At 70.7% G+C, this 108,018-nt stretch overlaps 2 protein-coding genes across 2 annotated transcripts; one reads left to right on the forward strand and one right to left on the reverse strand.

Annotated features, from left to right (window-relative positions):
• The first annotated feature begins 12,628 nt into the window (after positions 1–12,628).
• On the forward strand, positions 12,629–78,619 carry ADGRB1 (adhesion G protein-coupled receptor B1). Its single transcript, XM_036031473.1, is given in 32 exon segments — positions 12,629–13,004; positions 23,162–24,148; positions 32,945–33,106; positions 33,998–34,108; positions 34,485–34,649; positions 34,847–35,011; positions 35,321–35,485; positions 35,911–36,075; positions 36,288–36,389; positions 36,985–37,091; positions 37,241–37,435; positions 37,632–37,700; positions 38,389–38,497; positions 40,245–40,388; positions 40,812–40,887; positions 41,019–41,121; positions 42,104–42,161; positions 53,771–53,832; positions 53,834–53,914; positions 59,318–59,421; positions 61,767–61,869; positions 62,583–62,733; positions 63,141–63,210; positions 63,666–63,732; positions 65,520–65,605; positions 70,156–70,327; positions 72,052–72,147; positions 73,806–73,845; positions 75,822–76,507; positions 77,055–77,090; positions 77,316–77,420; positions 77,848–78,619. Coding segments are annotated over 31 exon segments (4,716 nt in total). The 5' UTR covers positions 12,629–13,004; positions 23,162–23,385; the 3' UTR covers positions 78,046–78,619.
• Positions 78,620–81,288: 2,669 nt separating this feature from the next.
• On the reverse strand, positions 81,289–97,437 carry LOC114514523 (the record flags this gene model as incomplete). Its single annotated transcript, XM_036031684.1, has 15 exons — positions 96,970–97,437; positions 96,343–96,497; positions 95,269–95,413; positions 94,771–94,955; positions 94,326–94,463; positions 94,034–94,145; positions 93,661–93,804; positions 93,045–93,221; positions 91,777–91,932; positions 91,041–91,163; positions 86,985–87,087; positions 86,544–86,820; positions 84,083–84,236; positions 82,452–82,611; positions 81,289–82,334 (listed from the first exon to the last, which is right to left on the reverse strand). Coding segments are annotated over exons 1-15 (3,543 nt in total), but the record flags the coding sequence as incomplete, so codon positions are not given.
• Between the last annotated feature and the right edge of the window lie 10,581 nt (positions 97,438–108,018).

A 108,018-nucleotide genomic window follows, 5' to 3' on the forward strand; every position in this document is an offset into this window, starting at 1 on the left:
CTTGACGATGGTCAGCTGGGGTCCGTCTGTGCCGGCGGCGGCGGGGACCCTGCAGGAGAAAGGAGCCTGACACGTGCCACTGTGCAGGCGAGGGGACAGAGCCGGCCTCCACGGCGGCAGGGGCCTCCGTGGACACGCCCTCCCTGGAAGACAGGACGAGGCGGCGGCCAGGGCCCGCTCGAGGGGCTGTGTGAGCGCAGGCGGGGGGCGGGGGGCGTTGGGGGGCTCCCGTCGGGACTGCGGCGTGGTCAAACAAGAACAGAGCACGTTCCAGCTCACCCACGGTGGCTGGGACGCCTCGAGTAAATCAGTGTCGTTGTCTGGGGTGGGGCCCCAGCCCCGGTGGCCGGGCTTTGGGACCCTTCCTGTGGGGGCCCCTGGGTGCAGGTGGCGGTGCCTCGGGGCAAGGGTGTTCTTGTCACCTGACGTGGCAGACGGTGACCAGCTCGGCTGCTCCCCCGGGGTCTGCTCCTGTGGCTCCCACCTCCCATCGTCCCGCCGCCTCCCTCCGGCCGCTCCCCCCCCCCCACCCCCACCCTCTGGCTCTCCCCGGGCAGGGAACCGCCCCCAGACCGTCCACTCTCCCAAGCGAACGAGCCCGGCACTGGCGTGTCTCGGCGCCTCCTGTGCGCTGGCCTCTGCTTGGCGCTGCGCACGCCAGCCCCCGGGGTGGGGACCTTTGCCCCACCTCACAGGGGAGGCCCGGGAGGCCAGGTGGGGACAGTGATGGGGTGTGAACCCAGGACCACCCGGGCCACCCTCCGGAGGCGGCCCCCCCACCCCATCCTTCCTCGGCTTCTGCCCTGCCCTCAGGCCAGGTCCGTACCAGCCCTGTGCTCTGCCAGAGGGCATCTCGGGGGTGGACCCAGGGCGGGCATGTCCTTGTCCCGGCCCTCAGGCCGCCGGTGTGTGTAGGGGTGACTTCCCCCAGCCTCACTTGCAGCCAACCCTCTGGGCTGCCCTACACGCGCCCCCCCCCCCCCCCCCCCCCCGCTGCAGGAGAGGACTTGGGGACGGGGCACATGGCACTCGGGTGCCCTTCGCCGCCAGCACGTGTAGAGGCCCCTGTGCTGAGGGTCTGGGGCAAGGCGGGGGGGGGGGCAGCGTGGGCGGCGGGTCTGGCCCTCCCTGCTGGCCTGGTGGCCACTTCCAGCTCAGGCTGTCCCCTCGCCCCATGAGGTGCCAGACAGACAGGAGGCAGGACCATGCGGGCCACAGGTGAGGGCCCGGGAGGCTGACCCGCCATGTGAGGACGGCCCGGGCCAAGCAAGGCAGCGTCCAAGAACCCTCGAGGGAGCCCTGGTCACTGTTGCGGGAAACCCCCTGGGCCAGGCTCCTCCCACGGGCAGAGCGAGGCTTTGCCCGTCTGCACTCGGCCCCATTTAAAATTCACAGGCAGCGCCTCGCGCCCTCCCCGGGGCTGCGGGCAGAACAGGCAGCACGCCCTGCGCACGCTCGGTGGGGCTCACTCCTGGCGCCCCCCCGAGGGACCGGCCTCTCCCCTCCTCCCGCCCAGGCCACGACAGCCACGCGTGCGTGAGCATGTGCACTGGTACCGTGAGGCCTGCACACAGCTTGTGTTTACATTCACGTGTGGCTGTGCAATGCACGCACACAAATAATCTGTGGCCGTGTGTGCACGTGTGTGGACACACGTGCGTGTGTGTGGTGTGGGTGTATAGACCTGTGTGTGCACACATGCACATAGGAAGCATTGTTCTTGGTGTGTGCACATGAGATGTGTGTACACACTGATACACACTAGCACATGCGTGCACACATGGGTTGAACACACAGGTACATGCCAAAATACCCGCTGTCCTAGAATTAGCAGTGACGGAAGCCCTGGGGGGCACGGGGTGAGCCAGGGCCCAGACAGACCGCAGGGGTGCCCTGCCCGCCCCTCAGGCCCCCCGTGGCAGAGCCGGAGGGTCTCTGACCAGGGCAGAGGTCAGAGGTCCAGCTCCGTGCTCCCACGTGCCGGCTGGTGCCGGAGCTCAGGCCAGCCCCTCACCAGGCCATGTGACCACTTGGTCTGAAAAATGGGCACCCACCTCCCTCCCAGGCTCTTAGGATGCGGGAGGGGGCCTGGGGCAGGTGGACACGGAAGCCGCCCCGCCCTCCCTGCCAGTGCCGGAAGCTTCTGGAACGAGGCTTCTGGAGGCGCACAGATGTTCCAGGACCCAGCAGCGCTGAAGCCCAGAGCCCCCCTGGCCGGGCCCCGGCTCCGGGAGAGATGAGGAGGCACCTCCCCAGGACCCAGCGCACCTCAGCACCAGCGGGGGCTGCAGGGGGCAGAGGCCTCCCCAGACTCCGCCCTTGGCCAGGGTGGGTGCAGACCACGCTGGCCCCCCCAGGAGGTGGGGACACGGGGCCGCAGGGACCACGTGTGGCTGGGGGTGGGGGAGAGCTCAGCACCTCCGGTCAGCTCTGGCCTCCAAGGGCCTCGTCGGTCATGTGACCCCCACCCTGAGCTGGGGGTCGGGGCCAGGGGAGAAGTCCTGTGTCTGTTCTCCTTGGGGCTGTGGGGAAGTGGCCCGCCCCACCCCCTCAGGGCTGGGGGAGCTGCTGGCTGTTCCTCTCGCCGTCCCCACCCGGGGCTGCAGGTGCCGCTGGCCGTGGGCACTAAGGAGGTCAGCCGGGGGTACCAGCCCCGCCCCGCAGCCCCCTCTGTGACCCACATTGCCTGCCTGTCCCACTCCGGGCTCCGTGGGAGGGCGTGCTGGGTGTGATTCTGGGAGTGTGGGCGGCGTGGGTGTGTGCTAACTGACCTCTTTACACACACACACACACACACACACACACACACTGGCCTGCCGTCCTCACCGCCGCCCTGGGGCGCGCCCCAGGCCTCTGGGCCGAGGATCTGGGTTGAGCGGGAGGCTCGGGGCAGCCCTTCCCAGTCTGGCCCGTGGTGCCCTGCCCAGCAGGGGTCTGTTCCCCAGCTTGTCTCTGTCACCCGCCGCTGTCCACCAGCTCCCCGGGGAGGCCTGTCTGCCACGGTCCCTCCCACCCCCAGGCCCTGGGGGCTGGTCCAGCGGTGTAACCGGGACCCGGAGGAACACAGGCCGCAGAAGTAGGGAGCCTGGCCAGAGGCCCCAGTTCATGACCTGCAGGGGTCGGACCTGGGGTCAGAGCCTGCCCCACCTGGCAGCAGTCACGCCAGGACCCCCGTCACCCACCCAATGTCAGCATCACCCCGGCCCCCAAACACCAAACACCGTCAGCCCCGCAGCTGCCGTCTCCACGCCGCCCCGCCGTCCTCCTCGGGCCCAGCCCTAGCACCATGTCTCCATTCCCATCACGCCCGGCGTCACGGCGTGGGGAGGAGGTCACCACGGCAGCCAGCTCCCCCGTCCCCAGCACCGCCAGCAGCACCGCCGGGCCGGGCCACCAGTAACCGCCCTGATGGCGGGTCTCAGGCACACGGTCCCTCTGGGCACCTGCACCCGGAGCCCCGTGGGCCTCCCCCTGCTCGGCCAGCACCCCCCCACACCAGCCCCCACCCCCAGCCCCAGCCTGCGTGCCTGCAGCCCCAGGCCGCCCCGAGCCCCCTCCCCTTCCGCGACTGAGCGCTAATGGAACCTGGCGGCGGGCTGGGCTGGGGTTTTGTTGCCTGTTTATTTTTCCCTCTTTGCGTGTAACTCCTTCTTTTTTTCCCTAATTGGGCGCTGCGCGGGAATTCGCCGCTCCCCTCCCGGCGCCCGTTCCGCACGCGCTCCTCTGGGTGGCCCCAATTACCTAATTTGCGATATTTCATCTCCCCTCCCTTTCATCTCTCCCCGAGCACCCCGGCCGGTTAGAGTAAATATGTATTTTTAATTTTGAGGAGGCTGATTTAATCTGGCAGCGACGTTCCGCCGTCCGCCGGCACGCAGCTCCGTCGGAGGCGCATTCCCGGCCACCTGCCCGCCCGCCCGCCCACCGGCCCTGCCGGCCGACCGAGTGGGAGCGTGGGCCCTGCACGCCGTGAGGCAGGCCGGGCCGGTGGACAGGGCGCAGGCCCAACAGTGTCCCTTCCAGGAGAGGCTACGGGACACCGCCACAGGGGCTTGCAGGGCCCAGCTGTCCACTTGAGCCTCCGGGTCCCAGTGCCCGGTGCAGGGCCAAGGGAGGGCCTGTGGATGGGTGGAGGCCCGGCAGGTAGCTGTTACCCCTTCCCAGTTGGCACAGGGTGTACCTCCACCCCTCACCTCCTTTGCCTGGCCAGCAGGGTGGACGCGTGTCCTGCTGCCCCTCTCAGAGGCCATTGTGTCCTCCTTAAAGGCCACAGCCCCAGCCACCTCACCATCCGTACACGGACCCGGGCCTGTCGGTCTGCCCTCTCCCTGCCCCAAGCTCCCAGCCCTGGCTGCGGGTGCCACACCTGGGCCCACAGGTCCACAGGTAATGGGGCTCCAACACCAGCATGGGCCGGAGGCTGTGGGGGTCTCTCCTGCTGGTGCTCATGGCGGGGCCCTGGGCCAGGCCATGCCCAGATGACAGCCTGGCCTCCACGGCACTCCAGGCCCTTTGCACCAAACTGTTCCGGCCCACCGGTCCCTTGTCCCGTTCCCTGCCGGCCCCCAAGGCCAGCGGGAAGGGTGGAGGAATGGGAATGACCCGCGGGCACAGGGCCTCGCCCGTGCGGCGGGCATGGCTCTGAGGCCTGCGCAGTGACAGCTCACTTAATGTCTGCGCCTCCCTGGCACCAGGGCAGGGGTGGACGATGGGAAATGGCACCGTGGCCAGCCCTCGACGGAGGGTCTGGGTGTCTACATCCCTCCTAAGGGTTTAGGGAACCAACCCCAACCTGCCCTGGGAGGAGGGCCCACCCGCCTCCCTGTGGCGCTGCCGCCTGCCGGGTGGCCAGCGAGGGCTCCAGTCGGGTGACCCTCAGAAAGTTCCTCATGCAGCCACCACTCCCTGCATGGGAGCTGGACCGGGTGGCAGCCATCAGGGGCCCTACAGGGGCTTGGGGGTGGCGTTCAAACTGCCCCGGGACGCAGCAGGGTAAGCAGGACGCCGGGTCCAGGAGGACAGGCCCCAGGGCCGGCTCCCCTCCGCCTGGCCGTGTGGTCCAGGCCCTGGTGCCAGGTTGTGCGCACACCTGTGTGTGTGTGCTTGTGTGCACATGGGTGTCTGAGTTTGTGTGTGCGCACATGTGTGCTCACCCAGAAGCTGAGGTCTGAGGCAGTCACAGCCCTGAGGTGGACCCGGCACTAACCAGGGGCGGAGCGGTCAGCCTGGCCCGGGACACGGGAGGGTGGGGGACAGAGAGCTGCAAAGTGATGGGGGGCTCCTGGGACCCAAGGAGCTGAACGCTGTACCTTCCTGTGTCTCCATATCCGGACTCATTCGGACACCCCCTCGACACACAGGGCTGAGTCAGGCGGTCCCTGGGCCCAGCGGGAGCTCAGGGCTGAAACAGATGGTGACATAAGGGGCCCAGCCACGCCCGGAAGAACTGGGCACAGTCGGCACGGCCAGAAGGGGCAGCCTGGAGGGGAGGCTGTGGGACAGCACGGAGGGAGGACCGTCTCCCCACCCGCCCAGAGCGCCAGACTGGGAGGGGACAGCGGAGTGACCACTGCCGAAGGGGACAGCAGCAGGTCCACCTGCCGCTGGCTCGGGAAACATCAAGAAAAAGTCACACAGGTTCTCGTTCCTGGAGCTCTGATCCATCCAAACCAGGCAGATCTATTCTCTTAACATCCTCGAAATCACCTTTGTCACCATCACCACCACCACCACCATCACCACCACCATCACCACCACCACCACCACCACCACCATCACCACCACCATCACCACCATCACCACCACCACCACCACCACCACCACCACCACCACCACCATCACCACCACCATCACCACCATCACCACCATCACCACCACCACCAACCACCACCACCACCACCACCACCACCATCACCACCACCATCACCACCATCACCATCACCATCCTCCTCCTCGGCACCACCACCACCACCACCACCACCACCACCATCACCACCACCACCAACCACCACTACTACCACCACCACCACCATCACCACCACCAACCACCATCACCACCATCACCACCATCACCACCATCACCAACCACCACCACCACCACCACCATCACCACCACCATCACCACCATCACCACCATCACCACCACCACCAACCACCACCACCACCACCACCACCACCATCACCACCACCATCACCACCATCACCATCACCATCCTCCTCCTCGGCACCACCACCACCACCACCACCACCACCACCATCACCACCACCACCAACCACCACTACTACCACCACCACCACCATCACCACCACCAACCACCATCACCACCATCACCACCATCACCACCACCACCACCACCACCACCATCACCACCACCACCAACCACCACCACCACCACCACCACCACCATCACCACCACCATCACCACCATCATCATCACCATCCTCCTCCTCGGCACCACCACCACCACCACCACCACCACCACCATCCCGCCCCACTGGGTTCTGGGCGGGAAACTGTCCGAGTGGGTCGGAGCCGGCGGCTGAAGAGCCGAGTGCCAGGGCAGCCAGCGGAGAAGGGCAGGAGGGCACCGCAGGGCCCGGGCCCGTGCTGGGCGGCTGGGCTGGCTTGTCACGTCGCCCCGCGGGCTGACCCGCTGTCCCTCAGCCTCTCCTCCCCACCTTTGAGACGAGAAGCACGCTCCCTGACCTCTCTACTTTTTGATGTTATTTTGAGACACAACAATCTGAGTATGTGAAGGTGTCGTGTCAACTGCAAGGCGCTGCGCGAAGGTCACACATCGCCGTCTTGCCCTGGCCCTGTCCCAGCGACCACACACCAGCCAGGTCTGGGGAGGCTCCAGCTCCACAGAGCAGCCCCAGGGGCTGGAAGATTGGTTCCACCTGTGACTGGAATGCAAACGATATGCAAATGACATGCAGATTTTGTCTGCCCCCGCGGGAGCCCCCAGCCTGGTGCTGGGCTGCCCCGGCCTCTTCTGGTTCCGAAGAGCAGGCCGGAGGCGAAGGGACAGGGCTGTGGCAGTCAGCGGGGGCGGGGGCACGTGCGGAGCGCTGGCCCGTGACTCAACGCCGTCACCCGTCTCTGTTGCGCGAAATGTCAGCATGTCTCTGCAGAGGCGCGAGCGTCCCCTCATTGTCTCGGATGTCAGCATCTGTCCCCGCGCGCCCCTCACGCCTCCCTCCCGCTCCTCCCTTCCTCCCAGTCTCCCTGTGAGGCCCCCTTGGGGACGGAGACGAAGGAGAGGTGGCGCCCACAGTCCCCAGCCCAGCCTCGCCTGCAGGACAGGGACCGGGTCCCGGAGGCCCAAAGGGAGGCCGTGTCCCAGGCAGAGAGCTCGGCGGACGGCGCCTTCTGGGGCCAGAAGGAGCCTGACTCGGGCAGGGGTGAGGCGGAGCGGGCCCGGGTGGGCCTCGTGCTGCGATGGGCGTGGGGTTTCTTTGGGAGGAAACAGGCGAGGGGTTGGGGGGGCCCTGAAGGCATGGAAGCCAGGACAGACTGGGTCTCACCTGCCACTCAAAAGGGTCCGAGTTCACCTTAACCGCCCTGAGGACTTGACCCGACATTCACTGAACGTGGAGGGAAACTGAGGCCCAGGCAGGGGCGGGACTCCCCGCCCCTCCTGCAGGCGGGCAGGCGGCCGGCTGATGGATGTGAGGGCCCTTCCGCGCTGCCCACGGGTCAGTCCCTGCTCTCCCTCCTGCTGGGCTGGGGGTTGGTGTGGACGCCCCCGACCCAGGCCTCAGGGCCCAGGCTGGCCCTTCCTTGCTCTGGCTGGTCTGGGAGCAAAGCGGTTGCCGCTGGCCCCGCATCGCCGCCCAGGCCCCAGCCTGCCCTCAGCGTCCTCTGGCCGGGGCAGAACGTGCTGTGGGTGTGGGGGCTCCCACGGCCTGAGCTCCACCGCTGGCCCCACCCTGTGGGACCACAGCTCGGTGGGGCGCAGGCACACGAGGGCTCCCTGTGGGCAGGCTGACAGGGACAGATGACCCCCAGGACGGCAGGGGCGGCTGGGGCCCAGAGTGGGGTCAGCCCCCCACCCCCCGGCCTCTGTCCCCCTCCTGGCGGACCTCAGACCTCAAGGCCCGCCCCAGACCGCCGGCCCCCGGGCCCGAGGCCGCCCGTGAGGAGCCCTGGTGTGGAGGAGGCGTGGCTGGCTGGCTGGCTGTCTGGCCACCCGCCCCCAGACTGCTCTGGGCCCAGATCAGTCCGCCCACCCAGGGAGAGCCGGGGACAGCGAGGCCTCCAGTTGGGGCCCTGGGCTGGGCGGGGGACACACCAGGGCCTGGGGTGTGGCTGTGTGCGGCCACTGGAGCCGCCGAGGTGTGGCGAGGGGGCCCCCAGGCCCCCTCGGGCCTCTGCTCAGGTTGGCGCCCTGGTCTCTCTGATCGCCCGTATTGATTTTCCCCGCGCTGTTTATTAAACGCTCACTCTCCCGCCACTGAAAGCTCCCAGAGCGTGCCTGGCATCCTGCTCAGCCCAGAGGACAGGCCTCGGGGGCCGCCGTCCGCACGGCCTCTACCTCGGGAACCCGGGTGGGGGTGGGGGAGTCAGCCTGCAATGGGCAGGGTGCCGGGCCCACAGAGGGGCCAGTGCACACGGACCCAGCGATGCCCATCCCCGGGGTGTGACCACGGCGCAGCACGGGCAGGGCTCCGGGCCAGCGTGCGAGAGGGCCGGGCCTCCCTGAGGGGGCTGCGAGGGCTGGAACAGTGCTTTGGGAGTTCCCGGCCCACGCCAGGGACCCTGCACCCAGCGGTCCCCCGTCCCCTCTGCCCTGCTACCCTTGAAGGCCCATCTGAAGGACCGGCCTGTGACTCCGGCCCCGCCCTGGCCAGAGCGGAGGCTCTGCTGTCAGTCCTGGTCCCTGGCTGCGCGACCTCGGCCCAGGCGCATCCCCGCTCAGAGCCTGCGTCTGCGGCCTGGGGCCCGTGCTGCACCTCGGGACGCTGGTAGTGGTCACGGGGGGCGATGGAGGCCAGGGCATGAAGGGAGCTAGGCCAGGACAGCTGCTCCCTCCAGCTCTGCCTCTACAGGGCTCTGTAAGGGCCCAGGGGTTCCCCGGCTGGCCGGCCCCCAGCCCTGGGGGTGGGGGGGCATCCGGCAGCACAGGCCTCTCCCGCCCTGCACTCCTCCCCCCGCCCCCAGCGGGTGTCAGGAAAACCCGCCACCGCTGCTTCTCACCCCGGGAGCTGTGAGAGCCCGTGGATGGAAATAGCCCGAAACTGCCCCAGCCTCCTGCTCCCCGGGGGTGCGTGGGGCCACTCAGGTTACATAAGCCCCGGGGCCGCACTCCTGGGGAGTGGGGGTAAGGACTCAGCGGCCCCCCCACCCCCCAGCCAGGAGAAATGTGGGTGGGGCACTGGGTCTGCCGGGCAGGCACCTGGTCGCTGGGGGCTGGGCAGGGCCCCAGGACGGGGCAGGACGGAGAATTTCCCGGAACACCACCTGGTCCTGAGTGCCCCTCCTCCCACAGCCTGCCTGGGGTCCCACCCACGGGGCCGCTCCTCGGCCTCAGCCAGGGCCTGCGCCTCTCCGAGCCCCTCCCCTAAAGCGCAAACGCACGCCCAGAGGGGACGGGGCAGCCGCGCCACAGACATGGGCTCCAAGGGCCCAAGCAGGACTGGGTCAGCGTGTGGCCAGGGCCAGTGATTAACGGCTTCAAAGTCACTTAGAGGTCATGGCCGAGTCGAGGCCTGTGGTCAGGGACTGACTGGCTTACGTCCATGAGTAGGTGACAAGGTCACGCTCTTTCTGGGACTGAGTGGCAAGGGCCCAGGATCTGATGTCCAGCCAGGTCCAGCTGGCCCAGCAAGGGACCACCGATGTCCCCTGCCCACACAAGTCCACCCCGGGTTTCCTCGAGCCGTGGCCAGACCCCGGGCTTGGGTGGCGGATGGCGCAGCGGTGAGGGTCCAGGTTTGAACCAGGGCCGGTGGGCGAGGGGCTGGGTGTAAACGGGTAGAAGTCTCGGGCACAGGGGCCGCGGGCTCAGGGTTCTAGAGTCCTGGGCGTCTGGGCTGTAGGAGACCTTCCAGTCACAGAGCTCAGGCACCCGTGCGGAACTGAGGCTGCGTCCTCCGGTGGGCCCACCGGGCGCTCACCGGTTCCCCGGCATTCAGCCGGGAGCCGAGGATGGGGTCAAGGGGCAGAATCGGGCCCCCACCCCGTCTGATCAGGGGCCCAGCTGACTCTCCTCCCTCCTTAGGGAGGAGCTTGGGGGCAGGGCTCCCCTGCCTCTCCAAGAAAAGGTTCTGGACCGGGAACTGGGGCAAGGGGACAATGTTGCACAAGAGGCAGGTCGGGAGGGAACCGAGGAGTCTCCGGAGCAGGGAGGAGGAAGGCGCGGCCCCGCTGAGAGGCCCCAGCGGCGGGAGACGCGGCCTTGCCGCGCGGGCGGGCTGACTGGAGGGGCCGCAGCCCGGCCGCGCGACCCGGAGCCCAGGAGCGGGGGGTGGCGGCTCCCCTCCCCCACAGCAGCATCTGAATCCTGACTCAGAGCCCGCACCCTGTGCGCAGCCTCGTGGCCTGACATCCGAGGCCCCCTGGCGGCCACCGGCTGCCAGTGCGGCCAGGAGGCCAGACGGGGAGGGCGGCTGCAGTGGGGCCCTGGGCCCTGGGGCCTGGAAGAGGGGGGAAGCATCCCCTCGTGCCCCCCTCCAGACTCGGAGAAGACAGCCCTCACCCTGGGGGGAGCCAGCAGGAGGAAGAAGGCTGCCCTGGGGGGGGGGGGCTGGGAAGGGCGCCCTCCCCAGCCTCCGTGGCCCTTCCGACCAGCCCCTCAGGACGCCCACCCCTCCAGGCCCGGGGCTGTGAGCTGCCTGGCCAGGGAGGCCGGCTCAGACGGAGCTCCACCCCGCACGCGGCCAGGTGCCTGAGCGCTGGGTTGACCTGGTCTCCGCCACTTCGCCCACCGTGGGGGGCTGGTGCGGGTGGGGTGCTGGCCCAGGCGGGGTGGGGTGCTGGCCCAGGTGGGGGTGCGGGGGTGAGGGCATGGCCCTGGTGGGGGCTTCCCTCCACAGGCAAGGGGAGACGGAATGCAGGTGAAGGCTTACGTCCAGGCGGAGGGTGGTGACCGTGACCGGGAGCTGACGGCTCACGGTGACAGTGCAGACGCCCGACGGCGCCCCCTGCTGAGTCAGCTGAGACAGCCCACGGCTGGGGCAGACGTGGGCCCCGGGCACAGGGAGGTGAGCCTGTGCCGTGTTGGCTCTCCAGGCCGCGGCGAAGCGGGCCCCGTGTTCACAGCGGACCACGCGTGGTGGGAAAGGAGCCAGGGGCCGGCGGCAGAAGCACCCGGGCGGAGGAGGAGCCCGAAGTAGCCTCCCTGGGGCCCTGCCTCCCGGGGTCCGGGTCTCCTCAGGGAGAGGGACCCTAGGAAGGAGAGGGCCTGTGGTGCCCTCAGGAGGGGACGCCGCGGCTGCAGGGCCCTCCACGCCGGCGTGTGGAAAACCACTGGCGGGGCCGGGTGTGCCCACTGTCACCGAGTCACAGAGGATGGTGGTGGTCACAGGCGGGCGGGGGTGGGGAGGATGGCCGGGGACCGTCACTCAGGGCGAGTGGCGAGCTGGGCCTCCAGGCTCCTCTCCCAGGCCCTTCCCTCGGGGGCTTCTCTCCGGAGCCCCCGGCGGTGGGACCAACCAGACCCCACCTGGGCAGCTCCCGTGGGCCCTCCCCGCCCACCAGCCCGACCCCCCGGACGGGCTCTGACTCACTGGCCTGAGCCTGCCCCACCTCCCACCTGCTCCTCCAGCCGGGCCGGCCCCTTCCATCCACCCGCCCAGCTGCCCTCGCCCCCCAGGCCTTCGCCACTTACCCCCGCCTGTCCTGTCCGTCCCCACTGCCACTTTCCTCCGACCGCCCTCCCACACTGACCCAACACCCCGGTCCTCTCTCCAGGCCCCTGTCCGATCTGTCCGTCCGTCCGTCCATCCGTCCATGCCCCCGCACACCTCCTCCCTCCACACCCACTCACCTCAGCCATCCTTCCACCCGTCCCTCCCTTCTGTGCTCCTGCACTGCTCATGCACCCCCCTGTCCTTCCCTCCACCTGTCCGCGTCTGCCCGCCCGGCCCGCGCGCCCCCATCCCTCCGCCAGGCCGTCCATCCGTCACGCAGCCAGCGGGCAGCCTGTCCCCGGCTCCTGGAAGAGGCAGCGAGCAGAGCCCCAACTCCTGGCGCTCCCGCTGCCTGGGGCAGGAGCCGGGCTTTCCTCTGCGTGCGCGCGTGTGTGCATTTATCCGCCCCCCCCCCCCCGTTATCTCGCTCCCCTCCCCCACACCCCGCCCCCCGCTCGCGCCCCCCTCTAACGTGCGATCTGGAAGCTCTATAAAGCCTGATGTAATCCGTAATGCGGTCTCTGGCTCCCGATTCGGGATCCAGTTTCAGAGAGCGAGAGATTGGGGAGCGCCGGCAGCCCGGTGGGGGAAGCAGCTTGCCTCTCTCCTCCTCCTGCTCCCGGTCCTCGGCTTCCTCCTCCTCCAGCCCGCGCCGCCCCGCCCCCGGCTCGGCTCGGCTCGCCCCCCCCCCCCCCTCAGGAAGGGGAAAAAAGGCGAGAAGAGCGGGGCAGGCGAGAGGAGCGGCGCGGCGGCCGGAGAGGGAGCGGCGGGCGCAGGCGGCGGCGGCGGGCGCGGCGTTGGCGGCGGCCCCGGCGGAGCGAGCGCAGCACCGGCGAGCCGGGAGCACAGGCGGCCGCGCGGCGTCCTGGCCGGGCCCGCGCGCCCCGCATCGCCCGCAGCCCGGGCATCCGACCTCCCCGGCGTCCGAGGGGCTCCGGCAGGCTGGGGGAGGGGAGGGGGACTGCGTGCGCTGGCGGGGGCGCTCCGGGGTCGTCCGGCTAGGCCCGGAGCCGGCCGGGGGCGGCGGCGACAGCAGGAGCCCCCCCTCCGGTCGGGCGCCCGACTCGGCCGCCGGCGACAAGGGGCGCTCCCGGGTATTCGCAACTCGCCGGATCCAGTGCCGGTCGGCGCGGCCGCTGCTGCCGGGGAAGGTAAGGAAGGCTCCGGCCCGGGGCTGGGGGCGCGGCGGGAGGGGGCGCAGCGGGGGGGGGGGCGGGGGAGGGGCCGCCGCCCGGACTTCGCAACTTCGCCGTTTGGGGCTTCGGAGCTCTGAGGGTTGCGTTCGGAGCTCAGGAGTTCGGACCCCCCGCCCCCAGCCCCCAGCCCCCTGCCTCCTCCGGCGGCAGCGACGGGAGCTGGCAGGTCTCCGGGCGCCCGCAACGGGCCGGCTGAGGAGGGGGCGACTCCGGACGTGGGAGAGGCCCTCCCCCCGCCCCCCGAGTCCGCACGCCCCGAGCCGCTGGGCCTGGGGGCGCCCCCTCCCGCCGCGGGCGCAGACCCGGGGCAAGCAGGGGAGGGCGTTCCCGCTGTGTCCCCGACGCAGGCGGACGCTGGCAGGATGGGGGCTTCGAGAGCCCCAGATGCGACCCCCCCACAGCCACACAGAGACCCAAGTAGGCTGGGAGGAGAGAGACACCCCAGTGTGTCCCCCTTTCCCCGGCGACACCCAGAGCCCCCTACGGACGCTTCGGGCCCGATGTCCTTCCCCCACACACGGAGCCCGGGGGCGTGCACAAGGAGCCCGCTCCCGGGGACCCGGCCTTGACAGCGGAGACTCCCCGGAGGTTCTCCGGTCCCCAAATAGCGCCCCCATCCCCAAAAACGCACAAACGCCCTGGCTGCTCCCCCGTCGCCTTCTTCTCCACTGGGTCGGACAGGCCGCGCGGATAAGCCGCTTCGAACTTTGGGTCGGCCCTGTGCCCTCCCGGCGCGGAGCAGCGAGGCCAGGCGCGGGTTGGTCCCGGTCCTCTGCGAGCAGAGGCCGCCGTTCCTCCGCGCCCGCGGCGCTCGCTTGGAGCCGCTCGGTGCCGCCTGGAGGAGCAGGCGCGGCCCCCGCCGCCTCCGGGAGAAGCGGGGGGGCTCTGGCGTATCCATGCGCCCTTTCCCCGGTCCCTGCGGCCCCCTGGCCGTCTGGGGCCTGCCTCGGGAGGGGGCGGCGTAGCTGAAAATCGCTTGTCGGAGGCTGCGTCTCCGAGCACGGGTCCCTCCGCCGGGCCTCGGTGGCTCCTGCTGGGTCGCTTCCCAGGCCGCCCAGAGAGAGCGCCCATCCTGGCACCCAGACCCTGGGCGCCGGGGACCCATCTCTTGTCACTTTTATTTTGGGCTTCCAAGTTTCCTGGAGCGCAGGGACCCGGGCTGGGAGCGGACGAGCCCTGGTCCCCCTCTGCTCCAGCGCCCTTCGCCGCCGCGCGCTCTCCATCGCGTCCCGTTCCCCCGGGTGTGGGGCGAGGATTCCTTAGCGGCAACTCCGGACGAGTTGAAAGGCGTGAACGGGTGTAGGTGGGCAGGGGGCGCGAATCCCCTCCCGCAGGAGCCGCTGGGCTAACACGTTGGGGAGGGTGCCGAGGGGCCCGCGTTCCCACCCCACCCTGGGGACCCGAGGAGACCCTGGGCGCCCTCCCCACAGGCACAGACACTCGCCCCCTCGGTGCAAGAGCCGCTGAGGGGGACAGGCGGCGGCCGCGCGAGCGGGAGGCGTGGGGGGCGGATGCGAGGCTGGGTCCCTTTGAACGTCTCCGAGGTGTGTGGGGTCTGGGGAGGTGGGCACGGCTCTGTGTTCCAGAACCCTGAAGGCTCCGCGTTCTTCCGAGATCCTCGCAGCCCAGGAGGCAGCGAGGGAGGCGGAGGGAGGAAGCCGCTCCCCCTCGACCGCAGGCGGCAGCGAAACTCAGCGCCCGGACGCCCGGGTGCCGCCGGGTCCGGCTTTGAGTACCCCAGCAAGGTCAAGCCGGCGGGAGAGGGGGCGGGGGCTCCTGGGCGCGGCTCTGCCCGCGTGGAGTCGGAGCTTTAGGAGCGGCCGCGAGCGCTCCGCGGAGCCAGCCCCCAGCGCCTGCCGCCCGCGCCCGCGCCGGGTCCCCGGAGGCGGACGTTGCGCGCGTTCGGGGATTCCGGGGCGCTGTGCGCAGGTTCCGGCGTCCTCCGGCCCGGTGCGCCTGCTGCTCCTCTACGCCGCTTTCGGACTTGTTGCGCCTGGATTTGGGGGGCGGGCGCCGGCCCGGGAGCCCTGGAGCCCGGGCGGCTGGGGCCGAGCCCCGAGGCCGGCGGGAATGCGCCAAGGCGGCGCGAGGCTACGCGGGCGGGCGCGGCGCTGGAGGCTCGAGCGGGGAGTGTGCAGCCTGCGATGTGGAGAAAGGTGCCTGTCCCCTTCGCGCTCCGGCGCGGGGGCGGGAGAGGCGATTCGCCGCCCTGGGAGTACTGCCGCCCCTCCCCGGGCCCCGGGCAGAGGAGGAGACGCAACCAAGTTGCCGAGCCCTCCCAGTCCCTTCCCTCGTCCGCAGCCTCCGGCGCTTCGCGGGCCTCGGCGGCCGTGTCTGTGAAATGGGGGCGCGGGTTATGCTCCGGGAACCCTCCCGGCCCAGGCCCCGTCCCCGGATCCGCCGTGCTGGGCCCGCAGTGTGCTGGGTCTGCAGCGTCCGGCGGGCCGGGTCCCGAGGCAGACCAGCGCCTGCGGACACGGCCGCGGGGACCCGCAGGAGGCGGCTCCGGCAGGGTCCGGCGAGTGGCCGGGGCGCAGCACCCTCTCCTGGCGCTGTCGCCCCCTAGCCGGCCAGCCCGCCCGGCCCCGCCTCCCGGAGCGGGTCCCGGGGCCCCCAGCCCTCCCCTGGGGACGCCTCCGGCTCGGGCCCGGGCTGGGGCTCCGGGCTCCGGGCTGCGGCGGAGGGCAGCGCGCTGCTGAGAACGGCCGGGAGAGGGCGCGCGCGCCCACCCGCCGCCCTGCCCGCCCCTTCCGCCTTCTCCGCGGCCCCTGGCGCCAGCCGGGTCCTGGGCAGCCCCTGGGCGCCTCGCGGGCCTCTGCGCTCCCCTGCCAGGGCCGTTCGCTGGCGACTCAGCCCGCGCCCCAGGCACAAGTCTCTCCCGAAACTCGCCCGGCCCCCTGCCCTGTGCACAGGCGTGAGCGAGCGCGTTTGTGTACAAGGGCGCATGTGTGCACGGGTGCCACTCACGCACGTGCTCGTCCCGCCCGCGTGTGTGCAGGCACAGAACTGCCACCGGCGTGCGTGGCGCGGTGTGGGTCCTCTGTCGCCCCCCCGCACTTCCCCCGTGGACAGGTGCTGTGTCAGGGAGCCCTGGGAGCACGGCTCTAACCCCCTGCCTGGAGGCTAGACCCCTGCCGTGCCCCTGGACGCCCACGGGGCTCTGCCCCCTGCCCCCTGCCCCCATCTCCCCGCTGCGGCTGCACGGTAGGGCAGAACCGTGTCTTCTGGGTAGACTCGGAGGGCCGCGGCCCCGTGTGCCCAGACCACATACACACTGGACGTGTGGGTGCCTGTGTGTACTATGCACATTGGGGGTGCACAGCAAGGAGAACTGAGGGCACGCTCCCCGCACCAAGGCCGAGGGCTTTCCGGAGGACAGAGGCCCTGGTGAGCTGCGGGCGTGGGCTCGGGGGGTGGGGGACAACCGCCCGCAGGAGCCCAGAGATGGGGCGCCCCTGACGTCTGCAGAGGCTGGGCGAGGGGTGGTGGAGGGCCAGAGGTTCCCCGTGGAGACAGCAGCCATGCAAAGGGCCTGTGGCAGGCGAGCGTGGAGACATGAGGACCAGACGGGCTGTCTGAGAGGAGGGTGACCAGCGGGACAGACGGAGCAGGCCCAGACCTCGGTGTCCCGCAGGCCTCCAGCCACGTCCTGGAGGACTGGGGCCACGGGGCGTCTTCAACAGGGGTGCTGGCGTGGCCTGGTGGACACGACAAAGCGACGGGCTCCGGGCAGCGGGGCATGGGAGGCGGGGTGCACCAGGCGCCGCCCCGCCCACCACCGCAGGTCTCGGCCACCGTCCTGGCCCCCATGCCGTCCGTGTGGCGTACGAGCAGACAGACACACGGTGCAGCCCACGTGCCCCACAGCAAAGGCAGCCCCTGTGCCTGGGGTGTGGGCCCCTGCCAGCTGGCTGGGCACAGCGTGGGGGGAGCCCCTCCTCCCCTGCCCTCAACGGTTCTGGGGAAGTGAGGCCCCGTGGGGCGTGAGCCTCGTGGGAAGCTGATGCCGGGTCTCCACACAGGGCAGGTGACAGGGGCAGGTGACAGGGGACAGGGCCCCTCTCCCCCCTCAGACCCTAGCACGTGGCAGCTCCCCTGCCCCTCAGCCTCCGAGACCACGTGCTGGGCACGCAGTGTCCTGTCTTTGGGTACGGCAGGACCAGAGTGGGGGTGACGCAGAGCTGCCAGGAGGGACGACTTCTGTCCTGCTCGGGGTCCCTGCCTCCTCCTCCGGGTCAGCCCCTTACCAGTGACAGGGGACCAGTGTGGGAACGGCACCCGAGGGCCAGAGCGCAAAGCAGGCCACTCCCATCCCAGGCCACAGGTCCTCGCGCCCCGGGGAGCCAGCGAGCCAGCCGCTGTCCTTCCAGAGTGTTCTGTGCCACCCCCCTCCCCCACACCCTGTGCGTCTGTCCTGCGAGTGGTTTCCACAGGTGGCCGTGTTCCGGGCGCCCAGGGGCACCTAGCTCACCCGCCCTCCTCCCCACCCCCAAAGCCCCCCAGACCTGGGGCCCCAGGGAGCCAGGCAGGAGCCACCCTGCTCCTGACAAGGTGGCTTTGACCGGCAGTCCCTGCGCCGCGTGCCCCTGAACCGTGAAGAGCTGGGGGCAGGGGTTGGGGCTGTGGGGGCAGGCCTTGCTGAGGGCCCAGTCGGGGCGGGGCGGGACATCCTGTCCCCAGAGGAGTGCACGGAGCCTGAATGCAAAGGAGCGGTGAGGGAGACCCTGCCTGGCCACCGCTGCCCCCCGCCCTGGGTGTCCCGGCCGCACCCGGAGGCCCTGCCTCCCTCTGTCCGCAGCACACGCTCGGGTGTGCCCTGTGCGTGCACACCCACCATCCCCCGTGCCAGCCTGTCCCAGCCCGGGGCCCTGCCATCCGGCCCTGGGGCACGGGTCCCTCATCCCACCTGCCCCGGCCGAGCGCTGAGGGGCGCAGCGGGTTGTGACCCTGAGCCCCAGCCCCACACTCCCTTCTGTTGACCCCCCTCGCCTCCGCTGTCCCAGACAGAGGGCACCGAGCAGCCCGTGGGCGTCAGGGGAGACCCTGGGCGGGGCCTGCTCGGCTGGGTGCTTCCTCCAGCGGGGAGCGCGGCCCCACTGAGCACTAGCCGGCCCTGCCTCCCCCTGGGGACCCGTCAGCCCTGCTGCGGCCACTCGGGGGCCGGAGGGGGGACGTCGGGAGGCAGGACACACAGCCAGGCTGTGCCAGCACCTGTCCAGTCCGGTCCCTGCACACCAGGACGCCGGACGGCCCCAGGGCCTGGCTGTGCACCTGACGCTGTGACCTTGGGCAGGTGACCTTGGAGGAGCCCCTCCTGCTGGGGACCGCAGATCCTGGTACGGCGCCGAGTGTGGACGACGGGGCCCTGCTCCTGGGCGAGCAGCGGGGGTGGCGAGCGCAGAGGACGGCGGCCTGCGTCTCACCCAGAAATCTGTGGGGTCCCCCGCCCCAGGGGGAGGCCTGGGCCTGGGGCAGACGCAATCACTGTCCTCACTGGGGGGGGGGGTCTCTCCGGAAGAGCCCACCTGTGAGCCTGCGTGCACACTCGTGCGTGTGTGTGTCTGGGGGTGCTCGGCGGGCTCGGCTGCAGCAGCTGCCTGGCCCCTGGCCCGGAGGAGGGGTGCCGGGCCAGGCCGGGCTGGGGCAGCCCGGGGGCGGGACGCGCCGGAAGCAAAGGCTCAGGGCCCCGAGTGCCTGCAGGCGGGTGGGGCCGAGAGGGTCCCGGGCCAGAGGAGGTGTGACGAGGTGGGGGCCTCCATGGCCCATCAGAGAGCTGACCGTTGACCCCGGGGGGACGGAGGGTGGTTGTCCCTCGCTCCAGCGTTACCTGGGGACTGTCCGGCTCCTTGTGGCGTGCAGGGGACATCCCCCGGCCCTCTGTGGGGGGGGGGGGTGCATGGGGCGGCCCCCCACACAGCCAGCGCAGAGCGATGCGCCTCCCCAGCCCCCAGCGTGGGCCTCCAGGCGTCTCCTCCCGGGCGGTTCCACTGGGTCCCCCAGTGGCTCCGGAGCTGGGAGGGGTGCCCAGTGGCAGGCAGAGGAGGAGGAGGCCCCCCACGGGCCAGACCCGGCAGGTGCAGCAGGCCAGGAGTGCTTCTCGGGGGCGGGGCCCTGTGGCCACCCAGCCCCACCAGGCACCCCTCCCAGCTCTGGGCCAGCCCAGGACACCCCACGGGTCAGCTGGCTGGTCCTGTAGCGTGGGTGGCCCGGGCTGGGGAGCGGGGCGGTCTCTCCCGGAGCCCACCTGGCGCTGGGCCCCTGCAGGGAGGCCTGCTGGGCTCTGTTGACCCCTCGTGGTGGGCCCAAGCCCCTGCAACTGCTCAGGTGGGTGGTCCGGGCCTGCCCTTCCCCACTCCGGTGACCATGCTGCCCGGCCTGACCTGCCCTGGCCCGGGGGGGCATCCGAGCCGGGGCTCAGGGGGTCAGGCTGCCGTGGGCTGGGGTGGTGGTCGGCACCCCAGGCAGCCCCTCCCGCTGCGCTCTCGGCCCCCGGCCGCCCGCCAGGCCCCGAGCTGTCCTCAGTGACTCGGCGCCCGCCCCGCCCTTCCCCCAGCTCGGCCCCTTCCCAGGACACACAGGCGGGCACTGTTCGGAGGGCCGGCCAGGACAACAGAGCGCCTTTTGTGGCCGGTGTCTGGGGACGCCATTGGCGGCCTGGGGTGGGCGGGGAGGGGATGTGGAGGCCGGGCCGGGAGGAGGGCCGGGCGGTGTGGGTGAGGGGAGGCTGGTGCCCAGCTCCTGCCCTCGTCGGCAGGGAAACTGAGGCACCCGGGCTCCGACCGGCATCCCCGGTCTGTGTCTGGTGGCCGCCCCCCGTGCCCCTGCGTGGGGGCTCCCTGCCCTCCACGAGGCCCCCTTATAGGGCCCGGGCGGCCCGAGGCAGAGGCTGGGCAAAGCCGGCCGAAGAGGTGGGACTGGGCCCCAGGAGGAACTCCTGGGCCGGAGGGCAGTGTGGCCTGAGAAGCTGACGGGAGAGGCGGGGTCCCCAGGGAGCTGAGGGGTAATGGATCCCTGGGCTCGGCAGCCCAGGAGCACAGCGACTAAGGAAGGCTCCGAGGACCAAGGCCGGGCTGTGGGAAGCCAGGTGCCTCATCGGCACCTCGAGGGGGCGTCCAGACCCGAGTGAGCAGCGACCTCACGGACCCAGCACTGGGGTCAGCCCCCACCACCCCCCACCCTTGCCAGCAGGCTCAGGGCGTTCTGACCCCTGTGGGTGCTGGGCGCTGGGGGCGGCCGAGGGGAGGCTGTGAGCCAGCCTGCGACTCAGCCGGACCCGCTCCGTGGGCCCTGCTTTGGGCCCCCTGCTCCCCGGCTGGCCCCCGGGGCTCCCCTTCCAGCCCTGGCCCCACCACCCCCCACAGCCCAGCCCTGACCGCCCCCCACAGAGCTTGGCGCTCCTCCTGCCGAGTGCCCTGAACATGTGTGCACATGCGTGTTGCATGTGCACACAAACAGGAGAGGCCGGGCCGGGATGCACAGCTGGGCCAGCCCCGGCAGCAGCAGGGTCAGCGTGAGACCCTGCACGTCAGCGGTGTCCTGCGGGAGCCGGCACCCAGCCTACGAGCTGCAGCTCCCCTCCCCACCCCGGTTTCCTGGCGGCCTGTGGGGTCCCCCCATGGGACCCCAGGGCCCCGGTTCCCTGCATGAGAACCCCACGAGGGGCAGGGGCTCCTTCAGGCTGCCGTCTGGCCCCAGGGGTCTGTCGGAGGTTCACTCCGGAGCCCCGGCCCTGGAGCGCAGCCGCTGGGAAGGGCTCCGGCCTCTGCCCTGCCCCCGCCCCCCTCCCACCAGCCCCTCCCTCCGCTTCAGTGTCCAGCCCCAGGGACATTCCCCCCCCCCCCCCGGTGTCTGCCCACAGCCCAGCAGGCCACCTGGGCCTCTCCTCTGTCTCCTGAGCAGCGCCCCCCCCGCCTCCTTTCCTGCCACCACCAGCCCCGCCCAGCCTCCCTCACCTGACCCCCAGCTGCCGCAGTGGCCTTCCAAGGGGCACTTCTGACTGGGGCGCTGTCCCGTGTCTGGCCCTCGCTGCCCCCTCGTGCCCGCAGCGCAGAACGCCGGGAGGGCCCCGGGCCCCGCAGGCCCCGAGGAGTGGAGCGCGCCTGCACCTGGGAGGGCGCCCCGCTGGGACCAGCGGCTCTGCGGGCCCTGCCCCCGTCCGCCGGGGCTGCCCGCAGTCGCTGGGCCTCAGGGCGTCAGGGCGTCAGGGAGCGTCTGTCCTGGAGCTGAGGCTCCAGCTGGGGGCGCGTTAGGTCCCAGCCCGGACCGCGGAGGGCACTGCTGCTGGGCCGGCTCGGGCCGGGTTCCGGAACTCGCTGCCGCCCCTGCGGAGGGGCCCCCTGGGTCTGGGACAGGCTGTGGGGCCCGGGCCCGGGCCGGGCGGCCCGAGTGCTGGGGTGGGCAGTCAGGCAGGGTCGCTCTGCGACAGCAACGCCGAAAGCTGCCCCCTGCAGGCGGGAGGGACGAGGGGTGTCCCAGGGGTGGGAGCCGGGCGAGACACAAGGGGGAGGGTCTGCGAGCTCCGTTCCCAGGGCACCGGGGCCTGGCCGCTGAAGAGCAGCCGGGGGGCCGGGGGACCAGCGCCCCAGCTGCCCCCACCCCACCCCCCATTGCGGCGAGCCCCAGGTTCAGTGCTTGCCCTGCCTCGAGCCAGGCTTCCCCCCATCTGACAGGTGGGGAAACTGAGGCGGGGCCTGCCCGAGGCCACACAGCTCTGAGGGGCATCTGGAGCCCAGCCTGTGCCAGCCCCCCTCCCTGTCTCCACGGCCCACGCGGGAAGGACACCAGGAGGGGACCGCAGAGCAGTGGCTGACCGCGTGTCGCCGGCCAGCTGGGCCGGGGCGGCAGGAAGCGGCGGCTCCGACTCCCGTGGGCAGGCCGCCGGCGTGTGCGCGCTCAGCGGAGCGGACCCACAGCCCAGCCAGGGGTCCTGGGGACAGTGGGGACAGTGAGGCTTGAAGGCAGAGGGGACGTGCCAGGGGCACATGCTTCTGGACTCGGGTCGGAGTGGGCTGGGCTGGCGTCCGTGCCGGGGACGGCTCCTCCGCGTCCGGATGCACGTGTGCCTGGGGCGGCCTTCCTGTCCCCGGGGCGGCGGGCAGCAGCGGGGATGATGCCAGCAGCACACGGTCTGGGCTCCCGTGTGGGCTCTCCTGCCCCTGCACTGTGCCCTTGGTGGGTCACTCATCCCTCCGAGCCTCAGTGTCCCCTTGTGAAATGGGGGGACGGCAGCAGTGCCAGCCTGAAAAAGGAGGGGCGAGGCAAGGGGCCCGTGCAGGGCGCTGGACGCAGGTGGCACCCGGTGACTCCATGCCCTCCGCACCTGGAACTGCAGGGCCCCAGGGGCCCCGGGGCCCCAGCTCCGAGGACGGAGGAGGGGAGGGGGGCCCGAGAGGCAGCAGTGGCAGGTGGGCCAGGGAATACGGGAGGATGTGGGTGGAGGTCGGGTGCAGCTCCAGGGTGGGGTCTGACCGCCTCCCCCCACCTCTCGAAGAACTGGCCCCTCCTGCTGTGGGGAGGGGGTGGCAGGGGTGCCACTGCACCCTCGCCCTGGGGGAGAGTCGGGGGACGCCCGGGAAGGCCTTCCTTCTCTGCTCCTGACACCCCTTCCTGCCAGCTGTGCGGGGCGAGGGGGAGGAGGTCGGAGAGGCAGGAGACAGAGGTGGGGGGGCTGCCAGGAGAGGGAGACAGGTCCCCACGGGGGTTCCCAGACAGCCACCGAGGCCCGGGCTGACGGGTGGCCGCCGTGGCTGGGACAGGGAGAGTGGGCAGGCAGCGGTCCCAGGGCCCTCAGGAACCACACCGGGCCGCTGGCCAGACGGGCACAGCCAGGGCCCCTGTGCACTCGGCCCTGGCCAGACGCTGCCCACCACGCCCTGCTCGGGCCTGGGTGGAGGGGGCAGTCTCGGCTGGACCCAGGCCCGGGCCCCTGCCCCTGCCCCTGCAGGTGGACGCACTGGTGGGCGGCAGATGGACAGGTGAACAGAGCAGGTGCCTGGGAGCAGCGCCAGGCCTGCGTCAGCTGTCCAAAGCCCAGGTGGGCACTGGCCCGGCCGTGCCCTCGGCCCCAGCCTCCCCTGGGCTCACACCGCCCCCCTCTGCCCTTTCTCTTCCAGCTGCTGCTGCCGGTGGGCCGGCACCGGGGCCCTGCGCCTTAGGAGCCGCTGCAGCCCTCTCTGTCGTCCTCTGAAGGCCCCGCCTCCTGCTGTCCCTGGGAGCCGCTGCCCCGGCCCCTGGCCCCCGGCCTGGTCCGCTTGCTGCCAGACCCTGGCATGTCCAGGCCTGGCCCGCGCCTGCCGCCTGTCCAGCCCGCGGAACCCTGGCGGCCCCGCGAGCTAGGATGAGGGGCCAGGCCGCCATCCCGGGTCCCCGCTGGATCCTGGGCCCGCTGCTCCTGCTGCTGCTGCTGGGGCGCCGCACCCCGGCAGCCACGGGCGCCGACGCCGGGCCAGGGGCCGAGCCCTGCGCCACGCTGGTGCAGGGCAAGTTCTTCGGGTACTTCTCCGCGGCCGCCGTGTTCCCGGCGAACGCCTCGCGCTGCTCCTGGACCCTGCGCAACCCGGACCCGCGGCGCTACACGCTGTACATGAAGGTGACCAAGGCGCCCGCGCCCTGCGGCGGCCCCGCCCGCGTCCGCACCTACCAGTTCGACTCCTTCCTGGAGTCCACGCGCACCTACCTGGGCGTGGAGAGCTTCGACGAGGTGCTGCGGCTCTGCGACCCCTCCGCGCCCCTGGCCTTCCTGCAGGCCAGCAAGCAGTTCCTGCAGATGCAGCGCCAGCAGCCGCCGCGGGAGGGCGCCCCCGGGCCCCCCGGCGACGACTTCTCCGTGGAGTACCTGGTGGTGGGCAACCGCAGCCCCAGCCGGGCCGCCTGCCAGATGCTGTGCCGCTGGCTGGACGCCTGTCTGGCCGGCAGCCGCAGCTCGCACCCGTGCGGCATCATGCAGACGCCCTGTGCCTGCCCGGACGGGGACCCCGGCCACCCCGCCTCCAGCCCCTTGGTCCCCCGCGGCGACGTCTGCCTGCGGGACGGAGTGGCAGGCGGCCCCGAGAACTGCCTCACCAGCCTGACCCAGGACCGCGGCAGGGATGGCGCCCCAGGTGAGTGATGGGCCAGGGGAGGCCCGGGGGTGGCGCTCTGGGCAGAGGGCGGCCGAAGGGTCTTTTCTGCAGGGCTGTCCTGGTGGCCGGCCCCTGAGCGCACGGCCGGGGGGCCAGTGCTGGAGACTGGCAGGTGGCCGGGGGCGTGGCAAGCTGCGGGGCGGTGCCTGGTGCGTGCGGCGGGGGCGGGCGGGGGGTGCTCTCGAGTCCGGTGAGTGAGCGAAGGAGGGAATGAGGGCCCGGTTGCTGCCGGGGAGGGGGTTTAAGTGTCCAGCAGGGAGGGCTCTTCCTTCTTCGGAAGCGGGCCGGTCTAACGGGCCAGCAGGCTACGGCGGCTGGCGGCTGGGGGCCGCGGCCTGAGGGGCCGCTGGGGCGTGGGCGGCGTGGAGAAAGCCTGAGCAGAGAGTGTGGTCTGCAGGTGAGGTTGGGGGTGAGCGTGGCGTGGCCGTGGAAGTCCTTTACGCTGCCACAGCGTCTTGGGTACGGCAGCGGGGATCGGTCTCTGGTGCTGGAGGTCAGGGGTCGCTTGGACCAGGGGCCGAGTTCGAGGGTCCGGGAGAGGTGTGGGAGAGCTGGGAACGGCGCTGCAGGCCAAGAGCAGGGCGAGGGCTGGGTGTGTGCTCGTCGGCCTGGCAGAGGGGGGTCTCGGGGGGCCTGTGTGGGTAGGAGGAAGTGAAGGTGGGTGGGACGTGGGGCAGGGCCGGACAGGCAGTGGGCGGGAGGTGGACCCCCTTGCCTGGGAGCTTCGGGGAGGCTGGGGTGGTGGCTGGGGTGGGGAGGGTGGCAGGGGCCACCTGGTCCCAGACTGTGGAGTCCGAGGTGCCGGGCAGGCAGCTGCGAGCCGGACAGTCTGTGGCCAGGCCGGGCTGGTCATTCCACACTGGGCAGGCGACATTGCCCACAGCCCTCGGCCCCTCCCGCGCCAGTGGGGCCAGTGGGCTGCTGTTCCGAGTATCGTCTCTAAAGGCGTGAGATCGGCGTGTGGGGCCCAGAGGAGCCCGGTCGTCCCGGCCCCCGGCCCCTGGCTCTGCTCGTGGCCCCAGGCCCCAGGTCCCAGGTCGGCCGCCCCCGTGAGCCATGAGTGCAGCTGGAGAGACCGGGCGAGGCGGGCAGAGCCCCTGGAGAGGGGCGGAGGGCAGGGTGTGCAGAAAACCGGCAGAGAAGGCCCTGCCCAGATCTGAGACCCCTCGCTTCAGGGCCCTCCCTGGGGGCAGGATGGGAGGCTGGGAGGGCTGAGCTTGGCGCCTGGCTGGGGCGGCTGCTGCGGAGCAGAGGCACGGAGCCGGCTGGTTTGGGGAGAGGCCGCGGGGGTCGTCCCGCTCGGCCACTCCCCAGCAGCCACCTGCCCCCGAGCCTCGGTGTCTTCGTGGCAAGGTGCGGGCTTCCTGCAGGCTCTGTCCTCACCTCGGAGGGGATGGCCCCCGGGCCCGCCCACAGGCGCCCGGCCCACTGGAAGGAGCTGGTGGTCTCTGAGCCTCTCGGGGGCCGCTGCCCAGAGCCTCGCGGGGATGTCTGGAGGAGCGGGGCAAGAGCTCGGGGCCAGGTGTGAGGACGGGGGCCAGAGGGTGTGTGCCAGAGGGAGCCCCACTTCCCACCAAGCACCCACTGCCGGGAGCAGCTGGGCCGACTCCTCGTCCTGAGAGCAGCGCGGGGAGCGGAGGGTGCTGGGCAGGGGAGTGACCGGCACGGACACTGCACGCTTCCCCAGCGGTGCATGCACAAAGGTGTCCAGGCCCGGCGGGGTGCGGTGGGGGGGGCAGGCACAGGGAAGGGCCCATCGCAGGCACCCTGGAGCGACCCGGCACTGGGCCGCGTGGGCCAGCCGCATTGGGATTGGGGAAGGGGAGGGGGCCTGGCCGTGGGGCACAGTGTGTGGAGCTGATGGCGAAGGACGTGGGCGCGGAGGAAGGAGGTGGCTGCCCCGCTCCCTGGCATCAGCCGGACATCAGCAGGGGGACCCAGTGGTCGGAGTGTGACCTGCGTGTGAGATGCCCGAGGGTCACCCGGGCGGGGCTGGAGCACCCGGGCTGACCAGGTCAGGTCCAAGTCCCGCCGCCCTGCCACCCCTCTCCAATCCCATCAGCCCCCTCACCCCCTCAGGCTCCTCCCTGTAAAAACGAAAAGAGTCGGAACACCTTCTTCAGGTGAGGAGTGAGAACGGGGTGCAGGTGTTTCTGAGCAGAAGTGACGCTAGTGACGGGCCATCGATGCCCATGTTTATTAGCAGGCAGAGGGCCTGGGGGGCTGGCCGAGACAGAGCCAGAGGCTCACGGGGCGGGGCGGGGCGGGCGGCGGCGCTCAGAGGAGGGCGGGGCTCAGAGGAGGGTGGCGCTCAGAGGAGGGTGGCGCTCAGAGGAGGGCGGGGCTCAGAGGAGGGCGGGCAGGTGCGTGCGTGTCCCTGCACCCGGGTGCCGAGCGTGTGCCTGTGTGGGCCCCTGTGTGGGTGTGCCTGTGGGTCGTTGTACATGTGTGCACACCCATGTGCTGCACGTAGTGTTTGTGTGTGAGCGTGCATGTGTGTGTGTGCGTGGTGTGTTGACACAGCTGCTGAGACGCGCGCGGGCGCTGAGGCTGGGCTCTGTGCCGGGGCCTGGGCCGGGGCACTCCCACCAGCACAGGGCAGAGACCGAGAAGGGGAGCTGGCCTGTCCTGGGGGGGGGGGGGGGGGCGGGGTGTGTCACCCACGCCGGTCCCTGCGCGCCCAGAATGCTGTCCCAGAGTGGGGCTGAAGTCACCTGAGTGGCCGTGACAGCAGCCAGGTTTGAGCGTTTGCTTGGGGCCCGAAGCGCCCACATACTCACTGGCTTCCTCCTCCCGGCAGCCCAGGGACTGCTCTCCAGCGAGCACCCCCTGCCTCAGGCCTGTGCCTGGGCTCTTCCCACCCCATGAAGGCTCTCCCCTCCCCGCCCTGCGCCCAGAGGACTCCCTCCGCCAGGTCCTTGCTCAGCCCCAGCCCCAGCTTCCACCCCGCACGCTGTCTCTGGTCCACCCACGGATTCCCCTGCCTCCCTCTCAGTCCCCGCTAGCGTGTGAGCACCGCGGGGCTGGGTGTCTGCTCGCTGCCGACGCAGCCCCACGTGCAGGACGCGGCCCCGCACCCCGCCCGCCCTCGGAAGCGCATGCGCAGTGCAGGGAGGCCGGGAGGCCTGGAGGCGTCGGCAGGCCACCGGGCTGGGAAGGGTCCGCTGACCGCAGAGCCAGCGCCGCGCCGCTTGGCGGTCCCGGACACTTCTCTGGGGGATGATGGGGTGGCACGTGGACCAGAGAGGTCCAGCGGTCGTTGGGGAGACACACAGCTGAGCCCTGTGCCCAGGAAGCTCCGCGCCACGCGCGGCCGGAGGAGGCGGGACAGGCGCGTCCTTCATCTGCTCTCCCAGAAGGCTTTGCGCAGCGAGCCGGGGAGCGAGCAGGAGGCCCCGGCCAGCCCGTGGCCCATTTTCTGCCCTGCCCCCTGCCCGCCTGTCCAAACGCCACATGGCCACGTCACGCGTCTGGCGCAGCCCTGGGTCCTCAGGCCACAGCAACTGTTCCCTCCCACCTGCCCCCGTCAGGCGCCCTCCCACCAGGTCCTCGCCTTGCGCGAGGTCCCTCTGTCTGCCCCCCCCCACCCCGGTCTCTGCCTTCTTCTGCCTCTGGCGAGATGGGGCCATTTCTCTCAAGGGTCGTTTTAAATATTCATGTTTTAATTAAAGAATTTTATTGCAGAAGCGACATGTGAGATAATGGGAAAGCAGCGTCCCGGGGCTGGGGACCCGTCTCTGTGTCCCCGCCTGCCCCTCGGTCCCCCCAAGTCCACGTGCGCCCCCTCCCTGCGCGGCACCTGCGGTGGAGGGGCTGAGCCCCCACCCCTGCCTCCAGGCCTGTCCCCGTCCCCACTGAGGGGGTGGCCGTGCTGCGACACCCCCCCCACTCTGAGAGCCCCCACCACTCCCCTCTGGAAGGTGGTCGGAGCCCTCCTCTCTGTCTGCAGGGGTGGAGGGGGGCTGGGCCTAGAGCGGGGCGGGGGGGGGGGGCTCCGGTGGCAGGGCGGTGTCCCCGAGCCCGCGGTGGGGGGGCACAGGGAGAACGGGAGGGCACACGGGCAGGCCCGGCCGAGGGCCTCCCTGCCGGGACGCCGCTCTTCCACAAGGGCTGACCGGGTGGGGGGGGGACTCGGAAACAAGGTCTCGGCTCTGCTGGAGACAGAGCCCCCCTCCATGGCGGGCGGGGGAGGGGCAGAGCCCACCGCACACACGTGTGTCCCCCCCAGAGGCCCCGAATGAGGTCAGAGACCCTGTGCCCCTCGCTGCCCACGGCCCCTCCGGTTCCACGTCCCAGAAAGAGGGGAGAAGGGGTGTCGGCCGTACAGCCTGGGCCCAGGACGGGGAGGGACTTGCCCAGGCGACCAGGGCCCGAGGGCAGAGCTGATGGGGGATCCCTCCTTAGGATGGGGGTGGCCGCCCCACAAGGAAGAGAAGCCACAGAGAGTGGGTGGCCCTGCAGACAGGGCCACGCTGGTCGGCCCGGCCAGCCACCGTCTCTCTTCTGTGGGGTGGGGGAGGACTCGGGGGCCATGTGAGGCCGATGGGCACGGCTCCCCGGTGCTGGTGCTCGCAGGGGGTGGTTGTGGCTCTCTTGGCCCCATCCTGAGGTGCCCTGGCGCCTGCTGCGGCTGGGCGAGCTGCTGGCCACTGCGGGCCCCATGGAGAACGGGCCAGGTGGATGTTCGTGGGGGGTGGGGGGGACTGGGCCCTAGGGCTCCGGGGGAGCTGTCCTGTCCCCTAGTGTCCCCATTGGCACATCCATGCAGGGGGCTCAGAAGAGGAGCCTGGGTGCCCCAGACAGGGCCTAACTGGCTGGAGAATGGGGCAGGGTCCTCAAGGGGCTAGACTAGGCAAGGCAGTGGGTGCTTGGGGAACCTGGCGGGCGGAGGCAAATGGGCAGGTGCTGAGACCTGCTGGACTAGGGAGACCTCTGCTGGAGGAGAGGGGAAATGCACAGCTCCCCTCCTCCGAAGGGGGACCCCCCACTCGCACACTGAGAAGGAAGGCCTGGCCCGGGGAGGGCCTCCCTCAGCACCCCATCCCAGCCAACTTGGGGCGCAGGGACGCAGCGGTCACAGCCTCCAGGCTGGGGCGCCGGGGTGGGAAGGGGCCGGGAGCCCCCTCTGCCTGCGCCCGCTCGCCCGGGTGGCCAGGCGGCCCGGAGGCCGTTAATCGGCTCCATTCATCCTGGGCCGGGATGGAAATGAGGCTCCCAGACAGAGGGGCATTGAGCCGCGGAAGAAAGGCCGCCTCTTCCCGGGCCTGCGGGGGCAGCCCACCCCCAGCCTCGCCCACCCTCCGCGGCCCCCGGGAGCTCACCCAGCAGAGGCCGCCCGGGCGCCTCTGCCCCGCACCGCGGGTGAGCCCCCGAGTCTCGGACGCACTTTATCAGGTGTCAGCTGTGCGTGGCGACACACGGGAGCGGTAGAAACACCAGTGGGAGGAGCAGCTCCCACTCCCTGGACGTCCGTTAGCGGCAGCAGTGTGGCCGAGGTCGGGGGCGGGGGCCAGGCCCCCTGCGCCCGGGGTCAGCAGACAGACCTGGACGAGGACCAAGGCTCAGGGTGCGGCCGGGGTCGGGGTCGGGACGCAGCCTGCGGCCAGGGTCAGGGCTAGGCCCAGGGACGGTGCCGTCCTCCCAGCCGCGGCCGCCCCCTGCCCCCGCCCCCTCCCCCCCCCCACAGCCTTGCCACCTGGGTCACCAAGGTAACCAGCCCTGGAAGAGTGGGTGTTCTGGCAGCCGAGGCCTAACCTGAGTCTGTCCTGAAAGACTGAGCTCTGCGGCAGTTGCCATGGGAACCGAGTGGCATCCTCTGATTAGCCCGGCTTGGACACCCTCTCTCTCCCACCCACTGCCGGCTTCCACGTCACTCAGGCTTCCGCGCGGGGGCTGGGCTGGGGCAGCGAGGGGCCACCACCGGCAGGATGAGCCCCGCCTGGCCCCACCGCCGGGCCCGCCTCCCCAGCCTCCGGTCCTCTCTGTCCCTTTGTCCTGGTGTCACAGGACGGGGCGGCCCCCTGGCTGGGCCGGGGCCCGTGGGTAGATGCTGCTGCAGGTGGCCTTAGTGAGTCTGGGGGCCCTGGGCAGCCCCTGGGTCTGACCGTGGGGTCCCGTCCCCTGTATCCGGGGCTCCCGTCTGCGTGCGTCTCTGGGTCTGGCCGTGCATCTGGCCCAAGTCACCCTAGTGAGGGCGTGTGACACCGTCACGCCACGCTGCCTGTGCCCCAGCCTGCTCTGCTCACCTCCCCGGGGCGCCTCCCCGACCACCGGGGTGTCCGACCAAGCGGCGCTGGTGCGGCGCGCCCCGGACTGTGGTTCTGGCTGCCCTGGCCCCTGGGGGTCTGGGCCACCCCCCTTGACTCTCTGTTTCCTCTGCTGTAAAAAGAGTGGAAATGCTGCCCCTGGCCTGGGTGCCCGGGAACCTTCCTCCCCCAGGGGAGCTGGCCACAGGGGCCCCGGCCGACGGCCTGGTGCAGGCCGCTCGGTCCCGCCCTGGCTGGGGGGCACGGGCGCCCCTCCCCGGGCTGCCTCGGCCTGCTCATCCGAACCCGGTGCAGAGAGGGCCCCGCAGCAACACAGCGCCTGGCGGGTGAGACACCCAGACCCAGGCCGGGGCTTGGAAACAGGCCCCGCCGCCCCCGGAGCAGTGAGGGCTGGTGCAGGGCTCAGCCCTGCCCCCACTCCATGGCCCCGGCAAGCCCCCCGACCGCCCCCCACCTGCCCAGCACACACCTGGGAGCTGCGTGTACTCCCTGTGAGCAGGGACAGAGCAGGGCCCAGGCCCTCCCCCACTGCGGGGCAGCCACTAAGGTCTGAGCCCCTCCTGCTGGCCACTGGGTGAGTCAGCCCGCCCACCTGTCCCATCCTCCTGCTGCATCTATCCCCCCTCCTCCGGCCCTGGGGCCCTGAGGACAGGAGGCATGGCTGCTGTGGGCCCTGACAGGGAGCTCCGGTTTTCCGGGCCCAGGGGACAGTGGGGCCCGAGGTGGGGGGGATCTGAGGGCAGGGAAAGAGGAAGGTTCTGCAACAGGCTGGGGGTGCAAGGCCCCCCTTCCCCACTGTGTACCCAGCATGGAGACGGGCCCACCACCCACACTGTGGAGGTTTCTCCCATCCTCGCTTCCCAGTCCTTTGACTCTGGCGCCCCCTGCTGGTCGGCTGCTGGGACAGCACAGGAGCAGTGAGGGAGGGGCTCTGGCAAGGACAGTTGGCCCCCACAGAGCAAATCTGAGCCGCGTCACCGTCACTGGGACTGTGACCTTGCTGAAAATCAGAGTGGGCTCTCCAGGGTCAAGTCCAACCCCAGAGACAACGCCCACACGCCTCCCTCCCCAGCCCCCGCTGCCATGTGTCTGCATGTGTCAGTCCTGGGCAGCTGGGCCCCGTCATCCTCGGAGGGGGGCCATGAGGCCAGGGCAGATGGCCCGTGGGTGGGGGGGGGGGTCTCTCAGCCTCTGTTCCAGGGCCCACCCTCCGGGATCTCCTGCCATCCCCGTTCCACCATGCCACAGACAGGCCGAAGCCCCAGGGGGCACCTGGGACCCTTCTGCCAGGCCCCTTGTGACCTGCCCGTGGCCAGAGGCTCCCCTGCTCCGGCCCGGTCAGCAGGCCTGGAGGAGCGTGGCCCAGCTGTCTCCTGGCCGCCCCACCCGTGGGTGCAGTGGCAGGGTGCCCGCCAGGCCTGTGCCTGGCCCATTGTGGGCGCTGTGGGGGCTGTCCCACTGAGGGAGGCCGCCTCGGGCCGCTTTGCTGGCCATGCAGGGGCCCTGGCCTCCCCGGGGACAAGCAGGACAGCCTGAAGCATGGCCTTTGAACAGGAGGCCCTGCAGGCAGCCCCCCAGCTCTGGCCCGAGGTGCGGAGGCCTGCCCGCTCCTCTCCCCTCAGTGGTCCCCTGGCACTCGGAGGCCATCCTGCTCAGCCTCCTGAAACCAGGGAAGGCCACCAAGGGGGAACAGGGCCAGGATGGAGGAAGACCCAGGGGTGGCTGTGGTCAGAGCAGAGGAAGCAAGGGCCTGGAGGCCCTTGCCCCAGGACCCACAGCAGCAGCTGGCGTTTTGCCAGGTCTTGGGGGGGTGGTTCAGCCCGGCTGTCCCCCTGGGTGGGAGGCCCTTCCAGGCCACCAGGTGTGGGACTTTGGTCACCTTTGGTGTTCCTGCGTGGCCAGGGGGCGGGGGAGCACACAGGTCACGGCTGTGAGAGGGGAATAATGGGGAAACTGAGGCTCAGAAGAAACTGGACTGAGGACCACGGGAGGGGATCCCAGCAGGGCAGGGGGATCTGTCCCAAAAATGAGGCCTCGCCTGCCATCACCCCATCCCCAGGGTCTTATAATGGGGCTGCCAGGATGGGCTGCGGCATCCTTCATTCATTCATTCATTCATTCATTTCTCAGACCACTCTGGGACTCCAGCCTTGTCCGGCCCCCACGCTGGGGACAGATTCCGAGCCTGTAGAGACCCTGGCCCCGGTGCCCATAGCCAGAGCCAAGGGCACTGTGACCCCCAGGGGTCACTCAGGAGGAGGCGGGTACACCCCATCCCCACCGCGCTTCTGGGCTGCCCTTCCCAGACGACTCTGCCCCTCCCACCCCGGTGACTTAGCTGGCCAGGCCCACACCAGCCTCCTAGGTGACCCTCCGCGGAGCTGCGCTGCTGGCTCCCACCCTGGAGCCTCCCACGTGCGGGTCTCTCTGTTGCGCCCCGCCCCCGCCAGGGAGACCCCCGGAAGCCACTCTCTGAAAGACGTGACCCCTGCGCTCTGGTTCCCACCAGGCGGCTGGAAGCTGTGGTCGCTGTGGGGCGAGTGCACGCGGGACTGCGGCGGAGGCCTGCAGACGCGGACGCGCACCTGCCTGCCCTCGCCCGGCCTCGAGGGCGGCGGCTGCGAGGGGGTGCTGGAAGAGGGCCGCCTGTGCAACCGCAAAGCCTGCGGCGGTGAGTGCGCGGCGCGGGGCGGCAGCGGAGGGAGGGGTTTGGGGTGGGCCCCGGTGCTGGCGAGCCCCAGGATGGGGCCAGGCCAGGCGAGAGAGGGATGCAGGTGGAGGTGGGGGGCAGAGCGGTTGCTTGGGGTTGGGCTGGATGGAGGCCGGAGTCCTAGACGGGCCAAGTCAGGTGAGGAAGGGCGACCCCTGGACGTGGAGGCGGAGAGGAAGGAGATCCCTGGACCAAGTCTCCGCAGGAAAGGGGCGGGGCCTGGGCTGTGAGGGGCAGGGCCTGATGCGGGGGCGGGGCCTCGGGGGTGGAGCTTGGCCCAGGGCACGCGGTGGGGCCGCAGCAGCGGTCAGGGCTCCGGAGGAGTGGGAAGTAGACGGGGCCGGGTGGGGCTTTCTTCTCGCGTGCGGATTGAGAATTTGGGGGTGCGTCCTCCCTCTGTCCCCCGGCCCTGGCCGGGCCTGCCCACCCCAGCCCCATTCCGCCTCCAGAACATCTCTCATAAGGCTCTCTAATGAACTCATGCATATTTTAGCGGCTTCCATAAAGTTAAATCAAGTCATAAGGAGACTGCCATTCCTTGGGCTGGTTTCCTCGGTGAACGCCCCTGGGAAGAGGCGCTCCGCTCAGAAGCCTGGGGAGGGCCCTGGAGGAAGAGAGGGAGCGGCACAGGGCGGGGGAGGTGGGGCCCGCGGGAAGGGGCCAGGCAGGGCTGGCGCCAGGCCCAGGTGCCCGGTCCCAGGTGTCCCAGCTGTCCCTGGGGACGGCGCTGGGGGCCTAGCAGCCCTGGGGCTGTCGGGCTGGGCCCTGCTCTGGCTGGGGACTGCGGGACCCGGGCACCGAGCAAGGCTCCCGAGTGCCCCCGCCGGCCGCTGACCCGGGCCTGTCCTGCAGCGGCCGGGCGCACCAACTCCCGGAGCCAGTCGCTGAGGTCCACCGACGCCCGGCGGCGCGACGAGCTGGGCGACGAGCTGCAGCAATTCGGGTTCCCGTCCGCGCACACAGGTGAGCCCGGGGCGGGCAGGGCTGAGGCGGCGCTGCGAAGTGGGGCGCGCTGGCTTCACGGGGCTAGGTCTTGTACGAGTATTTTAAGTTATTAACGGCTGCTAATTGTAAGAAATAAAGTTAATTACTCACCATAATTAGACTGCTCTTGGGCGCCCGGCTGCCCTTTCCGGGCCGCCTGGCGTTGGGGGCGCTAGTGCAAAGCGGAGGGCGGTCGGGGCCGGACCCCAGGGGCGCGGAGCCAGCGCTCGCCCGGCCGGACTGGCAGCGCAAGGGCGCCTCCTGCCACCAGCCCCGCTTCCGACGCCTGGGGTCCGGCCGCAGTCCGCGCGCAGAGGCAGCGGCGGGCCTCTGACGCTGCAGGTCTGGCCCGCAGGTGACCCCGCGGCCGAGGAGTGGTCCCCGTGGAGCGTGTGCTCCAGCACGTGCGGCGAGGGCTGGCAGACCCGCACGCGCTTCTGCGTGTCCTCCTCCTACAGCACGCAGTGCAGCGGGCCCCTGCGCGAGCAGCGGCTGTGCAACAACTCGGCCGTGTGTCCAGGTGGGCGGGCGGGGCGTCAGGGCCGGGGGCGGGGCATACGAGGCAGGGGCGGGGCAGAGCCTCCTGACCCGAGGGTCGGGTCGGGGAGCCGGGGGGCGGGGCGTCTGAGGCCGGAGGGAGCAGGGGGTGGGGCGGGGGTAAGGGCAGCAGCGACCAGTGGCCGCGGAGCTCAGCGGCGCCCCCACGCGCCTCTGCAGTGCACGGCGCCTGGGACGAGTGGTCGCCCTGGAGCCTGTGCTCCAGCACCTGCGGCCGTGGCTTCCGGGACCGCACGCGCACCTGCAGGCCTCCCCAGTTCGGGGGCAACCCCTGCGAGGGTCCCGAGAAGCAAACCAAGTTTTGCAACATCGCCCTGTGCCCTGGTAGGTGAGAGGGAGGGCGCTGGGTGGGGGGAGACAAGGAGGGGGAGGGGCCCAGCGGGTCGCAGGCAGCGCCGGGAGCCCCAGACCCACCTGCTCAGGGGTCGGAACCTCAGGCTGTGATGGGGGCGGGCTGGAGACCCTGGGGCGTCCTCATCCGTGCACCTTCGGTGTTGGGGCGTCCGCGCCCACACCCCAGGCCGCGGCGGGCGGGGTGCGGGCCCTCAGGCGCTGACACCTGGTGCCCAGGCTCAGTGCTGGGGTCCTGGGTGTTCACGCGGCTCCCGCCCCTTCCTCCCCCGGGCCGGGCAGTGGACGGAAACTGGAACGAATGGTCGAGCTGGAGCTCGTGCTCCGCCAGCTGCTCCCAGGGCCGGCAGCAGCGCACCCGGGAGTGCAACGGGCCCTCGTACGGGGGCGCCGAGTGCCAGGGCCCCTGGGTGGAGACCAGAGACTGCTTCCTGCAGCAGTGCCCAGGTCAGGCTGCGCCCGGGTCCCGGGGGGGGGGGGGGGGGGCGGGGCAGGGCGTGGCGGGCGTGAGGGGGCGAGGCCCGCGGGGGCTCTCCGTGGGCTCTGGGGGGATGCGGGGGGGACGGTGGGAAGTGAGGGTGGCCGGGAGGGGCAGCGCGCAGGGGCCGCCACCTGCTTCTCTGTATCAAGACGAGCCCTGGTCTCTCCTCCCCGGCCTCGATGTCTTTCCTCCTCGTGGCCGCCTCCTCCCCCGACCCCCCCACCCGGGTCTCCACGGCTCTGCGTGTCTGGTCCTCCGTGTGCCCCACCCCCGTGTTTTCGGCCTTCCCCGTTCTCCCTGTCCCCGTGGCCCCGTCTCCGACCGCCGGGACTCCCGGACCTGCACCCCCGCGCCCCCGGGCCCGGGCCTCCGCACCGGGCGCGCTCCGCAGTGGATGGGAAGTGGCAGGCCTGGGCGCAGTGGGGGGGCTGCAGCGTCACCTGCGGGGGCGGCACGCAGCGGCGGGAGCGCGCCTGCTCCGGGCCCTTCTTCGGGGGAGCGGCCTGCCAGGGCCCCCAGGAGGAGTACCGGCAGTGCGGTGCCCAGCGGTGCCCCGGTGAGCGTCCCCAAGCCGCCCCCCCAGCTGGGCTCCGGGGGGGAGGGGGGAGGCACCCTGAGGGACCGGGAGGCTTGGGCCTGTGCTGGCCGGGGAAGGGCTCCCGCTGGTGACGGGGGTGTCCCGGCAGGGTCTGGCCCCCTGCCCTGCTGCCTGCACTTGGCCCCGCTTCCTGCCCCCAGCCCCCACTCACCGTCTCTGGCCCCCGGCAGAGCCCCACGAGATCTGTGACAAGGACAGCTTCGGCGCTGTGGTCTGGAAGGAGACTCCGGCTGGAGAGGTGGCCTCAGTTCGGTGCCCCCGGAACGCGACAGGTGAGGGCCAGCAGGTGGCCGCGAGGGGCTCCGTCCCGCCCTCGCAGGGCCAGGGCGAGCCCCTGAGCTGGGCCCCCGGCCTGGCCGAGGGGGGCCGTTGGGCAGCGGTGCACCTGCCCCTCCCTGCCCCCCGTGGCTCCTGGCGGGTGGCAGGACCCTGGCTGTGCTTGGGGGTCCTGGCCGCTGTGTGCGGGCGGGCAGCTGTGTCCAGTTCCCCGACCGTGCACCCAAGTTCAAGGCTGCTGCTCCCTGACCCCAGGTTCCCCGACTCCTCCCCGTGTGTGGGCCTGGGCAGCGGGCCGGGCTCTGGGCTCGGATAGATTTGGAGCCGCCCACTCGGGGGTGGGGGGCCCCGCCTCGTGCAGATGGGGTCCCTGAGGGTGTGGCGCCGGCCCCGAGGGTGCAGCAGCCGCTCAGGGACACTGAGAGTGAGAGAGAGAGGCGGCCTGGCCCCTGTGCCGGCTCAGAGTCCCTGCTTCGGGGGCCGAGGGTCCCCCCCAGAGGGGCCGGGGCCTGGGAGCCGTGGGCGGGAGGCTGCGTGCGGCCGGCGTGCAGCCGAGCAGGGCGAGGCCGCGCTGACCCGCCGCCCCCCCAGGCGTCATCATGCGGCGCTGCGAGCTGGACGAGGAGGGCATCGCCTACTGGGAGCCCCCGACCTACATCCGCTGCGTCTCCATCGACTACCGGAACATCCAGATGATGGTGAGGGCCGGCCGCGCCCCCCGCCCCGCCCACCCGCCTTCAGATGCAACCCCGGGCCCCCGCGGGCTGCAGAGGGTCCTCGGCGCGTGGGGGGTCCTGGGACCGGCCTCCTGTGTGCTGCAGCATCAGGACCCTCTCCCTCCGCCCAGACCCGGGAGCACCTGGCGAAGGCTCAGCGGGGGCTGCCCGGAGAGGGGGTGTCGGAGGTCATCCAGACGCTGGTGGAGGTCTCCCAGGACGGCACCAGCTACAGCGGGGACCTGCTCTCCACCATCGACGTCCTGCGGAACATGACCGAGATCTTCCGGCGGGCGTACTACAGCCCCACCCCCGGGGACGTGCAGGCGAGCTCCGGGGCGGGGGGGGGCCACGGGGCGGGGGGCACGCCTGGGAAAGCGGGTGGGGGCGCCCTGGGCCCCAGCTGCGCACCGGGCCTGACCCCGGCCCCAGACAGGGCCTCGCCCCCGGTCTCACGCGGAGCCCGGACCCTGAGCCGTGTCGTCTGCTGCTCACTGGCCTGCCCCCCGCCCCCCCTTCCAGAACTTTGTCCAGATCATCAGCAACCTGCTCGCGGAGGACAACCGGGACAAGTGGGAGGAGGCCCAGCTGGTGAGGGCGCCGGTCAGCCCGTTGTCTCTGGGAGTCCGTCACGTCCCCGGGTCCAAGGCCAGCCTGCCCTGGGGCCGTGGGTTCAGACCCCAGCCTGGCCTCCACCCGGGGCCGCGTGACCAGTTGTGTGACGGGAGGAAGTCGCTGAGCCCTCTGACCCTCAGTTTCCCCGTGGCCGGGGGACAGCCACTCACCTCGGGGGGCTCAGTGCGGGGGTGGGGGACTCGGGGGCAGCGGGGTGCTGATTGGGGTGACCAGGACGTGGCGGCTCTTCTCCGTCTGGAAAGGGTGGTCAGCCCCTCCCCGTCCTCCCAGACTGACCGGTCCCCAGGGCAGTGCCTGGTGTGGGCCCTTGGGAGCCCAGGGACCCCACAGCTGGCCCAGGCCTTGGGGCCGCAGCACCGTGACCCCTCTGGGCCGGGTCTTCCCGTCTGCCAGGGCGACGGCTGCTCAGAGGTCAGGACCCTGCTGCCCAAAGCAGGCACGGGGCCTGCGGTGCTGGGGAGGGACCACCGGGACCCAGACCCAGGCGGGTGGAAGGGGCTGGGAGGTGGTGGAGGGACGGGGAGGGGTGTCCCCGGCGGGGGTGTGGACCTGCAACACCGCCACCCCTGGTCAGCCCTGCCGGTGGGCGTGCTGGTGGGGGCCGCCGGCCACCCTCGCTGAGGCGGCCCGCCCCACCCCCCAGATGGGCCCCAACGCCAGGGAGCTGTTCCGGCTGGTGGAAGACTTCGTGGGCGTCATCGGCTTCCGCATGAAGGACCTGCGGGACGCGTACCAGGTGACAGACAACCTGGGTAAGCCTGCTGCCAGCTCACGGACCCCGGCCCCATCCCCCCCGCTGTGCAGCCCCGGGTCCCACCCTCCTGCCTCAGTTTCCACATCTGTGCACTCAGGCCGGCATCTAAGGTGTCGGGTGTGCGGACTGTGACCCTGTGAGGGAGGGGTCAGCACGGGGCCTCTCAGACCCAGGGGCCTCAGGTTTGGGGGCCCACCGGGAGCCCCGCCCTCAGCCCCCGGGCCGGGCCCTCTCTGTGCTGGGATGGCCCCAGGGTCTGAAGGCAGGACTCCCCCTCTCCGGCCTGCACCCCAGAGCGTCTCGTTGGAGGCCCTGGTCTCTGGCACCGCCTGAATCTGCACCACGGGACGGCAGCAGGGCTCACCGGCGGCGGGTGACAGAGGGCTCAATGGACTCAATTGGGGTCTGGGAGGCCTGCACCCCGATAGTCACACTGCCAGGGTGCCCTGCAGGGACTCTCAAGGGCCACATTTGTCAAGTCCCCACCTTGGGGCACCTCCTGGCTTTCTCTGCACCCCCCCTGCACCCCACAAACCCCTGCAGCCCCGCAGCCTGCCTCCTCCGGGTCTTCACACGCAGTCACTTCCCCGGGGGCTCCAGACCGCCCCGTTTGGAAGCGTGCCCCCCCCAACCTGCCGTACCCTCTGCCTGTGACCGTCACCTCCTGTCTGTCCCCCGACAACTTCAAGGTCAGCAGGGCCTCGCTGGCTCCTGCCACAGCCTCGGCGTGAGGGCTCAGTGTCCCCACGAATGCCTGGCCACTTGCGGTCTCTCCTTGGTAGCCGATGCAGCAGGGGCCGCCCTGTCCCCAGGGCCCCCCGTAGGGGGGATGCCGTGTCCCCAGATCGGGCCACGGGCTCAGGGAGGGCCCGGCTCAGGGGGCCGGGGCACTGTGTGAGCAAAGGCGTGGGGTGGCCTCGGCTGGGTGGTGGCTTCGGCAGGGGAGGGGACCCAGAGGTGGGCGAAGGCCGGGGGCAGCCCCCGGGGGACTGGAGGCCGGAGCACAGCCACTGCCTAGGCGGGAGGGCCGGGAGAGGGGGGCCTCGAGCCCTGTCCCCCCAGGTCGGCGTCTGCCGCCTGCTCAGGGGACGCCTCAGTCCGGAGGCCACAGAGCCTGGAGGGGCTGGGGTCTGCAGCGTGGCTGGGACCGGATGGGTGAGGGTCCTCGGAGGTCGGCCACGCCCCAGGGCCACCCTGTCGCCACTCTGGCTGCTCCCACACTGCTGTGTCCCCGTCAGCCAGTCTCCCTGCACCTGGACAGAGGACCCTTCCCCACCCGGTGCCTTCCATGCCCCCCCACCCATCTGCTGTCTCCGTACCTGTCCTCGGGGGGAAGGGGGGGTCTGCCCCGTCCGTTTTTCAGAGCTGCAGTGGAGGGGGAACCGGGCTGCCACATCAGGGGGTGCCAGAGTGGACCCCGCTGGCCTTTGGGACACGGCCACCCCCGGGAGCCCATGCCTGTGAAAGGGCGGAGCCAATGGGGCAGTGCCGCTGGGGGCCAGGGCCCAGGCCAGGGGCCAGGAAGGCACCCAGGGCCTGTGGGGAGGGGGCCCGAGCAGGAGCCGGGCTGGCGGCCCCCTGCTCCCCCCCTATCCCCCCTCCCCGAGCTGTAAGCGCCGGGGCGGTAGTCCTGACCCCAGGCCCACCCCCCGGCTCTTCCCGGCCAAGGCTCCTCGTCACCGATGTGCTCTCTCTGTCCCCCATCTCTGCCTGTCCCCCATCTCTGCCCGTCCCCCTCGCCGCAGTCCTCAGCATCCACAAGCTCCCAGCCAGCGGAGCCACGGACATCAGCTTCCCCATGAAGGGCTGGCGGGCCACGGGCGACTGGGCCAAGGTGCCGGAGGACAGGGTCACTGTGTCTAAGAGCGTCTTCTCCACGGGGCTGGCAGGTGAGGGCCCCGTGGCGTCCTCAGAGACCTGGGGCTGGGGGCCGGCACGCCCAGCCCCGGGGAGGCCCCCCGGAGCCAGGCCCGTGGTCCCCAGGTCCAAGGTGGCGTCCGCCATTCCGCTCAGGAAGCTCTCCCCGCCCTCCCGGGCCGGGCAGCTGCCCGCAGTCTCTGCGGGGTGGACGGAGGGTCCTCCTCGTCCCGGGCACGGGCGGCGCTTCCCCTGACGTCACGCAGTGGGTGGGCCCTGCCTGTCCTCAGCTCTCGGGGGTCACCTGGGGGGCCCCAGGCGGTCACTCCGGCCCTTGCGCTGCAGTGCTGCATCCGTCTGTCCGTCCATGGTCCAGGGGCACACGAGGGAGCCCGGTCGGGGCTGGGGACAGTGGGAGGCGGGGAGGGGAGGGTGACCAGCTCGCTGTCTTCCAGAGGCTGACGACTCCTCCGTGTTCGTGGTGGGCACCGTGCTCTACCGGAACCTGGGCAGCTTCCTGGCCCTCCAGAGGTGGGAGCAGGGGGCGCCTGGGCGGTGGGGGCGGGGGCGGCCAGCCTGGAGGGGGCAGTGGGTGGGGCAGTGCGGGCCAGGCCTGCAGGGGGGCTCCAGGACCCTGACACGCCCTGCCGCCTCTCCCCCAGGAACACGACTGTGCTGAACTCCAAGGTCATCTCGGTGACGGTGAAGCCGCCGCCCCGCTCCCTGCTCACGCCCTTGGAGATCGAGTTCGCTCACGTGTACAATGTGAGTGCCCTCCGCGAGCGTGCGTCTGCCCAAGAGTGTGCGTGCGGCTCCTGGCTGGCCCTCGGGCGGGAGGTCTCCCTGCCACCTCGTGAGGGAGCTGCTCTCGCCCTGAACGGCCGTGGGGGGACAGGGGCTGGGGGCGACTCCCCGGCTCTGCCACCGCCGCCCAGGCCCTAGCCGCTGCAGCCCTGGTCCTGCCGGCCTGGGGGCCCCCCTGGGGCACAGAGAGCCGTCCATCTGTGGAACGAATCTGCCCCGGCTCCTCTGGGCCCTGTCCCTTGAGATCCTCTGTGGGGCCAGGCCAAGGTGTCCCGTGGACCAGCTGAGAGCCGGGAGCCCCGGGGCCACCAGCCAGGACAGGGCAGCGCCAGGCCTCGGGCCCCAGGCCGGGGTCCGGAAGACCGGGCCCCGCCCTCTCCCGCCGTGCGGACTGGGGCGCGTCGCTCAGCCCCCGGGTGCCACGGCCCCCACCCTGCCTGAGGGTGGACCGCAGGGCCAGGCAAGGAGAAGTCGCTCCCACCCGCGTTCAGAGTGGCTGCCCCCGCACACGCCGGGGGGCCCCGCCCCTAGCACCCCAGTTCTCTCAGGGTTGGTGCTCAGTGACCCGCAGGGTGACATGCTCAAGGCCCCCCGTGCCCGCCTGACCCTTGCTTGCTCGCCCCTCAGTCTCCCGGGGCTTCTCCGTGTTGCATTAAGCTGACTGGCCACGTGGGCACCTGGAGATGGGTTTGGCCATTGCTGCCCAGGCCCGCTCAGAGCGGGGACGGGCGCTGCCCAGGGCCCCACCGTGGGGTTGGAGTGGGGGGTCCGTGCCAGTCTCTCCCCTGCTCTGGGCCTCAGGTTCCTCCTCAAACACCGTTTTCGTGGAGGAACGGCGTAGGCTGCAGAGCCCCGGCTCACTGGGGGCAGGCCAGGGCAGTGGCCCTCGGGCGGCTCGAGGGGGCAGGCAGGCGGCCCTGACTCCTCTCCGCTCACTCTGCAGGGCACCACCAACCAGACCTGCATCCTGTGGGACGAGACCGACGGGTGAGTGCCCCTGGGTTCGCGGCCTCAGGCCCCCGAGGGTGCTTTTGGGGAAGTGGGCCGGGCGGGGGAGGAGCTTCTCGCTCTGGCACGGCCCCTCCCTGCCCAGGTCTGGCTGTGGGGCAGCACGGTGCCCACCCGGCCCGCCTCCCACCTGCCTGGGGCCCAGGAGACAGGCACGCCCACACGCTCGCGGCAGGCCAACCCCAGCGCAAGCTGGGCAGGGGCGCGGCCCCAGGGTGTGAGGTGGAGGCTCTGGGGGCAGGCTCCGGGGGCCCAGGCCCCGGTCCTCGTCCGGCTCCTGCCAGTGCCACCGCGCCCTGCAGGGTGGCACTCGGTCCCGGGGCCCTGCGTGGGCGCCCCAGATCCGGTGTCCCCCGAGACGTGGCCAGGCACAGGGGGAAGTGGGAAGCCTCATGCAGCCACAGGCCAGAGTTTGTGCAAAGGCCCCTAAGCGGGAGCAGCCCCCAGAGGGGAGCAGGGTCCGAATTTTGGGAGACAGGACAGGAGAGGGCTCGGCGGCTGGAACCTGATGGGCCAGGTGGGCCTGGGGGGCCTGCGCCTTCCCCCAAGAGGTTAGGTGAGCATTGGGGTTTGGGGTGCATTAGTGTCCATGGGAGGCTGGGTGTCATTGTCACTGCGACCTATTAGCCCCCAGGCCGGCCAGAAGGGGAGTGGGCTCAGCGGGGCCCCCGGGCCTGGGGTGCCCACACCAAGTCCCCGCTCATGGTCTGGGTGGCGCAGGGACCAGCGTGTGTCCTGGGCGGTCGGGGGAGGTTTCCGCAGCGGCTGGCGTGGAGGGGGACGGGTGTGCCGGGCACAGAGGGGACGAAGGGACCCGGGCAGGGCCTGAGCAGAAGCCGGAGAGCGGGCCAGGCGGGTGCAGAGGGGAGGCTGTGAGGGGTGTGGGGCCTGAGCCCGGAGCTCCAAAAGTTGTTGGGGGGCCATGATCTGCCCCGCCCGCCCCCCTTTAGTGGTCGCTGCCACAGGAGGCCTGGCCCTCGGCCCCGCTGCCCCCGGTAGGCGGGGCGTGCAGCAGGAGCCCCGGGACAGGTCTGTGTGAAGTGTCAGGTCCGGCCACGCACCGCAGGCGGCGCCAGGCCTGGCGGCAGGAGGGCTGTGCCGAGCGGGTCCACGGGAGCCTCCCCGGAAGCCCGTGTTCGAGCCAAGGTCGCACCGCGCCGCGCACGGGAGCCCCTGGGGACACGAGTTTTGGCAGAAGGAACAGGCAGGGTGAAGATATGTGCAAGGCCGGCTGCCCACCCGCCCGCACGGGCCTTTCCCGCTCTGGGTCTGAGGCCGGGGCAGAGCCCCCGCGTGGACCCCCGGCCCTGGGAAGCGGCGTTCTGGCGGGGTTGCCGTCGACCGCCGTTGCCTGGGTCTTGTAAGCGGCACAAGCTCTGGGTAGGAACAGGGCGTCGTAAAGGCGGGACAGGAGCAGAGGTGAGGGGGAGAGCCCAGGCCCCTCGGGGGCGCGGGTCCGTCCCCTCCCACTCAGGCCCCTCCCTGGGGGCTGGTCACAGGCTGCCTGCAGCTGCCTGGGGCGGCCGGCCCACCCGAGGGCCCTCCTGCCCAGGGAGCTTCCCTCCGTGTGCCCCTCCCGCCCCCAGCCTCCTCGGCACCCTCCCTTCCAGTTCTCTCCGTGGCACCCGTCCCCAGACGGTTTCGGGCTCCTGGTAGGAAAGTGCTTTCCAGAGAGAGGGGGCCCTCGCCCTCCGCCAGGAGAGGCCCTGCCCGTGCAGCCCGAGTCCAGGACAGGGCTGCGGGGGCCCAGGTTGGCCTGGGCGGGGCCTGGAGCGGATCCCGCCCCCCGGGCCCCAGCTCCCTGGCCCTGCGGGAAGTCCGCCTGCAAGTGGGTCGAAGCCCAGCAGGTGGCGGCCAGGCCCCGGGGCGGCTCACGGCTGCTGCTCCCCTCTGGGTGGGTGGGATCGTCCAGGTCCTGCTGCCTGGGGCCTGGGGCCCCCAAGGACAGCGGGGTGGTGCCAACAGCTGGGCTGTGTTTGTGGCGGGCCCCACCGGGCCCCCACTGGGCCTGCCGCCTCTTGGAGGCCTGCGGTGTGGCTGGGAGCTCTGGGGTCGGGGATGGGGCGTCCCACCCAGAGCCGGGCGGCCCCGGGCCCGCAGGGAGGGGGCTGCTGCGCAGAGGCGACAGGAAGGGCCCCCCCTGCCCTCACCCCGGCTCAGTGCTGCCGGACCTCCTTCCGTGGCCGCTCCTCCTCCGTGACGGGCCTCAGAGGGGCCAGCCTCCTGGGTGACCTGAGCGGTCTGGGGGGCAGAGCCCCAGGCCTGCTCCCACCAGCACGCCCAGAGTCACGTCTGTGCTGGAGGGGCCCTGCACTGGGGTCTGGGGTGTCTACGAGGTCACGGGGGGGGGAGGGGCCGAGAGCCCTCTGTGGCCGTCAGTGAAACAGTGACCTCGCCATGCGTGACTGAGCCCGGAGCCCCAGCGGAGCCTGAGCCTCAGTCTCAGTGGCCCGGCCCCGGCCACAGGCTGAGCCCTGACCCCAGTCTCACGCTGAACCCCGACCCTGGTCACGGGCTGAGCCCTGACCCCAGTCTCACTCTGAACTCTGACCCCGGTCGTATCCTGAGCCCTGACCCTGTGTCTCGTCTGGAGCAACTTCTGCATGTGTGTCCACACGTGGTCATGCATGTACAGTAAGCATGCAGGGCTGTCTTCCCCTGCAACCACATGTGACAGTCGAGCGTGCAACACACTCCTCTGGGGAAGGGTGAGTCCGAGGATCTGCCCACAGCGCAGCCCCCACCTCCCCGGGGCACACGCACACGCACACGCATGTCGGCTGGGCACGCACGAGGGGGGCGGCGGCCCAGGCTCTGTGGACACCGCCTGACAGCCCCCGAGAGAGCCCTGCGCCAGGAGCCCACGTCCTGTAACCCCCCCCCACCGTGTCTCCCCGAGCTGACGGCGCGGCTCAGGGCCTCTGCACAGTGCCCACCGCCACGGCGCCCTTGGGGTGGGGGGACGGGGAGCAGGGGGTGGGCCGTGAGGAAAGAGCCCTCGCAGCGTGGGTGGGTGGGTGGGGCCCACAGGGACCGTGAGTGGCAGGGAGGGAGCTCCGGGGTGGGGCCCGTGGTTCTGACCGGACAGCTCCCTGGGTCTCGGGTGGACAGAGATGGCGACCGTCTGACCTCCCTCTCCTCCTAATCAATAAGCGCTCCAGGCTCCGTAGAGGGCACAGGTCGGCGCGGGCACGACCTTCAGAGGTTGCCTGCTCCTTCTCAGTTGAAAACGGGGGCTGCTGAGGCCGGGGATGGGGCCAGCAGTGCAGGCCAGACCCACCCCGGACCCCCCTGCTCCCCCATGTCCTGCTCTGCCCGCGCGGGGGGGGGGGGGGGCGGGGGGGGCTGTCCCCCAGAGGTGGGTGTCCTCCACCCCCAGCACACACCACACTGCGCTCCTGGGCGCGCATCCACCTCAGCCGCAAAGGCTCTGAGAGGTCCTGCAGCCGCCCCCACACCCCGTTCCATCCAGCCCGGGGTTCCCTAACCAGGGGGCTCCTGGCATCCTTGGGCCCCACCTCCGGGACAGGCTGGCGGAGGGTGCGGGTGGGAAGGGTCCTGCCCCTGCGTGCTCTGTGGACCCAGTCTGACCCCCGCCGGGCGCCTCAGCCCCCCCTGCTGTGCTCACAGGAGCCTTCTCACTGCCCACCCCCCCCCCCACGGGCCGAGGAGCTGAGGACCCAGCCAGCCCGCGGTCACCCCCGGGTCACTCTGGCCTGTGCTCTCCCCCCGCCCTGAGGGCCGGAAGCAGCCCCACGGGCCAGGGGCAGCCCTGCAGGGGGACCCGGGACCCAGCCCCCTCCCCCGCCCTGGGCCCCCGCCGAGTGCCTGTCCGGGTCCCTTTAAGAGTCCTTCCTGCCCCCCATCTGTGGTTTCCTTGGAGAGGGCAGTGAGGGGCCGGCCACGCCGGGCGAGCGGAAGGGAGAGTTGGCAGGGTCCCCACGCCGCCGTCAGCGGCCGGCTCCCAGCCCGCCTTCTCCCACGCCAGCTGGTTCCTGGCGGAGGCAGGGGCCCGGAGGGGGCCGGCCGGCCCCGGGGCCTCTTCAGGGAGTGGGGGAGGGTCTGCTCTGGGCAGGCTCCCCCGCCCACCCCAGCCTCTGCCCTCCTCCTGCTGCCCCGGCTCTGTCCTTGGGGGCCTACCCTCCCCCCGGGGGCTTCCGGGCTGGGGCCGTTGCCCTGAGGGGCTTGGGAACTGGAGGGGGCGGATGGGTGGGGATGCAAGGCTCAGGTCCCGCTGTGCTGTCTCCGGCGGGGCGAGGAGCTCCCCCGGCCCTGCCCTCCCCCCCAGGCCCCTCCCCCTGGCCAGCAGGACCCCTGGGCCCTGTCCTCTTCCCCGTCCCCACGGGCCACCCGCACGGGGGCCTGCCGGCCCTTTCCCGGCATCCTCACCCCTGTCCAGGGCTCTGCCGGACCCCAGCTTGCAGGAAGTCACGTGTCCGTGTGTGTCTGTGTCCTGCCTGCCCCCCACCCCCAGCAGGACGGGAGTCCCCAGGGCAGGGCCTGCCTCTTGTGCCCCACCTAAGGGGGCTCCCAGCTGTGCCCACTTGGGCTGTGGAAGCCCTGGCCCCCGTGTCCTCAACGGTGACAGGGCAAGACCAGAGCCCGCTGCCTCCCGGGGCAGGAAGGTGCCCCGCCCCAGCCCCCACCCAGCCACTCCCAGGCCCCGCAGAGGACAGGACTGGGAGCCTCGTCTGCGGAGGGGCGGAGTCCCGGTGCCCCCCCCCCACATCTGGGTGCTCCTGTGGGTGGCGGGGGGGCCGGTGCGGGGTTCATGGGGCCGTGCCCAGGGGACGGGGGGGCTCGGCCAGGGCCCCTTCGGGGCGGGAAGGGCGGATGTGGGGACAGAGCAGGGGACACTGGGGAAGGGCCTGAGCCTGGGTATCACAGAGACGCTTTAGTGCACTGCTCGAGGGGGTTTCGTCCATCTGTCCATCCGTCCGCCCGTTTGCAAGGTGCCCAAGTTCTGTGTGTTTGTAGCAAGGTTCCACGATGTTGAGCCCTGGGCCACGCCCGGCCCTGCGGCCGGTCCGTCCTCCCAGGAGGCGGGTCCGGGGTGGGGGCTGCCTCCTGGCCTCCTGCCCAGGGGTGCCTGTCCCCTCAGGCCCGGGTCCGGCGGCCCACCCCCGCCCCCGGGCTCGCTCACGGAGACGGCACCCGTGACCGTGATGAGGTGGGGGGGGCGCTAAAGGGCACCCGGTGGCCCTCCTCACTGCCTTCCTGCTGCCAGGCGTGCGGTGACTGGTGCAGCATGGTGGAGGGTCTTCGAGACCCCAGTGCCTTGCGTCTCAGTGGCTCGTTGCTGGCGGTGCTGGGCGGGCCGTGACCAACTGTCCTCAACTCTGCGGGGGGCGGACTCGGGATTCGGGGGCCAGCCGGGGGGCGGACACAGGAAGGACTTCCAGGCGGGCAGTGACCACAGAGGACCATCATGTCCCATCTCCTCTCTGGGCCTTAGTGTGGGGGCACCAGAAGCAGGGGCGGGGGAGTGGCCTGGAGGTCACCCAGGGCAACGTGGCCTTTGGGAGTCAAGTGGCCTAGGAAATGCCTGGGGACAGGCCGGTGGCCCGGGGTGCGAGGGACAAGGATGGCGCAGCTGCCCGTGGAGTCTCAGCCGCCGTGGCGGACGGGGTGGCGGCGAGACCGCGTGGTGGGCTTGGCCTCCACAGTGTCCTGGGCACCGCAGGCGCCGAGTCCGCGCTCGCCGGATGTGGGCGACAGGGGCCGCCAGCCAGCGTGGGGCCCGGCGACCACCGTAGGGCTGGTTCTGTGGAGGCGGTGGCCGTCACGGCAGTGCCGCTGACCTGGGGGCGACCCTGGTGGTCGCAAGGACAGGGCGAGGACGGTGCCGGCGGTGGCGGCGGCTGTGCTGTTGACGCTGTGGGCGGGTGAGTTTGTGGGACGGCCCGGCTCCTGCCGACAAGGCGGTTGTCGCCGACGGTGGTGGCGGTGGCACTGATGGCCGGTGATGCGATGACGGTGGTGGTGTGGCTGTCATTCTTGCTGAAGGTGGTGGTGCTCTGGTGCTCTCGGTAACGTGACGGCGGTGCTGCTGCTGACGGTGCTGTCGGCAGTCGGGAGGTGACAGTGACATTTACAGTGGCGGTGGCAGTGGCACCGGTTGTACCGTTGGCGTCGCTGGCGGTGTTGTCCTGATGGCGGTGGTGGCTTCGGTGGTAGCGGTGGGGGGAGGTCATGGGGACAAGTTAGCGGGTATGGCGATGGGACCGGCTCTTAGGGGGATTTCGGGTCCCCCCGTGGGGACCAGGATGCACCCGCGGCACCGCCCCCGAGCCAGCCTGCAGCAGACGTGGCCAGAGCAGATGGGAGGCTGCGGGGAGAGCCTGCAGCCACCCTGGGGAGGCCGCGGCGGGGCAGGGTGCAGCGGGCGCTGAGCTGGGGGACCTGCTCCGGCCAGCACAGGGCCCGGGGCGCCCGGTGCCCAGCCCCCAGCCCTGGGGCCAGCACGGGCAGGCCGGGCAGTCACATGCCGAATGAGCCGGTGAGCATCCCAGCCTGACCCCCGCTGTCCCGGCGGCTGGAGAGGGAAGGATGTGGAACTTGGGGCTGGGTTTGGCAGGGTGACAGGCAGGGCAGGCGGAGCCGGGCAGGGGTGCACCGCGTGAATTCCGAGCGAGGGCAAAGGGCGAGGGTGGGAATCCTGGGTCTGGGCCTCTGAGCTGGGGGCCGGACCTCAGCCCGTGCAGGCCAGTTGCTTCCTGGTGGGCTCCAGGGTCGCCACCTGCAGCGGCCGTGGCCTGCCGGGTCTCGGGGGCTGGGACAGGCGTGGAGCCGGGCCCCCAGCCCAGCGCGGGCCTGCGGCCGGAAGCCCTGACTCAGCAGCGGCGGCGCCGGGGGCAGGGAGCCGGGAGATTGGCATCTTGGGTCGTGCGGACGTGAGAGGCCCTGGAGGTCTGGGTCACAGCCCCAGGCCCCAGGCATGCTGACCGAGGCTCAGACACCGTCAACTTCAGGGGGGCCGTGGGCCCAGGAGGTGGGGCCTCACCTGGCAGCTCACTCAGCAGGACCCCAGCCAGGCAGGCGCCCGCCCCTCGGTGTCCCCCGGTCACGGGCGTTGCTCCCAGGCCCTGCAGCAAGAGGAGATGGTGCCGCCCGGGCCAGGTTCCGGGGAGGCAGAGGCGGCCTGCTCTGCGGGTCCTCCACGCTGGCGGCCGGGAGCGGCTGGGCGGGGAGGGGAGGCCCCGGAGGCTTCCTGGAGGGGGCAACGACGAGACGGTCCTGCGGACGAGGCTGAGCCAGCCAGTGGACGGGACAGCGTGGGGTCAGAGAGAGCAGCTGAGACCGAGGCCTGGAGGCCGGAGGGCACCTGTGTTCCGGGACCCGAGGGTCCATTCGCGTCTGCCTGTGTGGACGAGGCCACCGGGACCGAGGGCGCTGGGCGTCATGATGAACCCCAGCTGGCAGGCAGCGTAGGGCCTCGGGTGGGGACCCCAGTGCAGGGCAGGACCTGCTGGAGGGACCGCATGCGGCGCCCAGGGCCGCACAGGCGGTCCAGGCAGGCTCCCTGGAGGAGGAGGCCCGGCACAAGCCTGGGTCTGAGGCTCGACAGCAGCAGCAGGGGCGGGAGGCAGGCACTCCCAAGGTGCGCGGCGTGATTTCTCGGGCGTGCGCTTGGGCCGGCCGCTTCAGGGAGCCCCAGTGGAGGCTGCGCCCCGAAGACCAAAGGTTCAAAGGCCAGTTCTGAGGGGCTCCTGGCAGCCCCTTGCCCTTGGAGACTCCTGCCCACTTCCTGCTCTCCCGCTGGGGGGTGCGGTGCCCACTGCGGCTCCTTTCTGCCCCGTGGGCGGGCCCCGTGAGTCATGCACACCGCAGTGTGGATCAGCCCGTCCAAGCAGCACCCGCCCGTGGGCTGGCAGGACGCGTGAGCGCCGTGAGGGTCCCAGCGTGCTCCAGGAGTGTGCGGGGGCTGCAGGGAGCTGGGCTCACTGCCTGGGGGTGTCCACAGTGGGGCTCTCTAGGGGTTGCTGGGGGGTCCGGGCTCGTCCCGGAGACCCCGCGGCCTCTGGTCGGAGTGAGGCGGGCTTGGAGGGCTATGAGCAGTCGGCCTGGCGCTGGCAGCGGCCTCGGTGGCCAGGGGACGCCCGGCGGTGGGGCGAGGGCCCGGGTGGTGGCCCGGCGCAGGGGGCCGCACTAGGACTCCCGGTGCGCTGCGGAAGCAAGGCCAGTCGGGTCTGCCGCTGGGCCAGCTGCAGGTGCCAGAGGAGGTGGAGGAGGCAGAGGGGGTGCTGCCCAGGCCCGGCTGAGCACCCGCCCGCCTCACGGCCTGTGGGCAGCGAGGTGAGCAGGCCCGGCCCAGCCAGTCCCACCCTCTGAGCACCTGGAGGGGTGGGGCAGAGTGTAACTTTGGGGGGCGGACTGGTCAGCAGGCGGGAGGGCTGTGCGGAGGTGGAGGCCGAAGGTCAGCAACAGGCCTCGCTGCAGGAGCCCGGGCGCTGGCCCTGGCCTGTGGCCATGAGGTGGAGCCCGCCGGGCTGCGCCTGCCCCGGGAGCTCCGGTCCAGTGGGGGCAGGGCTCTGCCCTCAGAGCCCTGATCTGAGGGGCCCAGGCCCCTCTCCGCCTCCGCACAGGCAGAGGGAGGCCCCTGCCCTGCCCCCCAGGCCCCCTGCCCCCCTGCTCCTGGAAGGGTCCGTGGCCCTGGTGCCCTCTGCCCCCCATGGACCAGTAAGGGAGGGACAGCGTCTCAGACCCAGACTCCCCGGGCCTGGGGACAGGGGACTGGCTCCGGGACCCAGACGCTCCAGGTCTGGGAAGCTCGGGCAGGAGGTGGCAGATGGTCTTCCCCGTGCCCCGTGGTCGCCGTGGGTGAGAGGAGGGAGCGGCCCGCCGGCCACAGAGGTGGGAACGGGTGTCCCCTGCAGCAGGGAGCATTCTGGTCAGTCAGTCAGTCCTGCAGGGCCCCCACCCGGGCAGCTTCCAGTGGCCAGCAGCTGCCCACCTGCTGGGCTGCCGGCCCGGCCAGCTTGTTGTGGGGTCTGGGGGCCGCGCACCCTCATGCTCCCCGTGGCCGGAGGCAGCGGGCAGGCCCTGGCGTGACCTCGCAGCCCGGTGGGCAGCTGCCCCTGCCCCCCTCCTCCGGGAGGGCCGATAAGCTAATTAGTGCCCACAGCGGGACTCCTGCAGGCTCAGCCGCGGCCGGGCTGGCGCCCTCCCAGGAGGTGGCCGGCAGCCGTCTGCCTGGCGCCCTACAGACCCGCCAGTGCCGGCTGGGAACCTGCCAGGCTGCCGGTCCCAGCCAGCCTGCTCCCCTCACCCCAGGCCTCGGGGTGCCCGCACCCCCTCCCGGCTCTCCCAGCAGCCCCCAAGCAGGAGAGAGACCTGGGTTGCCCCCCCCGCCCCCGCCCAAGGAGGAGGACCCGGGCTGTGGCAGCAGCTGGATCGGGCATGAGCAGGGCTGGGATTTGAACCCATGACTGGCCACACGGCCAGTGCCATCCACTGGCTGGGCGGCTCGAGAGAGAGAGGTGCCGGTGGCCGCACAGAATGGCCAGCAGGACGCTTTCTTGGGGCGCACTGTGTTTGGCCGTCTCCTGGTGCCGGGTCAGTGGCCGGTCCCTGCAGGGCTGCCGGGGATGGGTTCCGGGGCCGAGGACAGGGCCTGCCCAGTGGGGGGCGGAGGCGGGGGTGGGGTGGGGTGCAGGCCGGGGTCGGCAAGGGCCCAGTGCATCGTGCCCGAGGGGTGCTGGGGTGGAGACGGCGGCTGGGCGTGGGGGCACCAGGCTGGACCTGGGGTGCTGCTGAGGGGGTGTGCCCAGGCTCCCAGGGCCCCCTCCCCTTTCCTGTTCCTTCCATTGCCTGGGCCTCATTCTGGTTCTGTGGTTGGTGGAGTTTCTCCTTCTCCTGAGGAAGGGAGAGAGGGAGGGGAGGGGGAGAAGGAGGGGTCTCTGTTGGGCCCTTCATAGGCTCCAACCGTTGCCCTACTCGGTGCTGGGTGCCTGTCGCCTGCAGGGTGGCGGAGTGGGAGCCGGGCCGCACAGGCAGCTGAGCCCTGGGACCGCCTGCCCACGCCCCTGTGGGGCTCTGCTCAGCTGTGCGGCCCCACACACCTCGGCTGCTCCTGGGCCAGCAGGGGGCCAGGGGGCCGAGGCAGGGGGGCTCAGACAGAGGCGTCTCTGGGAGCCACAGGCAGAAGCTCTAGGGCCCCTCTGTGGCCCCGGTCTGCTCCTGCCTCCTTGTTGATGGAAGCCCCCAACACGACTGTGCTGTGAGCCCCCCCCAAACTCTGGCCCCCCGGACTCAGGGGACCGTGCCCCCGAGCAGAGGGACGCCCCTCCTCTCAGCGCACTGCAGACACGAGCAAACAGGCTGGGGGCCGGACGGGAGGCATCGGGGCCCCAGAGCCCTGGCCGGGTCCTGGGCCTCGAAGCAGCTGTGCCTCGCTGCCCCCTCGGGCCTCGGTTTTCCGCCTGAAATGCAAGGCTCCAGGGTGGGGCGGGGGGTGGGGGGCAGGTCCTTCCCGGCGGTGGTGGGGAGAACCCAGCGAGAAAGGCGGAGAAGCGGAGGTGCGGGTGTCTGGCCGACCCGGCGCCGGCCTTCTCCCCGGGGCCCCGAGAAGAGCAGGTTGTGTAACACCTCGGATCCAGCAGAGCCCACGCCGGGCGCCCACCTGCTGGGAGACACCAGCGGGCACCCAGGCGCTGTGCTGGGAGCTTCCGGGGGCCTGCCCTCCCCACCCTAGAGAAGTTGCCCACTCGGCCCAGATGGGGGGGCGGGGGTGATGAGCAGAGGCGTCACGGTGTGTCACCGTGCCTGCGTGGGCAGGTCGGGGCTCCTCTGGGTCGCGCCCCAGCCCACTCCCGAGTGTGGGTCCTGAGGAGCAGAGTTTCAGTCCGGTCTCCCCGGGCAGCCCGGAGCCCCCCACAGCCCACAGGCTCCGGGCCCTGGCGGGGACCCTCCCTTGCCACCTTCCGCAGGCCCGGCCCCTGCAGGCTCAGCCCAGGCTGGACGCTCCCAAGTTCCTGACTGTGCGCACTGGCCGTGAACGTGGGCCGGCCCGCCAAGGGGGGGTTTGCGGCAGTGCGGGGCAGGTGCGCCCAGGCCCCAGGGGCCCGCGGGTTTTGGCGGAAACGGAGATGCCGGGCCTGCAGACAGCCGGCGGGCCCTGGGTCAGCCCCCGGGGGCTTTGTTTATGCTCTGGGAAGGGAAGCTTCTCTGGTCCCTGAAGAGGAGCCTCAGGCCCCCGGGGCTCCAGGGCCTGGGGGCGGTGGGTGTGGGGGATGGGGCGGTCCCAAGGTCACCAGAGTGCCGGCCAGGGGCTGCGGGGGCTGAGGGGCAGGGGCCGCCCACCCCGCCCACGTGCGCCCCACGCAGTCCCCGCTGCCTGGCTGGCCGCCCCCTCGGCTCGGCTCAGGCTCCGGGCGGCGCTGGGGCGGCGCGGCGGGCGGGGCGCTCCCCGGCTCGGCCCGCGCTCCCGTGAGTCGCTCTCCCGTGGCTCCGCGGCGGCGGCCATGGGGCGCGAGGCTCCGGGGGCCGGCGGCGGGGCGGACGCGCGGCCGCGGGCGCAGGTGCCGGTGCGCGCCGGGGCCGGGGCCCGGGGCGGGGCGGGGCGGGGCGGGGGCCGCCGCTCACGCTGCCCTGTCTCCCCCAGACCCGCCTCCCCCGCCCCCCCCGCAGCTCGGGCCCTGGTCGTGGCGCGGCTGCCGCACGGTTGCCCCTCGACGCCCTCCGGACGCGCTGCCTCTGTGACCGGCTCTCCACCTTCGCCATCTTAGCCCAGCTCAGCGCCGACGCGGTGAGACCCCGGCGGGACGCGAGGGCGGCGGGCGGGGGCGCGGAGGGGGCTTCCGGCCGGACTGTCGCCGCCGGGCGGCGCGCGCAGAGGGCGGGGCTGGCGGCTGGCGGGAGGGGTCGGTGCGCCCGGCAGCCCCCGGTCCCGGGCCGCAGGGTGGGGGCGGGCGAGTGGGTGGCAATGTGGAGTTGGGGACTGCCGGGCAGAGCAGGGCTGGGGTCCCGGGAGTGTCTGATGGGTGAGTCTCGCCCACTCTCCTCGGAGGCCTGGGGCCCTGGAGGGAGCCGGTGCTCGGAGGAGCCAGGCTGGGCACCGCCAGGATGCTGGCTGGGAGAAGGCAGGGCCTGGAGGCGCCGGGCAGACCCCTTCCCTCGGTGGGGGCGTTACTGGGTGGCAGGTTCCCACCCCGCCTGGGAGACGGGGGAAGCACTGACACCTTTGTCAGAGCCTCCCCCCACCCACCCCGAGTGGCCCCTGGCCTTGGGGGGAGGCTGCGTCCCAGGTGGGGGTCCCAGGGTGGATGGGTGCTGAGCCCAGCCGGGGTCCACAGCCTCCCCAGAAAGGCCCCATCATCTCAGGGGCCTCCTTTTTGTTTGGAGATTTTTGTGGGGGCTGCCAGTTTCTATGGCAACGGCATCTGGGGCCAGCTGGCTGGCTGGAGCCCTGGGTGCCGAGTCCGGCCCGCTGGGGCTGCTGGGCCCTCTCGCCAGGTCCAGTTGCCCTCACTGGTCCTAGGGAGACCTGGCCCCGATCACTGGGCACCCCGAGGGTGGCAGGGCCCGAGCGTCCGCTCCCCGAGCCCCTCGGCCCAGGCCCGGTGCGGGCAGCAGACACGGAGGACGGACCGGGGAGGGGATGAGGCTTTCCCGGGTGTGGGGGTGGCCTCGTGGGCTGGGTGGAAGAGCCCCCCTTCACGCAGCCCCGGGCTCACCATGGAAGAGCTCCAGCTGTCTCCGAGATCGTGCCGCCCACTCCCTTCTCCTCGGGGACACGGGTGGGGAGGGCGGTGGTGTCAGCCACGGTCCCCCCCAGGGTCAGAGCCAGACGGGACCTTAGAGGTCATTGCTACTAAACGCCTCGATTGATGGGCGGGGGAGCCAAGGTTTGGGGAGGGGGTCTCACCCCAGGTCTTAAGGTGAGTCTGGGTGGACAGGGGTCTGCGGTCCTGCCCTGGACCCAGGGGTGCCCTCCTACATTGGGCTGTCCCTGTGACAGGCTGGCCCTGCTGGCTCTCGGGTCAGGGCCCTGGGGGCAGCAGCAGGGGCCATCCCCGGGGGCTCCCTGGAGGAGGCAGCTTTCTGCGTAGCGAACCCAGGCAAAAGCAGCAGTCGACGCCACACAGGGGACGGCCGTGGGGCAGGGGTTTCCTCGGTCCCCCCAGAGGCCGCAGCAGGCAGGGCAGCACCCAGGCACGGGTCCCCAATGTGAGGAGGTGCGGGGCAGGAGGGGTCTGGTGGGGGGGTGCCCACGTCCCCCCGAGCCCCCAGCCCAGGGCCTGCCTGGCCCAGAGGAGGACATGTTTGGTCTGGTCTCGGATGCACACTTCTGCTTGGCACACAGTGAGCCTGTAGCGGCTTCCGTCCCTCTGAGCTTCGGCTCCCGCCCCTGGGGGGGATGCTGACCCTGTGCTGCTCGGGGCGGGAGGGGGGCAGTGAGGTGCAGACCAGCTGGTGGGGGCTCCTGGAGCAGGGCCCAGCGGCCTCCAGGCACCCCCCCCCCGAGGGCGGGGGCTGAGCGCGCAGGCCTGGCACCGGGAGCGTGCGCGGGGAGGGTGGCGCATGGGCGAGTGGGCGGCTGTGCTGGTGAAACCCGGCGGTGAAGGGGCTGGGTGCCAAGGGGGCCTTTCTAGGAAAAGCCAACCTGTGCCAGGTGCCTCCGAGCCGGAGCGGCGGGCCCCACCGCCCGGGAGAGGGGCCGGCGGGAGGCGGGCCGACCCACCGAGGGCCGCCTGGCAGCGTGCCAGCACCCAGCTCGGGCTCCTGGGGGCAGCCTCTCACGAGGTGTTGGCGTGCGTGGAGGCAGGACAGGGGCGGTGTGGCAGGCACCCCGTCACCACTCCCCAGAAGAGGCATGAGGCCAGGGGTGCGGGGCTCCCCGCAGCTGCGGAGCTGAGGGCGGGCCGCCTGGCCGCTCTGAGCCTCGGTTTCCCCATCTGTAGCACGGGGTGGCCGAGAGCCCTGCCTGGTCTGTGACCCCTGAAGGGCATGGGCAGGAGCAGGGAGCGAGCGTGCCGGAGGCACCGGCCGGGCTCCAGCCTGCCCGAGCCCCCTGGCCTGCCAGCAGCCGGGCCCAGCCTTCCTCTGCCTGCGGTCCAGCGCCAGCTCAGGGAGAGGTCGCCCCAGAGGTGCCAGGCCGGGAGGGACTGAGAGCAGAGGGAGGGCCACAGTCAGGCACCCCGGGCGCTGCCCTGACCCCTGAGTGTCTGGGGCTGGAGCAGACCCCAGCCCTGGCCTCCCCGGGGGCAGGGCAGTGTGGACAGGCCTGGGCAGCCTCTCGGGGCGCGGGGCCTGCTGCGCTCCCAGAGCGCCCTCTCTCCTGGGGGTCGTTTGGGGGCCGGGTGTGAGCCGGAGGTTTGCGGCGGGGTCCTGAGGGGTGAGCAGGAGTTCACCAGCGAGCTTGGGGCGGGGTTGGGGGTGGGGGGCGGTTGTCCAGGGAGGGTGAGAAAGGCGAGAAGTGGGAAGCAGGGTGGGGTTCCGAGGGCATGGCTGGGGCGCAGGGCTGCGGCCCCAAAGAGCGTGGCCCAGTGGGGGGCTGGGGGGAGGGGGGTGGGGGCTGGCGGAGCCCCTGCAGGACCAGGCGGGGCCACCCAGCAGCCTGTGGGTTGGGGGCAGAGCGGGCTGGGCTGCGTGCAGGGCGATGGATGAGAGGCCGCCTGCCTCCTCCACCAGGGCTGGCTGGACGCGCTGGGCACGGGGTTCCGGTCTGAGTGGGCAGAGCTGCAGCGCAGGGCAGGAGGCGGCCTCGAGGGACGAGTCCAGGACGAGGTCCCAGAGACGCCCGTGGAGGGGGGCGCTGTGGGCGGGCCCCAGGAGCCGGCTCAGGATGAGAATGCCGGGCGGGGGCGAAGGGAGACAGGACGGAGGAGCCGGAGCGTCGGACCCCGCTGTGCGGCTGCGGGCCTGCTCTGAGTCACGTCTGTGAGGGGGCCGGGCCACCTGCCTCGGGCTGCGTGGGGGCGGGACGGGGTGCAGTGCTTGCCAGGCCCGCCACAGCCGGGCGGGCGGTACGGGGACCAGGGGGTGGGGGCAGCGCCCCTGTGCTGTGCCGGACCCTGGGTGAGGAGTCCCACCTGGGCCCGGGCCCCGGGTGCCCAGGGTCAGGGCCCGCCTGCGCTGCTGCCGTGAGGGCTGCTTCCTCGGGCCTCGGGGAGGAACCACGGGCAGGGCCGGAGGGGGGCTGGGGTGGTGCCGCGGGAAGGAGAGCGGTGCGTGCGGGGGGGGCAGCGCGGAGGTGGGCCTCCACGTGGTGGGAGTGGCCCAGCCGTGCGGACCACGTGGGGAGGCGCGGGCGGGCGGCTGGGGCGCCCTGGGGAGGCTCAGTGCGAGGTGGGGGCGGGGAGGACCAGGGCCGCGTTTCCGGCTGGGCGCTGAGGTGTCACCTGGGCGTTGAGAGACCACGGTGGGACGGGCAGGGGCAGAGTGCCGGGCAGCGGGCCCGAGCTCGGCTGGGGCGCTGGCCTCGGGCAGGTGGCCACCCTCTGCGTCCCCTGGTGTCCGCCTCTCACCCCGAGGTCCCCAGCCCGGCCCTGCAGCGAGGCCTGGGGTCTCCTGACACCCTCGCCCGCCCACTCTGTCCCCTGCCCCTCTGCTTGGTCCAGGGCCTGCCGGGCGGAGAGGGGAGGGAGCGGGCGGGCGGGTGTGCGGCCGCCGGGCCCGATGGGGATGGGCAGGCAGATGGCCGCAGAGCAGGCGGGAGCTGCTGGCTCCGCCGCCCGTGACCCGCGTGGCTGGCTGCGGGCCAGCCCCGTGTCCTAGAAACACTTGCCGGGGTCGCCCTGCCCCCACTGTCACTTTCCTGCTGGCCTGCTCCCAGCCATGGGCCGGCGATGATGGGGCGACGGAGTGACGGGATGATGGGGTCTCGGGGCTCCCAAGGGCCCCCACTCTGGAGCCTCGTCTCTGGGAGACGGTGGCACCGTCCTCGTCCCCGGCAAAGCGTGCAGGGCGGGGGCTGAGGTGGGAGCGGTGCCCCGTCCCCCTGGGGTCACCGGGGGCCTGCCTGGAGGAGGCTTCCTGGCCGAGCCCGGCGGGCCGGCGGTGCCGCCCACAGAAGCCGCGGTGCGCCCAGGCGATCGGGGCAGCAGACGTGCCGGCGAGCACGAGGCCCGGGGCCAGGAGGCCTGCTGTGAGGTGCGCCGGGCCTGTGGGTCTGCAGCAGCCGCGCCGGAGCCCCAGGTGGGCGGCCGCACACCTCACCTTGACCTTGGAGAGGAGAGGGAGAGGCGGGAGCTCACAGCAGGGTCTCTAGCCCCCCATCCACACCGGCGGGAGCTCAGCGGGCACACCCGTGCCCAGGGTGGCCGGGGCCCGAGGCCCCCAGCAGGCTGGCAGCAGCTGAGAGGCCGGTAGGCGGCCAGGCCTCGTCGGGGGCCAGGACCCAGGGGTGTCAGGGGCCAGCCAGGGTGTGCCGGAAAGCAGGACGGGCTGACCCTGAGCACCCTGGGGCTCTGCCTGCCCTCCGCTTCCTGCTGCTCCCTGCCTGGCCAGGTGGGGCAGCTAGGACAAATGGCCACTGGGGCCCCAGAAGGCGGGGCGCCGAGGTCACCTGAAAGTTCAGGGCCAGCTAAGCCCAGGGTCCAGAGCCCCCTTCCCCGGGGCCAGCCAGCTCCCTGGGGGCTAACAGGCGGTTCTGCCCCCGCCTCTGGCCATGTCCCCAGGGGTGGGAAGGTGTCGGCTGCAGGGTGGGGGGTCCTAAGAAGCCCCTCCACGTCAGGCCACGCTGTCCCCACTCTCCTTCCCAGACCTGAGAGGCGGCAGGTTGGGAGGGGCCGCAGAGCCGTCTGCAGTCCCCGGGCCGCCTGGGGGCTGGACGTGCCAGGCCTCCGGCTCCCTCCGTGGTGCGCCTTCGGGCCCCGGGGGCTGCGGGCCGGCGGGGCCCACGGCGAGCACCGTGGGTCGTGCAGTCCACGGGGCGGGCCCGTGGTGTGCAGGCCAGGCCTCGAGGTGGGACCGAGGGGGCAGGCCGGACCCCAGGCCTGTGCAGAGCCAGGAGTGGGTTCCGAGTCACCTGGGGCCAGGGGACGGGGGACGGGGACAGGGACAGGGAGGGGCCATGAAACGCTGTGGCTGCTGCTTGGGGGGGAGCCCCAGGGGCTGGGCGCGGGGGCGGGGGCAGGACCCCTGCCCGGGGCCGGCTGCTCGTCTGCCCGGCCCCCGCCCTCACTGCGGCCTCCCCTTGCCTCCCCAGAACATGGAGAAGGTGGCCGTGCCGTCCGTGACGCTCATCGTGGGCTGTGGAGTGTCCTCCCTGACGCTGCTCATGCTGATCATCATCTACGTCTCCGTGTGGAGGTGGGGCCCGCGGCTCGGCCGGGTGTGGGGCCGGGGGGCCCGGGGGGCCGGGGAAGGGACAGCCACGGGGGTGGGGGTGGCCCAGAGCCCCCTCCTTCTCCCCTCCCCAGCCAGCAGCACCTGTCCCCTGTGTGCCCGCCCTGGCCCCCTGCCGTCCGTCACGCCTGGACGGCTCCCCGGCTCCACCCCTGCACCCCTCGCCCTCCCACCCCCACCCCCGCCATCCCCCCACCCCCCACTGTCCCCCCACCATGCTCGCTCAGGCCCTCCTGACTGCTGCTCTGGGGCGCTGGCAGGGGCATGTGGTGGGGGGGACCCGGGCAGGCCAGCTGTGGAGCCGGCTCCGCCAACAGGCTCCTGCCTCGTGCCGGCCCGCACCCCCTCCCGCCCTCTGAGGGCGCTCCTGGCGGGGGCCACCGAGCCCGCTCCCCAGCTGAGCTCTTTGTCCACCAGGGCCCCCTCGGTCCCCCGGCTCCCGGTCCGTCCTGTCACTTGGGCCTCCCGGAGCCCAGGGCGGGGCCACAGGGAGAGACCCTCGCTCAGTGTGCCCCCCGGGGCCGCCTGGGGTTTGGGGCGTGGGGTGGGGTGGGGAGGAGTGCCCGCCCCGGCGGCTGCTGTCAGAGCTGGCCTCCGGCCTGGGGCGAGGGACAGGTGGTTGCGGGTGCCGGTCTGAGGCAGCCACAGGCGTGCGGGAGAGTGCATGGGTGCAGGCCCACGCTGGGGGCACGTGCCCCCTCCCTGCCCCCAGAACCCCCTTTGAAGCCCGTCAAGCAGAGGTGTGGGGCAAGGAGGGTGAACCAAGGTCACCCGCCTGCCCAGCAGCCGCCCCCCAGGCCTGGCCCGGACTCCCAGCGTGTCCGGCCCTGTGGGCAGGGCGGCGCCAGCTGATAATTGAGCTGACATCGCGCCCGAGGCCAGCAGGGAGAGGTCCATGCGGCCAGTGGGGGGCGGCCCCCCTTTCCTGGTGGCCGGGTGCCAGTGCGCCAAGGGCTCTGTCCTGCCTGAGGACGCCGGTGCCTGGGTGGTCAGCATGCCATGTCCCTCCTCTGGGCCCACGTGCCCCGAACCCCTGCGGACCAGCCTCTCCTGGGCCCTGGGGACGGGGCGTGGGGCAGCTGCAGGGCCATCTGGGGGGTCGAACCAGCGATTTTCCAAGTGCCTCCTCCTGGGTGCTGCAGCCGGGGCCCCGCCCTGACAGTCCTGGGGGGCAGTGGAGACCGTGAGAAGGCTCAGGGCCACCCGAGGCCACCTGCCACATCATGGTCCCCAATGCTCTGCTGTGCCCTCACCTCGCCACCTGCCTGGGTCTCAGCTGCCCAGGCCGCTGGGGGAGCTGAGCGGGAACCGGGAGCAGAGGTGACAACCCCCCCCCCCCCGGTGTGTCCCCACTCTGTGATGTCAGCCCCCGCCCCAGGCACGGCCGCCGTCACCCCACCCCATCCCACGGAGGGAGAGAGCGAGGCACGGAGGGGCTGGGGCGGGCGCCCAGGGTCCCACAGACACCGCGGGCCCGGGCTCTGGGGCCCCCACTCCGAACCCCTCCACCTTCTTGTTTCCAGGTCAGGACCAGGCTGGGGGGACAGGGGGGCCGGGGGGGTGGGGTGCTGCGGGGGTGAAGACAGGAGTGGGCAGTAAGACCCCGAGAGAGAGCTCTGCGGCTCTGCCGGAGCGGGGGTGGGGCACAGCGGCAGGGAGAGGGTCTCGCGTGACGAGGAGAAGCCGTTTTAAGGATGAGTCACCCCAGCAGGAGAGGGCGGCTGTGCCTGGAGGTTCCCCAGGGCTCTCCCTGGCGCCTGACTGCACTGGAGCTCGGTGCCTGGTGCGGCAGGCGTGGCGGGGGAGGCGGCGATGGTGAGGGGGGTGGTGGTGGTGGTGGTGCTGGTGATGGTGATGGAGGTGGTGGTGGTGGTGTGATGGTGGTGGTGGTGGTGGTGGTGGTGGTGTGATGGTGGTGATGGTGGTGATGATGGTGGTGGTGATGGTGGTGATGGTGATGGTGGTGGTGATGGTGGTGGTGGTGGTGATGGTGGTGGTGGTGGTGATGGTGGTGGTGGTGGTGGTGGTGGTGGTGGTGGTGGTGTGATGGTGGTGGTGGTGGTGATGGTGGTGGTGTGATGGTGGTGGTGGTGGTTATGGTGATGGTGGTGATGGTGGTGGTGTGATGGTGGTGATGGTGGTGGTGTAATGGTGGTGGTTATGATGGTGGTGGTGGTGGTGGTGATGGTGGTGATGGCGGCGGCGGCAGTGTCTGTGGGAGGCGGCGACCCCTGCCCTCCGGGCGGCCGCAGAAGCCCGGGTCTCGTGCAGTGAGGCCCTGCCGGGCGCTGACCGCCCCGCCCCCGCAGGTACATCCGCTCCGAACGCTCCGTCATCCTCATCAACTTCTGCCTGTCCATCATCTCCTCCAATGCGCTCATCCTCGTCGGGCAGACCCAGACCCGCAACAAGGTACCGCCCTGGTCCCGCCCCGCCCTGCCCTGCCCGGCCCGGTGTGCCCAGGTGGGGTGGGCGAGGGTGGCGGGGACAACCCCAGCTGGGCCTGGACCCCGGGGTCCCTGGGGAGCTCAGGGAGCAGGGGACCAGAGCCACTTGCTGTCCTTCTCCTCCTCTGGCCACGGTGGCCACGCGGCTCAGGCCCAGGACGGGTGGGGGCTGGTGCTTGGCCAGGGTGGACACTGGGACTCGGGGTCCAGAGTGTCCAGCTGGAGGGGAGTTTTGTGATGAGCCAGCTTGAGCCCCCGCCCCAAGCCCGCTGCTGGGCACCAGTCCGAGCTGGTCCTTGCCTTGTCCTGTGGCCCTGGGGCCGACCTGCTTTCCCTGGGCCCTGAGGTCAGCACCTAGCGGACAGACTGGCTAGAGCAGAGCTCCGCAGGGGGCGTCCGGCCGGCGTTGGGTGTGTCTGTGAAGGGGTGGGCAGGGAGACGGGAGATGGGGTGGGAGGGGTGTCTGTCCCTGGCCATCTGTGGGCCAGGCCACCCGAGCACCCGCCGGGGGGCTTAGGTGTCCTCAGCCCGTCTCAGGGCCGTGGACCAGGTGACCCCTCGGTGGCTTCCTGCCCGGGGCTGGCCCTGGTCCCCGCCGCGGTCCCCGGGCCACTCACTCAGGGGGCTTCGAGGCCTGCACAGCCCCCCACCCCCGTGCCCGCCCGCCCGCCCGCCCAGGTCGTGTGCACGCTGGTGGCCGCCTTCCTGCACTTCTTCTTCCTGTCGTCCTTCTGCTGGGTGCTCACCGAGGCCTGGCAGTCCTACATGGCCGTGACCGGCCGCCTCCGTAACCGCCTCATCCGCAAGCGTTTCCTCTGCCTGGGCTGGGGTGAGTGCCCCCCGCCCCCCCCCCGGGGCCCCTGCTACCCCCCCCCCCGCCCCCCCCCCCGGGGCCCCTGCTCCCCCCTCCCCCGCCCCCCCCGGGGCCCCGTGCTCCCCCCCCGCCCCAGAGCTGCCAGATGAACTGTCCACGCCAGGTGGGACTGCACCTCAGGGAACGAAGAACGTCGCAGCGTAGCTGCTGTGTTCCGGTCAACATTCTGGGCACCCGTGTCCCGAAAGTATTCCCTCGCGCACCCGAAGTCAGAGGTCACAGGGCGTGCTGCGTGGCACCTGCCGATCCGGCCGCTCTGCCCCCGTTTCTGCACGCCCTCACCTGCCCCCGTCCCGGCCCCGCGCCCTCCACCAGACGCGTGGGCGGCGGGGGACCCACCCACCTCCCTGCGCCTTCCCTAGGGCTCCCCGCACTGGTCGTGGCCGTGTCTGTGGGGTTCACCAAGGCCCGAGGGTACAGCACCGTGAACTAGTGAGTCGGGGCGGCGCGTGGGGACGGGGTGGGGGCCTCCCAGCACCTCCAGGCCCTGCCCAGGGGAGCGAGGCGCTCGTGGCGAGTGAGAAGGGAGGAAGAGCCGAGCCAGACTGGGGCGCAGAAGCCCAGGTGTGCGGCCACGCCGCTGCGGCGGGCGGGCAGGCGGAGGGCCAGGCTCAGGCCCAGCCCGGCATCGGCCAGCCCCTGCTTTGGGGCGGCTCCTCCACCCATAAACTGGGGGTCACAGTGCCGCCCAGCCCCCCACCCCAGGGCTCTGAAGCCAGAGAATGAGAGTATGAGCATTGGGCTCCCGCCCTGGGGGCACACTTCTCCCGCGCTGGAAGCCTCCACCCCCCTCAGCGTCTCCCCTGCCCCCCAGCCTGTGGTGCCTGCCCCCCCATCACGGGGTGGGGCCCACAGCTGACCACTAACCAGCCTGTCTCCCTCCCTAGCTGCTGGCTGTCCCTGGAGGGGGGGCTGCTGTACGCCTTCGTGGGACCGGCCGCCGCCGTGGTGCTGGTACGGACCACGTGGTCCCGGGCTCGTGCCTGAGGCCACAAGTTCTGATCCCTGTCCCTGGGGCAGGGCGGGCGGTGTCCACGGTCCCCTGGCCTGCCTTGGGGGTGCAGGGGTGCAGAGGCGAGGCTGGGGCAGCTGCCTAGGGTTCCTTGGAGCAAAGCTTGCCTGGCTCTTGGGGACCAGCCCTGTGCCCGCCAGGCCTGCGCACGTTTGCCCAGCGAGGGGTCGGCGGTCGGGCGAGTGGTGCACCGGGGGAGGCCCAGGCCGGGAGCCTCAGAGCCGGGGCTGGGGCCGCGCTTCTCCCTGGGCCCCCTCCCTCGGCCCCCTCCCTCGGCCCTCAGTGTTCTCCCTGCCATCCCCGCGCCCTTTCGGTGAGGGGTGAGAGAGTGCCCAGTGGCACCACCGGGGTCATCGTCCCCAGGTCACGGGGGAGCTCGGGAGCCGGGCTCCAGCCCCTCGGTCCCTGGGAGGCGTGGGCAGGGCGGGGCTGCATGCCAGGCTGGTCAGCACAGCAGGTCAGCGGCCAGGGACCATTTCAGGGCGCGTGCCCCCCCCCCCCCCCCCCCCCCCCACCACCCCGGTGTGGGGTAGAGACAGGAACCTCGTCCCACCTGGTGGCTGTTCCCAGGATGCGTCTGGAGGGAGGGCTGGTCCTGACCCACTGCTGCGGGGCCTCGGCCCCGGGGCCCCTGGGCACGTGCGGATGTGCAAACGGAGGCTGAGCATAGAGCCTGCTGCGGGCAGGTGGCAGCCAGGGTCCTGCCCTCCCCTGGCCCTGCCGCGTGACAAAGGAGGTCGCCTGGGAAGGTCACCTCCGTGCTGTCGGGAGGCAGAGTCTTTGGTGACCGCGTCCCGGACCATGTGGACAGGACGGGGGGAGGCAGGCCTGAGCACCCGCTGACCCCGTGTGGGGTCAGCCCCCCTGGACCCCTGGGCCCAGGGACCCGGGCGTCCAAGCCGGAGGGACTGAGCCGGGGCCAAGCTGGGCGGGGTGGGAGTGGGGCGGGGGCTTCAGGGGGAGGATGGGGCCTTCAGGGGGAGGATGGGGGCCGGGCCCCCCCCACAGCAGCAGGAGCCCAGAGGAGAGGCCAGGCAGGAGCCCGAGGGGCGCCCTGGGGACTTGTCTCTGAGTCTCAGGTGGCAGCGGGGCAGCGGCCGGGAGACCCCCCCGCAGCACCAGGAGCCACTTCCCGGGCGGGGCCCACCCTGGCGCCCCTGGGTGCCCACCCGGCCGTGAAGGGCCCCCGGGCACAGAGCCAGGGAGGGGGTGCCTGGGTGGGAGTGAGCCCCCCATGGTGGGCCGGATTCAAGAGCCTTGGTGGGGTGCGGCTGGCCTGGAGGTCACTGAAGGTCGCTCCCAGGCTCTGAGCGGGGCAAGCAGAGTCAGCCCCACTCGGGGGAGGGCCAGGCTCACCCCGACCCCAGCCTGACCTCTGGACAAATGGAACCCCACCTCACGCACTGCGGCTGACCACGGTGAAGACGGCGGGCAGGCCCCTGGGCCGCCCACCCAACACAACCCACAGGACAAGACCCCCGTCGGCCCGTGAGCCCGCGCTGGGCGGCCCGGCCCTTCCTCATGTCCACCCCGCCCGACAGGGCTCCCGGGTCCTGGCGGAGCCTGTCCGGTGGGGGGGTCACGTGGGAGGCTTGAGCTTCGGTGCCCGCCCGGGCACAGGGGGCCTCGCCCGACAGCGGGGGCCATGAGTGCAGGGGCCGGGGGGCTGCAGACGGGGTCACGGCGGTGGGGCGGGGCGCCGGCACCCCACGCCCGCCTCTGCCCGCAGGTGAACATGGCCATCGGGATCCTGGTGTTCAACAAGCTGGTGTCCAAGGACGGCATCACGGACAAGAAGCTGAAGGAGCGCGCAGGGTAGGACCCGGGGCTCACCCCCCGCCCGCCCCCGCCCCCGCCCAGGCAGAGGGGCGAGGGGCCCCCACCAGCTCCTCCTCCATCGGGGGGGCCACAGTCCCTCCGTCTGGCCCGTGACAGGGCACACCTCCTGGGAGGTCCTCAGGGACCCCGCCGCTGCCGGTGCTCCCCTCCCTCCCCTCAGGGGCCCCCCCCCCCCCCCGGGAGCCTTCAGCTCGGGAGGAAGAAGCGGTGGATGGCCCAGGTGGCCTCCCGCCAGAGACCGTAGCCTGGCCAGGTAGCGCACGGCCCGGCCGGCGGTGGTTCCCAGGGGCTGGGCCGTGCCCAGCAGTGGGGGGAGGGGCCCACGTGGGAGCCTACTGCCCCTCAGCCTTGCGGGGGATGGGGGCCCCAGGACACAGGGGTGCCGGGTCACCGCCAGGCCAGCAGCGGGTTGGACCGGCCCCCTCTGCCCTGCCCCGGCCTTCCGAGCCCCCCTCACCTTGCCCGTACCCGCTCTGTCTGTCCCTCGGCCTGGCCCGTGTCTGCGTCGGGGTCCCCCACCTTGTGCCAGTCTTGCTCTGCCTGTCTGTCTCCCCTCCCCTCCCCTCCTGCCCCCCCCACCACGTGAGCCAAAGTTTCGGGAAACCGGCCCCTGGGGGCCCTGCTGGGGGGTCCTGGTCTTGGGCAGAAACCTGCTGGGGGGCGCCTGGGGCCCTGGAGTGCCTGCAATGGCTGGGCGCACGGCCTCGGGGGTGGCCGTTCCGGAGCTGGGTACCGGCCGGTGTGCGCGGGCCCATCCCCTCGCCTCTTGGGCGGCAGGAAGTCCAGTGGCTCGGGGCCTGCCCCCCCCTCCCGAGCAGGGCTTTGCCTGCCCGTGTCCTGCAGTCCCCCCCACCCCGAGGCAGGCTCTGTTGAGTCCCCACAGCACAGCTGAGCAGACTGAGGCTCACGCAGGTGGCAGGTGGCTCGGGGCCGGAGCCCGGCGAGGTGGTTCTGAGAGCCCTGCCTGGCCGACCGCTGACAACCGCTGCCTGCTTTCGGAGGCCCCTCCCGCCGTACCCCGGGGGCCCTGGCTCCAGAGCCCAGGCAGGAGACAGCTCACCCTGCACCCCCCACCCCCCTGGGCCACTCCTGTGCGCTCAGAGCCCACCACCCGGTCGCTCTCAGGTGGGGCCCTGGGTGGTCCGACCAGGCACGGGGGACCAGGAGAACGAGCTGTGGCCTCCACCGGAGGGCCTTGCGTCTTTGTGCGAATGTGGGTGGGCCGCTGCAGCCCTGCGCACCGGGCGGGAGCCGGCCCAGCCCTCCCGAGGCCCACTCTCCCCCACACCCCGTCCTTCCTGGCCGCCAGGACCTCATGCCCTGCCCCTCACATGGGGCCCTGCCCCTCTGTCTCTGTAGGGTCCCATCCCTCCCCCCTCCCGGGGCCTCATCTCCCCAAGGCCCCTTTCCCACATCCTCCAAACGTCGAGCCCGTCCCCCACTGGGGGACCCCGTCCCCACCCCAGCAGGCGCGGGCCGGACTGCGGTCCAGCCGCCCCCATCTGCCCCCTTGTTCCCTCTGAGAACCGAGTCTGTTCCAGCCTCTGTCGCCCTGGCAGTTGGCTGCCCTGGCCCCCCTCGGGCGCGCCCCCACACGGGGCGAGTGCGGAGCCCTCTCTGCGGCCACCGCCGCCTCCGAAGCCGCCAGTGACGCCGTGTGGGTGCCTCTCGGCGCCCGCCCACCTGTGCGCCGGTCGGCTGCTGCTGTCCTCTGAGTCATGAGTTTGGCTCGTTTGAAGCTTTTGCTGTCGTCCCGTCATCCCCCCTGCTCTCTCCTCGACCCCAGGCAGCCCCTGCTCGGCCCCTGCTCGGGCCCCGGCCCCTCCCCCACCATCACCCAGGGCCTCGGGGGCCAGAGGGAGCAGAGGGCAGGGAGCCCACCAGGCAGGTGGCTGGGGGCGTGCCGCAGCCTGGGCCAGCAGCGCCCCGCGTGTGCGTGTGAGCATGAGCGTGTGGGCACACGTGTGTTCCCATGTGTGTGCCTGTGCGTTGGCCGGTGTGTGACTGTGTGTGTGAGTGTGACAGGCAGGCAGGGCCAGGGTTCTCGTTCGGTGTCCCCGTGCCACCCAGGGCTGGCAGCATGTGAGCCTGGGTGGGCCTGGGTGGGCCGGGTCAGGCCCGGGCTGGGCTGGCTGAGCCTCTGTAGCACGGGGCGGGGGGGGGGGGGGGGGGCTGCCGGGAGGCCAGCCGGCAAACACGGTCACACTTGGGGGTGCACTGCCCTTGGGTGCAGGTGCTGTCCCGTTCCTGGTTCCCACGCCAGCCCCCACGGAGAACAGCACCTCTCCCTGGGGTGCAGGGCCTCGACCAAGAGCCCAGGGGCAGGCCCTGGGGGGGGCGGGTCACACCACTAGTCTAGTCGGAGGCAGTGGCCCCGCTCAGAGCCCCCGCCCCCTCCGAGGGGCACCTGACTTCCCCGAGGGGGCAGACGAGGGGACTGCCCATGGCCGGCCCCCCCCCCCGGCTCCCCCCCGCCCCGGGTCACAGCGGGGCCTGCGTGGGCTCCTCCTCGCGGCCTCTGCAGCGGCTGCAGGAGGGAGTCTCAGGTCCCCAGGCTCGGCCGTCTGCCAGCGCAGACGCTGGGGCCGTGCCTGCCAGGCCTCGGGCCGGGAGAGGAGATGACTCACGGAGGACGAGGACTCGGGTGGGGGTGGCACAGGCCCAGCCAGAGAAGGCCCACGTGGAGGTGAGGAGAGGGACCGCCAGGCCCCACCCGCCGTGATGGGGGGAACTGGGGTGAGAACTGGGCAGGGGCGAGGGACAGCCATCACGGGGTGGACGCAACACGCCTCTTCCCGGGGGGCCGGCTCCTCCGGGCTCTGAGCCAAGTGCGGGGGCGCAGCGGCCGGCGTGGGGACCGGGGGTGAGGCCAGTTGCTGGGTGAGGAGGGAAGCCCATGGGGGGGTCCGCCAGGAGCCCTCCCTGCCCGGCCAAACCCCCCCCTGTGCTGGCGGCCACCCGGGCCCTGCGCAGGGCAGGGTCCTTCCTGTTCGAGGGTGGCGCTGCTGCCTGCGGGGGCCGGGGGAGGGGCCTGCGGGAGACCCCAAGGTGTCTGGGGTGGGCGGGGAGGAGGGTGTCTGTGAGGTGCGGTTCTGGAGCCCCTGCTTTGCCTGGGGAGAAGGGGTGGCCCGGGAGACCCCTGGCTCTGGCCTAGACCCCCCCCCCCATGGGCGGCCGTGGAGCGGTCCCCGAGCTGGGGCGGGCCCTGGGATGGGGGGCAGGGCCTGGGATGGGGGGCAGGGCCAGGGCCTCTGTCCCGGAGGAGAAACCTGGGCCTGGGCTTGAGGACCCCCGTCTTAGCGACTGGTGGAGGGGAGGAGGGGGAGGAGGGGGAGAGGGAGGGAGAGGAGGCGGCCAAGGGGCCCGGGGAGGGTGGGGCCCAGGAGGGCGTGGGGCTGTTGCTCCGCCTTGGAGGTCGGAGGTGAGTACGTAGGGGCGGGCCTGTCCCGGCCTTGGCTCTCAGGTCCCCTGTAGGGCCTGGCCCCCAGGGCAGAGTGGGTGGTCTGGGGGAGTTCCTGCCCCTGGCCAGGGCTCCACAGGCTTGGGGGTCCTTGTCCTGGCTGGATCCCAGCCTGTGTCACCCCCGCCCTGGGTCCCCAGCTGCTTCCGGGCGGCCCTGCCCTGACCCTCTGCCCCACCGGCTCTGCTTCTGCCGTGAGGGAGGAGGGGCCAGTGGCCTGGGCAGCAACCCCTGGGAGCCCCTGCAGCCGCCACCCATCCCTGGGGGCAGAGCCCACCCTGGCTGGGTCCCGAGAGGTGCGATAGTGACCAAGATGGGCCGCGGGTCCTAAGCCCCCGAGGGTGCTCTCTCTGTGCCCACGACAGCCCTCCGAAATAGCCCGTGTTCCCCGCACAGTCCAGGGGACAGGCCCCCAGTGAGTGGGCGTGCGTGGAGCCCGCGATGTGCGGGGAGGGGCCCGGACCGCTGAGGGCAGTGACTGGGGTGGGCGGGCGTGCTCCTGGAAGACTGCCTGGAGGAGGCAGCCCTCCCCTGAGACAGGCAAAGAAGGGAACCACCAAGAGGAGGAGGAAGCGCTTGTCAGTCTCTGTTCCCGTCGGCCTGTGCCCTGGTCCCCTGCCCGCCTGGCTGTGTCTGTCCTGTCGCCTCCCCCCAGACCCTCTCCTCTCTGTCTGCCTCCCTCCCTCCCTGCCCCGTCCAGAGCCCAGAGGCCTGGCCACGCCCTCCACCCTGTGGCCATCCCGCCCTTCCGACCTTGGACCCCTGACTGTGGGCTTGGGGGCTGTGTGGGGCTCTGGGAGCTGGAACCCCGGGAGCTCCCTCTCCTCCCTGCAGCCTCCCAGACAGCCAGGACCTTGGGTGCCCCAGAGGGCCCCCTCCCTCGCTGGGGTGCAACCTCCCGAGTCCCCAGCTCCCCGAGGGGCCATCCCTGCTGCTGGTGGGACTCGGGCTGCTCGGGGAGGGGTGGAGCACCCCGGCAGAGGGGACACAGCCCAGGTGCGGGGGGTGGGGGAGCCGGGGCTGCGGGGGATGGGGCCGGGCAGCCCTGACGCGGCCCCGTCCGCAGGGCCTCGCTGTGGAGCTCCTGCGTGGTGCTGCCGCTGCTGGCGCTGACCTGGATGTCGGCCGTGCTCGCCGTCACCGACCGCCGCTCCGCCCTCTTCCAGATCCTCTTCGCCGTCTTCGACTCGCTGGAGGGCTTCGTCATAGTCATGGTGCACTGCATCCTGCGCAGAGAGGTGGGCGCCGCCGGGGCGCCTGCGGGGCACCCACCCACACGGCCCCGTGCCGCGTGCCGGCCCCAACAGGGTGCGGGGTGGGCCCACGGGAGCCACCGGAGAGGCGGCCGAGACCCCTGCTCTGGCGTGTCCGGACCTCTCCAGAGGGAGCCAGACGAGGCTCTCCCCCGGCTACCTCCGCTGCCACCTGCCAGGCAGCAGGGACTAGGGTGTCGTCCCCAGTCCCGGAGGGGCCCAGACGTCCGTGGACTTGGTGCTATGCTGGGGTCACTCGGAGAGCAGCGAGGCCAAGTGCAGGGTCACATGGGGGCCGCCGATGGGCAGGGCACGAGGTCCCAGTGCCAGGACACCCACGAGCCGTGGGGGCGGGAGTGGGCGGGTAGATTCCGTGTCCCCTGGAACCTTCTGGAACGCGGCAGAGGGATGAGGGGTGCGTGAAAGCCCACCGATCTGGAAGGACGCAGAGGACAGGAGAGGAGGCCGGGAGGCGGAGCGCAGCCCAGCGTGCAGCCCAGCCGGGGGCCAGGGCGGCAGGCTCACACCACGGGGGCCCAGGGAGCTCTGGAGTGGGGCCCCCTCAGGCCCCAGGGGAAGGCCGGAGTGGGGCTGCTGACTCTCCGTTAGTTTAGGGAGCAGCTTCAGCTCCCCCTGAGTGGGCAGCAGTGCCCCCACTGGGCCCCTGCCAGGAGCTGCCCCGTCCAGGGTGGACACACAGGCTGGGGCGTTCTGCTGCGGGTGTGGGTGCCGTCCTGAGAGCGTATCAGGAGAAAGACACGTGCTGACCGTGGTCACCCCACCGGCCAAGGACCGCCCCCCCCCCCCCCCGGCACCGGGCTCACACCTCCTGGGGAGGGGCTCTGGCCACGGGGAAAGGCGGGAGGGTGCGGACCCAAAGTTTCCGCCACCAAAGGGGCCCCCACCGCGAAGGACCTGAGGACAGCCTGCCACCGCAAGGCCTCAGGCCCTGCCGTGGGCCCCGGAGACGACCCAGGGGAAGGACGTGTCACAATGTCCTGGGAAGCGCCCGCGGGGGCCACGTGCCGGCCCCCGATCGGCTCATACCTGTGGCCTCGTGACCCCCCCTCCTGCAGACGGCAGCCGCCTCTGGGCTCTGGCCAGGTGCTGAGCCAGGCACTGAGGCCGTGCTCTGGCCCCCGGCGGCCCGGCTGCCGTGCAACAGCGACCACGGACAGCAGAAAGGGGCCTCCGGGGGCAGAAAGCGCTCGTGGGGATTGCGCACGGGCACGCGCGGACCGAGGCCGTGGCCCACCCACCGACCCAGGAGGGGGCGGATGCAGGAGGGGAATCTGGAAGGGCCACCTGGCTGCCGCCTTCTGAAGAGCCCCTGGCCCTAGTGGGTGACCTCCCCGGGGACGGCATGTGTGGCTGGTCCTCACACGGACCCGTGGGTGGCCCCACCCAGGACACTTGGGCATTGCCCGAGCCAGTGAGGGCCAGGCCCTCGGCAGGTCGGGACAGCCTGGGGAGTGGAGGCCGTGGTGGCAGAGGGCAGGCGGGGCACCAGGTGACCCTCCCCGGCCCGAGAAGGGCCTGTGGCTCCCGCCCGGGGACCCAGAGCTCCGCGTTGCAGGGTCCTCGCCGTGAGGGCGGAGACTCTGCGATGAGCTGCTGGGCCTCCCTGCCCCCAGCCCCACACCCGCTCCACAGCCAGGGCCGCCCCCACGGGCAGGGGTGTCACTGGCCGCCTGTGCTCCACCCCCCAGGTCCAGGACGCCGTGAAGTGCCGAGTGGTGGACCGCCAGGAGGAGGGCAACGGGGACTCGGGGGGCTCCTTCCAGAACGGCCACGCCCAGCTCATGGTAGGGCTCGGGGCGGGGCGCAGGCTGCCTCCGCGCCCCGGGGCCCCGGGGCCCCGTCACGAGGAGCCCGGAGCCCGGTCTGAGGGGGGAGACTGAGGCTCCCCGGGGCCACTCCCCTGGTCCGGGGTTTGGGGGATGGGCGGGCAGAGTGGATGAGAGCCTGGGTGGGGCTGGCACAGCAGCAGCAGCGTCCTGGGTCGGACACCACCCCGGTGTCCCCGTCCTTGCCTCGCCTCCTGTCCTCTCCGGCTCCCCCTCAGCCCGCAGCCCCAGGTGCCCCGCCTGCAAACCCCGCCCACCCGCCCCTGCCGCTTGCCCCAGGCCTGCGCCGAGAGGCCACCTTCCCCAGGCAGCCCTCCCTGATTGCCCAGTGCCTGCTCCAGCGCAGGCAGTGCCGCAGGGACTCCTCCGCACTGACCTTCTGAGGCCGCTGCCCGCCGGGTGCCCCTGGCGTGCAGTGAGCCAGCAGGTGGCAGGCACCCAGTGGGTCTTCCGGGTGCCTCGCCACGCCACAGTGGTCCATGGGGTCCCAGGCAGGGGCTGGGCAGATGCCGGCGACAGCCTGGGACGGGCTGCTGCCGTTCTTTGGGGCCAGGGGGGCCCGAGGTGGAGGAGGCCAGGTCCCGGCCCCCTGACACTGCTCCTGGCCTGACCTCCGACCTCAGGCTCTGCAGCCTTCCTGCTAAAGGCACCTCCAGGTTTGAGATGCAGGGCCCGGCCGTTCCCTGGGGCCAGCCACCCCAGAGGAGGCCACACACGGACCCAGCATGGCCCAGCCGGGTCCCCGGCTCCTGGCAGGCCGGAGCGGGTGCTGCATGCGGCAGAGACCACGGCCACAGCTTGTGGTTCCGCCTGGGCCCTGGACATCCGTGTTGCCACCCTGCTCTGCCTCCCTGGCTGGCCGGCCTCCCCGCCCTCACCCCCCAGGCTGTCTCAAGGGCTGAAGGGGCAACGTGGAGCAGGTCCCCACGCCCCGCTGCTCGGCAGGCGGTGGCCTGGGCAGCAGGGGGCTCCCGTGTGGGGCCTCTATGCCCCCGTGGGGGGATGGGAGGGCCCACAGAGGGGCTCTTAACTGGAGGCCCCGGGAAAGGGGGCCGGGGAGCAAGGACAGGAGTGAGCTGCGGTGGGACCGGCTTCCCACTTCCCAGCTGACCCACGAGTGCCCTGGAGAGAGAACGTGCTCACGTGTGCACGCACATGCATGCATCTGCACACACGCAAGTGGTGCAAAGGCCTGCACACGTGTGCATGCAAGTGCATGCACATGCAAATGCGCACAGGCTCCTGCATGTGTGCACACGCTCATGCATACACACGTGTGATGCACACAGAGACAGGCATGTGCACGATGCACGTATGTGCATGTGTGCAATGCACATGTGTGCTCATGTGCACACGGGTGTGCGTGCATGCACGGGCAAGAGCATGGAAGGCATGGCCGCCCTTGAGCTCGCTTCGTGCGAACACGTCAGCACACGGGCACCTCCGAATGTGTGGAGTGCGCACACGCACCAGACAGGCGTGGCCCCTCGCCCCTCCCAGGCATGGCCGCAGCCCCGGCGTGGCCCTTCCCCAGCGGCCTCAGGCACCTCGGCGTGCGGGCAGCACCCGGCCCCGCCCCCGCCAAGGGCCTCACCGCGCCCGTCTCTGTCTTGCAGACGGACTTCGAGAAGGATGTGGACCTGGCCTGTAGATCAGGTGAGCGCCTGCCAGGTGAGAGCGACGGCGGCCCTCGCCCGGGCGCACTTGCTTTTTCTCTTTTCTTTGTACATCTGTCTGGTCATGTCTGTCCTCATCTGACCCCTGCCTCCCACAGCCCACCCTGGCGAGGAGCCACTGCCCTGAGAGCCCTGAGCAGGGAGACGGCAGGGGGGAGGGGTGGGGGAGGGGGCGGGGGGCCTCCCAGCCCAGCCACGCCCCTGGGGCTGCGGGCAGGGTCCCTGGTGCCCGGGACACCTGTGCTGGTGGCGTCCGCAGCCTGCACCGGACCTCCTAGGGCCCTGCCTGCCCCACCCTGCCCCCGCTGTGCCTCCACCCTCCACACCCACGGACGCTGCCCGTCTTCAGCCTCCCCCCGCCCCTGCCTTCCCCCGTCACCCACCCCGTCTGCCCTCCCTCGGGGTGTCCCGTGTTCTGTGTTGCCCCCATCCCCCCGTGGTCAGTCCGACAGTCGAGGAGAACGAGGCGGATTCTCAATGGGGGGGGGGGGCACAGCAGTGGGAGCGGGAGGAGAGCAGGTGGAAGGACACAGTCCTGAGCGGGAGGAAGCAAGGGCAGGAAGGGGATTAATTGCCCAATGAAGGAAGCTCCTCCCGGGCCATCGTTCTGTGAGCTGAGGGTCTGGGGAAGTGACAGGCAGCCTTTCTGGGGGGCCGCCCGCCCTCTAGTCTGTCAGGTGTTTGAGGAAAACTTCTCTACAGACAACCCAGGGGACCGGCTGGGACAGCCCCGGGTGGGGAGTGCCAGCTGCTGCCAGGTGGATCCGGGAGGGCTTCCTGGAGGAGGTGATCTGTAGGTTGGGCTGAACAGGAGCTGGAGCCACCCCCCTGTTAGTGTCATGTTATGTAGCCAGTCTCCCTGGGAAGCAGCCTGAAGACCTGGGGACTTTGGGGGACTTGGCCCCACCTCGTGCGGGCGGCACTGGCCCACGCCTCAGGAACAATGGGTGGCTGTGGGTCTGGGGATCTGGGGACAGCTAGGAGGGAGTTTCACAAACACAGCCAAGCTCTGAGCGCGGGGAGCAGACGCCGCATGGGCAAGCGCCGCGTGGACAGGCACCGGCAAGGGGCCGGGCCCCGCACGCAGCCCGGGCTGCTGCTGAGGGCACGGGAGGCGCTTGGCCAGGTCCTCAGGGCTTGACACTGGGTCCGCGTGGGCAGGGAGGCCACAGGTGTGGGGCCCTCCCTCAGCCCGGCGGGGCCACAGGGGTCTGACAGAGACGGCGGCCCCCTGTGGGACCCCGTGCAGTGGAGCTGAGAGCTGTGGGCAAGGGAGCAGGGGGTGCTGGTGGCCGAGTGTGGGGGAGAGGCGGGGCGGGGAGGGGTGCTGAGAGGCTCCGCCCTGCAGCGGGAGAGTGACCGGCGGTCTGGGCAGCTGGGCGGCTATGCGCTGGCGAGACTGGATGCAGGGAGCGGCAGACAGGCGCTGGTCCTGGGGGAGGGCAGAGGTGCGGTGTGGGAGCTGGCCGCCCGGGCAGCAGGCTTCCCGGGGAGGGGCCCTGAGTGGCGCTGGGTGAGCGGCCAGACCTGGCCACTCTGGGTTCTCTGAGGTCCTGCCCAGGCCGAACTCCAGGTGAGTGGTGGGGTGTTGGCGCCTAGGTCAGAGGTCACTGCAGCCCGGTGCCCCTGCAGCTGACCAGGAGAGGCCTCGGCTGGGCCCCCAGGAGCGGGCCGTCCTCCCCACGTCGAGGAGCTGTGTCCCTGCGCCTCCAGACGGCACCTGAGGGCACCTCAGGGCCACGGAAGGCCGCCCAGCTCCTGGAAGGGCAGCATGTGGGGGGTGCTCGTCTGTCCTCCGGTGTGGCACCCTGTGTCCCAGCCTCGCGTGACAGCACAGAGGGACCCCGGCGGCTGCAGCGCCCCACGTGTGTGTGTGTGTGTGTGTGTGTATGTGTGTGGGGGGGTGCACCCGGGGGGGCCCGGCCAGGCCGCTCTGACCCCTCCCCTGCCCCCCAGTGCTGAACAAGGACATCGCGGCCTGCCGCACGGCCACCATCACGGGCACGCTCAAGCGGCCGTCGCTGGCCGAGGAGGAGAAGCTGAAGCTGGCCCACGCCAAGGTGCCGCCCCCCAACTTCAACAGCCTGCCGGCCAGCGTGTCCAAGCTGCACGCGCACGGCTCCCCCCGCTGCCCGGGCGGGCCCCTGCCCGACTTCCCCAACCACTCGCTGACCCTCAAGAAGAGCCGCGCGCCCAAGTCCTCCTTCGTGGGCGACGGGGACATCTTCAAGAAGCTGGACTCGGAGCTGAGCCGGGCGCAGGAGAAGGCCTTGGACGCGAGCTACGTGATCCTGCCCACGGCCACGGCCACGCTGCGGCCCAAGCCCCAGGAGGAGCCCAAGTACAGCATGCACATCGACCAGATGCCGCAGACGCGCCTCATCCACCTCAACATGGCGCCCGAGGCCGGGCCGCCCGCCCGCAGCCCGCCCTCCCGCCAGCCCCCCGAGGCGCCCCCCTCCCAGCCCCCGCCGCCCCCGCCCCCGCCGCCCCCCCAGCAGCCTCTGCCCCCGCCCCCCACCCTGGAGCCGGCGCCCCCCAGCCTGGGGGAGCCCAGGGAGCCCGCCGCCCACCCGGGGCCCAGCGCGGGAACCGGGACCAAGAACGAGAGCGTCTCCACCTTGTCCGTGAGCTCCCTGGAGGTGAGGGCCGCCCGGGGCGGGGAGGGGGGCGCCGGGGTCCCCCGCTGGCAAAGGGGGGTGCACACCCCAGGCACCTCAGGTTTGGGCGGGCAGCCAAAGGCAGGGAGGCCAGCACCCCACCTCCCCAGCCGAGAGTCCCAGTGGCCTGGCCTAGGACCGAGGTGCCCTCGCTCCGCCCAGAGGGGGTGCCAGCTGCTGTTCCCACGTGCCTTTGGCCCTGCTGGGCCCTCGGGAGGTGGTCCCCCCGAGGGTGGTCTCGCCCACTGCAAGGGGCTCCAGGACCCCCGCTGCACTTGAACCTGCTGGGGCCGGGCCCCTCCCCTCTGTGGTTGGGCGGTCACTCTCTAGACCTACCGAAACCTGGGGTTGCCCCCACGCCCTGCTCAGCCTGTAGGACATGGGCTCAGAGGCTGGAGGGGTGGGGGCAGGCGTGGGGTGGGGGAGGGTCCCCGCTACCCCGCCTGCAGGCCAGGAGAGGCCAGGACTTGTGGTCGGGGAGATCTCAGGGAGCTGGCTCCGAGTGCACACGAACCCCTTCTCCCCACAGAGGCGGAAATCGCGGTATGCAGAACTGGACTTCGAGGTGGGTCCCCGGGTCCCTTCCCCCAACACCTGGGGCCAGGTGTGTTCCCAGCCTCTGGCCTGGCAGGTCAGGCCGGCCGGCAGGCAAGGCGAGGCCTGGGGAGGAGGACCCTGCCCCGACCTGGGAGGCCTGGACCGCAGGAGCGAGCCCACAGGCGGGCGGAGCGCAGGCCAGGGCAGCCCCCTGCAGCTCAGGACCCCGCCCTCCCTCCCTCCTCCCCTGCAGAAAATCATGCACACGCGGAAGCGGCACCAGGACATGTTCCAGGACCTGAACCGCAAGCTGCAGCACGCAGAGAAGGACAAGGAGGTGCTGGGTCCCGAGAGCAAGGTCTGGGGCGGCGGCAGGGCCTGGGGCTGTGGGCGGGGCTGTGAGCGCGGGGCGGGGCTGTGGGCGGGGCTGTGGGCTTGGGGCGGGGCGGGGCGGGGCAGCCGCGGAGGAGCCCTCAGTCCAGACTGCCTCTTCCCCCTTCTTCAGACCCCATCCATTCATCCCTTTATTCACCCAACCTTGCAGGGGCCTTGGAGGGGCGGGGGGCCCGTCTGGAAGGGTGGGGGGGCGGCCTGGGTCCTCCAGCTGCCCTTCCCTGCAGGTCCCCCCAGACCCTGACCCAGTGGCCGCCGCCGCCGCCGCCCTGGTGCAGTCTGGGAAGAGCTCGGCACCCGCGCGCCCGCCCGCACCGCTCTGGCCTCACTCCCCTCTCCACTCTTTTCTCCGGCCCCGTCCGTCCCCCTCTCCGGCCGCCGCTGGCCAGCAGCCAGAAAAGCAGCAGACGCCCAACAAGCGGCCCTGGGAGAGCCTCCGGAAAGCCCACGGGCCGCCCGCGTGGGTGAAGAAGGAGCTGGAGCCGCTGCCTCCCTCGCCCCTGGAGCTGCGGAGCGTGGAGTGGGAGAAGTCGGGCGCCACCATCCCGCTGGTGGGCCAGGACATCATTGACCTCCAGACCGAGGTCTGAGCGGGCGGGCGGCGGCCACGCACCGGGCACGGAGGAGGGATGCCGCTCCGCCCGCTCCTGCCGCAGGACGGGCGCCGGCGCACTCGAGGGCGGTGGGCCAGGCCCGCGCCCCGGCCTCAGGGCACTCGGACGGCGGCCAGGCGGAGGCCCGCAGTGCTGGGACCAGAGCCAGACGGGACAGGAGGTGGCAGCCCCAGGGGCACAGGGCTCCAGAGGCCGGAAGGCGCCTCAGACTCTGCCCTCCTCGGACCCAGCCCCGGCGGTTGGACGGGCGGCCGCGGACAGTGGCCAGGCTGGGCGCAGCCAGCACCCCCGGGACGCCCACCCGAGCCGCTGCAGCAGAGGACCAGCCTGCTTGGCCCGGCCGGCCCGGCACCGTTTTTTAGACACCCCTTCCTCGGAAAGCAGCCAGCCCCCACCCCCCCGGGCCCGGGCCGCCTCGACCCAGGCAGGGGGCACAGCCCTCTCTCCCGCCTGCCCCCAGTGGCAGGCCCAGAGGCCCACTCCGGGACGCAGCAGGGGTGGGGAATCTATTTTTTCTCTCCTTTTCTTTTCTTCAATAAAAAGAATTAAAAACCCACGCCTGTTCTCCGAGGCTCCCTCTGGGCAGGGCGCAGGCCTGCGCCCCGCCGCTGAGGCTGAGGCTGAGCTGGACTCCTCCTGCCAGCCTCGCCCCCTCCACCTGGCAGAGAGGCTGGGGGGGCCTGGCTGGCACCTGGGCCTCGCCACTCCCTGCGCCCTGCTCCGGGACCTGCCTCGACGGCCATGGCCCCAGGTGGCTGCTCATCTGGAGGGCCGGGGGGGGGGGGGAGCCTGGTGGGGAGCCCAGGACCATGGGGGCCCCTGGACTGCCGCCTCTCCTCAGACTCCAGGACTCCCCGGGGCCCGAGTCATCGCAGGGGGGACAACCTGGGACAGGGAGGAAGGTGGAGTGGAAGACTCGGGGAGGGAGGGAGGCTGGAGCCATGGAGTGCCCCCTCTTTCCTGCTGGCCTGAGGGGGCCCGCCATCTCCTCCAGGACCCCTGCCCTCCTCTGCATCCCCTGCCCCACTCACCTGCCCCTCAGTCCTGGGGCAGGGTGGGGGCAGACTGGATGTGGGGCCGTATTCCGGGGTCCCAGGACACCACTGTCGAAGAGGCAGGTGTGAGGGACGAAGGTGGACACCCCCAGCTGTCCCCACAACCTCCCCCCACACGCGGGGCAGGGTGTGCACGGGGCCCCCTTCCTGGCCCGCCCAGTCCTTTACCTGGTCCCATGTCTGCTCACACCGCGTGGCCCCCACCCACGTTCTGAGGAAGGGCACCCTGGGAGCAGAAGCGCTTGCCGTCCTGCCACTTCTCCGTGCTCCCAGCAGGGGGCAGCCTAAGCCTCCGGAGGGAGCCCAGCGGGGAAGCCGGGCCGGATGGGGATGGTTGGCCAGGCCCCCACCCCCCGGAGGGCCGCTGTACCCCTTGGGGTGCGGGGGGGCCCACGCCTCAGGAAGCCCGAGGCAGTGAACAGAGGCTCCAGCTCCAAGAGGGGTGTGCAGGTGGGCCGTTTGGGGGTGTGCAGTGCCTGGAGATTACAGGTCCGACACCGTCACTCAAAATGGAAACAGTGAGAACAAGCCGAAAGGGGGGCCGCCTGGCCTGAGCTTCCCGCGGTGACCTGCCCGTCCCTCGTCACCCCCCATCCGGGGTTCGCCTGCGACACCCCACCCCGGGGTTTTCGCCAGCAGGTGCAGCTGGGACGGGGTGGGCGCTGCCTCCTGAGAAGGCTGGCTGCTGTGACTGCGGGCAACCACCCTGTGTGAGCGGACGACCGAGAGGGCGGGGGGACCGGCGGAGGGGGGACGGGGGACGGGGGACGGGCGGAGGGGGGGCGGCGCTGCGGCAGCCCGGAGGAGCCGGTGCAGAGCCCTGCAGCCGCAGCAGGGGGCGCTCCAAGACCGTGAGAGCGCGGGCGCGGGCACGGGCGAGAGCGCGAGCGCGGGCGCGGGCGCGGGCGCGGGCTGGGCCACCATTCTGGAAGCGGCAGAAAGCCGAGACTGGCCGCAAGTCTGGCCGCGCTGAGCGGTTCTAGTGCCTCTGAGCCACTGTGCGCCCCCCGCCCCGCCCCAGACCTGCAGACTCACTACTCCCGCCGTGCCAGCTCTCCCCCCGGGCGGTGCGGGCTTCCTCACCCCACCCCTTGCCCCCGCCCTTACGGCAGCCGGAGCTTCCACAGGGGCAGCCAGATCCCTCACCTCCCCTGTCCTGCTCACGCCCAGCTCCCTCCGCAACAGAAAAACTGGAAACACAAAACAAAAACCCACCCAAACAATCCGGACCCAAGCCACACACTGTGCATGTAAGGGAAGTGACCCGACTGGGAGCTGCTGGTGTCGGGGCCCAGCGTGTGACCAGGGTCAGAGCTGATGGCGTGACCAGCGCCAGGGGCAGCCTGCGACCCGACCTCAGTTTTCCCTCGATCCTCCACCACCGTCTCTCCCCCCAAGAAGGCTGTGCCTTCCCGGCAGAGGCCACACCCCTCACTCTGTCTGGGCCCCAGGCTCCCCTCCGAGCTGCATGACCACCTCACGCAGTGACTAGTTTCGGAAATGGCTGTCCCCTCCCTGGCCCCCAGCGCGGGAAGCCTGCCAGGGAGGTTCCCACAGGACTCGCCAGCGCCCTGAACCCTCCTGCGTGTGCCCTCCACTGCCGCCTGGGGCACCCTGCTCCCAGCAGGGCGCCGGCCCAGGGGCCATTGGGTGCTCAGAGCTCAGGCCGGCCCTCCCCGCTCCCCCCCACCAAAGCCCCTCCTTTCCGGAGCTGGCCAGGCCGCCAGAGAGATCGTCCCGGACCTGTGTCCCCTTAACCGCCTCAGCATCTTTGTACAACTCACAGGTTGCCATTTCCTTGGCACCTTGTAGCCAGTGAAGCTACGACCACCTTCTGGTGCCACCAGCAGCAGCACCATGCCCTGGGCAGAGGTGTGGGGCAGAGGGTGGGGGTGGGCACCGTGCTGGGCAGGAAGATGGACGCCGGGGGTAGTGGTGAGAGCTTTGCGGATGGAGCTGGAGCTGAAGCTAGAGATCCTGGTGGTGGTGGTGGTGGTGGTGGTGGTGATGGTGGTGGTGGTGGTGATGGTGGTGGTGGTGGTGGTGGTGATGGTGGTGGTGGTGGTGATGGTGATGGTGATGGTGGTGGTGGTGGTGATGGTGGTGGTGGTGCTGATGATGTTGGTGATGGTGGTGGTGGTGGTGGTGGTGGTGGTGGTGGTGATGGTGATGGTGGTGGTGGTGGTGATGATGATGGTGATGGTGGTGGTGGTGGTGATGGTGGTGGTGGTGCTGATGATGTTGGTGATGGTGGTGATGTTGGTGATGGTGGTGGTGGTGATGGTGATGATGGTGGTGGTGATGATGATGGTGATAGTGGTGATGGTGGTGGTGGTGATGGTGGTGGTGGTGGTGGTGGTGGTGATGGTGATGATGGTGGTGGTGATGATGATGGTGATAGTGGTGATGGTGGTGGTGATGGTGGTGGTGGTGGTGGTGGTGGTGGTGGTGGTGGTGGTGATGGTGGTGGTGGTGGTGATGGTGATGGTGATGGTGGTGGTGGTGGTGATGGTGGTGGTGGTGCTGATGATGTTGGTGATGGTGGTGATGTTGGTGATGGTGGTGGTGGTGATGGTGATGATGGTGGTGGTGGTGATGATGGTGATGTTGGTGATGGTGGTGGTGGTGATGGTGGTGGTGGTGGTGGTGGTGGTGATGGTGATGATGGTGGTGGTGATGATGATGGTGATAGTGGTGATGGTGGTGGTGGTGGTGGTGATGGTGGTGGTGGTGGTGGTGATGGTGGTGATGGTGACGGTGGTGGTAGTGGTGGTGATGCTGATGATGTTGGTGATGGTGGTGATGGTGGTGGTAGTGGTGGTGGTGGTGGTGATGGTGATGGTGACGGTGGTGGTGGTGGTGGTGATGCTGATGATGTTGGTGATGTTGGTGATGGTGGTGGTGGTGGTGATGGTGACGGTGGTGGTGGTGGTGGTGATGCTGATGATGTTGGTGATGGTGGTGATGGTGGTGGTGGTGGTGATGGTGACGGTGGTGGTGGTGGTGGTGATGGTGGTGGTGGTGATGGTGACGGTGGTGGTGGTGGTGGTGATGCTGATGATGTTGGTGATGGTGGTGGTGGTGATGGTGATGGTGGTGGTGATGATGGTGGTGGTGGTGATGGTGGTGATGGTGGTAAAGGAGGTGATGGTGGTGGTGATGGTGATGATGGTGATGCTGATGATGCTGGTGATGGTGATGGTGGTGATGCTGATGATGTTGGTGATGGTGGTGATGATGATGGTGATGGTGGTGGTGGTGGTGGTGATGGTGGTGATGGTGACAGTGGTGGTGGTGGTGGTGATGCTGATGATGTTGGTGATGGTGGTGATGGTGGTGATGGTGATGGTGATGGTGGTGGTGGTGGTGGTGGTGATGGTGGTGGTGACAGAGCTGGAGATGGCGGCGATGGGGGGGTGGGGAGTGGTTTGGGTGCCGGGATGCCCACCACAGCAGCCACCACGGTCTGCGTTGCTGGTTGGGTGCTCTGGGTTGGAAACGAGGCTCTCCTCAGATCAGTGCCCTGTCCCTCCCGCCCACAGGTGTGGGGCACCGGAGGATGGACAGATGCCTTGATGGACGGACGTATGGATGAATGGATGGACGGACGGATGGATGGGTGGAAGGAAGGGAAGATGCAGGCAGATGATGACTGGTGCCCCAGTCCCCTGGGGGTGCGGACAGGACTGTGCCTTCTGTCAGCACCCACGGTCCTGAGACCCGGAGCCGCTCCCCCTCCCCTGGCTGCCACCCGCTCCCTCCCCTGATCACTGGTGCAAACAGCACAGGTGGGGAGGGGGAGGGAGGCCCAGGAAGTCCCTGCCCCCCCCACAGGGAGTGGCCCCGCCTCCAGGCGGGCGGAGGCTCTTTCTGGGGCAGCCTTCACACCTGCTGGCCGACCAGGCTGCTGTAGCTGCTGTCGGGAGCACCGCCTCCGGCCTCCCCTCCGCCCCCATGCTGCCCTTCCCTCCGCCCGAGGGTGGACCACTCCCCTAGTGCTGTCCGTTGGCCGCTCGGTCTCCCCGCCAGGGGACACCCCCAGCCCTGCTGGCTCCCCCTGGACAGACCCTGCAAGCTCCCACCGCCTCCCCAGGCCCTGCTTCCCACACAGGCTTGTCCCCAGAAAGCGGCAGATCCGGTGCGTTTTGTGCTCCAGGATGACTTGTTCCAGAACCTTCCGTTGCTGGCAGTGCCCTTCCCAGCCTGACCCTCCGCAGCCCCAGCTCACCGTGACCTCCTGAAACCAGAGCTGTGCCCGGGGCCCTGTCTCGCCCACCCTCCCCTCGGCCACCCCCCTGCCCTGGGAGGGGACGGCGCAGCCCTCCCTGATGGGCGGAACCGGCCTGGCCGCCCTCTGCCTGCCGGCGTCCTGGCGGGAGGCCCGGTTCTGCGGAGGGTGCCAAGGCCCTGCCCAGCGCTGCCCCCAGGGTCCCCCTGCGGGAGCAGGCTGGGGTCACAGGGATCACAGGGACCCCTCCGGGGCCAGGAGCCTGCGACTCCAAACGTCTCCAGGTGTGGGGAGCAGCAGCCCCCCCGCCCCAGCACATCTTCAGACCCTAGAAATAACCGGGAGGGCGGGCCTCTGGGAACAGTGGGTGAACGTGCCAGTCACCGCCCCGAGCGGAACCGGCTCCAAATAAGGTCCTGGCAGGCCCGGAAGCGAGGGAGCTGGGAGGGGAGGAGGAGCCGGCCCCTCCGGCTGCTCTGTCAGCCTCCCGGTGGTGGCCGTGGCCACAGAGCCGCCCCTCCCGGGGACTCCTGCCCCCCCCTCCCAGGGCCCTGGGCCGGGGGCCGGGCAGAGCCTGGTGAGTCAGGCTTGGGCTAGGTGCCCAGAGCCCCCCGGGGGACAGCGGGGCCTGGAGAGAGCGCCCCTGCGGCCCCAGAATTATGGGGCCGGAGATGCACTAGTCTAGGAACTCGTGTGAACGAACAGGAGGCGTCTTAGGACAAGTTCAGACCCTTCCCCGGGCCCCGGGCCTGGCCTCCCAGCGAGCAGGGACCCCCCCCGGGGGCGGGGCCCGCCGTCGGGGAAGGCGGGAAGGCGGGAAGGCGGAGGAGGTGTTGCTGGGCTCCATATGCTCCGGGAACACCGCATGCGCCCCGCCGCCGCCGCTGGGAGGGGGTCGGGAGGGGGAGGCAGCGCCGCTCCCCCCTCCTCTCCATCGCCAGCGCCAGCGCTTCCTTGGGAGGCAGATGGGGGGCGGGGTGGTCTGGAGGCAGGGGTTCTGGGACCGCTGGGCTGCCTGTGACCTCCGGGGACCCTGTGCCCTCGCTGGCCTCCTCCCGCTGCCCAGCCCCGGCCCCACGACTGACCCCGACCCCAGCCGCAGCTCCGTCATCAGCCCCGGGGACCCTGGGTGTTCCCGTTGCTTCCCCCTCGGCATTCTGGCTGTCGGCTGGGTGTCGGGGTCCTCGGTTTGGGGGGTTTGTCTGTCTGTCTGTCTGTCTTCAGGCAGCAGAGACTTCCCCTGCGGTTCCTGAGAGCCCGCCAGCCGCTGAGAGCACACGTGTGTCAGCTCCCTCGGGTCCAGTTGTGCCGGGGGGGGGGGCCCTCGGAGCCCCCGGCCTGCGCACCGCAGGGGTGGGAGACGTCCCCGCTCGCTGGCTTCCGTCCCCCCTGCCCCCCCACCAGCCCCGAGGTGCTCTCTCTCACGGACGACACGGACCCTTCCTCCACCCACGTCTGGCCGTCCCCTCTGTCCGAAGGCCACGGGGTTCTCGGCTTCCGTGGCTCCCCTCCCTCCTCTGCCCCCCTTTCCCCTGCCTCCAGCTGCTTAGCCCGGGAGTCCTTCAGAGGGGTCTCTCTCATGGTGCAACGCTGGCCCCCTCTGTCCCTGGCCGGCAGCACGGTGTGGCCGGCACCTCACTGCACCTCTGGGCCTGTCCCCGGCCACCGGCAAGGACAGGCCCCGCTCCTGCCCGGCAGCCCCCACTGGCCCTGTGTCCTTGGCAGACACAGGGCCGGCCCCTGCCCGTCCAGCCGGCCCACCCCCTTGCACTCCCCGGCCTCAGGCCCTCGCCTGCATTCTGAGGGTGCCTGCGGCCCAGCTGCGCTCCTGGCTCTGCCCCTCCGGCCCTGGCCCCCACGTGCCCTCCCCCACGAGGCTGCTGCTGGAGGTGGCAGCTGGGCCTCCAACGCGGCCCACCGCACGAGCCCCCCGTGGCTCTCCAGGTGCATCTGTGCTTCTCCCCCGCGAGAGCCCGTGGCGGCCAGCGAGGGTGAGAGCCGCGTCTCGGGCCTCGTCTTCACGCCTCCATCTGATTCACGTGGCGATGAGCACTCACTGGAGCCACGGGGGGCCGGGATCCCTCACCACGTCCAGGGGCAGGAGCGTGTGGTCTGTGCCGGAAAGGCCTGGGCGCCGCCCAGCTGGGCAAGGGGTGGGGCGGAGGAGGGCGAGGACAGACCCCTGGGGGTCTCAGGGCCACATTCCAGATTTGGGACAGAGGATTGGGGACAGGTGTGGGGACATGCATCTAGAAAGTTCCACTCAGGGTGGGGGGGCAAGGACGGGAGGGTGCAGGAGGGGAGGCTGAGGGCCTGCGTAGGTAGGGAACCAGTTTGTGTCGGTCTGGCACATGTGACCCAGCCCTGTACGGAAAACCTACAGAAGGGAGGCGGCAGGCAGGAGCCGGACCCTCCAACCGGGGTTTCCCGTGGGAATCAGGCCTAGCAAATGCACCCACACCGTTACGGCCTGCTCCCGCTAGAACGCCCTGGCCCCGGTCTGAAACAGTAGATGTGTGTTGTCTGTCTTCAGGGTAGTTTCCAAAACCCGTGTCAATTTTCCCAAGGACGGAGCTAATCAGCTCGCCGCCGTTCCCTTCCGCACGTTATTTTCATTCCTTTAATTGTGCCCACACTGCGGACAACAGCATGCTATGCCGTGGATAACAGATCCTCCTTTGACGTGAGACTCGAGAAAAACAATAAAAGCCCGTGCAGGCAAGGTTGCCGGCGCGCCCTCCCCCGCGAGAGAGCGCCGTGGCCTGTGCACTTGTCCTCGGGTTCCGCCACGACACATGGGCTCTGCAGGCCGGAGTCTGCCGCAGGCCTGGCCGGCTGGCTGGGGGAGATTCTAAGGCTGGGGAGGGGGCGTCAAGCCCAGAGCCCCGTTAGAGTCACGGTCAAGAGCAGGGAGCCTCCCAGGCTCCTGAGGGAGGGTTCGGGTCAGGGGGAGCCCAGGTCATTTGTTTATTTTTAGAGAGGGGAAGAGAAGGAGAAAGAGAATCAACGTGTGGGTTGCCTCTTGCACGCAACCCAGGCCTGTGCCCTGACTGGGGATCAAACTCGCGACCTTCGGTCCGCAGTCGGGCGCTCAGCCCACTGAGCCACACCAGCCCAGGCACCCCGTCACGTTTAATAGAGCGTTACGCGGTACAAGAAAGCAGCTGGCAGGGCGGGGAGCCGGGGCTCACTGGGCCACCAGACGGGACAGTTCAACAACGTCTTCCAAGAAGTCCTGGTAGAACCTGCGGCCCGCGGAGTCCTGCTCCTTGAGGGTCTCGAACTCTGCAGTGGAGGCCGAGGGTCGGCGGCACAGCCTCTGCCGCGGGGGCAGGGCGGCGGGGAAGGGGCAGGGAGGGCTGGGGGTGGGGGAGGCAGGCCCCCCGCGCTCACGTTCCCGGAGGACCTCCACGTCGCCCTTCTTCAGGCAGCAGCACAGGTTCATGAAGTAGTCCTGCAGGATGCCCCCTGCCGGGGGCGGGGGGGGGGGGCGCACGAGGTCAGCGTGAGCAGGAGGCCAGAGCCCGGCTGGCGGAACCGCGAGGCCACCCTGCGGGCGGCCCATGGGGGGCGTGGGTGGGGCCTGGCGGGGGGGGGGGGGGGGGGCGGCAAGGCCACGGGCCTGCACCTACCGATGAACTTCATGGCCGTCAGCCTCAGGTTCCTGTGGGGACTGCTCAGGTAGGTGCACGCCTGCATGAGGAACTGGTGGCACTTGCCGAAGTTGCTCTCCACCTGGGGAGGGGGGGACGGCAGTCGGTGGGCAGCCCGCAGTCCCCCCCCCCGGCTCTGGCCTCTAGGGCCTGACTCCTCCCGAGGCCCCCACTCTGCCCAGCAGAACCAGGCCTGAGAGGAGGGGAGCTGTGACCCGGGTCTGGGCCCGGGGCCCAGCAGCGGAGCCCTGGCGGGGGTGAGGCGGGAGGGCTCTGCAGGACGGGTCCTTTCCTCCACCCCATCTGGTCTCGGGTGGCAGCCCGGGTCGCGGGATCCGGGACTTGCTGTGGGTCGGCCCCGACGCACGCACTCACACTGCCCCAAACGTCCTCCAGACACCCCCTGCCGGCCCGCCCACGGCGTCAGCACCAGGGCCAGGGCTACTCTGTCCGAGCCGCCGTGCTGCTGGGGGTGGCTCCACGCTTCAGGCCCTCCACTACAGGGCCGCCCGCCAGCCTCGCTCTTTCTCCCGGCACCCACTCGGCGCGCAGGCTGAGGGGGCGGGTGCAGCTGTCAGAGAGGGGACAGCCGGCCCCACACGGGGCCAGCCCGGGGCCGGCCCACAGCTGCACTAAGGAGGGGGGTGGGGGTGGGGGCCGGCCGGCCGCCGCGTTCCAGCTCTGGGGCAAGCTTCCCTGCGGCCGTGTCTGTTGAGCCTTTTCAGGATTTCTTTTCCCTTGTAACCTCTTTATTTAAACACTAAAAAAAATTAATTATAGCCCTGGCTGGTGCGGCTCAGTGGATTGAGCGTGGGACTGTGAACCAAAGCGTCACAGGTTCGATTCCCAGTCAGGGCACATGCCTGGGGTGCAGGCCAGGTCCCCAGCAGGGGGCGCATGAGAGGCAACCACACACTGATGTTTCTCCCTCTCTTTCCCCCTCTCTTCCCCTCTCTCTAAAAGTAAATAAATAAAATCTTCAAAAAAATTTAATTCTAGTTGACATACAACATTAGTTTCAAGTATACAATACAGTGATGAGACTTTTACATAACTTACAAAGTGGTCACCCTGATAAGCACATGATTTTTTAAAGTATTTTTATTGATTATGCTATTGCAGTTTTCCCAATTTTCCCCCTTTATCCCCCCTCCATCCTGCCCCCCACCCTCCAGCATTCCCCCCCTTAGTTCATGTCCATGGGTTGTACATGTAAGTCCTTTGAGTCCTCCGTTTCCTGTACCATTTTTATCTCTCCCCATCTATTTTATGCCTGACAATTATGCTGCTTCTTCCCTGTACCTTTCCCCCATTCCCTCCTCCCCCTCCCCACTGAACGCCCTCCGTGTGATCTCCATCTCTCTGATTCTGTTCCTGCTCTGGTTGTTTGCTTACTTTTTATTTTTGTTGTTTTTCTTTTCTTTTAGGTTCATTTGTTGATCGTTGTGACTTTGTTGTCATTTTACTGTTCGTATTTTTTATCTTTTTCTTAGATAAGTCCCTTTAATATTTCATGTAATAATGGCTTGGTGATGACAAACTCCTTTAACTTGACCTTATCTGGGAAGCACTTTATCTGCCCTCCCATTCTAAATGACAGCTTTGCTGGATAGAGCAATCTTGGATGTAGGTCCTTGCCTTTCATGACTTTGAATACTCCCTTCCAGCTCCTTCTTGCCTGCAAGGTTTCTTCTGAGAAATCAGCTGACAGTCTAAAGGGCACTCCTTTGTAGGTGACTGTCCCCTTTTCTCTTGCTGCTTTTAGGATTCTCTCTTTATCTTTAATCTTGTGTAACTTGATGATGATGTGCCCTGGTGTGTTCCTCTTTGGGTCCAACTTCTTTAGGACTCTCTGGGCTTCCGGAAGTCTATTTCCTTCACCTGATAGGGGAACTTTTCCTTAATTATCCATTCAAATAAGTTTTCAGTTTCTTGCTTTTCCTCTCCTCCTCCTGGCACCCCTATAATTCAGATATTGGAATGTTTCCGGTTGTCCCAGAGGCTCAAAAGTCTCTCTTCATTTTTTAATTCTTGTTTCTTTGTTCTGTTCCACTTGGATGTTTATTTCTTTTGTTCCAAATCATTGATTTGAGTCCTGGTTTCCCTCCTGTCACTGTTGGTTCCCTGAATATTTTGCTTTATTTCATTTTGGGCATCTTTCATTCTTTCATTTTTTGATCAAGCTCAATCAGTCCTGTGAGCATCCTGGTTGCCAGGGCTTTGAACTCTCCATCAGATAGGCTGGCTCTCTCCTCATCGCTGAGCTCTCTTTCTGAGGTTTTGCTCTGTTCTTTCCTTGGGGCTATATTTCTTTGTCCCTGTTAAATTGTAAGGGGGCGGGGCCTTTGGTATTCCCCCCGGGCGGGGCAACCCTCCTTGCTGTGCTGGCTGTGGGGGAGGAGCCAGAGAGGGAAGGAGGCAGCTCCCCTGCTGGCTCCAGCCCACTTCCCACCGCACTCCCCTGCGAGACTGGAGTCTCTCCCACCGCCCGCGGCAGCCGCCGGTGTCCACAGCCGGCTCTGAGTCTCGGTTTCCCCTTAAGTCAGCCTCCAGGAGGGCCTGTTCCCACAGCCTCTGCTCTTCACAGACTTCTCTGCTGCTGAGCGAGGTGCAGCCCTGCTCCCGCTGGCCACCCTCGCAGCCCTCGGGCGGTGGCGCCTCTGCGTCACGGGACAGTGTGTCACAGTCCACGTGCTGTGGTCGCATGCATGTGTGTCCTTCCTGCTGTCCCCGTGAGCTCCAGAGTCCTCTCGACCCCCTGTCAGCCTGCCCTGGTCCCTCCAGCAACCTCTGCAGCAGGGACCCCCTCACTGCCACCTTCCCTGCTCGGGGCACTGTGCCAGTCCGTGTCCTGCTGGAGGCCGGTCCACAAGGTCACAGTCATGGGCGTGGGCATGGCCAGTGCCCACTGGAGCACCATCATCCACACAGTGACACCACCAGGGCACCGTCACTGCGTTCCTGCTCCACGGGCAGGGGGCTCGAAAGGCCCAACCTCCCAACCCCCCCACCCGCATCCCACCTCCGAGGGCCCAGCTTCTAGGGAGGCGTCTCTTCAAAAGACCCCAAAGCGAGAGCCGTGGGAAAGCAATGTTTGTGGCCACATTACGGTCCCACACTTCTGCACAGCCAGAGGCACCACTGGCAAAGGAGAAGGGCAAGTCACAAACGGGGCAAAAATAGCCACGGTATAAAACTCGGGCCAGGGACCCGCACCCAGAGCGCACCGGGACTCCTAATGCATGCGGTCCTGTGCTGCCAGCAAGGGACCCACAGGCGCCCGGGGAGGGTCTGAGCAGACACCCTGACCCCCAGGAAGGCAGGCCCCGAGTGGAGATCAGCCCTCTGGTGCCTGAAAAGCCAGACTCTCTCCTCCTGGGCCCCTGGGCCCCCTGTGCCTTTGAGAATGCCCTCCCCACCTCTCAAGGAACATCTGCAGGCCCCCAGCCTCTGCGGGGGTCCCCAAGACCTCAGGCGACCCCCACTGAGCTCCATAGGGGCCAGGTGTGCGGGCCAAGTGCCCAGCAGGAGCCCCGCCCGTGGGACAGTGGGTCGGCTTGCTTTCCCTCTGAGGGTTGAAATCCACGGCCACCAGGGAGCAGGGCCGCAGCGTGTCCCGCTCTCCCTACCCCGTTCACTCCGCCTTCCCACGCATCCCCTCAGCAGGGAGGCAGGCCCAGCAACAGCCGCGGGGGCCAGGTTCGGCCACCGGGGTTCCGGGAGCTGAAGGGCCCTCCCCATGTCTGCACGGGGGCACCAGTGGGCACCCGGCCTCCCAAGGCTAGCCCAGCTGCCAAGCAGGGGTCCCGGCCCAGGTGTGTGGCAGGGTGGTCCCCCACACGGCCTACCTGGGAGGTCCTGAGCCCACGGCTGAGGGACCACGCCGCCCCCAGAGGTGCAGAGTGCCTCTCAGTCGACACCCGCAGGGCCCAGGCTCAATGCCCCCATCCGGGTGCCCCCCGTGGGCACCGGGGCGACCCAGTTCCCAGAGGACCCTGACTGCGCCCGCCCTCTGGGAGGGTGCTGACCTCTTACCATGCACATAAAAATGTCGCTTTCGGCTCCCAGGCCGTGGCCCCACGCCAACTTGCTGAACAGCTGCTTCCGAAACTCCCAGTTGAGCAAGATGGAGCAGCGCAGGAAGGTGAACTTGGCCTTCTGTGGGCGCCAAGAGAGGCGGTCAACACCCCGCCCCCCTCCCTGTCGCCACTGCCCTCCCAGGAAGGCTCCTGCACGGGGCGTTGCGGCAGATCAGGGGCCGTGGCCTCGATTCGAGAACGCAGGGCCCAGGGGGCCGGGGCCTGGGCAGCGAGCGGCTGCAGCAACAGTGCCTCCCATCAACCTCTGGGGGAGCTAAACTGGGGGCCTCTCTCTGGGGCAGGCGCCCTGGACCAGGCATGGGGTGCACCCCCGCCCCAGACGCCAGGCTCCCAAAGCTGATTTTATGTCGGTGGGGGGAGGTTCGCAGGGTCCTGGGTGGTGGGGGAGGACCTGGAGGCAGGTGGGGCCCAGAACACCGAGACCCTGGACAGATTGGCTCCCGTTCTCCAGCTGTTTGCTGGCAAGGCCGGGCCCGGCCCTCCCTGTCCCCTGCCTGGTCACTCGGCCCTCCCCCCCCGGGGGTGGCAGCCGCCCCCTGGCCCCCACTTACGTAGGCTGAGTCCCCCTGAGCTGCCCGAGCGACCCACATGCCGGCGGGTCCCCCCTCACCGGTCCCCCAGCCCGCCCCCCGCCCGTCTGGAGGATGATGTCCCCCGGCCGGGCCACTCACAAGGACCACGTCCGGGCAGGAGTCGGCCAGGTGGAAGAGCAGTGGCACCAGGGACTGGAAGGCGTGGCTCTTGAGCGCCGGCTGACACTTCCTGCCCCCGCTGTAGATGACGTCGGAGTACAGGAAGATGGCTCCCCCGCGCACCTCCTCCTGCGGCTGCCGGGGTGGACAGGCCTCGCCTCAGTCAGCCTCGCCGCACGGGGGAGCCCACACGGGCCGGCCACCCCACTGCCACCCCTCCCCCCACCCTCCATCATGGCCCTCACGTCCACCCTGCTCGGCTGGGGGCCAGCCGACCTCACCCCTCTTCCTCGCTGACCCCACGGCCGCTGTGCCAGGCCAGCCCGGGGCTGCTGCTCTCCTGCTTGGCCCTGCTCCCCTCGCCACCCCCTCCCATGCCGCAGCCTTCTCCCTCTCTCCTCCACGATGTCTCTGGGCGCCGCGGGAGGTCAGCAGCGGCAGCTCCGCTTCCGGGCGGGCTCAGACCCTGGCGCCAGATCGGCCCTTTCTAGCTCCAGGCCCTGGGCAAGGCTCCTGTCTGCAGTGTGTGACTGTTTTGCCTTTTGCAAAAAGGGGTCGACAGCACCACCTATGTGCCTGGGCTGCGGGGCAGGTTGGGAGTGGCTGCCCTGCTCCCCCTGCCCCACCTCCTCAGCTCCCGGGACTGCAGCCCACCCTCCCCAGGTGTCCAGGACCCCTTCATGCAGGGCGGTGCCATCTGCCCCCGCCTGGCCCCACCGCCCCCTTCTTCACCTCCAAGAGCCAGCATCGCTCTCCCTCCCGCCGCGCCCCAGCCTGAGCTCACCAACCCTGCCGGCTCCCCGCCGCCCTCAGTGGCCCGGCAGTCCCTGGGGTCCGTCCATCCCGCAGCCCGCCCGCCCGCCCCGGTTGATGCCTGTCCTCCCGCGCTTCGACTGATACACTCTGAGCCCCGGACATCGTTTACACAAACCCCGGCTGGCCGCCGCCCTCCACCTCCCACGCGGCTGCCCCGGGAGCCTTGCTGAGGACAAACTGCCGCCTGCCCAGGTGGGGTGTGCGTGGTTTTCCCTGCATGCCCACAGCCCTCGCGGAATCTTCCCACCGGGGCACATGGTTCCCAGCCCCCCACCCCGGGCTCTGCCCCCAGCAGCTTGACCCACAACCCGGAGGGGAGGGGGAGGGGGGAGGGGGGCGCAGGGGGCGGGGCAAGGGGCGGGGCAGCAGCTCCAGCTGCTCTGATTGGTGGGCTGGGGCGAGGGGCTGCGCAGGCGCGCGGGGGCTCTCACGTCCTCGAAGAGCGGCTGCAGGAGCCGCGCGAGCCTCAGGCTGATGGTGCCGACCCCCTGCGAGCCCAGGCGGTGCAGGATGTCGCCCACGATCTCCATCAGGCCGACGAGGTCCGGGGGCTGGGGCGTCAGGAAGCTGTCCAGCAGCCCCGCCAGCCGTTTCCGGAGCAGGACCACCTGCGGGCGGGCAGATGCGCCTGCTTCCTCCGACGTGCCCACCTGCCGCCTCCCCTTCCTGCCCAGCAGACGACCTCCGTCCCAGCCTTCGGCCGCATCATCATGGGAGGCCCCGGCGGGGGAAGAAGGGCGTCCCGTCCAGCGGGGTCTGAGTCCGCCTGTTCTGGGAGGAACGTGACCTGCGGCAGGCGGGCTGCCGGCTGAGGGGTTCCTACCTGCGGAGGAGGCGGGAGTCGCCGGGGACCTGGAGCTCCCTCCAGCTCTGACATTCCGGGAGCCCCAGCCCCGTGCAGGGCAGCAGGTCCCCCGAACACCTCGACCCCGGTCCTGGCTCCCCCATCCACCCCTTCCGGTCCCACCACCTGTCACGGAGGCTTTTTTCCAATGCCCCTCCTCCCCGAAACCCTGCCGGGCCGGGAGTGGGCAGGTCCCCCCTCACCTTCTTGGGGTGCAGCAGGGTGCTGCTGAGGCTCACCAGGCTCATGGCCCGCACCAGCTGGTTGGGGTTGTTCAGGCCCAGGCTCAGAAGGTAGTCCATGGTTTTCCGAGACAGGTACTGGGTGAGCTCCTGGCTGTTGAGAAACTGAGCGGGGTGGGTGCGGTCAGCCCACCAGCCAGCTGCGCTGTAGGGGCACTTGGCCCGGCGGGGGGCCAGGTAGGGGGCGGGACGCAGGAAGACCGTCCAGGCAGAGGGGGCCGGCATGGGCGGTGCACGTCAGGAGGCCCGTGTGTCAGAGGGTGGGAGTGGGAGTCCCATCCCCCGACCTGCTTCCTGGGGGTCGGAGGGCATGGGGGAGGAGCGGGGGGCTGACCTCAGCGATGATGAGGATGGCCACGATGTTGTCTCGTTCCTTCGTGCTCTTCAGGGAGATGATGGCCTGCCCCAAGACGGCCTTGACCTCGCAGTCATAGTGGGACATGGCCCTGCGGGGCGGCAGAGGCCGGCACCGGAGCCCTCGGGGCCCCGTCCTTGGCCAGGGGGACCCTCCTCTGCCCACTGACCCAGCTCACTCAGGGAGGTAGCCCAGGCAACTAAGTCTGGAGAGCAGGGTCCCGATGTGGGGTGCAGCCTGGGGCCAGGCCCTGCCCAGACTCGGCGTGTACCTGGCCAAGAGGGTCACCCCATCTGTGTAGGTTTCCAGGTGCTCAAAGAGCTCCCAGCCCCTCAGCAGCTGGAGGTAGGCGAACACCTCCCAGTAGTTGGTGGTCCAGAAGAGCCCCTTCAGGGCCTCCAGGCACGTCCTGGGGGCACGGGGGCATGCAGAGGAGGTGAGGCCGAGTGAGGGGCACAGCTCTCACCGGGGGCCGCAGGTGGCCCCCACTCCCCCTCCCCCTCCCCCCTGGGCCTGGGGAGCCATCCCCTTCTGAGCGCCCCTGTCTCAGCACCCTCACTCCTGCAGCTGCGGGCTGCTCTGCTCCCGCCCACCATCCCCGATGGCAGGCCCCCAAGGGGAGCCAGGCTCGTTCCTGCCCCCCGGCACGTAGCCCGGGACCTGGTGCCCACCGGGGTCCCGAGGGGCCGGGCGCCAAGGCCGGTCCGGCATCTCACCGGCAGGGCCCGAGGGGCTTCACCTCCAGGCTGTCCTCCTGGAAGTTGGCCAGGCTGTCCACCACGCCCAGCTCGAACAGGTAGTGCAGCTGCGTGAGCAGGCCCAGCAGGATGCCCGCGAAGGCCCAGCGCACCGTGGCCTTGTACTCTTGGACGTAGAGGAGCTCGTAAATAGTGCGCAGGGCCTGCGGCAGGCGACAGAGCAGGGGGCCGGCAGGACGTCACCCGAGGTCCCCGCGTGGGGCTTGGCACCGGGGAGCCGAGGAGCAGGGAGCAGCAGCCGCGGGGCCGTCCTGTCCCCAGGCTCCTCGGCCATGCCTGGCTGGGCCAGGAGAGTCCCGGTGGCTCCCGCCCCACCCTGGGACCGGGCATCAAGAGCCCTTGGCTCCTCATGGCGAGACCCCCGGCCGGGCGGCCCCGGCACCGTACGGGGCCCTCGGAGGAAGAGGCGGCCGCAGCGGGACGGGGTGCGGACGAGGGTGGGTGGGGCCTGCGCACCAGCAGGGACACGAGCTCCGCCTGTGCCGACTGCTTGACGGGCAGCTGGGCCGGCCGCAGCTGCAGCTTCGTGTAGAGCAGGGTGATGACCTTGCGGGCCAGCTGGCTCTTGGTGGCCAGCGCCTTCCACAGGGGTGCCACCTGCCTGCGGAAGCAGAGAGTCCATTCCCCCAGCCGGCTGCCATACTGGGCCGAGGGGCTGTGGGAAGACCCCCCAGGAGAGCAGGATGTTAAAGGGAGGTGGCCGGGCCCCTCTGGAGTGGGGAGTGCCTCCGTGGGGGGGATCTAGGAGGCTGTTGACCGCCAGGGCTCGGCCGCCGCTCACAGTTCTGGGTGCAGGCTGGCTTCCTCGGACAGGGGCCCTGCCCCCGCTCACACCCCAGTGCCGTGTGACCCCAAGCAAATCTATGCACCCCAGGCGGTCTCCTCCTGAGGAAAGTGGGCTGGTCCACAGCCGGGCTTGCCCCTGGGTGGCCCGAGAGGGGCTCCCGGGCCTGCAAACCCGAGGACCCTGCGGCCCCAGGGCCAGCGATGCTCCTGCGGTGCCCGCACCTCCTGCACCTCCCGCACTTAATGGCCCACGCGACCCGCTCAGCCTGGCGAGGATGCACTCTGGCTCGGCAGGGCCGGCTGCCGAGACCTCGCGCGTGCCCCCCGTGCTGTGGCTGGTTCTCAGTCCTAGCCCGGAGACCTCGGCTTGGAAACCCGCAGCCCAGAGGGGTGGCTGGGCCCCTGTGTGCCTGGGGCCTGGGGAGGCTGGTGGGAGCTGTGTGAGGGCCACTTGGTGTCTTCCCGTCCCTCAGCTGACCTCAGGCCCCTCCGCAGGCTGGCACCTGGGGCTGTCTGCATCTGAGGGACACTGCCATGCTGCCGGAGTCGCCCCCTCGGCCCCCTCGGCCCGGACACCGTCGGGGACCCCTGGCTCTGGAGCCTAGGAGGTGCCGTGCAGCTGGGCTGAAGCCTGCATGCGCGTTCTGTGCTGCCGGCAGTGGTCTGTCCAGGCAGCGGGCGCGGACGGGGGTGGGCCGTAAGGGCCGGGTGTCTACCTCTGGGCCCTGCATGCAGGTGACCTACCTCTCGGAGGGGTGGCACAGGGACAGCATCACCTCGACCGTCTCCTGGGGGTGCTGGTCCCCCAGCATGGTCACGGCCTTCATGGAGGTCTGCAGGATGTCCTTGAAGACGATGCTGGGCAGCTCCTGGAACAGGCCCTGCAGGATCTCGGCCACCTGCGCGGGGCGGGGCGGGGGCGGGGGCAGGGCCTGAGGGCAGAGCCTCCAGAGGGGCCGAGCCTGCCTCCTCCCCTCGGGCACTGGTGTCGCTGGACCCGCGTGTGGGCCCCACTACATGGAGACACGCCTGGACACGCTTGGGGCCCCGCTGGACCAGGGGTGACAGGGTGGGAGCAGCTGAGGAAAGTAGGAGCTGGCCCCGCAGGGCCAGGGGTGCGGCCTGGACCTGGCAGCCCCTGGGAATGTCGTGCCCCTGCAGGCCCGGGGCTGGGCTGGGCTGGGCTGGGCTGGCATGGCCGAGGACAGCTGAGTCCCGGTGGGGCCGGTTTCTCTCTTTTCTCCCAGACAGAGCTGTGCACGAGGCAGGGCCCTGGGCATCTCCAAGGCCCAGCCCGCTGGCAGGGAAGGCCGTCCACCGCCCTGGCCCCCTAGGGCTCCAGGGCCCCCGGGGAGTGGGGCACGTGCCCACCTGCCCCGGCTGGACGCTGTGGTTCTCCAAGACCATCAGGAGGAGGTGGGAAGCCAGGTCGCAGGACAGGTGGTCGTGGCTGCACAGCCCGTGCAGCAGCGTGAGGATGAGCTCTGTGTGCTGGCCCATGGTCAGGGACTCATCCAAGGCCTGCACCAAAGGGCCTGCTTGGTCAGCAGCCGCCCGGGGCCTCCCGCACCTGGGCTCGGAGCCGGGGCCTCGAGGCTCCGCCCCACCCCCCAAAGGCAGAGTGGAGGCCAGGTGCGCGTGGCCTTGCAGGGAGGCAGCTGCTACAGGCTCACGGCTGCCCCTTCTCTGGGGAACCGCTCCTGGGATGGCGGCCGGAGAAGCTTTCCCCACGCCCAGCCTGCAGCCTGCAGCCAGTGGCCGGCTTGGGGCACGGGGGCCCAGCCCCGGCCAGCCTCCAGCTGGGGTCAGACGCCGGTTGTGCCCAGCGCCGCCCGCCATCAGGCGGAGACCGTGCCCCGCTCACTGCTCCCCCGGCTGCTTGCTTCCCTCTCCCTCCTCCGAGAGGACACACTGGTCCTCAGTTGGCTGCACGGGAATGCCTGTCGCGGGCTCTGTTTCTCATGGACCCGCCCAGGACAGCAGCCCCCCGGGGAGGACTCCCGGGGCACGCGCACCTGCTCTGAGAGGTCACCGTTGCTGTCACAGCCTGTCCTGAGAGCTGACTGGGCGTCAGCCTCGGAGGCCCTCGCTTAGCAAGTGGGGAAACTGAGGCACAGAGAGCCACCCAAAGCCTCCCAGCCCGTCAGGTGAAGAGCGTGGACTCAACTCAAGCCCTCAACCCCCGTCCAACGTGAGGGGGGAGGGCCGGGCTGGAGAAGAACACACACCCACCAGGCGGGTGGACCTTCTGCCGGCCGGGACCGAGCGGGTGGGGTGCTAGGGCCGGGACAGCCCTGGGGAACCGGGACGAGTCATCACACAGCGAGGGGCCACAGAGGGAGGCCAGGAGGGGAGAGGGAGGGTCTGCGGTCCCCAGCAAGCCCCGACACAGCTCAGAGCTGGGGTGGTGGGGGCGGGGCAGGACTGCCAGGGGACGGAGACTTTCCCTGGAAAGGGGGTCAGGTCCCGGCTCCCCCCGCCCGGCCTGCTCCCTTGCGTGGGCCACGTGGGCATCCGTGGGCCCGGCTGCGCCGTGGGCCAGACAGAGCCCGAGCTCCCGGGCGGGCGTGGGGGTTTGCGCGGGCACCCGGCTCTCACGGGCCCACCTTCACCATGAGGTAGAGCTTGGTCTCCGGCTCCTTGTAGGTTCTCACTTCAAAACTCCTCATTTTGTTCAAATACACGAGCTCTGGCCTGTTGCCTGTGGTGGGACACTCGGTCAGCGGCCTGTGAGGCCTGGGGAGCGGCACCCTCCGCCCCAGACCCCCGGGAGGCCCGGGGCGGGGCTGGGGAGCCCGGCCGGCTGCCCAGGAAGGAGCGGGGCCCCTCCCCCTGCTGCCCCCCCCCGCCCCGCCCCGCCCCCCCAGCTCACCCTCCTGCTGGAGCAGCAGCCGGAGCAGGAGGCAGATGCACTGGCAGGCATGACCCTGGGTGGCCTCGTCCAAGTCGCGCCACAGCAGCATCAGCAGGCCTATCTGGCGGCCCAGCATGGAGGGCATGGCCTTCTCCTGCAGGGGGTGGGGGGCGGGGGGGCAGGGGCACAGCCAGGCTGGCCTCGGGGTGGCGCGGCTGCCGTCCCTCCCAGCTTCTCAGCTCCCTCCCTCTGTTCCCGAGCGCGGCGGCAGCGGTGTCTTGGGGACGAGGCCTGGCCTCCGTCCCCGCTCCCGGGGGGCCCTGCACCTCTCCGGGGCTCGTGATCTTCATGGGACTGTGCATCTGCATTTCTCACCACATTTGAGCATTCTCAGCTGTCGTATTGCCAACGGCTTCCTCCTCTCCTAACCCTCTCGCGGCTCCTTCTGGGACTCGGGCGATCCTCCTTAGGGGTCCGCCCGCCCCCAACAGGGGGCTTTGTTCTTCACCCTCCAGCTTCTCTGCTGTCTCCGCGCTGCGGTCCCCGAGTGCCTGCCACCCCGCCTTCAAGCTCACTGACACCCTTCTCTGCAGGGCTGGGTCTTCAGGGAGACAGGCGCAGGGCGCTTTCGTGTCAGAGCGTGCGTTCTACAGTCGCTGGAATTGCCACTCGGCTCTTTTTTGTATCATTACTTTCTGCCTATTGCTACTTCCCATCTTCTTCTTCTGTTGTGTCCGCACCCTCCGGTAAGTCCTGGGACATAGTTGGCCACAGCCGTCCACACGTCGTGCCTCCTCGTTCCGCCGTCCTGCTCGTTTCCGGGTCTCCTTCTGCGGACTGGCTTTCGCCCTCCCGCCCCGTGGTGCCCGCCCCCGCCCCCGCCCCCGCCCCTGCGCCACGTCAGATGATGTTGACCGCGTGCTGCACCCTGCGAGTGTCCTGTTGAATTTCGTCCCGGCAGGCAGTTCGGTTCTTTGGGGGCTCGGGCTTCCGTGTTCTGCTGGGGTGCATCGAGGGTGTTTTCACGGGCGTGTGTTTTCACTGCTTCCGAGCAAACACTGGGAGCGGTGCTGCATGGCCCCAGGGAGGGCAGGGGTTACTGGGGGGGGGGGGGGACCGCTGAAAGCTGTCCTGAGCCACCTCCCCTGTTCTGTGCTCCCAGGCACACGTGGGACGCTGCTGGCCGTCCTGCGCCACTGCCCGCCCTGGGCTCGGCCGGTCCCTTCTGTCCGAGCCCCCGGGCACTGAGCGCTGGCTCGCCACCGCGGCGTCGGCTGGAACTTCCTATGACACATTCCGGCGGACACGCTCGTTTCCCTGGGCTGTGCAGAAGGCCTGTTTCGCTTTCAACTGTTTTACAAGGGGGTTTGTGAGCCCTGGCTGGCGTGGCTCAGGGGATTGAGCGCGGGCTGCGAACCAAAGTGTCGCAGGTTCGATTCCCAGTCAGGGCACATGCCTGGGTTGCAGGCCACGACCCCCAGCGACTGCACATTGATGTTTCTCTCTCTTTCTCTTTCTCTCCCTTCCCTCTCTGAAAATAAATAAAATCTTGAAAAAAAAGTGGATTTGTTTGTTTTGTTTTTTTAAATCTTTTGGTCGTACTATTTGTCCTTCTGGACACGCTCTCCACTGGACACGGCAGACACGGTCCCCGTCAGGACTGACGCTCGGCTCCCGTGACCGTGCGCCCTGGTGCGCAGGCACCCCCAGTCTTGACGAGGTCCGAGCTGCCTCTCTTCCGTTCCTGTGTGTCGCCTCCTATATTCTGTCTGGGAAATCTTCGCCTGCGCCAGGCTTGTGGGGGAAATTCTGTTTTCTTCTGGGAACTTTATGGCCTTGACTTTCGCCTTTAGTCCTGCGGCCCATCCTGGATGGTTTCTGTCTGTGGTGTGAGCCGGGGGTGGAGGCCCCCTCCCCCTGACTTCGGGCCTCGGCCTGTTCCGGCCCCTTGGCAGAAAGTGTTTTCCTTTCCCCACTCAAGAGCACTGCTGCACCCTGGCTGGTGTGGCTCGGTGGTTGCGCACCGGCCCGGGGACCACAGGGCCGCTGGTTCGATTCCCGGTCAGGGCACATGCCTGGGTTGTTACCATATCCCCAGTAGGGGGCGTGCAAGAGGCAACCACACATTGGTGCTTGTGTCCCTCTCTTTCTCCCCCCCTCCCCCCCCCTAAAAATAAATAAAGCCTTTAAGAAAGAAAAGGCCTTGCTGCCCTCCCTGAGAGTGGAGTGCCGTGCGAGTGGGAGCCTGGTTTCCGACCCCTCCTTTCCCTCCTTCCCTGCCGGTCCGTCAGCCCGTCTCCGCTCCGGCGCCACGCAGTCCACCCCCGCCCAGCCGGCCACGGCAGCCCTTCCCCGGTCCCTTCCCCACGGAGGTGCTGGCCGCCCTGGGTCCCCTGCACACGCAACGTGCACCGCGGGCCTGGGCGGCACGCTTTTCTCCCAGCTTCCCTCCCTCCCTCCCTCCCTCCCTCCCTCTGGGTCCTGTCCGCAGGCAGCCTTGCCCCGAAGCCCCCCCCCCCCCCCCCCCCCCCGCTGTGTGAGTCGTGCCCCGCCCCCAGGCCCGGGCCTTGTCTGCAGCACGGCCCGGCCGGTGGTCTGCCTGCCCAGGAAGACCTGCCTGCAGCTGGGAGGCGAGCCCCGCGCACAGGAGGGCACAGCGTCCTGGGGCTCCCCACCCCGCCCCGCCCCGGCCACCTGCCTGACCGCCCTCCCGCCGGGGCTGGGCTTCTCCAGCCGCAGGAGCCTCACCGTGAACTGCATGTAGTCCACCACGCACTTCAGGAGCAGTGCGATGGACTGCACTGCCCGCCGGCGCTCGTGGCTCTGACGGGACCTCAGCCAGGGCTCCATGTGCTGGGACGGAGAGAGGGGAGCCCGAGGGGGCCGTCAGCCCGCAGGCCCACCCGCACGCCCCGCTCAGGTTTGGCCCCGGGTGTGGCCGCTTGGGCAGGCAAGGCTGCAGCCGGTCCTGACCCACTGACATGTCACCCTCCCGGCCCCACCCATCAGCTTGGCGCCCTCGGGTGAGGCTGAGCCTGCGGCCTGTGGCAGCCCGCAGGAGGGTCAGGATGCCCTGGGCAGGGGAGCTCTGGGGACAAGGGTGGCCTAGCGGAACGCTGGGTGTGGCAGCTGTGGGGGTGGGCGGAGCAGAGGGAAGGGGGGCGCCTGAGGGACAGAGCAGCTTCAGGCTGTGGGGGAGCCCGCACACCATCCCTGAGACCCTTCCTGCCGCTCAGCGCACTGGAGGGCAAGGTCAGTGAGTGCCCGCTCCTCGCAGGGTCCCCAGCTCTCCCGCAACACCCAGCAGAGCCCTTCCCGGAGGTGATGGTCCCCAGGGCACTCGGGCCAGGGGCCAGGGCCAGCCTGCTGAGGTGGGGCCCACAGCCGGCACCACCTGGGTGGCCCCGGGAGCCCTGGGAGCCCTGGGAGCCCCAGGCCGGCACCACCCGGGCGGCCCCGGGAGCCCTGGGAGCCCCAGGCCAGCACCACCCGGGCGGCCCCGGGAGCCCTGGGAGCCCCAGGCCAGCACCACCTGGGTGGCCCTGGCCTCACCTGCAGGAGGAAGCAGACCTCGTCCATGCTCTTGTTCTCGGAGACGAAGCTCTGCAGGAGCTGGCCCAGCGCCTGCATGGACTTCTGGTACAGCACCTGCGGGCGACAGCTCCGCGGCTGGCCTGCGGCCCTGGGCCTGCCCTCCGCGGCCAGCACCCCCACGCATCCCTTCCTGGGTCCCCGGGGGCCTGTCCCGGGGGAGGGCGTGGCCGCTCCTTCCTGGGGGCCCCGAGCTGGGGGGCTGGTGATAACGTCCTCGCCAGGCCCAGCCCCCGTGGGGCAGGGCGGGCTTCTCGGACGTGTGTCCGTCCCACCACCTCGGCGTCCCTGGTCCCCCCCCACCCCCCACCACCGCCTGTGTCCCTGGTTTGCCGGGAGCGCCTCCACCCCTCGCGATGTGGTTCCCTTCTTTCCTCGCCGCCCTCGCGGCTCCTCCTGGGGACATGTTTTGCAGGTCTCCCAGACATTCGGGACTCCGGCCCAAAGGTGGGCCGTGGTGGCGGACGGCAGACCTGCGGGGCGCGGGGAGCCCCTGGGCCACCACCGCACACAGGTGCGCGTGACCCGTCTGGGGCTGCAGGCTTTGGGCGTGCCCGCGGCGTGCGCTCGGCGCGTGGGGCTGGCCCCTGCCCGTGGGCGGCCCAGATCCGCTTCCTCTGACGAGGACGGCGGGAGACGAGAAATGAACGCGACTCCCAATCACACGCAGACCAAGGAGAGAGCACCGGACCGAGCGGGAAGCAAAACTCGGGGTGTCCGCACCGGTCGTCCCGGGAGACACGGCAGCAGCACTTGGCAAAGTCCGGCCTCTGTCCTGACAAACAGTCTCAGCCAACCAGAGACGCAAAGGGGCTTTCTCGGCCTGGGGGAGGGCGCCTGCAGGCGTGCGCCGGACCCGGCCCGCAGCCCACGTGCGGCCCCCCTCGTCTGCAGGGCGAGCACGCGCCTCGCTGGCTGGCACGGCCCCCCGGGGTTCCCGCGAGCGCGAGCGCGGGGACGCAGGAGCGGGAGGGAAAAAGCCTCCAGACCGGACAGGAAGGGGGGAGCCGCCTTCATTCGCAGGAGTCGCGATCAGATCCACAGAATCCACAAAACGCTCCACAAAGCGAGGCGCATTTGCCGAGGTGGCAGGAAGGCGCATGCGCGACACACGCCAGCCGGCTGCCCCCTGCACACCAGCGGCGAGCGATGGGGACGACAGCGGTGACTGTCGCCTCGACGTCGGGAAAACGCGTGAGATACGCGGGGAAGAACCCCCGATGGAAGGCGAGCAGCACGCGCGCCCAGACAAGTGTGGGGACGCTGCCGAGGGGTCCGAGAAGCCCATTTAACTGGTGTGCGGGGGTGGGGTGGGGGAGGGGTGCTGAGTCCAGAGACCACAGCTCAGCATCCAGACGTCAGCGACCCCCAGACCGACCTACAGAGTCGGGCAGGCGAGTCCGGCCGGCACCCCAGGGAGCCGTGGAGTGGAGGCTGGCCCACTGACCCGCTGACCTGCTGGCCCTGCGGCCGGAGCGGGAGCGCCTGCAGGGCCCGGGACGGAAGGATGGGCGCAGGTGGGGTCCTGCGGCGGCGGCGCGGAGGCGGAGGGCTGGCTCCGCACAGGGGCCGCGCCTCCTGGGAAACCCGGCGCCATGGCGCCTCTGGAAAACGTCGGGGGCGGGTCTCCACAACCTGGGTTACCCTTCGCTCCCCTCGCTCGCACGTGGGACCAGGGCCTGGCACCCGACACCCGGCACCCGGGAAGACGGGGCGGCGCCGGGAAGGGCAGTCACCATGACGTCTGCGGCGGACTTGTGGGGCGGTAGGCAGCGGCTCAGCGCCTCCGTGGGCGGCAGCTGGTACAGGCTCTGGAGGCAGGCCTGCAGGATCCTGGACTTGAGCACGGGCTTGAGGCTGGGCCTCAGGCTGCTGCGGGAGACAGGGAGAGGGCTCTGGGCTTCCGCTCGCCCCCCCCCCCCCCCCCCAGGGACAGACGGCCCGCGTGAAGCAGGCTCCCGGCAGGGAGGGGCTCCCAGAGGGCCTTGGACTCCGGGTGGGGTAGGGGTGGGGGGTGCAGAGCCCCTCTGGGCTGCGAGGGGCCGCCCCCACTCCTCCACTCGCTCCTCTTGGGGGCACTGACGTTTCTTTGTGGGAGCCAGGGGGCTATGCTGGGGGCGGTGTCAGCGCTCTGGAGGGTCAGTCAGTGCTCAGTCTGCGGGAAGGGCCGGGGCCCCGCCTGTGACTGGGGTCGGGGCTCAGCATGTGACTGGGGTCAGGGCCCCCCTGTGCCCATGTTAACCACCTATCTTGGACAAGAGGTGGAGTCTTCCCGGCGGACACAGCCCCAGCCCCAGCCCCAGCCCACCCGCTCCGGTCGGGACTCCCACCCTCTTGTCTCCTCCCTCACTGACCCACCCCCCACCCCCCACCCCTGCAGGACCCGCCTGCCTCTTCCCCTGGGCCCGGAGGGGAGTTACCTGAGCCCCGTGATGACCAGTATGATCTTCTGCCGGCAGAGGGTGGCCAGGAAGTTGGGCTCCTTCTGGAGGATGCACTGGGCGGGCAGAGGGGGAGCCGGTGTGGGGGCGTGGCTCGGCCTGGCCTGACCCCTCAGCCCTCCAGTGCCCTGGGAGTCCCGCAGACACCGGCCGGGCCCCGGGGTCACTCACCAGGAGGCAGTGGATCAGCTCTGGAATCTGCGTGAACTTGTAGCTCTGGGCACCCGTCTCCCACTGGAGGGCGTTGGTGAGCATGATGGCCGCCGAGAGGAAGCTGGTCTTGAGGGCGCTGTCCTGTCCGTGCACAGATGGACAAACGGGCACAGTCAGGAGGAGCCGCCGCACAGCGGGCGCCCACCCTGGCTGGCACAGGCGTGCGGGCGCCGGGGCGGGGCTCACGCAGCTGCCGCACGAGAAGTGGTGCACCATCCTGGAGGCGATGTTGTCCACCCAGGGCAGGACGCAGGCCCCGGCCTGCGCGGCCATCTGCCCGTAGCACAGCAGGAAGGTGCTGCCGACCCGCCTCCAGTGCCTGCTGGAGTCCGACGACCGTCGCTGCTGCTGTGTGGGGGGGAGGGCAGTGGGGAGCGGCCTGTGGGGGCTGCCGGGCCCCCGGGAGTGAGTCAGCCCCGGGCCCAGCGCCGGCCCCTTCTGCACAAGGCGCTCTGTGCCCCAGCCCTCCAGCGGGGCCTCCTCCGGGCGGCTCTGCGGCTCCCGCGAACCTGCCAGTGAGGCCTCGGGGGCAGGGGCTGGCTACCGAGACAGAGAAGTGCAAGTTCTCACCCAGGCAGGGTGGGCGCACAGCTGGGGAGACTGTGGCCTGGGCCACACGCACAGCCCAGCGTCTGGGCGGGCCCCGCGGCAACCTGGCCACGGCCAGAACCGGGAAGGGGTGAGTCCCGCACGCCAACCCCTCAGCGAGGGGCCGGCGAGGGTCACCCCTTGTTTCCAGGGAGCACCCTGAGGCCCAGAGCAGGCAAGCGACACTCTCCAGGCCGCCAGCCCCTCTGGGTCCCCACTCACCCCTCCTACCTGGATGTCCTGGGACCCCAGGAACCTGTCGTGGCCCAGGTGCTCCAGCACGGCCCACACCGCCTCCATGTGCGCGGTGGCCACGATGCCAACAGCCAGAGCGATGCCCTGCGGGCCGGAGTCCCGTGAGCTGTCCGGGGCCGCAGCACCTGATGGGGCCACCCCCCAGAACCCCCGCCCCCCCGGACCCTGCACAGCCAGGACGGCCATAGTGCAGGCAGGTGCCTAGGTCTCTGTGAGCCAGCACCTGAAGGGGTGGGGGGGCTGTTTATTGACAAAGTGCAGGGTGCTGACGAGAGGGTCCCACAGAGTCACGGCGTGGGGTGGGGGTGCGGGGTGCCATGGCCAAGAGGCAGAGAGGCCCGCTGGTCCTGTGAGGCTGTGGGAGCCCGGGGGTGGGGGGAGGGGGCGGGGGCGCAGCCCAGGACGCACCGCCCGCTGGCTGGAGGACCGGTGGGACAGCTCGAAGAGGCCGGCCACGTGCTTCCTCACCAGGTCCACGCTGGAGAACTCTCTGAGGATCAGCCCGCAGCAGTGGAAGGAGAAGGTCTGGGGGCGGGACGGAGCAGCTGTCGGCCCACAGGGCGCGGGGAGGGGGCCGTGTCACCGCTGGGTGACCCGGGAGTGGACTCGGGGCCCCGCCCAGGCCCACTGTCTGTGTGAGGCCGAGGTGCGGGGGGGACACCAACCCTGTGTGGCCTCCCCGCCGGTCCCGGGGCTCCAAGACCGGTGGCCCCTGCAAGGTGGTGCCCAGACCCCAGCCCAGGGCCTCAGGCCCCCCTGAGTCCTCCAGCCCTCGGGGCTGAGCCCACCTTGCTCACACGGCCCCCCGGGCACAACGAGACACCCGAGTGCTGCCCGAGGCCTGGCCTGCCCGAGCCCTCTGGCCACACCAGACTGCTCGCCTGGCCCCCGCAGGCCCCGCCCCCTCGGGCAGCACCATGACCCTCCGCACCCTGCACACTCCAAGTGGGAACAGGAGGCCAACTCAGGGTCCTCTGGGATGCCCCTTCCTTCCCTCCCCGTGGGAGGGCGCAGCTCCCACACCGGGCACCGCGGCGGGAGTGGAGCATGTACCCCCGCCGCGTCACCCAGGCCGCGTCACCCAGGCCGCGTCTCCCGGTCTCCTGTGCTAGGGGGCGGAGCCGGAGAGGCTAGGCACAGCTGTCCTGGCCACTGTCACAGACACGTCCCTGGGGCCCGACACGGGCCCACCGGCCGGTGGCCAGTGCTCAGGACACCTGGGCTGGGTGTGTGGACGGGGGAGCTGGCGCCCCCGAGGCCGCCGTCCCCACACTGTCCCCACTGGGCCTGGCCCGTCTGACCGGGTCTGAGTGCTGGAGCAGCCACAGTGGGAGCAGACCCTCCTCGTGGCCTTTCTGGAACTTTCCGTGCACGCAGAGCTGCATGCCAAGTCGATCACTGGGGCGGGCGGGGCCCGAGCGGTGCAGCCTCCTCGGCTCTCCAGCCGGCAGCCCAGGCAGCCCCCCCCACGCACCCCCAGGTACTGACCTTCTCCAAAGGCTGCTCGAGGTCCAGGCTCAAGGACACCAGGAGCCCCTGGGTGCTAGCGTCTGGCACCTCCTCCTTCGTGACGTGCTGTGGGCAGGCGGAGCATGTGCTCAAGCCCAGGGCCCCCAGGCCGGTGGGGCAGAGCCCAGGTGCACAGGACGTGCGGGACCCGCAGGGCTCACGCCGCCTGTGGTTCTGGCCACGCCCATCTCTGCTTGAACCCGGGGCAGCCCCCTGCCTGCAGGACAGAGGCCGGACCCCTCAACCTGGTGGGGGAGCCCCTGGCCCTGGGGCATCTCCTGAGAGCACTTCCACCCTTTCCTGCCACCACCTCGGGGCCTTGGCACCAGACTGTCCCCACTGGCGGGACAGTCCCCGCTCCCTGTGCCCCGTCGGTGGGCTGGGTTTCCGGCCCTGCCCGTGAGCCCGCGTGCTCTGCTGGGGTGTCGCCCCTCGGCCTGCCCGTCAGCCCGGACGCCCAGAGAACCTGAAGCAGGGGTGTGGGGGAGAGGGGCCGGGACAGCCCCCACCCCACCCAGGAACTCAACCCCCGTCGCACGGCGCAGATGACTCTTGGGGAGGCTCCAGGGAGGAGCTGGGCCAGGCCCCACACTGGCTGGAGAGCCGCCTCCCGGGGGCCCCCCCAAGGCTGGAGCTGCCAGGGCACAGCGGTGGGCGGGACACCCCCAAGTCCTCCAGAGCCCCCAGGCCTCGTGGGCGGGGTGGGGCGGGGCGAGTCTGGCTCCGTGTGGCACCCAGGCCCACGCCTGGCCGCTGGGCACCGACCGTGGGGTCTCTGCACGGCGTGGTGGGCCCTGCGTGCCCCCAGCCCCTGCTCACGCACGCCGGGAGGTCGGGGGCCCAGGGGCTGCAGAGACTGCCGGGCGCCCCCAGTGAGCCCTGGGGCAGCAGGGGCCGGTGGGCTGAGCCCCTCCGTGGAGGGCTCCAGGGGCCCCACCTGGTTCTGCTCCCGGATGCACTGCCAGACGG

Source organism: Phyllostomus discolor, chromosome 7, assembly GCF_004126475.2.
Source record: "Phyllostomus discolor isolate MPI-MPIP mPhyDis1 chromosome 7, mPhyDis1.pri.v3, whole genome shotgun sequence".
NCBI lineage: Eukaryota > Metazoa > Chordata > Mammalia > Chiroptera > Phyllostomidae > Phyllostomus > Phyllostomus discolor.